Source organism: Elephas maximus, chromosome 10 (genome assembly GCF_024166365.1).
Source record: "Elephas maximus indicus isolate mEleMax1 chromosome 10, mEleMax1 primary haplotype, whole genome shotgun sequence".
Classification (NCBI taxonomy): domain Eukaryota; kingdom Metazoa; phylum Chordata; class Mammalia; order Proboscidea; family Elephantidae; genus Elephas; species Elephas maximus.
This window is the reverse complement of record NC_064828.1, coordinates 119,552,235-119,696,413: the sequence shown is the minus strand read 5'-3', so window position 1 is coordinate 119,696,413 and position 144,179 is coordinate 119,552,235. Positions and strand designations below refer to the sequence as shown.

The 144,179-nt window shown below is 49.0% G+C and overlaps 1 protein-coding gene across 4 annotated transcripts; it reads right to left on the bottom strand.

Moving 5' to 3' along the window:
* Positions 1-29,093: 29,093 nt before the first annotated feature.
* On the bottom strand, positions 29,094-120,089 carry PACS2 (phosphofurin acidic cluster sorting protein 2). Of its 4 annotated transcripts, XR_007518873.1 has the most exons (25): positions 119,945-120,089; positions 65,006-65,093; positions 60,726-60,815; positions 59,206-59,331; positions 58,199-58,361; positions 57,547-57,620; positions 57,017-57,097; positions 55,394-55,453; positions 48,348-48,505; positions 46,472-46,562; positions 46,021-46,095; positions 45,627-45,766; positions 44,877-45,009; positions 44,355-44,459; positions 44,048-44,154; positions 43,418-43,572; positions 42,528-42,638; positions 42,261-42,369; positions 37,363-37,405; positions 35,386-35,428; positions 34,971-35,106; positions 34,019-34,245; positions 33,774-33,887; positions 32,029-32,462; positions 29,095-29,985 (listed from the first exon to the last, which is right to left on the bottom strand). XR_007518873.1 is itself a non-coding variant. In XM_049897764.1 (24 exons), exons 1-24 carry the CDS (start codon positions 120,064-120,066, stop codon positions 32,329-32,331), a joined length of 2,685 nt encoding a protein of 894 aa, XP_049753721.1. In that variant the 5' UTR covers positions 120,067-120,089; the 3' UTR covers positions 29,094-32,328. The 4 variants fall into 4 exon arrangements, 3 of the variants coding, with proteins under 3 accessions (XP_049753721.1, XP_049753722.1, XP_049753724.1); XM_049897764.1 differs by having other exon boundaries at positions 29,094-32,462; XM_049897765.1 differs by having other exon boundaries at positions 29,094-32,462; positions 57,041-57,097.
* Positions 120,090-144,179: the final 24,090 nt, after the last annotated feature.

Sequence of the window (144,179 nt, the reverse complement as noted above, 5' to 3'; positions counted from 1 at the left end):
GTAGGACAGGGCCTGAGCTGAATCCACACAAGAAAAGTGAATGGCCTCATAAGCTCATATACCTGATAACAGATCTAGCCATCTGTGGACAGGAGTCAGAGCTGCAAAGGTCAAAATAATCAAGCTAGCTCACTCAAGCAACCCATTTGGGCATATCAAAACAAAACAAAGCAAGAAACTAGAACACAGTAAGTAAACATAAAATAAACTAATACAATAACTTATAGATGGCTGGGAGACAAAAGTCAGTATCAAACCACATAAAGAAACAGACCATGATCACTTCAACAAGCTCTCAAAACAGAGAATCAAAGGATCTTCTGGATGAAGGTGCCTTCCTGGAATTACTGGATGCAGAATTCAAAAGATTAATATACAGAAGTCTTCAAGATATCAGGAAAAAGATCAGGTAATATGCAGAATAATCCAAGAAACACACAGATAAAACAGTTGAAGAAATTAAAAAGGTTATTCAAGAATATAATGAAAATTTAATAAGCTGCAAGAATCCATAGAGAGACAGCGATCAGAAATTCAGAAAATTAACAATAAAATTACAGAATTAGGCAACTCAATAGAAAGTCAGAGGAGCAGAATCGAGCAAGTGGAAGGCAGAACTGGTAACCTTGAAGACAAAGCACTTGGCACCAATATTTTTTCCTTTTTTAAATTTTTTATTTATTTTTAAATAATTTTTATTGTGTTTTAAGTGAAAGTTTACAAATCAAGTCAGTCTGTCACATATAAGCTTATATACACCTTACTGCATACTCCCATTTACTCTCCCCCTAATGAGTCAGCTCACTCCCTCCTTCCAGTCTCTCCTTTCATGACCATTTTGCCCGTTTCTAACCCTCTCTAACCTCCCATCTCCCCTCCAGACAGGAGATGCCAATACAGTCTCAAGTGTCCACCTGATACAAATAGGTCACTCTTCATCATCATCGGTCTCCTACCCATTGTCCAGTCCCTTCCATGTCTGATGAGTTGTCTTCGGGAATGGTTCCTGTCCTGAGCCAACAGAAGGTTTGGGGACCATGACCGCCGGGATTCTTCTAGTCTCAGTCAGACCATTAAGTCTGGTCTTTTTATGAGAATTTGGGGTCTGCATCCCACTGATCTCCTGCTCCCTCAGGGGTTCTCTGTTGTGGTCCCTGTCAGGGCAGTCATCGGTTGTGGCTGGGCACCATCTAGTTCTTCTGGTCTCAGGATGATGTAAGTCTCTAGTTCATGTGGTCCTTTCTGTCTCTTGGGCTCATAGTTTTTGTGTGACGTTGGTATTCTTCATTCTCCTTTGATCCAGGTGGGTTGAGACCAATTGATGCATCTTAGATGGCCGCTTGTTAGCATTTAAGACCCCAGATGCCACAGTTCAAAGTGGGATGCAGAATGTTTTCATAATAGAATTTATTTTGCCAATTGACTTAGAAGTCCCCTTAAGCCATAGTCCCCAAACCCCTGCCCTTGCTCCGCTGACCTTTGAAGCATTCAGTTTATCCCAGAAACTTCTTTGCTTTTGGTCCAGTCCAGTTAAGCTGACCTTCCCTGTTTTGAGTATTGTCCTTCCCTTCACCTAAAGTAGTTCTTATCTACTAACTAATCACTAAATAACTCTCTCCCACCCTCCCTCCCTCCTCCCTCTCGTAACCACAAAAGAATGTGTTCTTCTCAGTTTATACTATTTCTCAAGATCTTATAATAGTGGTCTTATACGGTATTTGTCCTTTTGCATCTGACTAATTTCACTCAGCATAATGCCTTCCAGGTTCCTCCATGTTATGAAATGTTTCACAGATTCGTCACTGTTCTTTATTGATGCGTAGTATTCCATTGTGTGAATATACCATAATTTATTTAATGATTCATCCGTTGATGGACACCTTGGTTGCTTCCAGCTTTTTGCTATTATAAACAGTGCTGCGATAAACATGGGTGTGCATATATCTGTTCGTGTAAAGGCTCTTATTTCTCTAGGTGGCACCAATATATTTGAAGAAAAATCCGATAAAAGATTTTTAAAAAATGACGAAAACTTAAGAATCATGTGGGGCTCTATCAAGAGAAGTAACCTACGAGTGATTGGAGTAGCAGAACAGGGAGGGCTAATAGAAAATACAGAGAGAATTGTTGAAGATTTGTTGGCAGAAAACTTCCCTGATATCATGGAAGATGTGAAGATATCAATCCAAGATGCTCATCGAACTCCACGTAAGGTAGATTTTAAAAGAAAGTCACCAAGACATATTATAATCAAACTTGCCAAACCAAAGATAAAGAGAGAATTTTAAGAGCAGCTAGGGATAAATGAAAAGTCACCTACAAAGGTGAGTCAATAAGAATAAGCTCGGACTACTCGGCAGAAACCATTCAGGCAAGAAGGCATTGGGATGAGTTATATGAAGCACTGAAGGAAAAAAATTGCCAGCCAAGAATCATATATCCAGGAAAACTGTCTCTCAAATATGAAGATGAAATTAGGACATTTGCAGATAAACAGAAGTTTAGGGAATTCATAAAAACCAAACCAAAACTATAAGAAATATTAAAGGGAATTCTTTGGTTAGAAAATCAATAATATTAGGTATCAACCCAAGACTAGAACACCAGACAGAGCAATCAGATGTTAACCCAGACAGGTAAATCACAAAAATAAATCAAGATAAAAAAACGCTCAAAACAGGGAACCACAGATGTCATTATGTAAAAGAAGACAAAAAAAATTTTTTTTTTTTTTTAAGAAATGTAGTCATAGATCTTTTATATGGAAAGGAAAACAAAGTGATATAAAGAAATAAAAGTTAGTTTTAAACTTAGAAAAATAGGGGTAAATATTAAGGTAACCACAAAGCAGACTAACTAGCGTACTCATCAAAATAAAAGGCAAGAAAAAAATAGAGACTCAGCAGAAACAAAATCAACAACAACGAAGAGGAGGAAAAGACAATATATAAACTACTCAGCCCAAAAAATTAAGTGCGAAAAAGAAACTGTCAACAACACACAAAAAAAGGCATCAAAATGACAGCAGTAAACTCACACCTCTCCATAATTATGCTGAATATTAATGGACTCTGTGCACTGATAAAGAGACAGAAAGTAGTAGCATGGATTAAAAATATGATCCGTCTATATGCTGAATACAAGAGACACATCTTAGGCTAAGAGACACAACAAACTAAAACTCAAAGGATGGAAAAAAATGTATCAAGCAAACAACAACAAAAAAAAAGAGCGGGAGTGGCAATATTAATTTCTGATGAAATAGACTTTAAAGTTAAATCCACCACAAAGGATAAGGAAGGACACTATGTAATGATTGAAGGGACAATATACCAAGAGGATATAGCCATATTAAATAGTTATGCACCCAATGACAGGGCTGCAAGTTACATGAAACAAACTCTGTCAGCATTGAAAAGTGACATAGACAGCTCCACAATGATAGTAGGAGACTTCAACACACCACCTTCGCTGAAGGACAGGACATCCAGAAAGAAGCTCAACACGGAAGATCTAAATGCCACAGTCAACCAACTTGAGCTCGTAGGCACATACAGAACACTCCATCCAACAGCAGCCAAGTATAATTTCTTTTCTAGTGCACATGGAACATTCTCTAGAATAGACCACGTATTAGGTCATAAAGCAAGCCTTAGCAGAATCCAAAACATCAAAATATTACAAAGCATCTTCTCTGACCATAAGGCCATAAAAGTAGAAATCAGTAACAGAAAAAGCAGGGAAAAGAAAGCAAAAACTTGGAAACTGAACAATACCCTGCTCAAAAACGACTGGGTTATAGAAGAAATTAAGGATGGAATAAAGAAGTTCATACAATCCAATGAGAATAAAAACACTTCCTATCAGAACCTTTGGGACGCAGTGAAAGCAGTGCTCAGAGGTAAATTTATATCAATAAATGCACACATACAAAAAGAAGAAAGGGCCAAATGAAAGAATTATCCCTACAACTTGAACAAATAGAGAGCAACAAAAGAAACCTTCAGGCACTACAACAAAGGAAATAATAAAAATTTTACAGCAGAACTAAATGAAATAGAAAACAGAAAAACAATTGAAAGAGTTAACAAGACCAAAAGCTGGTTCTTTGAAAAAATTAACAAAATTGATAAACCATTGGCCAAACTGACAAAAGAAAAACAGGAGAGGAAGCAGATAACCCAAATAAGAAATGAGATGGGCGATACAATGACACACCCAACTGAAATTAAAAGAATCATATCAGATTACTATGAAAAACTGTACTCTAACAAATTCAAAAACCTAGAAGAAATGGGTGAATTCCTAGAAACACATTACCTACCTAAACTAACACAAACAGAGGTAGAACAACTAATACGAGATTGAAAAGGTAATAAAAAAAGCTCCCAACAAAAAAATGCCCTGGCAGAGATGGCTTCACTTCAGAGTTCTACCAAACTTTCAAAGAAGAATTAACACCACTACTACTAAAGGTATTTCAGAACATAGGAAAGGATGGAATACTCCCACCACAAAAAAAAGAAAATTACAGACCTATATCCCTTATGAACTTAGATGCAGAAATCCTCAACAAAATTCTAGCCGATAGAATTCAACAACATATCAAAATAATAATTCACCATGACCAAGTGGGATTTATACCAGGTATGCAGGGATGGTTCAACATTAGAAAAACAATTAATGTAATCCACCACATAAATAAAACAAAAGAATCACATGATTTTATCAATTGATGCAGAAAAGGCATTTGACGAAGTTCAACACTCATTCATGATAAAAACTCTCAGCAAAATAGGAATAGAAGGAAAATTGTTCAACACAGTAAAGGGTGTTTATACAAAGCCAACAACCAACACCATCCTAAATGGAGAGAGTCTGAAAGCATTCCCCTTGAGATCGGGAACCAGACAAGGGTGCCCTTTATCACCACTCTTATTCAACATTGTGCTGGAGGTCCTAGCCAGAGCAATTAGGGTAGATAACGAAATAAAGGGCATCCAGATTGGCAAGGAAGAAGTAAAAGTATCTCTATTTGCAGATGACATGATTGTCTACACAGAAAACCCTAGGGAATCCTCAAGAAAACTACTGAAACTAACAGAAGAGTTCAGCAGAGTTTCAGGATACAAGATAAACATACAAAAATCAGTTGGATTCCTCTACACCAACAAAAAGAACTTCGAAGAGGAAATCACCAAATCAACACCACTTACAGGAGCCGCCAAGAAGATAAAATACTTAGAAATAAATCTTACCAGAGATGTAAAATACCTATACATAGAAAACTACAAGACACTACTGCAAGAAACCAAAAAGACCTACATAAATGGAAAAACATATCTTGCTCATGGATAGGAAGACTTAACATTGTAAAAATGTCTATTCTACCAGAAGCGATCTATAGATACAATGCAATTCCTATCCAAATTCCAACAACATTTTTTAATGAGATGGGGAAACAAATCACCAACTTCATATGGAAGGGAAAGAGGCCCCAGATAAGTAAAACACTACTGAAAAAGAAGAGCAAAGGGGGAGGCCTCACTCTACCTTATTTTATAATCTATTATATCGCCACAGTAGTCAAAACAGCCTGGTACTGGTACAACAACAGATACATAGACCAATGGAACAGAATTGAGAATCCAGACATAAATCCATCCACATATGAGCAGCTGATATTTGACAAAGGCCCAAAGTGAGTTAAAGGGGGAAAAGACAGTGTTTTTAACAAATGGTGCCGGCATAACTGGATATCCATCTGCAAAAAAATGAAACAAGACCCATACCTCACTCCATGCACAAAAACTAACTCAAAATGGATCAAAGGCCTAAATATAAAATCTAAAACAATAAAGATCATGGAAGAAAAAATAGGGACAACGCTAGGAGCCCTAATACATGTCATAAACAGTATACAAAACATTACTAAAAATTCAGGAGAGAAACCAGAAAACTGGGAGCTCCTAAAAATCAAACACCTATGCTCATCCAAAGACTTCACAAAAAGAGTAAAAAGTGTTTAGCTATGACATTTCCAATCAGCGTCTGATCTCTAAAGTCTACATGATACTGCAAAAACTCAACTACAAAAAGACAAATAGCCCAGTTAATAAGTGGGCAAAGGATATGAACAGGCACTTCACTAAAGAAGACATTCAGGTAGCTAACAGATACATGAGTAAATGCTCACGATCATTAGCCATTAGAGAAATGCAAATCAAAACTACAATGAGATTCCATCTCACCTCACCAAGGCTGGCATTAATCCAAAAAACACAAAACAATAAATGTCGGTGAGGTTGTGGAGAGGCTGGAACACTTATACACTGCTGGTGGGAATGTAAAATGATACAACCACTTTGGAAATTGATTTGGCACTTCCTTAAAAAACTAGAAATAGCACTACCATACAATCCTGCAATTCCACTCCTTGGAATATATCCTAGAGAAATATAAGCCTTTACATGAACAGATATATGCACACCCATGTTCACTGCAGCACTGTTTACAATAGCAAAAATATGGAAGCAACCAAGGTGCCCATCGATGGATGAATGGATAAATTATGGTATATTCACAGAATGGAATATCACGCATCGATAAAGAAGAGTGATGAATCTGTGAAACATTTTATAACATGGAGGAATCTGGAAGGCATTATGCTAAGTGAAATTAGTCAGTTGCAAAAGGGCAAATATTGTATAAGACCACTATTGTAAGAACTCGAGAAATAGTTTAAACAGAGAAGAAAATATTCTTTGATGGTTACTGGGTGGGGGGGTGGGGAGGTGGGAGAGAGGTATTCACTAATTAGACAGTAGATAAGAACTACTTTAGGTGACAGGAAAGACAACACACAATACAGGCAAGGTCAGCACAACTGGTCTAAACCAAAAGCAAAGAAGTTTCCTGAATAAACTGAATGCTTCGAAGGCCAGCGTAGCAGGGGCGGGGGTTTGGGGACCATGGTTTCAGGGGACATCTAAGTCAACTGGCATAATAAAATCTATTAAGAAAACATTCTGCATCCCACTTGGAGAGTGGCGTCTGGGGTCTTAAATGCTAGCAAGCGGCCATCTAAGATACATCAATGAGTCTCAACCCACCTGGATCAAAGGAGAATGAAGAAGACCAAGGACACAAGGTAATTACGAGCCCAAGAGACAGAAGGGGCAACGTAAACCAGAGACTACATCGGCCTGAGACCAGAAGAACTAGATGGTGCCCAGCTACAACTGATGACTACCCTGACAGGGAACACAACGGAGAACCCCTGAGGGAGCAGGAAAGCAGTGGGAGGAAGACCCCAAATTTTCATAAAAAGACCAGACTTACTGGTTTGACTGAGACTAGAATGACCCCAGAGGTCATGATCCTCAGACCTTCTGTTGGCCCAGGACAGGAATCATTCCCAAAGCCAACTCTTCAGACATGGATTGGACTGGACAATGGGTTGGAGAGGGATGCTGGTGAGGAGTGAGCTTCTTATATCAGGTGGACACTTGAGATTATGTTGGCATCTCCTGCCTGGAGAGAAGAGAGGGTACAGTGGGTTAGAAGCTGGTGAAATGGACAGGAAAAGAGAGAGTGGAGGGAGGCAGAGGGATGTCTCATTAGGGGGAGAGCAATTGGGAGTATGTAGCAATGTGTATGTAAGTTTTTGTGCAAGAGACTGACTTGATTTGTAAACTTTCACCTAAAGCACAATAAAAATATATATAAAAAAGAACTATTTTAGGTGAAGGGAAAGACAACACACAATACAGGAGAGGTCAGCACAACTGGAGTAAACCAAAAGCAAAGATGTTTCCTGAATAAACTGAATGCTTCGAAGGTCAGCATAGCCGGGATGGGGGTTTGGGGACCCTGGTTTCAGGGGACATCTAAGCCAATTGGCATAATAAAATCTATTAAGAAAACATTCTGCATCCCACTTTGGACAGTAGCATCTAGGGTCTTAAACACTAGCAAACGGCCATCTAAGCTGTATCAATTGGTCTCAATCCACCTGGAGCAAAGGAGAATGAAGAACATCAAAGACACAAGGTAATTATGAGCCCAAGAGGCAGAAAGGGCCACATAAAGCAAAGACTACATTAGCCTGAAACCAGAAGAACTAGATGGTGCCCAGCTACAACCAACAACTGTCCTGACAGGGAACACAACAGAGAACCCCTGAGGGAGCAGGACAGCAGTGGGATGCAGACTCCAAAATTCTCATAATAAGACCACACTTACTGGTTTGACTGAGACTAGAATGACCCCGGAGGTCATGGCCCCCAGACCTTCTGTTGGCCCAAGACAGGAACCATTCCCGAAGTCAACTCTTCAGACAGGGATTGGACTGGACTATGGGATAGACAATGTTCTGCTGCTATTCATAAGGTTTTCACTGGCTAATGCTTTTCAGAAGTAGACTGCCAGGTCCTTGTTCCTAGTCTGTCTTAGCTTGGAATGGGAATTCCAGAACACTTAATTGTGCTCATGAGGAACCTTTACATAGATCAAGAGGCGGTTGTTTGGACAGAACAAGGGGATACTGACTGGTTTAAAGTCAGGAAAGGTTTGCGTCAGGGTTGTATCCTTTCACCATACTTATTCAATCTGTATGCCAAGCAAATAATCCGAGAAGCTGGACTTTATGAAGAACGGGGCATCAGGATTGGAGGAAGACTCATTAACAACCTGCGTTATGCAGATGACACAACCTTGCTTGCTGAAAGTGAAGAGGACTTGAAGCACTTACTAATGAAGATCAAAGACCACAGCCTTCAGTATGGATTGCGCCTCAACATAAAGAAAACAAAAATCCTCACAATTGGACCAATAAGCAACATCAAGATAAACAGAGAAAAGATTGAAGTTGTCAAGGATTTCATTTTACTTGGATCCACAATCAACAGCCATGGAAGCAGCAGTCAAGAAATCAAAAAAAGCATTGCATTGGGCAACTCTGCCGCAAAGGACCTCTTTAAAGTGTTGAAGAGCAAAGATGTCACCTTGAAGACTAAGGTGCACCTGACCCAAGCCATGGTATTTTCAATTGTATCAACGGGGTCAGCGGAAAAGAGGAAGACCCTCAACGAGGTGGACTGACACAGTGGCTGTAATAATGAGCTCAAGCATAACAACGATTGTAAGGATGGCTCAGGACCGGGCAGCGTTTCATTCTGTTGTGCATAGGGTCGCTATGAGTCAGAACCGACTTGATGGCACCTAACAACAACAACAACATGGGATAGACAATGATACCAGTGAAGAATGAGCTTTTTGGATCATAGGCAAATGAGACTATGTTGGCATCTCCTGTCTGAAGGGGAGATGAGATGGTAGAGGGGGTCAGAAGCTGGCCGAATGGACATGAAAAGAGAGAGTAGAGGGAAGGAGTATGCTGTCTCATTAGGGTGAGAGCAATTAGGTGTATACAGCAAGATGTTTATAAATTTTTGTATGAGAGTCCGACTTGATTTGTAAATTTTCACTTAAAGCACAATAAAAAAAATCAAAAGACACATTACATTGGGCAAATATGCCACAAAGGACCTCTTTAATGTGTTGAAAAGTAAAGATGTCATCTTGAGGACGAAGGTACACCTGACCCAAGCCATGGTATTTTCAATTGCATCACATGCATATGAAAGGTGGACAATGAATAAGGAAGATCGAAGAAGAATTGATGCCTTTGAATTGTGGTGTTGGCAAAGAATATTGAATATACCATGGACTGCCGAAAGAATGAACAAATCTGTCTTGGAAGAAGTACAACCAGGGTGTTCCTTGCAAGCAAGAATGGCGAGACTACGTCTCACATACTTTGGACATATTATTAGGAGGGATCAGTCCCTGGAGACAGACATCATGCTAGGTAAAGTAGAGGGTCAGTGAAAAAGAGAAAGACCTTCAAAGAGATGGACTGAAACAGTGGCTGCAACAATGGGCTCAAGCATAGCAGCGACTGTGAGGATGGCGCAGGATTGGGGAGTGTTTCGTTCTGTTGTACACAGGGTCACTATGAGTTAGAACTGACTCGATGGCACCTAACAACATCTACTCATCTCCAGCCCCCACCTGGCTCAAGCTCCCTGCAGGGAGTGCTGGGCGCTTGCCATCTTTAGTCCTGTGGCCTGGAGCTTTGCACAGTGGCTCTGGGCCACAGGGCAAGGGGCTGAGGTCCTCCTTCCCCATGAAGCCTGACTGCTCCCCCCAGCACCTGCCGGCACTACTGGACAGTTGGTCTGCACCCTTGACAGTCCTTAGTCCTTACAGTGGAGTCCGCAGCTCTTTCACCTGGGCAGGACCTGCCTGGCACAATGCCCTGCTGAGAACTGACCAGTGCCCACACTGGATGAAGCAAGAAGGTGCTTTGGTGAAGAGCACGTCAGCAGGCAGGACTCGAACTTCAGCTCTGCTTCTCCCAAGCCCCCTCTGAAATGACGATAAAAGACTTAAGGAGGAGAAGGGTCATGTCCTTAATACAAAAGAGCAGAGATGGACAGCAGTGGAGAAGAGCCGTTAACACCTCAGGAAGCTGGAAAACAGTAGGAGAGGTGGGACCAGGCCTTAAGAGAAGGCTAGACTAAGCCGCTACCCCAAGGACCCTGCCTGCAGGTGGAGTTTCCAGGGTAGCTGTCTGTGCAAGGCCCTTACAGCCCTCCCTGACTCTTCGGAGCCATGGGGCCATCCCAACACTTCCCCTGCAGAAGACAAGGGTCACTCTTTGGAGTGTCCTGGGCGGCAGGGTACAACGCTGTCACTTGCTTCTCTCACTCAAGAGTCATTATGTCTATCAGACTTACCCTGCTGCTCCTGTAGCAGGCATCCACTCCTTCTCATTCCAAAATCCAAAGGAAGTTTGGGAATTTGGCAGGGAAGGCGGCCTGAACTGATTCGAGGCTGTTTATAGTCCCTATGAACCCACTTGGTGGGAAGAGCTCCATGCTTTGCCTCATACATATTAACGTGCACATAGCTGATGTGGTTGCTTTGAATCCACTCTGATGACCTGCCTTGCAGGTGAAGCCATTAGTCCATTTTCAGTTATTGTAATAACTGACGTATTTGTCATGATACCTGCTGCCTTAGTTTGTGCTTTCTGTTCATCTTGCCAGCTTGGTGTTTCTTTGTCCTCTCTTGCCTTCTTCTGGATCAGCTGGGTTTTGTTTCTCCTCCATTTTCCCCTCCACTCTTTGGACATAGCTCTTTTTCTATTCAGTGTAATCACAGCATATGTACAAGCTTATCAAAGTCTGAACTTGATAAATACCTCCACCCTCTTCTCAAACGACACAAGAAACACTGAGCGCTTTAACTTCACTCATAGGAACCCCTCCTGACATGAATGCCGTTGAGGTGGCATATTAATTCCATCTTGGGTTTTCTGTGTGTGGCCCTCATTCCTCATCCATTTCAGACCTTCTATCTGAGATCTCTTTTCACCTCAGAATTGAGGTGAGGGTCTGCTGATGGTAAGTTCTTTTTGCTTATCTTTTTATTGATTTATTTTCCTCTCATTCCTAACAGATAATTTTGCTGTGCATAGAATTCCCCTAGCACATACATGCTATCATTCTATCCAGCTCCCATGGTTGTTAAGAAGGCAGCTATCAATCGAACTGCTGTTCCTTTGAAGGTACTCTGTCTTTCTTCTCTGATTGCTTTTAAGATCTTGTTGCTTTTGATGTTCTGCAGTTTCACTATGACATGGCATTCTAGGAATTCTAGGTATTCTAGGAATACCACGCCTTTAGTTATGCTGCTTGGGATTTATTGGGCCTGCAAGACAATGGTCTATCTTACTGCCTGTGATTGTCAGTCTCCAAGATGGCACCCAGCAATTCTCACTTGTGTCATCCCCTCCCCCTCACATTCGGTAGGGATGGCCAGTGTTACCAACAGGATGTTATAGAAATGATGGAGTGTGGCTTCCAAGGCTAAGTCATAAAAGACGTTACAGCTTCCTCCCTGGTCTCTCTTGAATCACTCGCCAGGTGCTATGTCAGGGGAAACTCAAGCAGCCTGATGGGGAAGTCCACGTGGTGAGGGACCAAGACCTCCTGCTAAAGCCAGCACTGACTTGAGAGCTGTGTGAGTGACCCACCATGGAAGTGGATCCTTCAGCCACAGTCAAGCCTTCAGACTACAGTAGCACTGGCTAACATCTTTTGTGCGTGTGCGTGTGCATGTGTGTGTGTGCTTTAGGTGAAGGTATACAGCTCGAGTCAATTTCTTATTCAAAAATTTATACACATATTGTTTTTTGTGACATTGGTTGCAATCCCCATAATGTGACAGCATGTTCCCCCTTTCCACCCCAGGTTCCCTGTGCCCATTCGTCCAGTTGCTGTCCCTTCCTGCCTTCTCGTCTTGCTTGTGGACAGGAGTTACCCATTTGGTCTCCTGTATCTGACTGAAATAAGAAGTACATCTTAGTCCTCGAAGTAACATTTTTGCTTTTCAACACCTTAAAGAGGTCTTTTGCAACAGGTTTGCCCAATGCAACACGTCGTTTGATTTCTTGACTGCTACTTCCATAGGGTGTTGATTGTGGATCCAAGTAAAATGAAATCCTTGACAACTTCAATCTTTTCCCCGTTTATCATGATGTTGCTTATTGGCCCAGTTGAGAGGATTTTTGTTTTCTTTATGTTGAGGTGCAATCCATACTGAAGGCTATAGTCTTTTGGTCTTCATTAGTGCTTCAAGCCCTCTTCACTTCCATCAAGCAAGGTTGTGTCATCTGCACAACGCAGGTTGTTAATGAGTCTTCCTCCAATCCTGATGACGTATTGTATTCTTCTTCACATAGTCCAGTTTCTCAGATTATTTGCTCAGCATACAGACTGGATAAGTATGGTGAAAGGATACAACCCTGATGCACACCTTTCCTGACTTTAAACCACACGGTATCTCTTTGTTCTGTTCAAACAACTGCCTCTTGGTCTATGCACAGGTTCCACATGAATTATGTGAATTCCAGAACACTCAATTGTTCTCTTTTACTACTAGACACCTTAAAACTCTTCCAGCCTCTACCCATTACCCAATTCCAAAACTGGTTCCACGTTTTCGGTATCTGTTAGAGCAGCACCCCACTCTGCCAGTACCAATTCTGTCTTAGGCTAGGTTCTCTAGAGAAACAAAACCAGTGAAGCATATAGAGAGAAATTTATCTCACAAAAATGGCTCATGTGGTTGTGAAGGCTAGCAAGTCCCAAAGTCCATGGGTCAGGCATCAGGCTGGTGTCTTCTCTGGACTCATGTGTTTGCAGGGGCTGGTGCACCCAGAATCAGCACGTTAAACTATACGCTGCTGGTTCACAGGGCTGCAGAATCTGGCAAATCCCGAAGTCAGTCAACAGGCTCTGGCTCAAGTCCCAAGAACCATAGGTCAGATGATGGCAAGCAGGATGCAGAATTCAAAGCAAGAGAGAGGTTTGTCAGAGCCTCTCTACACATACTGGATGCAGGATACACACCCAAGGAAACGCCCCTCACATCAGATACCTGAGTAAGGTTATGACTTGAGTAAGGGTGTGGCCTGATATACTCTACATTAATGCTGCCTCATTAACATACAGCGGTCAGGATTTACAACCCATAAAATGGGGGATAATTACATAATATCACAAAATGGAGGATAAATACATCAGATGACAAAATGGAGGATAATTACAACCCTGTCCTGGCCGAGCTGACACGTGGCATCAACCACCACAGTCCTGCACTACTTCAGGATTTCTTTTGTTGTTATTGGTTTCTTCAGAGTCTTTATGTGTGTGTTGTTGTTATTTCGGTAATACAAATATAGATACTCATTTTTTTCTGGCTCTAAAGTCGGAATCGACTTGACAGCAATAGGTCTGGTTTTTATTTTTATTCTTTTTTGGTATTCATTTTTATTCTTTTTTGGTATTCATTTATTAGGGTCTTTGATTTATTCCCAACGTTCTCAAATTTCATGGTGGAATGCCTTTTCCACCCACTGTGCTAAGTACTCTGCAGGCTTTCTCAGTCTGGGAACTTGGGTCTTTAATTTCTTCTCTGATAACTTCCTCTCTGCTGTTTTCACTTCACACTCTTTAGCTGGATGTTGGTCCCCCTGAATGAATACTCTGTTTTATCTTCTCTCTCCCACTTTCCATTTCTTTGTCTCTTGGTTCTGCTTTCCAGGAGGTTCCAACTTTCCAATCCCTCTGCTGAACATTTCAATTCTGCTCTTATTTTTATTTATGAAGCCCTTTAAAATTTTTTTCTGAATGCTCCTTTTTACAAAAATGGAATCTCTTTCTTGTTTCATGTACAGAATATGTTTTCTTCCTTTCCTGAGGACATTCATTTTGATCTTCTGGAGGTTTTCCTTTGTTCCCTGCATTAGCTCTGTTTCTCCAAGCTTCAGGATCCTTGGCTGTCTATCCAAACTAAATGGGAGAAGCTAACATGTCTCGTGGAGTTCTGTGCAATATGCGAGGCCTCGGGCATGGCAGCTGCATCAGAGGGGCATCTGGTGGGATCCAACCTCCAGTATCTGCAGGTTTTTTCTGTTATACTAGTAATGGTCCAAGTTCCATTACAGTTATCTGCCTACCTCCTGCTGGGAAGGTATCTGCCCACTGCCAACATCGCTGGAACCAGGTCAGGTCATTTTCTGCAGCAGGCAGACACCAGCCTAACCCTCTGATGTATAGCACAAGACAGCACCCTGCCCCCCCACGCATACACAATTCAGCTGTACCTGAGGTCTCTGCCCCCCTGAGTATCTTGTTCAGCCTCTCCAGAGTGTAACCCTGTCTTCTGCCTAGAAGGGATTTGTGACCTATTGGCTCCTCATTCTGGCTTTCAAGCCATCATCCTCCGTTCAGCCTGGCCTGCCCCGCATCAGAGTCCCCAGGGCCAGGGTACCCCGGCTTCTGCAGTGTGTGCCCTTCCACTCCTGCTGCTGTGACACCAGCCACCACTTGGCTACGTGCTTCTGCTTTCCCACAGTTGTTGCTCAGGGTGTCTGCTTCCCAATCACCTTCACCATGGATTTCAGGAGGGACAAGGGGTATGTTATGCGTTGACTCCCAAAAACTCAACAGAAAGGAAAGGGGATTCTCCGCTTGTGTCCAACATCCAAGTATCGAGTAAATCGAACTGAGCAATCATGCTACCTAGATCCTTTACGTCTTATTTTATCTATTGATCATTTCCTTCTGAGAATGACATGTTAAATTCACCGGTATTGTGAGTTTGATCCCTTCTGATGGTACTTCAATTGATGTTTTGTATATCTCCAAACTAGAGTGTTAGGTGTGCCCATGCTTCCGGGTGCTGCTCTTGCACACTCCTGGGTCACAGCTGGAGATGGGCGTGGGGGAGGGGAAGAGGTGGGTGCTGGATCAAGGACTGCAGTAGCGTGGGCAGAGGTCCCTGGAGGCAAGCACAGGGACTTGGGGCTCCTTAACCTACACCCCAGGGCCTGCTGGTGGGACAAGCACCCACAGCATGGCCCAGCTGAGTGATGGGCTACAGTCACGCATATCCTTTAAAATAAAAAATAACTAGGGTAAAAAATGAAAAGGAAAATATATCGCTCAGGAATTCACTGTACAAAAATGAACCAAGTCATGCTTGCCTTTTAAAAAAAGAAACATTATTACCTTTTAGAGCCCAAGGCCATTGCCACTTCTGGGTGGCACTGACAAGCATGGATATGACAGATATGATGGTCCTGTCTGCACCTCCTGCCCCTATAGGTGTCCTGACACATGACGTAAGGCACTGCCCTCTGCTTTCTCCATGGACTATCATGGAGGCACATCTCCCTTCTGGAAGAATGGCCTTCTTTCCTGAGTTCTTTTGATGGAGGCCTGGTGGCACAATGGTTAAGAGCTACGGCTGCTAACCAAAATGCTGGCATTTAGAATCCACCCCGTGCTCCCTGGAAACCCTGTGGGGCAGTTCTACTTTGTCCTATAGGGTCGCTATGAGTTGGAATGGACTCAACAGCAACGGGTTTTTATTAGTCCTAAAGGGTTGCTCCCCACGTGTCTGTCAGTTTGTCCTACTATGCTGGCATGTGTGTTGCTGTGATGCTGGAAGCTATGCCACTGGTATTCAGATACCAGCAAGGCCACCCATGGTGGACAGATTTCAGCTGAGATTCCAGACTAAGACAGACTAGGAAGAAGGACCCAGCAGTCTACTTCGGAAAAGCATTAGCCAGTGAAAACCTTATGAATAACAGCGGAACAATGTCTGATACAGTGCTGGAAGATGAGCCGCCAGGTTGGAAGGCACTCAAAAGATGACTGGGGAAGAGCTGCCTCCTCAAAGTAGAGTCGACCTTAATGACTTGGATGGAGTCAAGCTTTTGGGACCTTCATTTGCTGATGTGGCATGACTCAAAATGAGAAGAAACAGGTGCAAACATCCATTAATAATTGGAACCTGGAATGTACAAAGTATGAATCTAGGAAAATTGAATATCATCAAAAATGAAATGGAATGCATAAACATCGATATCCTAGGCATTAGTGAGCTGAAATGGGCTGGTATTGGCCATTCTGAATCAGACAATCATATGGTCTACTATGCTGGGAATGACAACTCGAAGAGGAATGGCATTACAGTCATCGTCAAAAAGAACATCTCGAGATCTATCCTGAAGTACAACGCTGTCAGTGATAGGACAATATTCATACGCCTACAAGGAAGACCAGTTAATATGACTATTATTCAAATTTACACAGCAACCACAAAGACTAAAGATGAAGAAATTGAAGGTTTTTACCCAACTTCTGCAGTCTGAAATTGACTGAACATGCAATCAGGATGCACTGACAATTACTGGGGATTGAAATGCAAAAGTTGGAAACAAAGAAGAAGGATCGATAGTTGGAAAACATTGCGTTGGTGATGGAAACAATGCCAGTGATCGCATGACAGAATTCTGCAATACCAGCAGCTTCTTCATTGCAAATACTCTTTTTCACCAACATAAATGATGACAATATACATAGACCTTGCCAGATGGAATACACAGGAATCAAATCGACTATGTCTGTGGGAAGAGATGAGGGAAAAGCTCAATATCATCAGTGAGAACAAGGCCAGGGACCAACGGTGGGACAGACCATCAATTGCTCATATGCAAGTTCATGTTGAAACTGAAGAAAATTAGAAGAAGTCCGTGAGAGCCAAAGTACGACCTTGAGTATATCCCACCTTAATTTAGAGAATATCTCAAGAATCGATTTGACGCGCTGAACATTAATGACTGAAGAGCAGACGAACTGAGGAATGACATCAAAGACATCATACATGAAGAAAGCAAGAGGTCACTGAAAAGACTGGAAAGAAAGAAAAGACCAAAATGGACGTCAGAAGAGACTTTGAAACTTGCTCTTGAATGTCAAGCAGGTAAAGCAAAAGGAAGAAATGATGAAGTAAAAGAACTGAAGATTTCAAAGGGTGGCTCAAGAAGACAAAGTATTATGACGTGCAAAGAGCTGGAGATAGAAAACAAAAGGGAAGAACATGCCCAGCATTTCTCAAGCTGAAATAACTGAAGAAAAATTCAAGCCTCAAGTCGCAATAGTGAAGGGTTCTATCTTGGGAAAATATTAAATGACATAGGAAGCACCAAAAGAAGATGGAAGGAATACACAGAATCATACCAAAAAGAACTGGTCAACATTCAACCATTTCAATACGTAGCATAGGATCAGGAACCAACAGTACTGAAAGAAGAACTCCAAGCTGCACTGAAGGCACTGACAAAAAACAAGACGCCAGGAATTGACGGAATATCAATTGAGATGTTTCAACAAATAGATGCACCGCTGGAAGTGCTCACTTGTCTATGCCAAGAAATATGGAAGACAGCTTCCTGGCCAACTGACTGGAAGATCCACATTTATGCCTATTCCCAAGAAAGGTGATCCAACCGAACGTGGAAATTATCAAACAATATCATTAATATCACATGTAAGTAAAATTTTGCTGAAGATCATTCAAAAACAGCTGCAGGAGTATATTGACAGGGAACTGCCAGAAATTCAAGCTGGATTCAGAATAGGATGTGGAACCAGGGATATCATTGCTGATGTCAGATGGATCCTGGCTGAAAACAGACAATATCAGAAGAATGTTTACCTGTGTTTTATTGACTATGCAAAGGCATTCGACTGTGTGGATCATAACAAATTATGGATAAAATTGTGAAGAATGGAAACTCCAGAACACTTAATTGTGCTCATGAGGAACCTGTACGTAGATCAAGAGGCAGTTGTTTGGACAGAACAAAGGGATAATGAGTGGTTTAAAGTCAGGAAAGGTGTGTGTCAGGGTTATAGCCTTTCACCATACCTATTCAATCTGTATGCTGAGCAAATAATCTGAGAAACTGGACTATATGAGGAACAGGGCATCAGGATTGGAGGAAGACTCATTAAAAATCTTTGTTATGCAGATGACACAACCTTGCTTGGTGAAAGTGAAGAGGACTTGAAGCATTTGCTGATGAAGATCAAAGACTATACAGCCTTCAGTATGGATTGCACCTCAACATAAAGAAAAAAAGAATCCTCACAACTGGACCAATGAGCAACATCATGATAAACAGAGAAAAGATTGAAGTTTTCAAGGATTTCGTACTACTTGGATCCACAATCAATACCCATGGAAGCAGCAGTCAAGAAATCAAAAGAGGCATTGCATTGGGCAAATCTGCTGCAAAGGACCTCTTTGAAGTGTTGAAGATCAAAGATGTCACCTTGAAGACTAAGGTGCGCCTGACCCAAGCCGTGGTATTTTCAATCACATCATATGCATGTGAAAGTTGGATGATGAATAAGGAAGACCAAAGAGTTGATGCCTTTGAATTGTGATGCTGGTGAAGAATATAGAATATACCACGGACTGCCAAAAATGGAACAAATCTGTTTTGGAAGAAGTACAACCAGAATGCTCCTTAGAAGCAAGGATGGTGAGACTGCGTCGTACGTACTCTGGACATGTTGTCAGGAGGGATCGGACTCTGGAGAAGGACATCATGCTTGGTAAAGCAGAGGTTCAGCAGAAAAGTGGAAGACCCTCAATGAGATGGACTGACACAGTGGCTGCAACAATGCGCTTAAGCATAACAACAACTGTGAGGATGGCGCAGGACCAGGCAGTGTTTCATTCTGTGGTATGTAGGGTTGCTGTGAGTCAGAACCGACTTGATGGCACCTAACAACAACGACCACAAAGGGTCGCTATGAGTTGGAATCAATTCAGTGGCAGTGGGTTTGGGTTTTTTTTTTTTGGTTTATTAGTTGAGCATTGAACTTCCTGTACTTGGTTGTTATGGGATAAACTGTGTCCCCCAAAAGATATGTTGGCATCCCAACCTCAGTACCTATGAATGAGACCTTATTTGGAAATAGTGTCTTTGCAGATGTAATAAGTTAAGTTCACATGAGGTCATACTAGAGTAGGGTGGGTCCTAATCCAATATAATGGGTGTCCTTATAAAAAAAGAGACACAAGGAGAGAAGAACATGTGAAGGCAGGAGGGATGCTGCCATTAGCTAAGGAATGCCTGGAACACCAGAAACTGGAAGGAGCAAGGGAGGATTCTCCCCTTGAGCCTTTGGAAGGAGCATGGCCGTGCTGACTCATTGGTTTTTGGACTCTGGCCTCCGGAACTGTGGGACAATAAATTTCTGTTGTTTCAAGTCTCCCACTTTGTGGTACTTTGTTATGGTAGTCCTAGGAACTGAATACAGTCTCTAATATTTAAAAGCTTTTCCCTAAACGTTTGTAGTTCTCTGTCCTTTTATTTTACTTTCCGGGAGATTTCCTTTCTCTGGCGCCTTCTGTTGAATTTTGGTTTTCTGCTCTCGTATTTTAAATTTCCAATACGTTTTTCTTGTTCTCTGTTCTCATCCTTTTTTATAGCCTCCCATTTTTCCCCCAGATGCAATATCTTCTTTTATCTTTCTGAGGATATTAATTAGCTTTTTTGTTTTGTTCTAAGGGTACGTGCATTAATTTTTAATTTGATTTTATGAGTTGGCACTACAATTGCATTTTCAAAAACTAAAAACATCTAGAAAGTTATCAGTGAAAAGTCTTCTCCTAACTCTGCCCCTATCTGTCCTGTCTTTGCCCCTTTGGCAAGTATCCCTCTGGCATTTCTTTTTGCCATTTCAAGTGCTTTCCTTTTCCACGGTAGTAGTCTTCTTGGAAGAAGAACAACCAGAATACTCCTTAGAAGGGTGGCGAGACTACGTCTCACATACTTTGGACACGTTATCAGGAGGGATCAGTCCCTGGAGAAGGATATCATGCTTGGTAAAATGGAGGGTCAGCGAAAAGAGGAAGACCCTAAAGGAGATGGACTGACATAGTGGCTGCAACAATGGGCTCAAGCATAACAATGACTGTGAAGATGGCGCAGGAGCAGGCAGTGTTTCGTTCTGATGTACACAGAGTCGCTATGAGTCAGAATCGATTCTTTGGCACCTAACAACAACACAACAGCTATCTACCCTAGGTCCCCGGCATAATTTAATGAAAAGTCTGTCTCTTTTTCAATGACCTGAGAGGTCTTCTTTATCATCCACTAAGTGTCTGTGGGCATTTGGTCAACTTTGAGATTTTCCGTCAGTTCTGTGGTTCAAGGACCACGTGGCTTTAATAACCGAAGCTTTGCAACATGATGGAATAGCTGCTGGGGCTGAGGCCACTGGGTTATTCTTGGTTGTCTATTTTTCCTGATGAAGTTCAGAGGGTTTGCTGGATTGAAAAACAACCTTTTAATGTTTTTGTTATGATTACATTAAATTCATACCATGCCTTCAGGAGAATTCCCCTGGGCTGTTGAGTCTTCTCATCTAAGAGCACGTGCATCTGTCTTAGTCATCTGGTGCTGCTGTAGCAGAAATACCAGAGTGGATGGTGTCTTAGTCACCCAGTGCTGCTCTAACAGAAATACAACAGTGGATGGTGTCTTAGTCACCTAGTGCTGCTATAACAGAAATACCACAGTGGATGGTGTCTTAGTCACCCAGTGCTGCTGTAACAGAAACACCACAGTGGATGGCTGTCTTAGTCACCCAGTGCTGCTGTAACAGAAATACCACAGTGGATGGTGTCTCAGTCATCTAGTGCTGCTGTAACAGAAATACCACAGTGGATGGTGTCTCAGTCACCTAGTGCTGCTGTAACAGAAATACCACAGTGGATGGTGTCTCAGTCACCTAGTGCTGCTATAACAGAAATACCACAGTGGATGGTGTCTCAGTCATCTAGTGCTGCCGTAACAGAAATACCACAGTGGATGGTGTCTTAGTCACCTAGTGCTGCTATAACAGAAATACCACACGTGGAGGGTGTCTCAGTCATCTAGTGCTGCTGTAACAGAAATACCACAGTGGATGGTGTCTCAGTCACCTAGTGCTGCTATAACAGAAATACCACATGTGGGTAGTGTCTCAGTCACCTAGTGCTGCTGTAACAGAAATACCACAGGTGGATGGTGTCTTAGTTACCTAGTGCTGATGTAACAGAAGTACCACAGTGGCGGGTGTCTCAGTCACCTAGTGCTGCCGTAACAGAAACACCACAGGTGGATGGTGTCTCAGTCACCTAGTGCTGATGTAACAGAAGTACCACAGTGGAGGGTGTCTCAGTCATCTAGTGCTGCTGTAACAGAAATACCACAGTGGATGGTGTCTTAGTCACCTAGTGCTGCTGTAACAGAAATACCACAGTGGATGGTGTCTTAGTCACCTAGTGCTGATGTAACAGAAATACCACAGTGGATGGTGTCCTAGTCACCTAGTGCTCTGCTGTAACAGAAATACCACAGTGGATGGTGTCTCAGTCAGCTAGTGCTGCTGTAACAGAAATACCACAGTGGATGGTGTCTCAGTCACCTAGTGCTGCTATAACAGAAATACCACAGTGGATGGTGTCTCAGTCACCTAGTGCTGCTATAACAGAAATACCACAGTGGATGGTGTCTCAGTCAGCTAGTGCTGCTGTAACAGAAATACCACAGGTGGATGGTGTCTCAGTCACCTAGTGCTGCTATTACAGAAATACCACAGTGCATGGTGTCTCAGTCACCTAGTGCTGCTATAACAGAAATACCACAGTGGATGGTGTCTCAGTCACCTAGTGCTGCTATAACAGAAATACCACAGTGGATGGTGTCTCAGTCAGCTAGTGCTGCTGTAACAGAAATACCACAGGTGGATGGTGTCTTAGTCACCTAGTGCTGCTATTACAGAAATACCACAGTGGATGGTGTCTCAGTCACCTAGTGCTGCTATAACAGAAATACCACAGTGGATGGTGTCTCAGTCACCTAGTGCTGCTATAACAGAAATACCACAGTGGATGGTGTCTTAGTCACCCAGTGCTGCTCTAACAGAAATACCACAGTGGATGGTGTCTTAGTCACCCAGTGCTGCTCTAACAGAAATACCACAGTGGATGGTGTCTCAGTCATCTAGGGCTGCTGTAACAGAAATACCACAGTGGATGGTGTCTCAGTCATCTAGTGCTGCCGTAACAGAAATACCACAGTGGATGGTGTCTTAGTCACCTAGTGCTGCTATAACAGAAATACCACACGTGGAGGGTGTCTCAGTCATCTAGTGCTGCTGTAACAGAAATACCACAGTGGATGGTGTCTCAGTCACCTAGTGCTGCTATAACAGAAACACCACATGTGGGTGGTGTCTCAGTCACCTAGTGCTGCTGTAACAGAAATACCACAGGTGGATGGTGTCTTAGTTACCTAGTGCTGATGTAACAGAAGTACCACAGTGGCGGGTGTCTCAGTCATCTAGTGCTGCCGTAACAGAAACACCACAGGTGGATGGTGTCTCAGTCACCTAGTGCTGATGTAACAGAAGTACCACAGTGGAGGGTGTCTCAGTCATCTAGTGCTGCTGTAACAGAAATACCACAGTGGATGGTGTCTTAGTCACCTAGTGCTGCTGTAACAGAAATACCACAGTGGATGGTGTCTTAGTCACCTAGTGCTGATGTAACAGAAATACCACAGTGGATGGTGTCCTAGTCACCTAGTGCTGCTGTAACAGAAATACCACAGTGGATGGTGTCTCAGTCACCTAGTGCTGCTGTAACAGAAATACCACAGTGGATGGTGTCTCAGTCACCTAGTGCTGCTGTAACAGAAATACCACAGTGGATGGTGTCTCAGTCACCTAGTGCTGCTGTAACAGAAATACCACAGTGGATGGTGTCTCAGTCACGTAGTGCTGCTATAACAGAAATACCACAGTGGATGGTGTCTCAGTCACCTAGTGCTGCTATAACAGAAATACCACAGTGGATGGTGTCTCAGTCAGCTAGTGCTGCTGTAACAGAAATACCACAGGTGGATGGTGTCTCAGTCACCTAGTGCTGCTATTACAGAAATACCACAGTGGATGGTGTCTCAGTCACCTAGTGCTGCTATAACAGAAATACCACAGTGGATGGTGTCTCAGTCACCTAGTGCTGCTATAACAGAAATACCACAGTGGATGGTGTCTCAGTCACCTAGTGCTGCTATAACAGAAATACCACAGTGGATGGTGTCTCAGTCAGCTAGTGCTGCTGTAACAGAAATACCACAGGTGGATGGTGTCTTAGTCACCTAGTGCTGCTATTACAGAAATACCACAGTGGATGGTGTCTCAGTCACCTAGTGCTGCTATAACAGAAATACCACAGTGGATGGTGTCTCAGTCACCTAGTGCTGCTATAACAGAAATACCACAGTGGATGGTGTCTTAGTCACCCAGTGCTGCTCTAACAGAAATACCACAGTGGATGGCTGTCTTAGTCACCCAGTGCTGCTGTAACAGAAATACCACAGTGGATGGTGTCTCAGTCATCTAGGGCTGCTGTAACAGAAATACCACAGTGGATGGTGTCTCAGTCATCTAGTGCTGCCGTAACAGAAATACCACAGTGGATGGTGTCTTAGTCACCTAGTGCTGCTATAACAGAAATACCACAGTGGATGGTGTCTCAGTCATCTAGTGCTGCTGTAACAGAAATACCACAGTGGATGGTGTCTCAGTCACCTAGTGCTGCTATAACAGAAATACCACATGTGGGTGGTGTCTCAGTCACCTAGTGCTGCTGTAACAGAAATACCACAGGTGGATGGTGTCTTAGCTACCTAGTGCTGATGTAACAGAAGTACCACAGTGGAGGGTGTCTCAGTCACCTAGTGCTGCCGTAACAGAAATACCACAGTGGAGGGTGTCTCAGTCACCTAGTGCTGCCGTAACAGAAATACCACAGGTGGATGGTGTCTTAGTCACCTAGTGCTGCCGTAACAGAAACACCACAGGTGGATGGTGTCTTAGTTACCTAGTGCTGATGTAACAGAAGTACCACAGTGGAGGGTGTCTCAGTCATCTAGTGCTGCTGTAACAGAAATACCACAGTGGATGGTGTCTCAGTCACCTAGTGCTGCTATAACAGAAATACCACAGTGGATGGTGTCTCAGTCATCTAGTGCTGCTGTAACAGAAATACCACAGTGGATGGTGTCTCAGTCACCTAGTGCTGCTATAACAGAAATACCACAGGTGGATGGTGTCTTAGTCACCCAGTGCTGCTATAACAGAAATACCACAGGTGGATGGTGTCTTAGTCACCCAGTGCTGCTGTAACAGAAATACCACAGGTGGACGGTGTCTTAGTCACCCAGTGCTGCTATAACAGAAATACCACAGGTGGATGGCTTTAACAAAGAGAAATTTATTTTCTTACAGTCTAGTAGGTTACTAGTCCAAATTCAGAGCTTCGACTCCAGCGAAAGGCTTTCTCTCCGTTGGCTCTGGAGGAAGGTCCTTGTCCTCAATCTTCCCCTGGTCATGGAGCTTCCCAGGTGCAGGGACCCTGTGTCCAAAGGATGCGCTTTGCTGCTGGTGCTGCTTTCTTCGTGGTTTGAGTTCCCCACTCTGCCAGCGTCCCTTTCTTTTTATCTCTTGAGAGATAAAAGGTGGTGCAGCCTACACCCCAGGGAAACTCCCTTTACATTCGATTAGGGAGGTGACCCGAGCAATAGTGTTACATCCTACCCTAATCCTTTTAACCACAGACAGAGATTATAACACATAGGAAAATCACAAAATGGAGGACAACCACACATGGCCTAACCAATACACACATTTTTGGAGGACATAATTCTATCCATGACAGCATCTCCCCTTGTCCAAGTCTCCCTTTAATATTCTGGGAGTGTTTTAAAGTTTTCCTTAAACACGTATGGTTATTTCTTGTTCTATTTGTTTCTGTTGCTAAACCTAAGCTAGCTTTTTCCATTCACATATCTTCTAATACCTGCTGTTTTCACAGATAATGCCTACTGATTTCCAGACATTCATCTTGTACCCTGTCTTAGCTATCCAGTACCACTCTAACAGAAATACCACAGTGGGGTGGCTCTGACAAACAGACCTATTTTCTCACAGTTTAGGAGGCTAGAAGTCTGAATTCATGGTACCAGCTCCAGGAGAAGGTCTTCTCTGTCAGCTCTGGAGGAAGGTTCTTGTCTCTTCTGATCTGCTCCTGGGCCATCTTCATGTGGCTTGGAATCTCTCTTTCCCAGTCTCTGCTTTCTAGCTTGCATTTAATCTTCTTTATTTTTATATCACAAAAGAGATTGACTTAGAATACAACCTATACTACTCCTGCCTCATTAACATAAAAAGACAACCCATTCCCAAATCAGATTATAATCACAAGCATAGAGGTTAGGATTTACAACACGTAGTTTTGAGGAACACAATTGAACCCGTAATATTCCATGTGTTGGTCCCCAGAAATCATGTCCTCCCCACATGGAAAACACATTCACCCCATCATATCATCCTAAAAGTCTTAAATCAACTCCAAGTCCAAAACCTCATCTTCCGAATCATCTAAATAAAATACGGGTGAAACTTTGGGCATTTTGCATCCTGGGGAAAATTCCTCTTCATTTGTGAACCTGTGACATCTAGACTCCGAGTTATCTGCTTCCAGTGTACACTGGTGGAACAGGCACAAGGTAGACATTTCCATTACGAGTGGGAGAAACTGGAGGGAAAGTAGGGATAACGAGCACCCAGAAAGTCCAAAACCCGGAAGACCAAATTACATTAACTCTCAAACCTTGAAAATAATCCTGTCTTCTCTAAGACCATCTGGGCAAGGGCCCCACCGTCCAGACTCTAGGTGGCGGTCATGCCTTCTGGCTTCTGAGTGGAGGCCCCTGGGCCCTGGGCTTCAGCTTTGCCTCACAGGCCCTCAGGGATGGCAGCTCTGCTCCCTTGGCTTTAGGCAGACCCATGCTCCTAGTTCATCTGAGTGGGGACTTCTCCCCCTCATCTCCAGCAGGCCCCATTCTGCTGACCCTTGGGTATGTCAGCCCCGCCCCCTCAGCTTTGGCAGTAGCTCCATCCCCTTGGCACATTTTAATGGCAGCCACACATTCTGGAACTGAGATGGCTAAGATCTGACTCTTTGAAACCTGGGAAGTTGTGCCCCACCCTACAAGATACAGAACACTGTGGTCCCACTCTTTGAAACAAAGGAGGCCCTGATTCCAGTGCTCCTTCCGACAGTTCTGCTAATCTCTGAGCTGCTCCAGGGATGATTCCTTTCTTTTCTTGGAGAACAATAAATGTAGCTCCTTTGGCCTTTTTCCTACCTGTGGAATTCCAAGAGGCACACAGCATTCTCTCTTTTCATTCTTTCTCTATCACTTTCAGTCTAAGCTGTTGGGTTTTCTGCTGTGGTAGTTGGTTAGATCCATCAGTCACAGGCTAATCTAACAAACAACTGTGTAGCCACATCCTTGGTGAACATTCTAGGACATGTGTCTTTAGTTTATACAACAGAATTCCTTAAATCTTTAACTTCTGTTTTCTTTTGCACAGTTCATTTTTAAGTTCATCTCTTTCCACAAGCCGTCCACAGGGAACTGACACCAGGGGCAGGGGGCAGGTGCCAGACTCTGTGCCCACGCCAGCAATTGGAGATTTGATGGCGCTGTGGCTGGGCCCCCTTCCTGTCCTCCACCGCTCTCCACCCAGGGCCTTCCCATGTCCGAACCCCTCCTCTGCCACCCACCTCTCCAGTGGGGCTCCCCCACAGCTCCCCTGCTCTGGCTTCGCCCAGCCAGCCCATTACCCACAGTGACACATACAGCCGCTGTGCTCTTGAGGCCCTTTCTCACTCCAACCCCCCTCCTGAGGGGCCTCAGCACAACAGGTGACCCGCTTAGTGTGTCCACAGTCTTGACTGCCTGTCCTGAGATGTGTCTTCATGGAAGCTGAGGGTCCATCCCCAGCACGTGGTGCCCTCTCGGCTGCCTTCAGGCATCTGGGCCCAGGGGACCAACCAAGAGGCCCATGGTGGCTGTCAAGTGGTTCTGGGACCCCCTTTCTCCCTCACTCCCCGTGGCGCCCTAGCAAAGCAGGAAGGACACAACTCCACCTGAATTCCAACCCAAGCTTTCAGGAGTGAAGCTGATACCCACAGGCTCCCCAGTACCACGGCGTTTCTCATAAGGGTCTCAATGTGACATGAGGTGTCAGTCATTGGTCAGCCCTCACCTGGGCTCGAAAGGGCCCCTTTTCAGAGCCAGTTCCCAGGAGCCCCAGAGAGAAGAGCGGGGTAAGGTGGACAGTGCTTCCCTCTGCTTACCCAGTCCTGAGTCTGCAGTCCCTCCTGGGTGCTGCTCTGCACTCTGGGTTGGCTCCAGGTGGCTGCCGGGCCCCCCTGGGTCGACGGCTGCCTGTACTCTGGGGGGCACAGTGCCTCTGGCTTCTTCCCCAAGGGACCCTTCGGCAACTGCTTCCTGTCATCCATTTCCAGCCCTAGCAGGCTATTGGTCTGTACCTCTGGGGCTCTGGAGGAAGGACAAGGGCTGGGTGGTGCAGGTTCCCAAGGCCACCTGCCCTCACAGGTAGCTGGGTCCCAGAGGCAGGTGGTGGGCCATCTACAAGCCACTGGTCAGATACTGTTAGGCAGCCGGAGGCCAAACACCACCGTTCGTAACATGGTGCCCAAGCCTCTGCACACAGCCTCCGGCCCTCTCTCCCTGCGAGTGGCCTCTGGTTGCCTTGCTCTCAAGACTGCCCCATGGGGACTCCCCGAGCTTTGCGGCCCTCCATCCTTGCCAGACTCCAAATCTCTGCCCTCCGGGTCCCAGAGGCCACCCAACCTCTGTCTGGGCATCCGCTCTCAGTCAACACTTGTCCAGTCTAAGGGCGGACACCTCTTCTTGTGGTTTCCCGGGACCCCGACTGGCCTGGTGTACAGAAGGTTAGGAACATCACATCGGAGGAATGAGTGAGGGGTCGGCGGGGGCGGAGGGGGGCTCTTCCGGCCTCCCTCCTCCCATTCTGAGCACCCCGGCCAACTGTGACGCTCACCTCGGCCCGGGCCAGGCTGCACCCCAAGGCGGGGCCCAGACCCGAGAGGATAAGGAAGCCGGAGTGGACCCCGCCCCACCGGCCCCTCCACAGGGAGTCTGTGCTGCCCGGCAGGGGTCGGCTGAGGGGTCCCTTGGAGGAGCAGCGGGGGCACAGAATGGAGGGTCAGAGAGGGGACCGCGGCAGGTTCGGGGGGACCCGGGGGCTGGGGTGGGGGTCTACTGCAGGTCGGGGGGATCAGCGGGAGAACGTGGGGGCTCAGTGTGGCCGGGGCGGCCGGTCCCCCGCCGGATTGGGGGGTCAGAGAAGGCGGGTTGGGGGTCCGCTGCGGGGTCAGGGAGGGGCTAGTGGAGTAGCGGTGGGGAGTCCACGCTGGGATTAGGGGTGGGTCAGTGAGGGTGGGGGGCCCACAACGGCGCAGCCAAGCCGGCGGAACGCCCGCTCTGCAAGCCCCGCCCCGCCGTCTCCACTTCCGGCCCCGCCACGCCTGCGCTCTGGCCTCCGGCCGGCAGGGGGCGCCTGACCGGCACCCCTCTGCCCCGGGCCCCGCCCCCGCGACCCCCCGCCCCGGGCCCCGCCCCCGCCCCCACAGCCCTCGGAGGCCCCCCACCCCGGGTGGGCGCAGGCCGCGGACGGAGGGCCGGCCCGTGGGGTCATGAGGAACCACACAGCAGCCGAGGGAGGACCCTGGGGGTGACCCTCCAGGTTTATTAGTGTCGCATCAGCACCTTAAAATAGTCCACGTAGTCACAAACGCGACAGATTAGCATCTGTTCTCCAAAAGGTTATTTACATTAATCCTGTTTTCCATTAAAAAAGCAAAAAGAAAAACTAGCAACACATACAACTGGGAACCCAACAACGCACGCTGGGCGGGGAGGGGTCTGCAGGCGGGTCCGCCGCGCGGCGGGTCGGGGGGCGGAGTGGCCGTCCTCACAGAAGCCACCTGGACGGGGCCAGGGCCGGTGCCCAAGGCCTGGCCGCTCACACGCGCGGGCCGGCCGCCCTGGCGCTGACCAGACAGCCCGCTGCCCACCCTGAGGACCCTGCTCTGAGGGCTGCCGGCTGCCCCGGGGACCCCCTCCCCGGCGCACCTCCCACGCAGCACCCCGGGCTTGCTCCGCCGGCTCAGTCACAGGCTGTTTTGGTTTCTCTGTCGTCTTTCTTGGAGGGGACAAAGTGCTTTTCCGCGTATCCTCACACCAGCTCCATGAGGTAGGCAAGGGAGGTGTTACCATCCCCTTTTAACTGATGGGGAAACCGAGGCACAGGGGTGAGCATGGCCTGGTCTCCGGGTGAGTCGCAGATGCCCGTCTGCGAAACCTCCCCCAGTGCAGGGTGTGGTGGGTGGGCTGGGGGCAGCGGGGAGCCAGGCTGCAGGGGGAAGAGGGCCCCACCAGAGCTCCTGGTGGCCTCAGCTGAGTGGGTGGAACAGTCCGTTGCCAGAGAGCTAAGTTGGGGGTACCATCACCTCCATCTCATTCCTACTGAGTATGACCTTTGGGAAGACACCCGTCAAGATGTAAACAGGTCCTGAAGCCCACTGGTGCGGATGCTGGGGAACAGAGAAGGGGGTCAGGAGCCAGAGCTGGTTCTGAGTGTTCGAAGCCCCTGCTGCCACGAGCACAGTGGCCAGCGCCCTTGCCCAGGCCTCCTTGGCCTGGGTGGGCAGAGTCCCAGGGTGCGCTTCGGTCTCCTGGCACAGGGGTAGGGGTGTCAGAAGACATGTATTTCAGCAGTGAGGGGCTCTCTTCGGGAGAGCAGAGAGGCCTGGCCTCCACGTGGCCCCACAGGCACAGCCCCTGTGTGGCCACAAGCAGGGTTCCCCCCGCAAGATGCCTGGTGTGCTTTCTTCTCATGAGATGCCCCAGTGAAGGGGGTGGCGGGAAAGAGCCCGCCCAGGGCCTGCTGCTTGAGAAAGACCAGCGACGTCTCAGGAGGACCAGATGGGGGCCAGGCTAGGGTACTGAGATGCCTCTGTGTCTAGAAGAGGTGGACAGGCACCACTTTTTCCTCCCTGGCCCCACTTCACAATGCTAGGCACACCTGGGAGCTGGTTTCCAAAGTACCTGGGTGGGGGGCAGGTAAGCAGCTAGTCACAGGCGAGAGAAAAGGAGCATTTCTCACCCCAGAGAGGGTGGGGACCCTCAGTGACGCTGGCTGCTGGCATGCAGTTGGTGCTCTGCAGGGTGGGAGTGCCACACCCATCCTACGTTTGGCACTGTTTCCAGTCACATCCTTCAGTGGCCATTCCTCTTAGGAAGCCAGGCCCAAGCCTCCTTGGATGGGCCTGCCATGACCCAGAAAGGCCCAGTTGGGTGGGCTCTTCCCATGGAGACCTGGGGGTGCAGGGGTCCCCACTGCCCCATCACGGGTGGCCAGTGGAGGTGGACAAACGGAGGCTGAGGCCTGCCCCCAGGATAGGAATTTGGCCCCGGGTGTGCTTCAGGCTCTTGGGCCCCTGCAAGGAGCACTGGGACTGCACCCCCCCATCAAAACAGGCTGGCACTGCCAGCCTGAGCCTTTACTGACCACATGATTGTGCAAGTGAGACACACACCTGGCACCTGTTTCCACGTTCACCACAATCCTGAATCTCAGCCCAGGCATCCTGGGGCCAACAGAGGTTGAGGAGGCGGGGGAGACAGTGTGGGAGGAACCAGCAGAGGGCAAGCTGGATATGAGGGAGCGAGCCCTGGGTGGCCCCAGCTGTGTCTCACCAATTCCCAGGTTGGCGTCTCGGACACTGGGCTGGAGCCACTCGGGGCTGCAGGGGCTCAGCCCACAGACCCAGAGGCCCTTGCACTGGCCGAGTTCGGGCAGCAAGATGAGCACACAGAAGCACAGCAGTGTTTTTCCAGAACAGGCCAAGGGTGCGGGAAGGTCTTGAGAGTGCCTGCAGTGCGAAGTGGGGGTACTGAAGTGCGGGGGCGCATGAGGGCGTGGGTACCTTGCTAGCTCTGCCCTCGCCCCAGTGGGCACTGGACTTCAGAAGAGCAGTATGTTTGGCAGCTACATTGTAACATGTATTTAAAAGCATTAAAAATATCTGCAACTATAAAATCTCTACTACCCCATGTGGCTGTAGTTCCCTGGGGACCACGAGTGGGCAGCGCTCAGGGAGGCATCTGTCGGGCAGGGTCTCGGCAGGAGGGGAGCCTAGTGCCCCTGGGCCCAGGGCTGAGCTGAGACTGCCCTCCATGCTCTCCTCAGCACTCTCTCCAACATAAGGCCCAGCAGGAACAACCCGGCTCACAGGACACGCTGCTCCCTGGCTGTGACCCTTAGCTTCTGGCCACCAAGTGCTGTGGCCTGGACGAGCAGGCCCCTCACCTGTGCAGACAGGTAGGCCCTTTACCTGCACAGACAGGTGGGCTCTCACCTGTGCAGACAGGTAGGCCCTTTACCTGCGCAGACAGGGGGCTCTCACTTGCGCAGATGAGTGGGCCCTCACCTGCACAGATGGGCAGCTGCCCTTCTGCACTCTGGCTACCTGAGAAAGCAGAGGCCTGTTTCATGAAGGAAGGATGTGAAGGCAAGAATCCTTCCTGCTTGTGGGGCACCGGGTAGGAGCTCCTGAAGACCAACACCACCTCACCTGATTCTCCAAGCTCAACAGTGTCCGCTCAGACCTCCCAGCGCCCCTGCGGAACATTCTGGTTAATAAGCAGAGTAGTATTCAGCTCCCCACACAGGAGCCGCCCCGTTAGTTTCCAGGCTGTAAGTACATTCATACTGAAGACCGTTTCTCTGTGTAAGCGTCTGTCTCTGTAGTAAACTGAAATGTTAACAGAAAAGCAGAGGGGCTCCCGGCGTGGCGGCCTCGCAGGGCAGGATGCTAGGTGGGTGGCGGTGGTGGCCCTGGCTGTCCCTGCACGGCTCTCTGCTGGCTCCGTCCTCAGGGTGGCGGGAGCTGGAAGGCAGGCTTGGAGTGTCCAAAGATGCAGATGGGGAAGTGTTTGACATGGGAGGACCACTGCGCCGCCAGCTGGAAGAACTTCACGTCATTCCACTCCACCCCATCGATGAGAACTGCAGATGGATGGGAGCCATCTGAGCCACCCGCTGCTGCACAGGGGTGAGCCAGAAACTCCTCTGGGCGGGGTGGGGAGAGGGGCCCTCTGCAGGGAGCAGCCTGAGGCTGGGGGGACGGCCACCCGCATGGAGCACCGGGCGGACCTGATCGACAGACACTCTCCTGCTTGCCCCCCAGGACTCAAAGCCAGCTTCTTCAAGAGGCGGCAGGAAGGAGGAGAGACCAGTGGGCAGTGGGCCGTGGGCCGTGGCCGGTGGGCTGTGGCCGGTGGGCCGTGGCCGGTGGGCCGTGGGCCGTGGGCCGTGGGCAGCCAATGCAGAGGCTGCACAGGCAGTGGACTCCAGTCAGCTAAGCCCGCAACTGCCTCCCTGGTTTTAGAACCTCAGAGTGTAAAGTTCCCGCCACCGAGAAACAACCAGAGGAGGAAGACAGGCGACTTCCATTCCAGTGGTTCTCAGGCTCATGGACAGAGCCTTGGAGAGTTACCAGTCCCACGTCAGTCGGCTGCTGAGCAACTTTTAAAATGACAACTTGAAATATACAAGCCCATTTTTTAAAAAAGCAGAAAGGGTGGAGAAATTATTTCTTGGAATTAGAAGTGTTAGATGCATTTAAGTACTTTATAAAAATGTGTAGAAAGTCACATAATATACCTTTCATAGCAAAACAAGCATTTTCCTTTGGTGAATTAAAAAAATGCGGCCTCAGTGTTTGCTCTGGCTTAATTTTCCCCTTTTCAGGCAAAACCAACCGGCTCCTGCCCGGTGTGAAGGTCACCAGGAGGAGCGACTCCTTTCTCAGTCTATTTCTCCAGGGCCAGGATCACTCCCTGCACCCTGCCCCTCTCCTGTCCAGCCTCGCCCTCTCGCTGTGGCCCCACCTCTCCACCCTAGCCCCACCCCTCTCCCTATGGCCCCGCCTCTCCACTCTAGCACCACCCCTCCTCTGGCCCCACCCCTCTCCTTATGGCCCCGCCTCTCCACTCTAGCACCACCCCTCCTTGTGGCCCCGCCTCTCCACCCTAGCCCCGCCCATCTCCTTTCGAGCTTCACCCTCCCCATGGCCTCCCTCTCCACCCTAGCCCTGCCCCTTCCCCTGTGGCCCCGCCTCTCCATCCTAGCCCCACCCCTCTCCCTATGGCCCCACCTCTCCACCCTAGCCCCACCCCTCTCCCTATGGCCCCACCTCTCCACCCTAGCCCCACCCCTCTCCCTATGGCCCCACCTCTCCACCCTAGCCCCACCCCTCTCCCCTGCCCCCGCCTCTCCACTCTAGCCCCGCCCTCCAGCCCCGCCCCTCCGGCTCACCCCGCAGCATGTTCTGCTGGTGCTTGGCGGTGCAGATCAGACGACTGATGCCCTCAATGCACTGGCTTCTGGCCTCCACGTCCTTGTCCTTCGTCTTCTTGGGCAGGAACATCACTAGGAAGGACAGGGCCCCGCTGTGCTGCCAAGTCCTCAGGGGCCGGCTCCCAGGAGCCCCGCCCGTGGCACTGCCAGCAGCCACGCTCCCCAGGCGGCCAGCCCTCCAGCCGGCCGGCCCCCCACCTCACCCTTCTTGTTCTTCTCCTTGGTGACCACGGTCATGGACATGGTGGGCGTGGCCGAGGCCTCGCCGCAGCTGGGCAGCCTGCTGACCTGGAGGGACCGGAAAGTGCACTTGAGCGTGTTTTTGGCCGTGGGCAGGTCCTTCTTCTCCGCATCTCTCTTTTTCTCCGCAGGCTGAGCTGCTGTCCAGTAATCCACCTGCAGCCCCATCAGCTCGGCGCCGACGCCCTGGCTGCAGAAAGGCGGGGGTCGGGGGGCAGGGGGTAGGGCTGTTTCACAAGGCGTGGAGGCCTTCACACCCATCATGGCCAAGGCAGGGCGGCCTCACTGCCCCACATGGCCAGCGAGGGGCCAGTGGGCCCAGGTCCTCAACTGGGCACTGCCTGTCATGGAGACAAGTGCTCCAGCCTCTGTCCCCCCATCCTCATCCCCTGGGACACCCCAGCCTGTGCCTGGCTCAACTAGCCACAAGGGCCCTTCTAGCATCCACACATGTCCCACGTAAACGGCACCACAGTGCCCTGGTGGCTGCCCCCACAAGAGCAGCTTTGCTTGGGTTGGGGAGGCTTGGAGTGGGTAAGCGGTTTTGAGTGCTGGGATCGAGGCAGCCAGGCACAGCTTTGTTGCCGTCAGAGTGGGTCTCTTTCTAAGACCTCATCAGCTTTCACATCTAACAGTAAATCCTGCTCCAGCCCAACCCAAGGGGCCAGTGCTGAGACCACCCCCAAAGCCTACACAGCCCAGCCACTCCAGCCTGCCAGACCCAGGGGCTGGGGGTGAGAGTGCAGCTGATCATCACAACAGGTGGCAAAAAATTCCCAATGTCACCTAAGCTCACTCTGACCGGCACTCTCGGGGAATGGGGACGCAGGGCGACTATTCCCATGAGTGGGTGGGGTGGGCTACGAGACTCGGAGTTGGGGCCTGGTGCTGGACCAAGCGTGGCCAGCTGTTTACCTGGGGGAAGAAAGGCCACTGCTCACAGAGGGGGACGAGGGTGGAGTGGGTGAGGCCTCCTTGGCAGCCGGAGACATGGATGGCGGTGTGGAGGAGAGCACGCTGGAGCTGCATGGGGCTGCATCATCTGAGTCACCTTTGGGGAGGAGGCAGGGGCAGGAGGTGAGCTCCTCCCCTCTGCTTTGCCTTCGGGTGGCCCTGGGGCCCTGGGGGCCATGACTGGGCGAGGAGATGGGGCACCCCAGGGAGCGCTGGCAGTGCCCTCCACGGTCAGTAAGCACGTGAACCGCGGGGTGGGCGGTTCTCCCTGCAGAAGGCATGCTGCAGGCAGCCCTGCTCCTCCAGGTGCCTACTGGGCTCAGGACTCCCTCCCACCAGGACAAGGTGTTCCCAAAGGGTGGAGAGGGGTGGTTACCTGACGTGGCGGAGGACGGCTCCACTATGCCAACCTTCACAACCTAGAAAGCAACACACAGCCAGCTGGAGAGGTGGCTGTGTCTGTGGGCCCCTCAGCTACTAGGCCCCTCTGTTCCTGCTCCTGACAGCCACCACCGCCTGCCCATGACCCGAAAGCCCTGGGCTCTAGCTCCTGTGTGTGGATGGGATTTGCACTCAGGGCAGCACATGGGGCTGACATGCAGCGTCCGTGTCTGTGGGAGGCCACGGCTCGGCCACAGCAGAGGGACCCTCCCTCTGCAAGGGGCACAATTGGGAAGGCCTCATCATATTTGGAATGCACTCCCATGCCACCCTGCATTAACAGGGCATAGACCAGGGCCCGAGCCCCAGCTCATGACCTGGCCCTGGACATACATGTGGCCTGCAACAGGGAGATGCCCCAGAGGCCCCGTGAGGTTGGCCCTCTCTCAAAGGCCAAGACTCTGGGCCCCAGGGCAGCAGCGAACCGGCTAGGCCCAGATGACCCCGAGATAAGGGTGCTGCCAAGAGAAAGCCCACCAACCCAGGCATGTCGGCAGCTTGGGGAGCCTGCAATTCAGCTGAGGGGACCCCATCAGGTGCCTGGCTGGAACTGCAGCTAGAGGCAGGCACTGCTCTGAAACTCTGCTGTGGGCTGACGGAAATGTTTTAGATCTCAGTTGTCCAATACAGTGGCCGCTGGCCGCAAGCGGATACGTGACTTTAAATTTAAATCAATTAACATTAAGAATTCAGTTCCTCAATCACACTGGTCGCATTTCAAGTGCTCACATATGGCTGGTGGCGGCCACACCGGTCTGTCTCCGTCGCTATGGAAACATCTAGGGACAGCACTGTTCTGGATGTGTCCCACCTCCTCCCAGGAACACCCGGCAATGTCCCAGGCCCCTCCCTGGGAGATTCAGCCACAGCATGGAGCACAGAAGGAGAAACTGAGGAGTGGAGGCCAATGCCACCGACCCCACCTGCCAGGCAACTCTCTGGTCTCATAGCAAACACCCCGGCTGACACTCACACAATAACAACCACAGTGGGGCCCTCTGAACTGACGACAAGGTGGAGGGAGGCAGAACAGGCCTAAGAGTGCGAGCGGAGGGGCAGCTGTGAGGGCCTGCAGGTGCCAGTGACACTGAACCTTCAAATTTATAAGCCACTTGTCCTGTCCAGGAGTCACTGGTTTGTGTGAATGGTTCATGCACTTGGCCCCTAACTGAAAGGTCGGAGGTTCAAGTCCACCCAGGGTGTCTCAGAAGAAAGGCCTGGAGATCTAGCTCTGAAAACTCAACCACTGAAGACCCTGTGGAGCACGGTTCCACCCCGACACACGTGGGGGCGCCTCGTTCTACCCTGACACACGTGGGGGCGCCTCGAGTCGAAGCAGACTTGACGGCAAGTGGACTTGGAAACCGACACAATCGGCACCCTTCTTGTCTCCTGGGCTCTCAGAGAACAGAAGCACCTGGTGTGGGCTGGTCCTGGGCAGGTGGAGTCCTCGGAGATGCCACCTAGCTGGTCACGTGGAGAGGCCAGCGCCAAGTCCACTAGGCAGGCCCCGTAGAGCTGTGTCTCTGGGTTGGCACCACGTGACACAAGCCCCAATGCCCAGGACAGGACTGAGGGGTGGACCCTATGACTCAGGGCATCCTCACCCCAAACGGGGTCTGCTCTGCTTGATATTTAGCTCCCAAAGCAAACCAGGATGAGCCCACAAGCCCTAGGCCAGCTCCCACTCAAACAAAGAAAACTACGCACTGCAAGATGGGAAGGTTAAAAGGCATGTCCTCAGCTCAAGTGTGTGAAGAAGGTTCTGGAATACACGAAATTGATCCAAAAAAAGACTGATACAAAAGGCATTATACAGGTTAACTACAGTTTACCAAGCAGATAAAGTTGCTCAAATAGCAGGAAGGTGAGCAAAGCCGACGTTCGACCTCCACACCAAAGAAGTACTCACCCCGACAAAGGGGATGAACTTTTGGGAGGACTCTTCGTCAGGGCTAAGAGGAAGGAAAACAGACAGTTAGTGCTCTCGCATTGTGAGAGACCCTCTGAGCACACAGCAGGCACCAAGCAATGGGCCAGGGGGCAGCTCTGTGGGTGCCTCCTCCTGCACCCTCACCAGGTGACACCCCTGCCTCCTGGGGCCACAGGACCTGTCCACTCAGGGCTGTGCCCACTGCCCTGCCACAGTGTGCCCTGGCCTGTTCCCCCAATCCCTACTGAGAGGACCGAGGTGTAGAGAGGATTGTCTGCACTGCTGTCGGGACCAGCTGGGGTCACTGCAGGAGTGTGGGGCTGGGGGCGCCAACACAGAGCCAGTGAGAGCTGGAATGGGCTGGCAGGGGCCAGCATGGGGCCAGGGGGGCTGGCATGGGCTGGCAGGGGCCAGCATGGGGCCTGCAGGGGCCCAGCAAGGGTAAGTGGCTCGGATGGGAAGGGGCTTGCTCTCCAGCTCCAGGTGGTGGCTGGTGCTGGTGCCTCTCTGCTGGACTCAGTTGGCCAGGCCAGGCACAGGGTTGCAGCATTCCCCTCGGCCCCGACCTTCCAGTGATGATTGGGCCTTCTCCTTGACTGTGCCCCCGCGAGGCAGTTGATCTGTCCTGTTGGCACTGGCCTGCATAGCCCATGGGCACTCCTGCACTGGGTGCTGCAGAGAGGGCAGGGTCAGCTCAGGCTCCTCTCAGATGGCAGAGTGGAATCCCAGGTCTGATGAGTAAGTGCTCCGGAGCAGAGGGCTGGCTTCAGCCCGCACAGGCCTCTGGCCCGGGGCCACTCCGAAGCTCCCTCTAGCAACCCAGCAACGTGGGTGGGGTCATTGTCCTGGACCAGGGCCAGCCAGGCTTTTTCCTGTACTGTTGGCAGACCTGCCACTCAGACACGAGGGCATGGTTTTGAGTGCACGCAGTTCTAACAACACCGCGCCTGTCCCTGGGCCGGAGTGTTCTGTCTCAGGCGTGGCAGGGGCTCTTCATGGGTCCAGCTGCGCACAGCCTTCCTCAGGAGCACAGCCTTCCCCAGGAGCACTGGGCACCAGCCTGTTCGTGTGTGTCCTGCTCTTCCTCCTCTGGTGCAAGGGACCCATCCTGCTGCGTGACCCCGGTGGGGCCTGCGCTGAGCCTGGCTGTGCTTCCCTTGTGGCAGCCCGCACTCCATGATCTTTGCTGGAGGCCGGTGAGTCAGTGCCATTGGTGCTACTCTCTGTCTGGGCAATTCCGGCTCTCTCCCTGCCCCATGTTTTCTCTGTCTCCTCTCCCCAAGTGTGGAGCTTGATGTCCATGAGCCAACAATGACCCTTCCGGGCACAGCACAGAAAAGTGGGAGCTGCTGCCCAGGATGCTGGCTAGGGCAGGAGGGAGGGGAGGACCAGGCCAGTGAGGGGCTCACAAATGGTCCTGCTTGGGCATGAACAGGGGCTCCCAGTGGGTACCAGCCCTCCCTTGAGGGCTGCTGGCCAGTATTGGACACAGTGAAACTCCTTGGCCCTCCACAGCGTGCCAGGACAAGCGGCCAGCCCAGGATGAGGCCTGTCCCCTGGGTGGGCACGGTCTCTCACCTACGCTGCGTACCAGTGCAGAACAGGCCTAGGCCCTGAGCTGGGTGGATGCAGACGGACCTGCCCTACCCTAGGCGCCGCCCTGAACACACCACCCTCCCCTTCCCACCTCAGACCCCGGCCTGTGTCTGTGGGTGAAATAAGTCCACTTGTGGGTTCTGTCTGGCCCACCACCCCATTCTATCCAGGAACTACCACATTCCAACCCTCCTGTTCTCCTTCCTTGGGGTAAAGAGTGGGAAGAAAAAGCTTCCTCTTTGCTTTGCTTCAAGATGATGACGGTAGCAGTAACAGTAACACGGCAGCCCCAATCCTGGGGCCCAGCTCTGTCCCTGAACCAGTCGCGGTGTGGTGGTGGCTTTCCAGTGGGACCTGGGGCTGGCGCTTCTGCATATACCTTCACCTGGGTGCGCAGACCAGTCAGGTGAGTACCACCTGGGGCACCAGCTACGTGGGGACCCTTCACCTGTGTGCTCAGACCAGTCAGGTGAGTACCGCCTGGGGCACCAGCTACGTGGGGACCCTTCACCTGTGTGCTCAGACCAGTCAGGTGAGCACCACCTGGGGCACCAGCTACATGGGGACCCTTTACCTGTGTGCTCAGACCAGTCAGGTAAGTACCACCTGGGACACCAGCTACATAGCAGCCCTGCTCTGCCTTCTCTGGCAGAGACCTCAGATATCTGAGTCCTCTAGGCTCACAGGCCATGAAGGCAGAGCGGTGCCCGGCCCCCTACCCCGCTGAGCCCTGCCCCCACGCCATGTGACAAGAATGCCCACATGCTGGCCTGCACACACCAGGCCACTAGGCTGAAATGCAGACATGGCCACAGCTCGGGACACTGCCGACTCACAGCCAAGCTGCCCTGAGCCATGCAGACAACACCCATACTCAGCACATGCCTGGCCTGACGGCAGTGACACCATGAACCCAAGAGACCCGCCTGCTGGGACCTGGGACACAGAGGCTACTGTGTACCAGCTTCTGGGGGGCTGGCGGTTGGTCAGGATGTGACCATGGCCATGGGGTGCCTGGTGGGCCCCTGGTCTGACTCTGAGCTTATCTGGGTCTTTATTGCGCACCCACCTGCCAGTCAGTACAAGCCACTAGGCCCCCCGGGTGGTGTCACCACTGTCATGCGGAGGCGGGGACCACTCCCACCCTCGCCGCTCCAATAGCAGGGAGATGAGGGCCGTGTTCATGAGGCCTGGGACACGCAGGCATGCTGCAGCCAACCTTACGCCCGGCTGGCACTCAACAAATGGTGGCGGGGGGGGCGTCCAAGGCCAGTGTGGGACCGTGTGGCTAGGGCACCCGGCTGGTCTTCCTCTAGTGCCACACAGCTTGTTTAGCAGAGCAGAGGTGGGGTGCTCAGATCCTCCTCCCGTGGGAGAGCACTAAGTGGTGAGACCCAGGAAGGTTCTGGAAACCAGTTTCCTTCCCCAGGCAGGCCCTGCACTGTTGTGGGCCAAGGGACAAAAAGCAGTAGGCGCCTCTCCCGGCAAGCCAAGAATCTGCTAGAAAACCCATCTGCTCTCTCCTGCCTCGAGGGGACTGGCACAACAGTCATGTCCTCCAGCAAGCTACCTGATTCCGCTCTGCTCAGTGTCCCTGCAGAGACCGCCCTGCTGGACTAGAGGAGCTCTCGAACAGGAAGGCTGGGAGCAGGCTGCTCGACATAAGTTGCTGCTCCGCGATGTAAGCGGTGCCACCCTCAGCTCCAGGAGTGTGATGAGCTCACTGAAGGGCCTCAGGTTTTGTCCACTTTTTAAGCCAAAGTACTGAATCCAGACAAAGGAGCAGCCTGCGCTCCCGATCTCCAAGGCTGTGGGACTCTGTCCATAACCCCCACTGGGGTGCCTGGATGCTGGCTCGGGAATGGGTCCCCTGGACAGATTGGGCAGCCCCTAGGGACTGGCAGCCAGGAGGCCAGGCATGCAGGGAAGCTAGTGTGGGCCGCTGTGCCTGCTTGCACCCCACCTGCTGACGCTGCTAAACAAGCCCCAAAGACCAGCCCAAGACAGACGGGGGGAGACCAGAGATACTGGTACCTCAGGGTAAAATCAAAGTGAAAGTTCCTTTTCCTTTTTAGAAAGCCACCAAGAGAGAAGACACAGACATGTTAGCAGGCCCTCGGGGCAGTGACATGCCCTCGGCATCTGAGGGCTCAGCCACGTCCAGGTTCCATGGGGGCGCTGGCTGGCCCTCAGGGCCCCACCAGCCCTGATGCTGAGGAGCTGTTCAGCTATGCCCAGAGGGAAGAGGCGGGGACCCAGGACTGCAACACTGAGGGCCACCCCCTACCCCCGCAGGGCCCCTGCTGACAGTTGTGGGGATGGGGGCGGCACTGCGGGAAGGACTGGGGAGTCTCTGTCACGTCAAGGAGCCAGGAGATACACACCCCCCTTGCCGCAGTGGATGGACTTCCTCTGATGACCTTGACTACAGGCCAGAGAAGTTGTCACTCAGTCTATCTTCGACTTAGGAAGGATGGCTAGCTAGCTTTACCTCCACTTGGCTGCAGTCTGAACCTTTCTGCCCTCTTAGCAGGTGCCCTGGACTGGTGAGCCTGCGCCCCTGTGGGACACCCCAAGGGAGGCTGTGGTTCCCTGACCTGTGTCCTGATGTACCCCGGGGAGGAGGGGGCAACCCAAAAGACTGGGCAACCCAATGGCTGGTTGAGGAGGGAATGCTATTCTGGCAGGGTGTCTGCGAGCAAAGAAGCTAGAGTGGTTATGCCCGGCCCTGAGGGTACAGGGACCGCCCCACCCCATAAGAATCCCCACCCCTGGCCTCTGAGGGCACAAAGACCCCCCCCACCCCTGGCCCCGGAGGGCACGAGCATCCCCAACCCCTGGCCTAAATTCAGGTAAGTCAGGTTACTGCTACAGCTGAGCAACTGGACGGCTCTTAACTTCTATTGCGGGAAAACGTCACACATGCACAAAGGCAGACCTAGCTTAAAACCACACTGGCTCATGGTGACTGGCCGGGGTGGGGGGGGCTCTTGCCACGCTGGCCCCTGCCCTCGAGTAGTGGTATGGCACACCCTCTGACCCCAACTCCAGGACAGCCTACTGGAGGGCTCCTAGGGTTGCCTGAGGACCCCCACTCAGACCCAGCTAACAGGGCTATAAAGCCTGGCAGCTGGGATTGCAGCAAGCTGGTGGGTAGTTCTATCTGGGCTGAGGTGCTAGCTGAGGACACCGACATGGCCCTGAGGAGGCCCAGCTCTGCTGCAGCGCAGGTCCACCTGGGGCCCCAGATCCCTACACCCCATTTCCAACCCCCGCCTCACCTCTTCTGCTTGTAGGTCAGCATGGCCTCTGCAATGGGCAGCTGGTGGGCGCAGTTGGCCCCTGCGATGTACTGCGTGATTCGGGACACGATGTCTGGGGTTTCCTGCACTGCAAGAGGGTACACAAGGGGCTGGGGTGGCCCTGGGGCTGGGTGGGAGATGGGGGCCACAGGAGGGATGGATGGCCTTGCGGGAGGTCTGTGCTATAGGCCTGAGGCTGGTGGGTATGCTGAAGGGCCCTGCCCTGCCTGTGCCCGCCCACCTCACCTGTGCCCTGGGCCTCCAGCTTATTGAACAGGTCTCTCCAGGCCAGATCCTGGAAGAAGTTGTTATAGCGGTAATCCACGGAGCCCAGGTAGCGGGCCACAGGGTGGGAGCCTGCAGACGGGGACGAGGAGAGACGTCACTTCGTGTGCGAGGCCTTTCCCAGGCCTGCAGGCAGGCCTCCACCGCCCCTCAGGTAGACGGCATGGGCCTCAGAGACGAGCTCCAGGTTTCCGAGCTGCCTGGGAGGCCTGGGTGGAGGTGCTCTGAGCAAATATCCTACACACATGTTGAGTGGAGGACACCAGGGTCCCAAAACCACCATTGTCCAGGACTGATCACGCTTCAGTAGTTTAAAACATGGTGTGTTTTCCATAAACGTAATTTTATAAACTACACACAACTTTGATGACATAATGGGGCTAACAGCCAACCTTTGCTCTGTGTTTCTGAAAACGGGCACTGTGGGCTGCCTAGTGCAGCAGCGGATCCAACTGGCAACTGATTCTACCTGAGTGACCTCTCCAGGACAGACACATTCTTTACGTAATAAAAATGATAGAGGTGATGCCCGTTACTGGTTGCCACTGAGTCACTTCTGACTCATAGAGACCCTACAAGACAAAGAACTGTCCCATAGGGTTTCCAAGGAGCAGCTGGTGGATTCACTACTGACCTTTTGGTTAGCAGCTGAGCTCTTAACCCTGTGCCACCAGGGCTCCGATATGAGCGATAATTACACAGTTAAAGAAAACGTGCGTGGCGTCAGCATGTAAACTCAGCCACTGTGACCATGTGGGGGTGTCCCCGGGGCCTCAGAAATGCCTGCATTTGCAGCGAGTGGTTCACGCCTCACAGGGCACCACCCCTCATCGCTGCCTGCGCCTGCTCACCTAGAGGGATGACGAGGAAACGCATGTAGCCGAGCCAGTCAGGGGTCTTGTGGGACAGCTGCTCCACAAAGAGCCGCAGGATAGCGCTGAGGTAATGCTGTGCGCCGGCCACGGCAATCTTCACTGGGGTCGGGGGCTGGGAATTGCAATTGCAGCTACAGTCCCGCAGCAGCGAGAAGAGAGGGGACAGGCGCCTTAGGACAGCCGTCTGGGGCCTCTCCCCCACAGTCTCGTGTGACAACATGTTGAGCTTGCGCTTGGGGGCCCAGTCTGCAGCCCACCACCCACACCGTGCACCCACTCTCAGAGGAGGCCGAGGTGCAGCGTGGCACCTAAGACCGTTGAAGGTCGTGGCCTCTGCCATTCACCAGGAGCACAGGGGAGACCCGGTCCCTCTAGCGGCAGCCACAACATGGTGATCACCCAGGGAGCCGTCTGAGCTCTGGACCCCAAGCTGATACAGAGCTGCGTCCCAGGGCTGAGCGGGCTGCCTGAGCCCAGGCTGAAGGCCCCAGAGAACTAGGCCTCCCGGGACTGCTTCTCCAGCAGGGATGCCACTCCAGCTCCCTGGCAGAACACATGGGGTGTGAGGGGCCCTGTCCAGCCCTGGGGGGCTGTTGCAGGACTCACTATCTCTGTATGCGTGAGACGATGGTGCTGAAGGCGGCCTGGACATCGGCCGAGGAGCAGGTGCAGACCACGGGCAGTGTGTGTCGCTGCAGCACGTCGGAGAGGAACTGCAGGTGGGGACCAGGGCTCAGCCTCAGACAGATGTCCCCGGACTCCAGGCAGCTCCACTCCCACCAGGCACCCAAGGATAGGGGTGGGGCTCCCAGGCCTCTTGGTGGTGGGAGGGCTTCAGAGCACCTGCCAACAGAGCCTTTCCCTCCCCACCTATCCCCACCTGATTTGCAAAGAGAACGGGATGTCAGCCTACCTGGCCCTGCCAGTCGGAGGTGTTGACGAGTATGATATTCTCTGGGAGCCGGTCGTCAGAGATCAGGATGTGGTTGAGCTGGTCATACACGGTCTTCCTGGGGATCTGGGTCCACGAGTGCCCGTCACACTTCCCTGGCCCCCCATCTCAACTACTCCCGGCCCTCTGTCCCGACCTCTCCCAGCCCCCTTGCCTGACTGCTCCTGGAGCCAACTTGGCTCACCTGGCCCCCTGCCCTGACTGCTCCTGGCACCCACTTGGCTCACCTGGCCCCCTGTCCTGGCCACCCCTGGTCCCCTAGTCTGACCGCTTTCAGTCTCCACTTGGCTCACCCAGCCCCCTCCCCTGACCACCCCGGGTCCACTAGTCTGACCGCGTTCAATTTCCACTTGGCTCACCCAGCCCCCTGCCCTGACCACTCCTGGTCCCCTAGTCTGACCTTTTTCAGTCTCCACTCGGCTTACCTGGCCCCCTGCCCTGACTGCCTCCATGGTCCCCCTCCCTGACTGCTCAGGCCCCCACCTGCAGCTGGCTCCGGGTATCTGGGCAACGCTCATTGTCTAGGCTATTGGCCCGCTCATTTTGTGGCCGTGCTGGCTGCCGTTCCTTCAGGGACGTGCTTCGGCCCCGGCGGCCGGCCTGCTTCCCCTCGGACCTGTTGGGGGACAGGATGTATTGGTGGGGGGAGGGGCAGAGCCTGGGCAGGGGTGGGGTTGGGCAGCAGCCATGGTGACAGTGAGACCCTGAGGGGCTGTCTGTGGATATGCCCCATCCCTGTCTCACTGCTCAATCTGGGGTCCCGCCCCACCTAGGGTCAGACCAACACCCTGCAACTGAGGCTGCCGTTACATGTCTCCCCCCGCCCCGCAGCCTGGTCTGAGGACACAGACTCAGCCCAGTTCGTTCTCTGGCACTGGTTCTACAGGTACCAACATGGAGCAGACAGCTCCTCGTGCTATGTTGGCCTGGGGGTGGAATAGGTGAACAGCTCAAGGGGCCCAGGAGGTATGTGATGGAGGCAGGGGTGGGCAGGGGTGGGCTTCCCCACCCTCAGAGTGCGTTTCTTATATCCTGCCCCCCAGGACTGTCTCTGCTCATCTCACCGTGGGCGGGGGTCCAATCCCAGATGGGCTGGGAACCTGTGATTCAGTCAGGTCAGGGGGCTGAGGGGCCGTCCATACCACCACCAGCTCAGAGGTTGCTGGCTGACTGGGTGGGCCCGTGCCTGGTGGCCATCTCCCTGCCGTGGCCTAAGCAACTCCTTGTGCTCACCTGGTGGAGGGGATGATGAGTGACTCCGTCTTGGTGATCTTCCCGCTTGGCGGCAGCCTCTCAGTGAACGCATCCAGCGTGGAGACTTCGGCTTCCGGGCTGTCCTCTGGTGGCCTGGGCTGTTCCCGCACGGGTGTGCTCTGGGGGAGATGACCATGAATGTCTTCCTGAGGCACAGCCGTGGAGAGACACCCACGCCAAGGCGATGAGACCCCGGGCACCTGACTGTCCGAGAGAACGACCATCTGGGGTGTCCAACTGACCCCCCAGGACACCCGCCTGTGGTCTGTGCCCACCAGGAGCTCACGGGCAGGGTGAGCCTGAGGCCCTCTGTGCTGCGCTCTGCCCCCAGGCCAGACTCATAGAGGCAACAAACACATGGCAGTCTGCTTACGTGGGCTGTTGGGTCGGAGACACTCTCGCTCAACTGCCGGCCGCCCAGGGGCCTTGTCTTCTCAGGCACCTCAGCCTTTGGGGGGAGACAATGTCAGAGTGGGTCTCATGTGGAGGGCTGGGGGCACTGGGAGAGGACACTGAATGGGGGCATAGGACTGTCTGGACTGCAAAGCGGGTGGCCTGGGCCACCCGGGGTGGGGGAACGTGTGGCCGTGTTCACACAGCCCTGGTGCGTGTACGGCAGCCAGATGACTCACGCCAATGGTGAGGAATAGACAGGCCCGAGGACCCACAGGGGCTCCAGCCTGCCCCCGCCCCGCCCCTACTCATGGGCTACCCTGCCCCCCACCACCCATTCACAGGGCTGGGCAGCCCCTCATCCTCCCACTCACGGGGCTGTCCCCCACACCCCACTCATGGGGCTAGGTGGCCCCCAACCCCCCACTTACGGGGCTGGGTGGCCCCCTCTGGCTCCGAGTGCTGTGGATGCTACCGATCTCGGTCTGCGAGCTGGAGTGAGACAGGCCCTCAAAGTACGGCCTGGTGGGGAGGGGAGGAGAGTGATTGTCCAGGACCCCATCCATTCACCATCCCTCCTCCAGGCAGAGCAGAGTGGGGCCAGGGAGACCCTTCACCCCTGGCAGACCACTTGTCCTTGACAGACCCTTCGAGGTTCTGTCCTGTCCCTGGGCAGCAGCCAATGCCATGAGGGGCAGGCAGCCTGTGCCAGCGACAGAGCTGGACCCCAACGCGGGCCAGGCTGGCTGGCAAATGGAGCAGCCCTGGAGTCCAGGGAGCAGCCTGATGGGCAGCTAGGCCAGACCCAGGCACATCCAGTGCTCAACAGGTAACGGGAAGAAGCGGTTGGAGGGTCCTGCTTCAGAGACAAGACGTTTTGAGCAAAAAGAATGGAGAGACTTGCTCAGTGTCTGGTCTCACCTGTGTAACATGCTACGTGGGAGGATGCAGGTAGGCTTGCTGTATGCGGTGAGCAGAATCCCAGCCCAGGTGCTACCCTCACTTGGCCCCTGAGCATGCCCATGGTGTGGCAGAGGGATGCAGGTCATGCTTCAGGGCCTGGGGTGGGGGCTCCTCCTGCGCTACCAAGGGGCCAGGGTCATCTCTCAGCCCTCACAAGGCTGCAGGCAGGAGAGGAGGGCAGGAGTGAGGCAGAGACCTGGTGTGAGGTGGACCCGACCATTGCTGCTGGCTGAGACAGGATGGGCCATGAGCCAGGGGAGCCACAATGGCCCCAGCCAGCAGGCGGGGGAGATGGTGCCTCAGTGCCACAACCGCACAGGACGAGCCTGCAAAGCAGCTCCTCCCTCAGAGCCACCAGGTAACAGCCCAGCTGGTGCCACCTGGTCTTAGCATTTCGAGGCCCTGTACAGAGCCCAGCTGAGCCCATGACTCTGCTGCCAGGATGGTGAGAGAGCAGTGGAGTGTCCCTGTGTCAGGCACGGGCTGTGGGGTAGCTAAGCGGACCACATGGGTCCCCACAACTTCCTGCCCCGTCTTGGACCCCACCTCCTCAGCAGCATCAGGGCTGCACTAGAGCTGGTGGTCCTCGAGCCCAGTGAGAACTGACCCCCGCACAGTGGCCTCCCTCCCTGCCAGGTCTACAAGTAGCCATGTCCCCACTCTCACTCCCCACCACAGGGTTCCCCCCCTCAGCCATGCCATCCTGCACCTTCCCGTCCGCCTGCGGCCCCTGCTCACCTCTGCGGCCCCCGCCCCTGCAGCCCCCACCCCTCCCGCCTTCCTTTCAAGAGGCATCTGTGTTCCCTGCTCCCATCATGCAGCTTCCCATGAGTCCCCTCAGTTGGACAGAAGACCCCACTTACTAGCTGGTCTCTGTGCCCAGTGGCATCAGGTAGAACCCATGACCAGTCCCCTCCCGGCCCCACATCCTGTTGGCCCCAAGCCCAGCACGTTCTCTCCTTAAGACTCCACCCCAACCTCTCCATCCCAGTGCTAATCCCACCACCTCCCAACTGCTCCCCATCCACACACTCAGAGTCAGATCTTTCCAGAAGGCAAACTTGGTCACTTTGCTGCCTCCCAACCCTTGTCAGCCCTGTTGCTCCTAGACATTCCAGACCTGGGCCACCCTGGGAGGCCTTCATAAGCCGATTCTGGCCGGCCACCCACTATGATGGCTGGTCTGGCCCATGGGAACCTTCTAAGGCTTGAAGGCAGGCAGCCCTCATCCCCTGGGCCCGGAGCTGGTCAGGAGCCAGCCCCAGGAACAAACGCCGCTGGGCCTTGAGGGTTTCACGGGGCCTCAAAATTCCTGCCCAGGCCCTGGGACTGGGTGCTGCTCACCTGAGCTTTGGCTTTGGGGTGCTGAGGACACTGTCGTCATCCTCCATGTCAGGGCCACTGTCACTGGGGTTCTCCATGTCCAGTGTGTCATACAGGAGGTCCAGGTCCTCCTCTACCTCGGGGACTTGTTCAGCAGGGTCCTGCTCCGAGTCCAGCACCTGGGGCAGGCCAGATGACGTGAGGGCCTCCACTGGGACCCCGCAGGCCCCTATGCCATCACCTTAGCAGCGGCCACTGGTCAGTCATCGAGGGGCACAGCCGGGGGTAAGGGAGTAAGTGTCTGCAGGCTCAGGACGCCTCAAAGACAGTGCCCAGAACCACAGAAACCCTTTGCCGCCAGCATGTTCCAGTTGCACAATTATTCCGTTACTAAACCTGGGAACATCCCCAGGGTCACAATGGACATGAGTGCAGTCCTTCTGTCCACCTCACCAACCTGCTCCTTTTAATGTGGGTTGAGGGAGGAGGATTTTACACAGAAAACGCCCTTTTTCCTGAGTTTTAACAAATGAATTCAGTTGTGTTGCTACAACAGTGTTTTTTTTTTTTTTTTTTCATAAAAAGCTGTTGGATTTTTGTCAAAGGCTTTTTCTTCATCAACTGAGATGACCACACGTTTTTCTTCCCTTCATTCTGTTAACGTGGCATATTGCATTGACTGATTTTTATTTACTGAACTACCCTTGCATTCCAGGGGTAATTCCATTTGGTTATAATGTTTTAATATGCTGCTTAACTCAGTTCCTAGTATTTGTTGAGGGTTTATGCATCTACGTTGATGAGGAATGTCAATCTATAGTTTCCTTTTCTCACGGTATCTTTGCCTGGCTTCAGTATCAGGGTAACGCTTGCCCCAAAGAATGACTTAGAAAGTATTTTCTCTTAATTTTTTAAAAGAGTTTGGGAAGGACTGATGTTAATTTTTCTTTAAACGTTTGGTACCATTCATCAGTGAAGACATCTGGCCCTCGGCTCTCCTCTGTTGGGAAGCTTTTGACTACCAATTTCATCTCTTTATTTGTTACAAATCTGTTCAGATTTTCCATTTTGTCCTAAGTCAGTTTCGGTTGTGTGTTTCTAGGAATTTGTCCACTTCATCTAGGTTGTCCACTTTATTATCTACAATCATCCACAGTATTCCCCTATAACCCTTTGTTTCCCTAAGGGGGATAGTAATGTCCCCACTTTCACTTCTGATTTTAGTAATTTCCGTCTTCTCTTTTTTTCTTGGCGAGTCTGACTAAAGGTTTGTCAACTCTATTGATCTTTTCAAAGAAACAACTTTTGCTTTCTCTGATTTTCTCTATTGTTTTTCTGTTCTCTACTTCATTTATCTCCAGCTCTAATCTTTATTATTTCCTTCCCTCTGCTAGCTTTGGATTTAGTTTGCTTTTCTTTTTCTAGTTCCTTAAGGTGTACAGCTAGGTTATCGATTTGAGATCTCTCTTCTTTTTGAATGTTGGCTTTTATAGCTATACATTTCCCTCTGAGCACTGCCTTTGCCGTATGCCAGGAGTTCTGGTACGCCGTGCTTTCGTTTTCATTGGTCTCAAGTATTTCCTAATTTCCCTTTTGATTTGTTCTTTGACCCATTGGTTGTTTAATTTCCATGTATTTGTGAATTTTTCAGTTTTCTCCTGTTATTGATTTCTAAATTCATTCCATTGTGATCATAATGTATGATTTCAATCTTTTTTAAAATTTAGTAAAACTTGTTTCATGGGCTAACGTATGCTCTATTCTAGAGCACCATCCCTATGCACCCGATAAGAATGTGTACTCTGCTGTTGCTGGGTACAGCGTCCTACATGCGTGTGATCTGTTTACAGGTTTGTTTGAGGGTAGAGCGTCCTACACGTGTGTGATCTGTTTACGGGTTTGTCTGAGGGTAGAGCGTCCTACATGTGTGTGATCTGTTTACAGGTTTGTTTGAGGGTAGAGCGTCCTACACGTGTGTGATCTGTTTACAGGTTTGAGTCCTCTGTTTCCTTACTGATCTTCTGCCTGGTTGTTCTATTCATTATTGAAAGTGGAGTACTGAAGTCTCCAATTATTATTGTAGAACTGTCTATTTCTCCCTTCAATTCTGTCAATGTATGCTTCATATATTTTGGGGTTTCTAAAAAAAAAAAAAAAATTTTTTTTTTTTATTGTTAGGTACAAATGTTTATAATTGTCATATCACCCTGACAGACTGAACCTTTTACCGATATATAATGTCCTTCACTCTCTTGCAAACCTGTTTTTGATTTAAAGTCTATTTTGTCTAACAATAATACAGTCACCCCAGGTCTGTTTTGGTTTGGAATATCTCTTTGTTGTTGTTGTTAGGTGCCGTTGAGTCGATTCTGACTCATAGTGACCCTGTGCACAACAGAACGAAACACTGCCTGGTCCTGCACCATCCTTACAAACGTTGTTATGCTTGAGCTCATTGTTGCAACCACTGTGTCAATCGCCCTCATTGAGGGTCTTCCTCTTTTCCGCTGACCCTGTACTCTCCCAAGCATGATAACCTCTCCAGGGACTGATCCCTCCTGACAACATGTCCAAAGTATGTAAGACGCAGTCTCGCCATCCTTGCTTCTAAGTAGCATTCTGGTTGTTCTTCTTGTAAGACAGATTTGTTCATTCTTTTGGCAGTCCATGGTAAATTCAATATCCTTCACCAACACCACAATTCAAAGGTGTCAGTTCTTCGATCTTCCTCATTGTCCAGCTTTCACATGCATATGATGCAATTGAAAATACCATGGCTTGGGTCAGGCACAACTTAGTTTTCAAGGTGACATCTTTGCTTTTCAACACTTTAAAGAGGTCCTTTGCAGCAGATTTACCCAATGCAATGCGTCATTTGATTTCTTGACTGCTGCTTCCATGGCTGTTGATTATGGATCCAAGTAAAAGGAAATCCTTGACAACTTCAGTCTTTTCTCTGTTTATCATGCTGTTGGTCATTGGTCCAGCTGTGAGGATTTTTGTTTTCTTTATGTTGAGGTGCAATCCATACTGAAGGCTGTGGTCTTTGATCTTCTTCAGTAAGTGCTTCAAGTCCTCTTTACTTTCAGCAAGCAAGGTTGTGTCATCTGCATAACGCAGGCTGTTAATGAGTCTTCCTCCAATCCTGATGCCCCATTCTTCTTCATATAGTCCAGCTTCACGGATTATTTGCTCAGCATACAGAATGAATACCAAACCCAAAAACCCAGTGTCACTGAGTCGATTCCGACTCATAGAGACCCTACAGGACAGAGTAGAACCACCCCATAGAGTTTCCAAGGAGCACTTGGCAGGTTTGAACTGCCGACCCTTTCGTTAGGAGCCGTAGCACTTAACCACTATGCCAACAGATTGAATAGGTATGGTGAAAGGATACAACCCTGACGCACACCGTTCCTGACTTTAAACCACTCAGTATCCCCTTGTTCTGTCCGAACAACTGCCTCTTGATCTATGTAAAGGTTCCTCATGAGCACGATTAAGTGTTCTGGAATTCCCATGCTTCACAATGTTATCCAAGATTTGCTATGATCCACAATAGTCAATAAAACACAGGTAAACATCCTTCTGGTATTCTCTGCTTTCAGCCAGGATCCATCTGACATCAGCAATGATATCCCTGGCTCCACGTCCTCTTCTGAAACCAGACTGATTTTCTGGCCTTGGTGACAGAAACAATGCCAGAGATTGAATGATAGAATTTTGCAAGACCAACGACTTCTTCATTGCAAATACCTTTTTTCACCAACATATATTGCGACTATACACATGGACCTCACCAGATGGAACATACAGGAATAAAATTAACTACATTTGTGGAAAGCAATGATAGAAAAGCTCAATATCATCAGTCAGAACAAGGCCAGGGGGCGACTGTGGAACAGACCATCAATTGCTCATATGCAAGTTCAAGCTGAAACTGAAGAAAATCAGAACAAGTCCATGAGAGCCAAAATATGACCTTGAGTATATCCCACCTGAATTTAGAGACCATCACAAGAACAGATTTGACGCACTGAACACTAGTGACTGAAGACCAGGTGCGTTGTGGAATGACATCAAGGACATCATACATGAAGAAAGCAAGAGGTCATTAAAAAGACAGGAAAGAAAGAAAAGACGAAGATGGATGTCAGAGGAGACTCTGAAACTTGCTCACAAATGTCGAGCAGCTAAAGCAAAAGGAAGAAATGATGAAGTAAAAGAACTAAACAGAAGATTTCCAAGGGCGGCTTGAGAAGACAGAGTATTATAATGACATGTGCAAAGAGCTGGAGATAGAAAACCAAAAGGGAAGAACATGCTCAGTGTTTCTCAAGCTGAAAGTACTGAAGAAAAAATTCAAGCCTCAAGTTGCAATAGTGAAGGATTCCATGGGGAAAATATTAAATGACGCAGGAAGCATCAAAAGAAGATGGAAGGAATACACAGAGTCATTATACCAAAAAGAATTAGTCAATGTTCAACCATTTCAAGAGGTGGCATATGATCAGGAACCGAAGGTACTGAAGGAAGAAGTCCAAGCTGCACTGAGGGCACTGGTGAAAAACAAGGCTCCAGGAATTGATGGAATATCACTTGAGATGTTTCAACAAACAGATGCAGCACTGGAGGTGCTTACTCGTCTATGCCAAGAAATGTGAAAGACAGCTTCCTGGCCAACTGACTGGAAGAGATCTGTATTTATGCCTATTCCCAAGAAAGGTGATACAAGTGAATGTGGATATTATAGGATAACATCATTAATATCACAAGCAAGGAAAATTTTACCGAAGATCATTCAAAAATGGCTGCAGCAGTATATCAACAGGGAACTGCCAGAAAATCAGACTGGTTTCAGAAGAGGACGTGGAACCAGGGATGTCATTGATTGGAATATCTCTATTTGCATGGATTATCATTTTGCTTTCAACCTCTTTGTGTCCTTGTCTCTAAAGTGAAGTCTCTTGTAGACAGATATAGGTGGATCACAGTTTTCTTTTTAAATTCATTCTGAAATCTCTGCCTTTTAGTTGAAGAGTCTAACCCATTTACCATTCAAGTATAACTGATAAGGAAGAATTTACTTCTGCCATTTAGCTGTTTTCAATATGTCTAGTATGTTTTTTGTTCCTTGTCTCCTCCATTAACACCTTTTTATAATTTAGTTGATACTTTGTAGTGTACCATTTTTACTTCTTCTTTCTTTTTCTGTATATATTTTTTAGTGGTTTTCTTTACCTTGGGGGTTACAATTAACATCTTAGACTTATAACAATGTAATTAAAATAGCAGCAGCTTAGGTTCAACAGTGTACACTCTGTCCTTATGCGACTCCACCCCTCACCTTCCACAGTGTTATTGTCAGAGATTACATCTTTATACATGGTGTGCCCATTAACAGAGATTCATAATGACTTGTTTTAAGCACTTACCTTTTAAATCACACACACACACAAAACAAAAGGACCTACAAACCAATAATACAAGAGCACTGGCTTTCATATTTTCCTACGTAGTTATCTTTCCCCTGCTCCAGCCCATTCTTCTTAGGGTTTCAAGTTATCGTCTAGTGTCATTTCATTTCAGCCTGAAGGATCTCCTTTAGCATTTCTTGTAGGGCAAGGATATTGATAATGAACTCCCTCAGCTTTTATGTCTTAATTTCTTTTTCATTCCTGAAGGATAGTTTTGCCAGATACAGAATTCTTGGTTGGCATTTTTTTTTCTCTCTAGGATTTTATATATATCATCCCAGTGCTTTCCAGCCTCCATGGTTTCTGATGCAAAATCAGCCATTAATCTCATTGAAGCTCCTTTGTACGTGATGAGTCATTTCTGTCTTGCTGCTTTCAAGATTTTCTCTCTGTCTTCGAAATCTGACAATTTCATTGTAAGTGTCTCAAGGTGGATCTCTCTGAGTTTACCCCGCTTACAGTTCATTGAGCTCCTTGGAATTTGTCCATTTCATCTAGATTATCCAATTTGTGTGGATTTATATCTTCCATGAGGTTTGGGAAGTTTTTAGCCACTTCTTTAAATATTTGTTCTGCCTCTTCCTCCCTTCCTTCTGGGACTCTCATAATGTGTGTGCTGGTATGTGATGGTGTCCCACAGGTTCCTCAGGGTCTGTTCGTTTTTCTTCATTCTTTTTTCTTTCTGCTCCCAGAGTGGATAATGTAATTACCTTATCTTCAAGTTCACTGATTCTTTCTTCTACCTGCTGCAATCTGCTATTGAACCCCTCTAGTGAATTTTTCATTTAAGTTACTGTACTTTTCAGCTCCAAAAATTTGTTTGGTTTCCTTTTTTATAATTTTGATCTCTGGCCACCCATCCCTGTGGCTCTGAGGCAATCCTTCCTCTAGGACCAGGTTAACGATTCATCGTTCCTGGAAACACTGTCTCCCCAGTGTGGCTGCAACACGCAGCTATTTTCAGCACTTGTGTCCAAGAAGAGCAGCTGCTGACACATGGGTGCTGGAGCCTGACAGACCCAGCTGAACTCTGGCCTGCCTCTCCCATGAGCACAGTACTCGTGTGTGTGGATATACAGCTGCCATTTCCGAGAGGCTGGCTATTGGTACTACCATGATTACTACGATGCTGCTGCTTTGGGCCTTAAGTGCTAAAAGCCACTTCTCCTCTGTGGGTCTACAATCTGCTGCCTAAATTTTTCTCTGATCACATTTAAAGAAAAATAAGACTTTTTTTCTGATTTTAAAAGTTATACAAACTCACTATAGAAAACTTAGAGACTAGAGAAAAGTTAAAAGAAAAAATCTCACAAAGATACCACTCCTTTGGGTTTTGTTCAGTGGGTTTTAATTGGACTGAGACTTGATGTGCCCCTGGAACTCTCTGCAGGGTTCCCGGGGATGGGAGCCCGTCACCCTGTCCTACAGTAGGGAAAGCAATGCCCTGAGAGGGCTGCACTGACAGTAAATAACAGAGCCAAGACTCGAATCCAGAACCCCACCCAAGAGACCCCCTTGCCGTCAGCTAGCGCAGCACCCACCCTACAACCATGGGGAAGACAGGCAGGGTGGGCAGACCCACAACCTCACCTCATCCGATACTTTAAACCTCCGCAGCAAGGCCACAACTTTCTGCTTGAAGTTCTGTTGCTGCAAGACAAGCAGGACACCGAGTCAGAAACTCACGGAGCTGCTTCCCGCAGGGGACGCAGAAGCGGAGCGGCATCTGGCCCTTGTGGGGCGACCTCGGCAGGAAGGGCAGCGCCGAACATGCTGCGATGGTTAGGGATCCACACGTAGCCCCCAGAGTTTAACGGCACCGGTACCAGTTTCTGGGGGCCGACTCTGACTCGCGGCTCACGGCAACCCCACGTGTGCCAGAGCAGAACTCCGCTCCACCGGATTTTCAACGGCTGATTTTTGGAAGGAGATCATCAGGCCTTTCTTCTGCGGCACCTCTGGGTAGACCTGAACCTCCAACCTTTTGGTTAGTAGCCGAGTATTAACCATGTGCACCACCCAGGGACACAACGACAAGCATGTTCAAAGTCACTTGAGACCAAAAGGTATGGCCAGACCTACAGACCTAGTCAGGGAGTGGGGGATTTGAGTGAGGCTGTGGCCATTTCTCTACAGGCCCTCTAGAAGCCTCCTGCAGGAACTGAGGCACCGGGCCCTTCCCAGGTGCTGGTCCCTTCCCACAGCACCACCTCTCTGGGACTCACTCTAGGAGGAAGTGACTCTATGCACCCAGGGTAAGAGGGCACATAAGGGGAGTGCACAGGGCAGGCACCCAGGGTGGGCCTGTGAAGCAGGCATGCAGGCAGGCGTACAAGGCAGCAAGCACCCCCGGAGCCACCTGAACACAGGCTTGCTTGGCTCTGGCTTGCGGCACCGAGTGAGCTGTCTGCTTATCACATTCTCTACCTGGGCCCACCCTTAAAGCAGCAGCCCCCTGCCCCACCCTCTATGGACATTGGCTCAGAGGTCCCAGGTCTGAAGGCCCCACTGCAGCAGCATGGAGGTGGGCGTGCACTACTGTACAGAAATCCTGCAGCTCCACTGTCCCAGTCGGGACCTGCTGACACCCCTCCCAAGTGCTGCCAGTGCCTCAGCCTCCTGCCCAGGAGCTCTGGAAGGAGGCGGTGGTTTCTGGGGCTTTGTGCCCCCGGCCCCACTGGCACTGGCTGGGACTGGGCTGGGGGACGCAGTGGCCCTGTGGTGGGCATCTGTGCCAGACTGGGTGGCCCCCTCCCTACTAAGTTTGAAGCTCCACCCTGGGAACTTTGTCCCACAGGAAAAGCTTCACTCGTCCCTCGTGAAGCCTGGGGCCTGGCTGCACCTGGGGCTGGTTTGGATGCCGAGCCAAGGAGAGCAGCCTCCTTACGGCTCCATCCCTGTCCACTCCTCACGTGGCCTTCTTGGCACTGCAGCTAGAGTCAGGAGTAAGGGGAGTGGGACAGGGCGGTGTCACGTGGGGCTGACAGCCCAGAATTAGCACAGGGCCTGCTACGCCATGTGCTTGTGCCCACCAGACAAAGCTGCAGCTGACAGTGGCTGCGTCCCCCACGCCCGTGCAGGGCTGTGTCCCTCTCACCCACGCAGGCCTGCATCAGGTGGGCTGGGCACCTGTGCACCTACTTCTTGGAGTCCTCCCACCCTGCATGCCCCCACCACCCATCCGCAGGGTTAGTAAAACCAGTCTCCACCGACCCTGGTCATGGACGTCGTTCTTACTATCGATCGCCGTTGCTTCTTGGGCTTCCCCACATCGAAGTCATCCTCGTCCAGATCCTATGGGGATAAATGTGGGCCTGAGGCCGTGCCGCCCGTGTCCTAGAATGGGGGCAGTGTGGGAGCCAGGGGGGACCCGCTCAAATGCACAGTGCCCCACCGAGCAGCACATGACCAGCGGTCACTGTGCCCCCCTGCCCGTCAGCACTGCCTGTGGGCGCACCTGAGTCCTGGGCAGGAGAGACACCCCACATTCCTGAGTGCAGCAGCTGTTCACAGGGCCTAGGAAGCCAGCTCTGGGCCTGAAGACAGGTGTCTTCCTTGTGGGTGCAGAATTCTGACCCCACCAGCCCCATGTCACCCATGCTGTAAGGCCTGAAGTTGGGGGTGCCTGTCTTGTCCCCCTGGCCCTCTGTTTCTGACCCACCAAGTCATGTCCCTCAGCCCTCCCGGACCTCGCGTGTCACCCCCCCAGGCCCTCTGTGTCACGTCCCCCCGGCCCTGGTCACCTGCCCCTGGACGGCATCGTCGCTGGCCTCCTGCTCCGAGGAGAAGCTCTCGTACTCTTCCTCAGAGTAGTTGTCTGCAGAATCAGCACATGGAAGAGAGATGCCTTTAGATTCTGTTCTGGACCTTATGGGTGGGGGCTGCGCTGACGACAGGGAGGCTGCCCTGTGCCCCCACCACCAGCTGTGTCCCTCACGGACCCCTCCCAGACCCTCACAGCCCTTCCCACCATTGCTCGCTGCAGCCTGAAGCCTGTGCTCAACACATGTGCTGCGTCCCCACCACTGGTGGCACCAAGCCCCCAACCAGCCCCTTCTTGCTGAACACGACAGGGCTGCGTGCTGTGGCTGAGGCGTCATGGCCAAGGCTTCCAGAAGGGCACGCCAGCCACGTGCTGCAGGTTCTCCTGACCACTTCTTCATCCCCACCTGGCCTCTCACCCCACGCTGGATGTGGCGTAACACCTGATACAACTGGGAGGCAGCTGGTGCAGAGGCAGGAGGGGTACAGGGTGCCTCTCAGACCTCACAAGCATCAATCAACACAGACCCACAGGCGCCCGCATGGACCCACGGAGCACTGGCTCAGACCCACAGGCACCCACGTGGGCCCACAGGGTGCCGGCTCAGACCCACGGGTGCTAGCTGCACTCACCCGTGGACTTGGCCTTGGGGCCAGTGTGCATGGCACCATCCTCGTGGTCGATAGGCTGGCTGGATAGGGAGAAGATCCAGATCTCGGCGACCTTGACGGTGGCCTCCTTGATGCCACTGCACAGACCCAGCACCTGGCCGCCCTCGGACGGGTGCTGCATCACCTGAGCAGGGTGGGGGAGGGCCAGGGATGTGTGGATGCACAGCCAGCTCAACCTCATGTCCCTGAGCACCACCAACACCCAGCGGCCTTGGCCCCAGACACCCCCAAATGCATCCTTGTCCATGCCCAAGGACAATGGCAGATGGGTTAGGCGTCCTCAACTGGCCCTTCTCCCAGAGCTGACCTGGCAGCTCCAAGATGGTCCGAGCTCCTCAGCCTGGCCTCCAGGCCATCTCGGCCTACGCACGGAGTCCCTGGCCCGGAGTCCCAGCCTAGCCCACCAGCTCTAGCCACACCATCCCCGCACCTCCTGAGACAGGCTCCACAGCCCCCAGAATGGACCCTACGCCCCCACGACGGTCCCCGTACCCTGCAGGTGCTTCGTCATTGGTTAGTTTCAATTTGACATGCCCCTCCCTTCCCCACTTGAATGCTAGACCAAGCTGAATGTGTATGACTGGGCTGTGCAGCACTGCCCCGGGGACCTGCCTTGCCTCCCTCTGGCTCTGGGGACAGGGATGCATGGGCTACTGAGGAATTGGCCAGGGGAGAGGGTCCTGGCACTGACAGGGACGCTCTCCTGGGAAGAGCTCAAGACAGGCCACCCAGGCCACACCCACCCTGAGTAAGGGCGGGATGGGCTTGTGGGTGACTGCAGGGACGGGGCACACTGAGGGCCACGGGTGCAGACGGAAGATGCCTTGGCAGAGACAGCTGCGTGGCCGGGTCTCAGACTCTTTTGGTCTGTGCAGTGGTGCCGACTGGCTGGCCAGGGGCACAGTGGGGCTCTGACTCACACGGGATTGTAGCTTGGAGGCTGGCCCACATCTGCACCGAGAACCCACCTCAGCCATGTTGATGGAGCCTGCGGCCAGAGTCTTGTAGCCCAGGATGGTACGGTTCTTGTACCGCTTTCTCCGCTGCAGCATGATCTGAAGTTTGTTGCCTTCTCTTTTCAGGAAGTGAGGGTACTGTGGGTACAATCGAGGTCACGGCCCCGTCAGTGCAGGCAGAAGGCCTGCAGGGCTGGTTGCAGTGGGGCAGCAGTGCCCTTGGGATGAGCAGGCCACCATGGCTGGCGCTCAAGGGAAACCACAGCCTGCACGTCTGGGGGGGAGTCTGGGTGTTGGTGAGGTCACGACCCTGTGGAGGACTCTCCTACAAAGTATGAAGGGTTTTGCTGTCTAGAGGAAACGCTGCCACCCATGCAGCAGGGCGACTCAGCCCCCACCCCCCATGCAGCCCAGTGCTGTGAAGCCCACCAGTGCACATACTGCAAACGCAGACTCCATAGACCTGCAGAGCCCGTGCATACAGCAGGTGCTCACAACCTCTTTCTTAGAGGACAAAAGTATGAACCAATTAAAAATACCAGGGTGATGGAATGTTCTAGATCTTGACTGTGGTGGTGGTTACATGACTGTATACATTTGTCAAAACTCACAGAACCAGACACTTAAAAAGAGTGAATTGTATATTTTATAAGTACAGCTCAATAAACCTGAACCCCACCCTCTCCCCCCAAAAAAGAAAAGAAGGAAAGAAAATCAACTACAAAGACCAGAAGCAGGCTGGTTGGCGTTAGCCCCTCAGGTGAGCACGGGCAAGCAGGTGCTCACAACCTGGCATGGCAGGTAGTCAGGATACCCTCCGTGGCTGGCCGAGTAACAGCAGGCAGGGCTGTCGTGGATTTCACTAAACCGCAGCCCTGTCTCACACACTGGAAATGAGGTTTCTGACGGATGTGAAGTGAACTGACACTAAATATCTTGTGATCTTTAAAACAGCCTTGGTGGCACACTGGTTAAGGGATTGGCTGCTAATCAAAAAGTTTGGTAGTTCAAATCCACCAGCCGCTCCTTAGAAACCCTCTGGGGCAGTTCTACTCTGCCCTATAGGGTCACTACACGACAGAATCGAGTCAACAGCAGTGAGTAGAGCAAGCATATTAAGCAAGAAGACAGTGCCTCCGCAAAACCTCAGCGACACCAATCCCACCACATGTACGCCAAAAAGTGGAAAAAGGTAGGCGTGCTGCCATTGGGGCCAATTTGGGGGAGGTGCCCAGAGCTCCCAGACCACTGCCAGGCAACTGAGAAACACTTTGAGGGGTTCGAGCTTAAAATACCGATTTCCATATATTCTTCATCATCTTCCCTAAATTACCAGACTAAAATGACTTCAGCTTGATAATTTGATGTCTTGGCCTCACTACATTTTTTGTGGGAATGGAATGAAAAATCCAGCCTGACAAACCGAAGTAAATGTTCTAATCTTGTAAGAATAAATCATGATCCAGAAGAAATCTGCAGCCCTAAGGGAAACTTGACATTGATGGGTCTTGCCCACCCCCGGGGGCCCCCACCTGCAGTGAGAACGTCAGTGCCAGGTCCGTCTCCACTTGTCCACTGGGGGGCAGCACAATCTCGTGGGAGCGCAGAACTCGCTTGGAGCCCTAGGACGAAGACAAACACCTCACTGAAAGGGGGCATCTTGAACACCTTGGGATGGGTTCTCTTTGACAATGTTGGGATGAAGACACACAGATTGAGGGGTGGCAGGCATAAGACAGTGCAATTCCCAGAGACAATGCAGGGACATTTATAAAAAATCTCCTATCCTTTGACCCATCAATTCCACTTCCAGGAATCTGTCCTAAGAAGTGAGAGAAATCAAGAATGGCCACTGCCAAACGTGATACCATTACAAAGCTGTACCAGTAAGGTTCAGGGGTAACAGACGACACAATGCTGAAGTTCATCTGGAAGAACAATTGTGCAAGATGCCAAACATTTCTCAAAAAGTAGAAAAAAATGCGGAACGCTGGCCTCCCAGAGAGAAGCAGTGGTATAAAGCTACAAAGATGAAACATGTAGGCACCGCCACGAGACTACATTGGAAGTCCAGAAACAGAGCCAAGAAGGGATATAACCAAAAAACCAAACCTGTTGCTGTCGAGTCGATTCTGACTTATAGCAACCCTACAGGACAGAGTAGAACTGCCCCATACAGTTTCCAAGGAGCACCTGAGGGATTCAAACTACCGACCTTTTGGTTAGCAGCCATGGCGTTTAACCACTGTGCCACCAGGGTTTCCAGAGGATATATGGATATGTACAAAAAAAAATAGCACATAATAAAAGTGAGACTTGCAGAGAAAGTCAGTCAACAAATGCTTGTGGTAAGTGGACAATAAATCATTTGTATAAAATACAACAGGATCCCAACCTCAAACTTGATACTCGAATAAATTCTGAATGGATTAAAGATGTTCATCACAGAATTGTTTAAAAAGCAACTGTTCCAGGGCACTGTTTCCTTTGACAGCGATACCGCCATACAGTGGAGAATGGAGACTGGAAAGCTAGTCGGTAAGTCGGGGTTACGGCAGGTGGCAGGCTCCTCGGGGGATGGCTGGGCACCACGGTTCCAAGAGGGCGCTGGGCTCTAGCTCCTGGGAGGAAGCTCAGCAGGCCCCAGCCAGCGCCTCAGCCCCTGGTCTGCCCTCAGAACCACACACACCTCCCACGAGTCCCGAGAGCTCAGACACATAAAACACAACGGCCCCTGTCACATTCAGGCACTCACTAAGTATCTGCTGTTATCAATCAATGATGAAAAGGTGTTCACAGCACCCTGTCAACTCTCTATCAGAAAACTTCACTAGCAGGGTCCTCCTTTCTCCTAGGAGGTTTTTCCCTATTAAAAAATACAACACAGCCTGGAAGGCTGGGTTAGAAAACAGCTACAGGGGCCACCCTGAGTGGGGATTATATGTGCATTTCAGTTAATTCTCTTTGCTTGGCCGTGTTTCCACAATGCATCTGTATCACTCTGAAATTCTCTTTTGTTCTCAGTATTTCTGTATGATTCACACTGGCCAAAAAGTTAGAAACAGCCTAGAAACCCACCTGCGGCAAGTGGCTCAGTGCAGCCCAGACAGAGCGTTCTGTGGGGACGGGGGGCAGCTGAGAGCTGGCGGGGAGGCCCCAGGCTACAGGCACAGTGCGTGCGGCCATGTCTACCCACTCGGCCCCTGACAGTCCCTCCACTGCCTGGGCCACAGCTCCTACCTGTCCCCACTTGTGATGCGGGGTGGCTGTGTCTACCTCTCGGGTGGGGCTAGAACTAAACAGGCTGACAAATGAGAGACACAGCAGCCCCGGTGTGCTGAAGAGCTAGAGCCCACCTGTCGCCCTGTGGTGTCCCCATTTATGTTCTGAGAACACACAGGCGCAGTAAGCACACACAGAGGAGACGGAGAAGGGAGAGCCCGACATGCTCACGCACCCACGTGGCCTCCTCCAGCCCTGCCTGCCGGTGGGGACCCGCAGACTCTTGAGTTAGGGGTCTGGGCCTGGCACCTACAGCGGCCTTCGTGTGTGCTGCATGAGGGCTGGGCAGGCAGCTGTGGGAGAAAAGCCTGGAGGTAGGGGAGCGGCTAGTGATGAGGAGGTGTAGTGTAGCAGGAAACGGCAGGAGTGGTATGGGGAGCAGCCCACGAGGGCAGGGGTCGGGAGGGACCATCCATACTGCTGGGACAATGCTCCGCCTGGCTGGTGTCCTGCTGCGGGCAGAGCTGACAGCAGCTGGCCACTGCCCTCTGGATCTAGGTGCGTCAGCACCCAGGCAGTGTCCGCAGGCTACTCTGGCCAAGGACCTGAGCACTGTGGATGCCAGACAGGCCCCCTCCAGCCAGCATGTGTGCTCCTGTGGTGCTATGGGTGCAAGGCCTCCAAGCTGCTCTGCTGACGGAGCCCCTCCTCTGGTGTCCCCCTTCCTAAGGGTCAGCCCTGCATTTGTTGCCCAGCCCACTCCTTCACAGGTGTGTGCCCCAAATGTGTCTACACCTGCCTCTCAGGGACCTGGACCAGCCCAGCCAGTGACAGGGTGCAGGGTGAGAACATGAAGGGCCAGGTGAAGGCCAGGCGTGGGAGTGGACACAGGCGAGTCAGTGCCACCATGGCAGTAGCTTCCTCTGGGAATTAAGGAGGGAGGCAGTGAGATCAGTGGAGGGTGTGGGTGGTGGTGGTGGTGAGGAGGAGGGGCAAAACGACCCCTGGGGTGTAGGACTGAGAAGGTGGAGCTGGGTGGGTGGAACATGAGGGCTGGGTTCAGGGCTGCAGGGGGTGAGGAGGGTGAGTGGGGGGGTCTCCAGGTGAGTCAGGGCGGGGGCAGAAGAGGGCAGTAGAGGGTTGTGAGGCTGGAGTGGGGGCAGTACGTGTCCTCTCTGAGGCAGAGCCACCCACACCAGAGTTGACGGCCCCGCGGTGCTGGGCCAAACGGATGGGCCAGCTTGCGCTTTCGTGACTGTCAGCCCCAGCTGAAGCCCTCGGAGGGTCCCCGTGCTGGCAGCAAGATCTCCGCTGGACCTGAACCCCCAGGCCCCCAGGGCAGGCTGAGCCAGCCCGTCTGCATCCTGGGGGGTCCTGGGGTGCAGTCACCCTCGCTCACACAGCTCCTCTGGGTGAGAAAGATTTCTCAAGATCTTTATGTAAAATGCAGCAGTTTTGGTTGGTGGCAACTGTCTCTCCATAGGGAAGGGGGTGGGCCTTGGCTCCCCACATACTCCACCCTAGTTCCTGGTCGGAGGAGGGCCGGTGCCAGTGGGCCAAGGATGTATGCTCAGGAGCACTGACCAACCAGCACAGGGATGGGGTGCAAGGCGTGGCGTCCTGCAGCCAGGACCAGGCCCTGTGGGCCAGGGTGGGCTCAGCCAGTCCCTGGGATTAATGGTGCAGGGGAGCCTGCCCTGCGGAGCTCACAGCCTGGGGCATGAACAGGGAGCCCCGAACCAGCGCCAGGTGAAGCTGCGCAACGGAGACGGGACCAGTGCCTCTGAGACACTGCGGGGGGGTGCTGGGGGGCAGGGGGGGTGCAGGTTAAGTGCATGATGAGATGCACTGGCAGCCGAGCAGGTGAGCTGCAGGGGATGTGCACCTGCGATGGGTTCTGCCGGGGCCACAGGAAGCAGGTCTGAATGGGCAACTGTCAGAATCAATGCACACACCCGCCAGGAGCCCTGGGCAGCAGGGCCCCATCCACAGAGACACGGCAGCCACTACACAGGGAGAGGCAGTAGTCTCTAGGACCAGCAGGCCCCTACCGCGGCAGGGACGGTGTACGAGGAGGAACACCTCCTGGATCACAGCCCCCCACCCCACCATGACAGGGGCGACGTAAGACAGGGAAAGCCTCTTGTAGGAGCCTGGGGGCCGTTTCAGCCCCAGCACTACTGCCCGCTGAGCATAGGGGCCCTGCTTGGCCCTCCCTGCTGAGAACCCCTCATGGGCTGCAGTGTCGCACAGTCGTCGGGGATGAGGGTGAGTGTGTGGCCATCGGTGGTCAGGGCTCCTGCCTCCTTTTTCCTGCAGAGCCCAAGCCCTGGCATTGGTGGTCAGGGCTCCTGCCTCCCTTCTCTGCAGAGCCCACGCCCTGGCCATTGGTGGTCAGGGCTCCTGCCTCCTTTCTCTGCAGAGCCCACGCCCTGGCCATTGGCGGTCAGGGCTCCTGCATCCTTTTTTCCTGCAGAGCCCACACACTGGCCATCGGTGGTCAGGGCTCCTGCCTCCTTTCTCTGCAGAGCCCACACCCCCCCGCCACCTCTGGCTGTGGTGGAACCTGGGGACGTGTGCAACCTGTTACCTGCATCTTGACGGCGATCACCAGGGAGATGAGCTCCTTCTCCAGCTCCTTGAACACCACCAGCTTCTTTAGGGTCAGGCTGCACAACCTGGAAGGGAAGACACACGCTCACAAGTGACCAGGCCTCACCTCCCTGTCCTCAGTAACCCCAAGGCCCCCTCGCTGCAGCACCAACCGTGCCCACTGACCTGGCTGCGGCCTGGCCATTGTATCTTCCAGGAGTTCTGACCCAGCCCCAGCCAGGCAGGGAGCCACCCATGGTGTCCCCCAACTAGGCTGGCAGGCAGGGGCCCCCCATCCCTGAGGGTCCCAGAGGTCAGGATGCCCCTCTGTAGAAGTTGCTTAGCACAGGCAGGGGGTGGTACACAAGGGATTCCAAGGGCCACAGTCTGGGGTGGCCTCCACGGCCCTGCCCCCCTCCACAGCCCTGCCCATCCCTGCCCCCCACAGCCCTGTCCTTCACAGCCCCCCACAGCCCTGCCCCCTCCCCACAGCCCTGTCCCCCCACAGCCCTGTCCTTCACAGCCCTGCCCCCTCCCCACAGCTCTGTCCCCCACACGGCCCTGTCTCTCCCACAGCTGTCCATCCCCCTCACAGCCCTGTCCCACACCCAGGCCCTGCCCGCCCCCCTCCTCACAGCCCTGTCCTTCACAGCCTCCCCACAGCCCTGCCCTCTCCCCACAGCACTGTCCCCTCCCCACAGCCCTGTCCTTAACAGCCCTGTTCCATGCCCAGGCCCTGCCCTTCCCCCCATAGCCCTGTCCTTCCCCCCATAGCCCTGTCCTTCACAGCCCCCCCCCCACAGCCCTGTCCTTAACAGCCCCCCCACAGCCCTGTCCCATGCCCAGGCCCTGCCCGTTCCCCCCACAGCCCTGCCCCCTCCCCACAACCCTGTCCCCCCACAGCCCTGTCCTTCACAGCCCTGCCCCCTCCCCACAGCTCTGTCCCCCCACAGCCCTGTCCTTCACAGAGCCCCCCCACAGCCCTGCCCCCTCCCCACAGCCCCGTCCCCCCGACAGCCCTGCCACAGGGATGTCCCTCTGGAGGAAGCCCTGCGGGCCATCTCTTCCTAGCACAGCCACCCTACCACTCCCAGCTCTGAGGACAGTCTGCTCCACCCACCAGGCTGCTGTGATTCTAAGGCCTCTGCCTCACTGAGCAAGTGAAGCGCAAGGGGAAAACGACAGAGAAGGAGATGAAAGCTTAAAAGAGACTTAATGTTCACCAGGAAAGACCATATCCTAGGTCATAAAACAAACCGGAACAGACTTGAAGGGAATGAATGATGCAAAGCATCTTCTCGGACCAAAATGCAGTTCAATCCAAGACCAACAACAGAAGGGCATCTGGAAGCCCCCAAAGACGGAGAAAACGAAACAACGTGCTTCTAAACAGCTGTGGGTCACAGAGGAATTCACCACAGAAGTTAGAAAATATACTGAACGGGATGAAAATGAAAATACAACATATCAAAAATTGTTTTTACGCTAGTAAGCGGCCATCAATTGGTCTCAACCCACCTGGAGCAAAGGAGAATGAACACCACCAAAGACACAAGGTAATTATGAGCCCAAGAGACAGAAAGGGCCACATAAACCAGAGACTACATCAGCCTGAGACCAGAAGAACTAGATGGTGCCCGGCCACAACCAATGACACCCTGACAGGGAACACAACAGAGAACAGGAGAGGAGAGGAAGCAGAAGAGCAGTGGGATACAGACCTCACATTCTCATAAAAAGACCAGACTCAATGGTCTGACTGAGACTAGAAGGACCCCAGAGGTCATGGTCCCAGACCTTCTGTTAGCCCAAGACAGGAACCATTCCCAAAGCCAACTCTCCAGACAGGGATTGGACTGGACTATGGGATAGAAAACGATAGTGGTGAAGAACGAGCTCCTTGGATCAAGTAGACACATGAGACTATGTGGGCAGCTCCTGTTTGGAGAAGAGATGAGAAGGCAGAGGGGGGGCAGAAGCTGGCCAAATGGACATGAAAATGGAGAGTGGAGGGAAGGAGTGTGCTGTCTCGTTAGAGCGAGAGCAACTAGGAGTACACAGCAAGGTGTATGTAAGTTTTTGTAGTTTGTGTTTTAAAGCACGATAAAAATTAAAAAAAAGTTTTAAACTTTTTAAAAACTGCATTAAGTAGATGTTTACAGCTCAAGTCAGTTTCTCATATACAAATTTATACACACATTTTATGTGACCCTAGTTGTTCTCCCTATAATGTGACACACTCCTCCTTTCCACCCCAGATGGTCCGTGTTCATTCAACCAGCTCCTGTCCCTTTTTGCCTTTTCATCTCACCTCAGGACAGGAGCTGCCCATTTAGTCTCATGAATCTACTTGAGCTAAGAAGCACACTCTTCATGAGTATGATTTTATGTCTTATAAAAAAAAAATTATAGTCCAGTCTAATTTTTGTATGCAGAGTTGGCTTCGGGAATGGTTTCAGTTCTGGGCTAACAGAGAGTCCGGGGGCCATGTCTTCCGCAGTCCCCTTAATGGTCAGTCAGACCATTAAGCCTGGTCTTTTTACTAGAATTTGAGTTCTGCATCCCACTTTTCTCCCACTCTGTCAGGGGCTCTCTATTGTGTTCTCTGTCAGGGCGGTCACTGGTGGTAGCTGGGCACCATCTAGTTCTTCTGGTCTCAGGCTGACAGAGTCACTGGTTTATAGTTTCCTTATGTCTTTGGTGTTCTTCATTCTGCTTTACTCCAGGTGGGTGGAGACCAATTGATGCATCTTAGATGGCTTCGAGTTTTTTTTTAATTGTACTTTAGATGAAGGTTTACAGAACTAGCTTCTCATTAAAAAAACAGTACAGATATTGTTTTGTGACATTGGTTACCAATCCCAAAACATGTCAACACTCTCCCTTTCTCTACCCTCGGTTCCCTATTACCAGCTTTCTTGTCTCCCGCTGCCTTCTAGTCCTCGCCTCTGGGCTGGTGTGCCCCTTTAGTCTCATTTTGTTTTATGGGCCTGTCTAATCTTTGGCTGAAGGGTGAACTTCAGGAGTGACTTCACTGCTGAGCAAAAGGCTGTCCGGGGGCCATACTCTCAGGGCTTTTCCAATCTCTATCAGGCCAGTAAGTCTGGTCTTTTTTTGTGAGTTAGAATTTTGTTCTACATTTTTCTCCAGCTCTGCCTGGGACCCTCTATTGTGATCCCTGTCACAGAAGTCAGTGGTGGTAGCCCAGCACCATGAAGCTGTGCTGGACTCAGTCTGGTGGAGGCTTGATAATTGTGGCCCATTAGTCCTTTGGACTAATCATTCCCTTGTGTCTTTGGTTTTCTTCATTCTCCCTTGCTTCTGATGGGGTGAGACCAGTAGAGTATCGCAGATGGCTGCTCACAAGATTTTAAGCCCCAGATGCTACTCACCAAAGTAGGATGTAGAACATTTTCTTTATAAACTATGTGATGCCAATTGAGTTAGACGTTCCCCGAGACCATAGTCCCCACAGCCCTTAGCCCAGTAATTCCGTCCCTCAGGGAGTTTGGATGTGTCTATGGAGCTTGCATTATCTTGCCTTGGTCAAGCTGTGCTGGCTTCCCCAGTATTATATGTCTTACCCTTCACCAACATTACCACTTATCGACTGTCAATTTAGTGTTCTTCCATCCCTACCCCTCCTTCCTTTGTAACCATCAAAAATTGTTTCTTTTTGTGTACCAACCTTTTCATGAGTTTTTATAGTAATGGTCTCATACAATATTTGTCCTTTTGTGATTGACTTATTTCACTCAGCATAATGCCCTCCAGGTTCATCCATATTGTGAGATGTTTTGCAAATTCATCACTGTTCTTTGTCATTGCACGGTACTCTGCAGTGTGTACGTACCATAATTTGTTTATCCGTTCATCTGTTGATGGGCATCTGGGTTGTTTCCATCTTTTTGCTATTGCGAACAATGCTGCAATGAACATAGGTAAGTGTATGTCTATTCGTGTGACAGCTCTTTATTTCTCTAGGATATATTCCTAGGAGTGGGACTGCTGGGTCATATAGCATTTCTATTTCTAGCTCTCTCCGGAAGCGCCATATCGTTTTCCAAGATGGTTGTGCTATTTTGCATTCCCACCAGCAGTGCATAAGAATTCCGATCTCCCTGCAGCCTCTCCAAGATGTTATTTTCTGTTTTTTTTATTCGTGCCAATAATGTCGGGGTGAGATGGTATCTCATTGCGGTTTTGATTTGCATTTCTCCAATGGCTAGTGATTGCGAGCATCTCCTCACTTGTCTGTTAGCCGCCTGAATGCCTTCTTTGGTGAAGTGCCTGCGCATTTCCTTTGCCCATTTTTAAATTGGATTGTTTGTCTTTTTGTTGTAGAGGTGTTGGATTTTCCTGCACATTTCAGAGATTAGACCTCTGTTGGATCTGTCACAGCCCAGATGTTTTCCCAGTCTGTAGGTTCTCTTTTTACTCTCTTGGTGAAGCCTTTTGATGTGCCTAAGTTTTAAATTTTTATAAGATTCCAGTTATCCAGTTTATCTTCCGGAGTTTATGTGTTGTTAGTTATGGTTTGTATTCTGTTAATGCTGTATATTAGGGCCCCTAGCGTTGAGCCTATTTTTTCTTCTATGATCTTTATAGTTTTTGGTTTTATATTTAGCTCTTTGATCCTTTGTCAGTGAGTTTTTGTGTGTGGTGTGAGATGTGGGTCCTGTTTCATTTTTTTGCAGATGGACATTGAGTTTTCCCAGCACCATTTGTTAAAAAGATGGTTTTTCCCCATCTGATGGAGTTTGGGCCCTTGGCGAAGATCGGGTGACCATAGGTGGATGGATTTACATCTGGGTTCTCAATTCTGTTCCATTGGTTAATGTATCTGTCGTTGTACCAATACCAGGTTGTTTTGACTACCGTAGCTGTATAGTAGGTTCTGAGGTCAGGCAGTGCAAGTCCTCCTACTGTTGGCATTTGGATCAGGATTGCATTGTATCTGTAGATTGCTTTGAGTAGAATTAACATATTCGCAATGTTGAGTCTACCTATCCATGAGCATGGTATGTTTTTCCATTTAGGTAGATCTCTTTTGGTTTCTTGCAGTAGCGTTTTGTAGTCTTCTTTGTATAGTCTTTTACATCAGTGGTTAGATTTATTCGTATGTATTTTATTTTTTTAGGGGCTATTGTAAATGGTATTGTTTTCCCGATTTCCTTTTCATTGTTCTCTTTACCGATATATAGGAATTCAGCTGATTTTTGTATATTTATCTTATATATGCCTTGGTGTTTTTCTTTTGGGGTCTATCCTATATGGGGTTTGTTCAGCTTCTTGGATGGTCGCTTTTCATCATTCATGATATTAGGGAAGTTTTCTGTCAGCAATTCTTCAATGATCCTCTCTATGTTTTCTGTTTTCTCTCCCTGTTCTGGAACTCTGATCACTCACAAATTTTTGCTTTTGATTGTATACCACATAATTCTCAGGGTTTCCTCATTTTTTCTTCGTTCTTTTTTCTGATTTTTCCTCAGAGTTGTATCCAAGAGTTTGTCTTCAATTTCACTGGTGCTGTCTTCCATCATTTCGAACCTGCTATGACACTTCTATGACACTGTTCATTTCTGAAATATTGTTGTTTATCTTTTGGATTTCTAATTTTTGTTTTTGTATGATTTCTAGTTGTGAATTTATTTTGGTAATTTGTTCCTGTATTATTTTCCTGAACTCTTCCATTTTTTTGGTCTGTATTTTCCATGAATTTGTCTGCCTTTTCCATAAATTTGTCTATTTTTTCCTCATTTTTGTCTGCTTTTTGCTTCTACTCTTACATAGCTCTGAATATTAGGGATTTGAATTCCCTGTCAGGTAGTTTTAGTGCCTTTTCTTCTACTGGAAAGTCATCTGGTGTTTTATTTTGGATGGCTACTGGAGCCATTCTCTCCTGTTTTTTATATGTTTTGATATTACCTGCTGTCTTCGGGACATTCAGTAGTCATTTTCTTCATTTCTTGATTGTAGATTTGTTTGTTCTGTCCTGGTTTTTTATTTGGTTATGTCTGAGCAGGCGGTCTGTGTGTTCTTTGTTGTTTACTTGTCTGTAATCGCGTTATTTTTTCACCTCCTTGTCCAATGGGCGGGGAGTCACTCAGCTATGGTGCAGCAAGGCAGGTCCAGCTGAAGTGGGGGAGCTGGGATGGGTTGTTTGTGGCACATACTAGGGCCAACAAGGTGGACCAAGGATCAGTGCCAGGCAGGTTCCAGTAGGCCACGCCTGTGTTGCTCAGACGTGTGATGTTCAGTGCACGGTGCAGGTAGGTTGTGATGTATGGAGCTAGTATGGGTATGGGAAAGAGAGAGAAACAGGAGCCAAAAACAAAGGAAAAAAAAACACTCCCCCCGCCCCCCAAAAAAAGTACAAAGGGAGCTTGCCATTGGCGTGGAGAGATGAGATCCCAAGAAACGGAGGGAAGCAAAAAGGAAAAAAAAAAGGGAAGCAGAAAAAAGAAAACTAGATAAAAACTTGGGGGAGGGGGGAAGAGAAGAAAAGCCCACAGGGGTCCCAACAGTGCGGCTGCGAATACCGGGGAAGTCTCCCAGGTTGTGCTGCATAGCCTGGCTTGAGGGGGTATAGATGTCACAAAGCACCAGGTAAAAGAAGTTGACTTACCTGGAAAAGAAGGTAAGTATAGACAGATGAGAGCTGAGAGATGAAGAAAGACAGAAAGGGAAAAACAGAGAAGGTAGAAAGAAAAAAAAGAAATGCCCCCCAGGGATTCCACCTAGGCAGCTGCACGGATTGGGGGAGTGGCTCCTAGGCAGTGCAGCCCTGCTAGAAGGGGCTCCCAAGTGTGAAAAGAGAAAGAAAACAAAACAGAACAAACCAAAACAAGCGGAGGGGGGGAATCCCCAGGGGTCCCACCAGCGTGGAGTCTCGGGCCAGGGAAATGGATCCCCAGTCGAGCAGGGCTTCACAGCCTTTCAAGAAGAAGCAAAGATGGCACACAGAGCCAGGTGTTCAAAAGAAAGGAGCAAAAGAAAGGAGGCGGATGTGGTGGGAGGCATGGAAGAAACCAAAAGAGATTGAAAGAAGCTACACCAGCTCTGGGACCCAACCAGTATGGATGCGGCAAATCCAAGCAGCCTGGGGCGGAAGCAGTTGCCTCCTGGCCAAGAGGCTGTGGCTGGCGGGAAGCAGAAGAGGCTGAAGGGGGAGGGGAAGAAGGGTGGGGATTAGGAAAGCCTGTATCGCTCATTACTGGGTGCTCTGTCTCCTGCTGGGAACTTCATGAAACTGCTTTCCCATACGCCCTGTCCACCGATCCGCGACGCGGGTGGGGCAAATCCCAGTGGCATGGACGCTGCACTTCCCAGCCGGCTGAGTCACCACAGCCAGCCAGGAAGCTGGGAGGCTGACCAGAGGGGAGAGGATGGGGGGTGGGAAAGCATGTATTGCTGGTTACCGGGTGCTCTGTCTCCTCCTGGGAGCTCTGTGAAGTTGCTTTCCTCTGCTCCCCGTCAGCCAATCTCCGATAGTCCAAGATGGTGAATCCATGCTGTGTTAGCTGATAAGGAACCTCAGCAAGTATCTCTCCTCGCTCTCTGTCCTCTGTCAGTTTTCTTATTCCATTCAGTGTTTGCCTGAGTTCTTTATCTCTTCATTTGACACTCTGCGTTCCAGGAATGACATCTGTCTCTGTTTGACTTAGTTTTCCAGTTCTTTGCTGTGGAGGGACGGCGTGGTGCTTTTGTCTATGGAGCCACGTTGGCTGGAAGTCCCATCTATACCTATTTTATTGAGAGTTTTTTTAAAATCAGGCATCGGTGTTGGACTTTGTCAAATGCCTTTTCTGCGTTGATTGAGATGATCATGTGGTCCTTTTATTTATGTGCTGGATCACACTGATTGATTTTTCTAGTGATGAACCATCCTTGCATACCTGGTATGAATTCCACTTGGTCGTGCTGTATTACTTCTTTGATATGATGAATTCTATTGGCTAGAATTTTGTTGAGAATTTTGGAATCGATGTTGAGAAGTACAACCAGAATGCTCCTTAAAAGCAAGGATGAAAAGACTACATCTCACTTACTTTGAACATGTTGTCAAGAGGGATCAGTCCCTGGAGAAGGACATCATGCCTGGTAAAGTAGAAAATCAGCAAAAGAGAGGAAGACCCTCAATGAGATGGACTGACACAGTCGTTGCAACAATGGACTTAAGCATTACAACGACTGTGTTTCATTTTGTTGTATGTAGGGTTGCTATGAGTCAGAACCCACTCGATGGCACCTAACAACAATAACAACAGGTTCATGAGAGATACTGGTCTGTAATTTTCTTTTTTTTATGGTATCTTTGCCTGGTTTTGGTATCAGGGTTATGCTGGCTTCATAGAGTGAATTCAGAAGTACCCTTCCTTCTCTACGTTCTGAAATAGCTTGAGTAGAACTGGTGTGAGCTCTTTTCTGAATGTTTGGTAGAATTCTCCAGTGAAGCCATCTCGACCAGAGCTTTTTTTCTGTTGGGAATTTTTTTTTTTTTTTTTAATTACCTTTTCAATCTCTTCTCTTGTTATAGGTCTGTTGAGATTTTCAACATCAGTTTGTGTTAGTTTGGAGAGGTAGTGTGTTTCTAGAAATTTGTTAATTTCCTCTGGGTTTTCAAATTTGTTCGAGTATAGTTTTTTATAGTACTCTGTTATGATCCCTTTTATTTCAGTTGGGTGAGTTGTAATATCCCGTTTCATTTCTTATTTGGGTTATTTGCATCCTTTCCTGTTTTTCTTTTGTCAATTTCGCCAATGGTTTGTTGATTTTGCTGATACTTTCAAAGAACCAGCTTTTGGGTTTGTCGATTCTTTCTATTGTTTTTCTATTCTCTATTCCATTTATTTCTGCTCTGATCTTTATTATATCCTTTCTTCTGGTAGCTGTGGGCTTCTTTTTCTGTTCTCTTTCTTTTTGTTCAAGTTGCGTAGCTAATGTTTTGATTTTGTCCCTTTCTTCTTTTTTGATGTGTGCATCTATTGCTACAAACTGACCTCTGTGCACTGCCTTTGCTGGGTCCCAGAAGTTTTGGTATGATGTGTTTTCATTCTCATTTGATTCTAGGAAGTTTCTGATTCCACCTTTGATTTCTCCTACTACCTAGTGTTCTTTAAACAGGGTGTTATTCAGTTTTCATGTATTTGATTTTTTCCCCTTGCTCTTCCTATTATTTTTACTTTGATGGCATTGTGATCAGAGAAGATACTTTGTATTACCTCAGTGTTTTGTATTTGAGGGTTGCTTTGTGGCCTAAGATGCAGTCTATTCTAGAGAACATTCCAAGTGCACTGGAAAAGAATGTGTATTTTGCAGCTGTTGGATGGAGTGTTCTGTATACAACTATGAGGTCAAGTTGGCTGACTGTGGCCTTTAGATCTTCTGTATCTTTGATTAATTTCTTCCTAGATGTTCTGTTCTTTACCAAGAGTGGTGTGTCGAAGTCTCTTACTATTATTGTGGAGTTACCAATCTCTCTTTATAGTGCTGTTTAAAAGTTTGTTTTGTGTATTTTGGCGCCCTGCCATTGAGTGCGTAGATATTTATTAGAGTTATGTCTTCACGATGGATTGTTCCTTTAATCATTATATAACGCCCTTCTTTGTCTTTTATGGTGGATTTTGTTTCAAAGTCTGTTTTATCTGAGATTTGCATTACCACTCCTGCTCTTTTTTGGTAGCTGTTTTTTATTTTTTCCCATTCTTTGATTTTTTAAATAAATTTATGTCTTTGTTTCTAAGGTATGTCTCTTGTAGACAGCATATTAATGGATTCTATCTTTTTTAATCCATTTTGCCACTCTCTGTCTCTTAATTTTATAACTATTGATTCAAACCAAAAACCAAACCCAGTGCCATCAAGTCGATTCTGACTCATAGTTAGCAGCCATAGCTCTTAACCACTATGCCACCAGGGTTTCTTATAAGTAATTATTGATAGATGTGAGTTTATTGATGTAATTTTGTAATTTTTTGTGTGTGTGTGGTGCTGTGTTTTCTCCTCTTACTCCTCTTACTCTCCTGTGCTGTAATTCTTTTTTTGTGGATTTTTTTTTCATTTATTTTGTTTTTTGTAGATTTTGTGTTTACTGAGACTTTGTTTTTCTTCTTTACTTTGATCAATAGATCTGTTAACTTTCTTTCTGGTTACCTTGAAATTTACCCTTATCTTCCTAAGTCTGAACCAGTCTTTGATTAATTGGTATCACCTTGACTTCCTCTCCATTTGAAAGTTCTACACCCACATGGTTTACTTCCTCTTTTTTTGTTCTGATGTTGTTGTCATTATTAACCTCTCTGGTTCCCTGTTGTAAATCTTTTAATTTTGACTTATCCTTGAGAGTTCATTACCTAGGTTGTTGGCATCAGGCTGATGTGGGCTTGCATTCTAGATTCAGGCTGTCAACTGATGCTGTTTGTTCTCTAACCAAAGGACTCCCTTTAATAATTCTTTTAGTTTGGTTTGGTTTTTACATATTCCCTTAAATTCTGTTTACCTGGGAACGTCCTAATTTAACCAACATATCTGAGTGAGAGTTTTGTAGGATATATTATTCATGGTTGGCAATGTTTTTCTTTCAAGATTTTATATATGTCATCCCATTGCCTTCTTGTCTGCATGGTTTCTGCTAAGCAATCTGAACTTAGCCTTATTGTTTCCTCTCTGTATGTGACTTTTTTTTTTTTCCAGCTGCTCTCAGGATTCTTTCTTTGTCTTTGGTTTTAGCGATGTGATTAGGATATGCCTTGGTGATTTTCTTTTGGGGTCTATCCTATATGGGGTTCACTGAGCATTTTAGATGGTCAGCTTTTCATCATTCATAATATTAGGGATGTTTTCTGTCAGCAATTCTTCAGTGATCCTCTCTGTGTTTTCTGTTTTATCCCCCTGTTCTGGAACTCCAATCACTCGAAAATTTTTGGTTTTGATTATATCCCATATCATTTTCAGGGTTTCTTCATTTTTCCTCATTCTTTTCTCTGATTTTTCCTCAAAGTGGTATCCAAGTATTTGTCTTCAACTTCATTGACCCTGTCTTGCATTGTTTCAAAACTGCTCCTCAAACCTTCTATGACACTGTCCATTTCTGAAATCATGTTGCTTATCTTTTGGGTTTCTAATTGTTTTTGTATGATTTCTAGTTGTGAATTTATTTTGACATTTTGTTCCCGTATTATTTTCCTGAATTCTTTGTTTTCTCTGTATTTTCCATGATTTTGCCCATTTTTTCCTCATTTCTGTCTGCTTTTTCCTTCAACTCTTACATAGCTCTGAATACTGGAGACTTGAATTCCCAATCAAGTAGTTACCATGTCTTTTCTTCTACTGGAAGGTCATGGGGTATTTTATTTTGGATGCCTAATGGAACCATCCTGTCCTGTTTTTTTTAATGTTTTGATATTGTCTGCTGTCTTTGGGACATTCAAGAATTATTTTCTTCATTTATTCATTGTAGATTTGTTTGTTTTGTTCTGCTTTTTTGTTTTATTTGGTTACGTCTGAGCAGGCTGGCTGGGCATCCTTTGTTCTTTGCTCATCTGTGGGCACAATACTTCTCACCACCTTGTCCAATTGGCAGGGCCGGTCACTCACTGTGGTGCAGCAGGGCTGGTCCAGTGGAGGGGGAGGGGTTTGGATAGACTGTGGCATGTACTGGGGTCAGCAGGGCAGGGCTGGGGGTTAGCGAAGGCCAGGTTCGGGGAGACCATGCCTGTGCTACTTGGGGGTGCAATGCTCAGTGCACACTGCAGACAGGCATGAGAGAGGGGAAGGTTGTGATGTGTAGAGCTAAGTGGGTATGGGAAAGAAGAGAAAGAGGGGAGACAAATGGGCCAAAAAAAAAAGTGCTGAGGGAACCTACCGTTTAAGTGCCACAGATCCGGGAAAGCCATGTGCCAGTGGCTTTCCAGCTGGGCGCTGAGGCATAGCCTGTCAAGACGGGACAGATTCAGCACACGTAGCTAGGTGGGTGGGAGAAAGGAAAGGAAAAAAAGGTGAGAGAGATAAGAAACCGATAAAAAAAAAAAAGAGAGAGAGAGAAAGGCCCGTGCTGCCAGGTGGTTGGGAGAAAGAAATGGAAGGAAAAGTAGAGAGACACGAGAAACCAAGAGAAAAGCAGAAAAGATGCCAGGTGGTTGGAAGGAAGGAAAGAAGGAAGTTAGAGAGAAAAAAACTGAGGGAAAAAAATGCCCCCAGGAAGCCCACCAGCGTGGTGGTGCAGACCAGGGAAGTGGTTCCCCAGCTGAGCACCACCTCGCAGCCTGTCAGGAAGGAATGGAGATGGCACATGGACCCAGGTGTTCAAGAGAAAGGAAAGGAAGGAGGTGAGAGAGAAGAAACCAAAAGAAGCCAAAAAAAGCAACAACAGCAACAAAATCATGGCACTGAAGTAACTGGCCAGTGTGGGTGGGGTGAATCCAAGCAGCGAGGAGCCAGCATCTCCTCTGTGCAGCGACTGCAGCCTGTCGGAAAGTGGCAGAGGTCACACAGGAGGAAGAAGGGTGATAGATGGGAAAGCATTTATTGCTGGTTACCAGGTGCTTTCTCTCCTATTGGGAGCTCTGCAAAGCTGCCTTCCCAAACTCCCTGTCTGCTGTTCTCAGTGGCTGAGGAGTCCAACATGGTGAATCCGTGCCACATTAGCTGATAGGGACCTTCACTCCGTATCTCTCCTCGCTCCCTCACTCTCTGTTCTCTGTTTCTTATTCCATTTGGTGTTTGGTTGATTTCTTTATTCTTTCACTTGAGGCTAGGGTTCCAGAATTGATGTTTGCTTCTGTTGTACTGAGTTTTTTTGGTCTTTGCTGTGGAGGGACAGCATGGTGCTTCTGTCTGTAGTGCCATGTTGGCTCCACCTGTTTCTAAATTTTTTTATCGTGTGAATATATAGGTAACAAACCATGTCATTTCAGCAGTCTTCACAAGTACAGTTCAGTGACATTACATATGTTCACCGGGTTGTTCAATCATCAGCATCACAACATATTAAAATTTGTGGGACAGCTAAAGCAGTGCTGAGAGGGAAATTTATAGCATTACATGCTTAAAATCAGGAAAGGAGAAAGGTTGCAAATAATCTAAGTTTCCACCTTTAGAAACTAAAAGAAGAAGGGCAAATTAAACCCCCTAGTAAGCAGAAGGAAGGAAATAACAAAAGCAAAACTAATAAACTTGAAAACAGAAAAACAACGGAGAAAATAAATAAAACCAAAAGCTGGTTCTTTGGAAACATCAATAAAATTGATAAACCTCTAGTCAGACTGACAAAGAAAAAGAGAGGCAAAAAATTACCAAAATCAAGAATAAAAGAAGGGATATCACTGCAGAGCTCACAGACATTATCAAGTGTGAAGAGGGAATACCACAAACAACTCTATGTATGCAAACCCTACAACTGAGATAAAACGAACCACTACTTGAAATATACAAACTACCGAAACTCACCAAGACGAAATACGCTGCAAGAATAGCCCTGTATTTATTAAAGAAACAGAATTCAGACTTAAAAGCCTCCTGAAAAAGAAAACTCTACGCGAATTCTACCAAATGTTGAAAGAAGAAACATCAACTCTACACAATTTTTTCCAGAAAACAGAAGAGGAATATTTCCCAACTCATTTTATAAGGTCATCATTAGACTAATACCAACACCAGACAAAAACAGTACAAAAAAGAAAACTACAGACTAATATCCCTCATGAACCTAACTGCACAAACCTTCAGCAAAATACTAGTAAGTTAAACCCAGCAACATATAAACAGAACAATGAGTGGGACGCCACGGCCAAGTGGGGTTTGTTCCAGACATGCAAACCTGGTCCAAGGTTTGAAAAGCAGCCAGCGTAATCCACCACATCAACGGGCTAAATACGAAAAACCACACAATCCCCTCAGTAGATTCAACAGAGTATCTGGATACAAAATAAACGTTCGAAAGCCAGTTGGATTCCTCTACACCAACAAAGAGAACGTCAAAGAGGAAATCACCAAATCAATACCATTTACAGTAGCCCCCAAGAAGATAAAATACTTAGGAATAAATCTAACCAGAGACATAAAAGATCTACACAAAAAAAAACACTACAAGATGTTACTGGAAAAAGCCAAAACAGACCTACAAAAGTGGAAAAACATACCTTGCTCACGGATAGGACAGCTCAACATTGTATAAAATGTCTATTCTACCAAAAGCAATCTATAGATACAATGCAATCCTGATCCAAACACTGATGGCATTTTTTAATGAGATGGAGAAACAAATCATCAACTTCATATGGAAGGGAAAGAGACCTCGGATAAATAAAGCATTACTGAAAAAGAAAAACAAACTGAGAGGACTCACACTACCTGATTTTAGAACGTATTGTACCACCACAGTAGTCAAAACAGCCTGATACTGGTACAACACCAGATACATAGACCAGTGGAACAGACCGAGAATCCAGACAGGAATCCATCCACATATGAGCAGCTGATATTTGACAAAGGCCCAAAGTCTGTTAAATAGGGAAAGGACAATCTCTTTAAGAAATGGTGCTGGCATAACTGGATATAACATCTGCAAAAAAATGAAACAACACCCATACCTCACACCATGCACAAAAACTAACTCAAAATGGGTCAAAGACCTAAATATAAAATCTAAAATGACTAAGATCGTGGAAGAAAAAATAGGGACAATGCTAGGAGCCCTAATACACAGCATAAATAGTATACAAAACATTACTAACAATGCATAAACAGCAAAAGACAAACTAGATAGCTGGGAGCTCCTAAAAATCGAACACTTATGCTCATCCAAACACTTCACCAAAAGAGTAAAAAGATTACTGATGGGCTGGGAAAAGGTTTTTGCCTATGACAAATCCGATCAGCGTCCGATCTCTAAAATCTACATGATACTACAAAAACTCAACAATAAAAAGACAAATAGCCCAATTAAAAAATGGGCAAAGGATATGAACAAGCTCTTCACTGAAGGAGACATTCAGGCAGCTAAAAGATATATGAGGAAATGCTCACCATCATTAGCCATTAGAGAAATGCAAATCAAAAACTACAAGGAGATACCCAACAAGGCTGGGATTAATCCAAAAAAACAAAATAATAAATGTTGGAGAGGTTGTGGAGACACTGTAACGCTTATACACTGCTGGCAGGAATGTAAAATGGTACAACCACTTTGGAAATTGATTTGGTGCTTCCTTAAAAAGCTAGAAATAGAAATACTGTATGATCCAGCAATCCCACTCACAGGAATAAGAGAAATAAGAGCCTTTACACAAACAGATACATGCACACCAATGTTCATTACAGCACCGTTTACAGTAGCAAAAAGATGGAAGCAACCAAGGTGCCCATTAATGGATGAATGGCTAAATAAATTACGGTATATTCACATAATGGAATACTACACAACAATTAAGAACAACAAAGAATCCGTGAAACATCTCATAACATGGAGGAATCTGGAAGGCATTATGCTGAGTGAAATTAGTCAGATGCAGAAGGACAAGTATTGTATGAGGCCATTATTATAAGAAAGCAAGAAAAAGTTTAAACACAGAAGAAAATATGCTTTGATGGTTACAAGGGTGGGGAGAGAGGGAGAAGGGTATTCATTTTTTTTTTTTTTAAACAAGAACTATTTTAGGTGAAGGGAAAGGCAACACACAATACAGGAGAGGTCAGCACAACTGGACTAAACCAAAAGCAAAGAAGTTTCCTGAATACATCCTAACGCTTCAAAGGCCAGAGTAGCAGGGACAGGGATATGGGGACCATGGTTTCAGGGGACGTCTAGGTCAGCTAGCATAACAAAACGTATTAAGAAAACGTTTTGCATCCCACTTTGGTGAGTGGCATCTGGGGTCTTAAAACACTAGCAAGTGGCCATCTAAGATGCATCCATTGGTCTCAACCCACCTGGAGAATGATGAAAGAAGGAAAATTAAGAGCACCAAAGGCACAATTATGAGCCCAAGAGAAAGACAGAGCCACATAAAGCAGAGACTACATCAACCTGAGAATGGAAGTACTAGATGGTGTCCAGCTACCACCGATGACTGCCCTGACAGGGAACACAACACAGAATCCCTGATGGAGCAGAACAGTGGGATGCTGACCTCAGATTCTAATAAAAAGACCAGATTTAACGGTCTGACTGAGAATAGAGGGACCCCAGAGGTCGCGGTACCTGGACCCTCTCTTAACCCAAGACTGTAAACATGCCCAAAGCCAACTCTTCAAACGGGGACTGGACTGGACTGTAAGACAGAAAAGGATACCGGTGAGGAGTTTCTTAGCTCAAGTAGACACATGAGACTATGTGGGCAGCTCCTGTCTGGAGGCAAGATGAGAATGCAGAGGGGGACAGGAGCTGGTTGAATGGACACGGGAAATACAGGGTGGACAGGAGGAGTGTGCTGTCTCATTTTGGGGAGAGTAGCTGGGAGTACATAGCAAGGTGTACTATAAGTTTCTGTATGAGAGATTGACTTGATTTGTAAACTTTCACTTAAGGCTCAATTAAAAAAAAAGTCAGATTTTCATTTGTACCAAACGAAAAAAAAAAAAAATCAATCATAACTGTTGAATTGGTTTCCGTTTTGTTGTATGTATTTTCTCTCTCTCCACATATATACATAGCCATAATATTTCTATATACTAGCAATGAACAATCGGAAGCCAAATTTTTTTTTAATATTCAATTTTCAATAGCTCTAAAACATGAAATACCTAAATCTAACAAAACAAATGCAGGATATGTATACTGAAAAGTACAAAATTGGAATGAAAGAAATCAAAGAAGACTAATAAATGGAGAGAGATGGCATGCTCATGGGTTGGACAGCAATTCTCCCCAGACTAATCTAACAAAATTCCAATGAAAATCCCAGCAGGATACAAACAAACTAATTTTTAAAATTTATATGGTGAAACAAAGGAACTAAAATAGCTAAAATCATTTTGAAAAATGAGAACAAAGTTGGGGGAATCTCACTATCCAATTTTAGGGCTAACTAGAAAGCCACAGCAATCTGTGGTATTGATGACAGGAAAGATACGCAGATGGACAGAATTAAATAAGGAATCCAGAAATAGACCCACACAAATACGGTCAACAGATTTTTCCCAACGGTGCAAAGGCAACTCAATGGAGAAAGGATAAGTCTTCTCAATACATGGTGTCAGAATTGGACTTTCACACACAAAAAAATGAACCTCAATCTACATCTTACACCTTATATACACATTAACTCTAAATGGATCATAGATCTAAATGTAAAACAACAGAACTTTTAGAAGAAAACATGGCAAAAAGTCCTCGTGACCTGGGGCTAGGCAAAGAGCTCTCAGACATGACACCAAAAGCATAATCCGTTTTTTAAAAGTGATAAATGAGACTTCATCAAAATTTAAAACTTTGTTCTGTAAAAACACAGATAAGAAAATAATAAATGAGTCATGGAGTGGGAGAAAATATTCGCAAATCACATATTCAACAAAGGATTTCATCCAGAACATACATAAAAGACTCTTGAAACTCAACAACAGGAAAACAAACAATCCAATAAAAAATGGGTGAAAAAGGTCAGCAGAGCAAGGGTGGGAGTTTGGAGACTATGACTTAAGGGGACTTCTAAGTCAATTGACAAAATAATTCTTTTATGAAAACATTCTGCATCCCACTTTGAAATGTGGCGTCTGGGGTCTTAAATGCTGACAAGCGGCCATCTAAGATGCATCAATTGGTCTCAACCCACCTGGATCAAAGGAGAATGAAGAACACCAAGGTCACACGATAACTATGAGCCTAAGAGACAGAAAGGGCCACATGAACTAGAGACTTACATCATCCTGAGACCAGAAGAACTAGATGGTGCCCAGCCAAAATCGATGACTGCCCTGACAGGGAGCACAACAGAGAACCCCTGAGGGAGCAGGAGATCAGTGGGATGCAGACCCCAAATTCTCATAAAAAGACCAGACTTAATGGTCTGACTGAGACTAGAGGAATCCCGGCGGTCATGGTCCCCAAACCTTCTGTTGGCACAGAACAGGAACCATTCCCAAAGACAACTCATCAGACATGGAAGGGACTGGACAATGGGTGGGAGACAGATGATGATGAAGAGTGAGCTACTTGTATCAGGTGGACACTTGAGACTGTGTTGGCGTCTCCTGTCTGGAGGGGAGATGGGAGGGTAGAGAGGGTTAGAAACTGGCAAAATTGTCATGAAAGGAGAGACTGGAAGGGCTGACTCATTAGGGGGAGATTAAGTGGGAGTATGGAGTAAGGTATATATAAGCTTATATGTGACAGACTGACGTGATTTGTAAACGTTCACTTAAAGCTCAATAAAAATTATTATAAAAAAAAAGAAAAAAGATAAGTAATAAAATTCATTTAGAAAAAAAAAAATGGGTGAAAGATTCGAACAGATACTTCACCAAAAAAGATATATGGATGGCAAATAAGCACATGAAAAACGATCAACATTATTAGCTATTAGGGAAATGCAAATTAAAACCACAATGCAATACTACCATACATCTATCAGAATGGCTTTAATAAAACAAAGAATTAGTACGAAATGCTGATGAGGTGGAGCAACTGGAATGCTCACATGTTGCTGGTCAGGATGCAAAATGGGAGACTCAATGTGGAAAACAGTTTGGAAGTTTCTGATAAAGTTAAACAGAGAGTTACCATCTGACCCAGCAATCCCACTCCTTGGAATTTATCCAAGAGAAATGAACGCGTGTGTCCATACAAAGATTCATACACTTTATTCACAGTTGCCAAAAACTGGGAACTAGATGTCCTTCAAAGATAAACAAACTGCAGTCTATCTATGTTGTTGTTGTCAGGCGCCATCGAGTCGGTTCTGACTCATAGCGACCCTACGCACAACTGAACGAAACACTGCCCGGTCCTGCGCCATCCTTAAAATCGTTGTTACGCTTGAACTCATTGTTGCAGCCATGGTGTCAGTCCACCTTGTTGAGGGTCTTTGTCTTTTCCGCTGACCCTGTACTCTGCCAAGAATGATGGAATATTATGCACCAATAATAAGGAGTGCATCATGGATGCACACAAGATGAATCAATGTCAAAGGTATTACGCTCAGGGGAAGAGGCCAGTGCCAAAACATCAGACACCATTTTAGTCCCTTTTATAAGCATTCTGGAAAAGCCAGAGCTAAATGGACAGAGAACAGATTAGTCGGTGCAAGGGCGGGGGGAGAGGGGGATGGAAGGCTGGTTAAGAAGGGACAGCTGGGGGGGATGGAAGGGTAGCTAAAAAGGGACAGCTGGGGGGATGGAAGGATAGCTAAAAAGGGACAGAAGGGTGGCTAAGAAGGGACAGCCAGGGGGAATGGAAGCGTGGCTAGAAAGGGACAGCTGGGGGGGATGGAAGGGTGGCTAAGAAGGGACACCTGGGGGGGATGGAATGGTGGCTAAGAAGGGACAGCTGGGGGGGGTGGAAGGGTGGCTAAGAAGGGACAGCTGGGGAGATGGAAGGGTGGCTAAGAAGGGACAGCTGGGGGGATGGAAGGGTGGCTAAGAAGGGACAGTCAGGGGAACGGAAGGGTGGCTGAGATGGGACAGCTGGGGGGATGGAAGGGTGGCTAAGAAGGGACAGTCCAAGGGAGTCTGTTGGGTGAGCTGTCCGGTGTTCTCTACACTGTGAATCTGATTGTGGGGGGGTTACGAGCATCTATATGTGCGTTAAAACTCAGAGCTGTATACAAAAAAGGGTGGGGCAATTTTATTACACGTAAAACTTAAAACATAATTTTTTTTTAAAGTTATAAAGAAGTAAAGAGACCTAAGAGACATACCAACCAACTGCAAACAAGGGACCTTATTTGGATTCTGTTTTAAATAAACTAATTATAAAAAAATACATCCATGATAGTTGGAGGGGTTTCAAGGTCTCCACCTCTTACCAGTTGGAGGGTTCACACTCCCATCGCTAAACACTGACACCTTTATGCAGTCCCTGGGTGATGCAAATGTTTATGCTCCTGGCTGCCCCAGAAGAAAGACCTGCTGACCTATTTCCAAAAAATCAGCCGCTGAAAACCCCGTGGCGCACAGTTCTACTCTGACACCCATGGGGGAGCCATGAAACAGGGCCGATTCAACAGCAACTAGAAAAATCATTCCATGAAATTTTTCACTTGCAGGAGGGGGGTCTCAAGTTCACTGTTGACAACGTGGAGGGTTCTGCCCAAGATGCGTTACCCTCTCCCCCTACGCTGAGGTTCCCTCGCTGCACAAACAACTTAAGAAGAAACAAGTGGGGCTGTGGTGACCTTTCTCGGCCTGCCCTCCCAGCAGCACACTTGGCTCCAACCCTAAATGCCAACAGCCACTGATCACGGTTTTTTGTATTGCAACTTACGTTCAAGCTGATGCTATTTGTCCAAATGATACTAAAAGAATAAAAAGAGTAACTTAAATACTGAAACTGAGCCAGATAAACGGGGCACTATTTCTTCTTTTCCAAGGTCAATTAAAAAAGAAAGGCCTTAGGGTCAATTAGAGACAGCCAAGGACAAGACGTACGCATAATACTTGGTCCTAAAGGAAGTCACGACCAAATCAAAACACCAGAAACAACAAAGGAAGCGGACCCCTCGATACCTGGGTCTGTTATTTGGTAAAATACCTGTCAGTTGTTGTAGATTTGGTAGTGACAAAAGTTAAACAAGGCAGCACCCTCGTGTTAACACAGAATGCAACCTAGGGAGGGATGAAAACCCAGGATTTACACCCACGGATAACTCGCTGAATGTCTGCAGCATCATCTCTTTCCTCTTAGTGTGTCTGCTCGGAACAGGAGAGAGCAAAGAGCTCACTTAGGCCCCAGCAACTAGAACATTAAACACCGTGTTGAGCTGTAGGATAGCGAGCAAGGCTTCACGCATACAGAAAAATTACACCGGTAACACGAGGCACACGTGTCCGTCAAGAGCAACAACCGTTCTCTCCCTGACAACATCTAAAGCAGCAGAGTGATCAAGACAACGGACACTCACGTGGACTCTCATCGTGACTCTCCAGTCCTTTCACCCTGGAGGGGCCGCTCTCCAGAGGAGGGGCGGGACTGCCGGTGTTCCTGCACTGCACTCCTCCCACCCTCCCCTAACAGCAGCCCCATGTTGGCGGTGTTGGCTCCCCAGTTCTGTTTCCAGCACCCTCTGGCCCCTGGACTGCGAGCAGCAGTGCCAGCCATCACTTCCAAGCAGTGCCCTCATAAGGAACCGGCACACTCCCCTTGTTCTGTCCCTTCCCCCGGCTGCAATGGCAGGATCTAAGCAGCCCCTTTGACCCAGAGATGGGAGCTGCATTGGTTAACTGCCCTCCTCTGATGATAGAGATGTCGACTGAACCCTAGACTACAGGCACATCACATTTTACACGTGTGTACATGGCTCTGTTTCTTAAATCACGCATCTGATGTCACCCTGTGTGTACGCCTCTGCAACTTGCCCCTTTCATCCAACACCTAATGTGGACAGCCGACCACGCTGGACTGCATCACTCACGTGCATACCATGCCTGAAGTAAGAACACACTGTGTTTGTCTCCATCCCCTCCTGGTGGACGCCCCGGCTGCCCCAGCACTCTGACAAGCCTGCCCTGTCTGTGCCTGCACGAGTCTAAGTACACTGTGTCTCTGGGGGCACTGGCACTCTGAACCTGCTGGGGCTATGGTCGAGCTGGCCTCCGGAGCTGTGGAATCAAAGCCCACTCCTACTTGCAGGGAGACCTGGGCGGTGCAAACAGTTAATGCGCTCAGCTGCTAACCAAAACTTTGGAGGGTTAAGTACACCCAGAGGCACCTCAGAAGAAAGGCCTGGAGATCTACTTCCTAAAATTTAGCCACTGAAAACCCTATGGAATTTAAAATTCTCTTTCTGGAGTCATGGAGGCTGGACAAACCTTTGAAACTACTGCTCTGAGATAATCTTTAAACCTTAAATCAAAAATATCCCTTGATGTCTTCTTAAAACCAGTCGTTTAGCTTAACTAATAAAAAAGGCCTGCCTTGAGCATTGTGATCTTTTAAGATCCTGTTGTTTGGTGCCGTCAAGTTGGTTCCAACTCATACCAACCCCATGCACAACAGCATGAAACACTGCCCGGTCCTGCGCCATCCTCACAATTGTTGCTATGCTCGAGCCCACTGTTGCAGCCACTGTGTCAACCCATCTTGTTGAGGGTCTTCCTCTTTTTCGCTGACCCTGTACTTTACCAAGCATAAAGTCCTTCTCTAGGGGCCGGTCCCTCCTGACGACATGTCCAAAGTATGTGAGATGAAGTCTCGCCATTCTTGCTTCTAAGGAGCATTCTGGTTGTACTTCTTTCAAGACAGATTTGTTCGTTCTTTTGGCAGTCCATGGTGTATTCAATATTCTTCGCCAACACCACAATTTGAAGGCATCAATCCTTCTTCGGTCTTCCTTATTCATTGCCCAGCTCTGGCGTGCATATGAGGTGACTGAAAACACCATGGCTTGGGTCAGGTGCACCTTAGCCTTCAAGGTGACAACTTTGCTTTTAAACACTTTCAAGAAATCTCTTGTGGCCAATTTGCCCGATGTAACGCATCTTCTGATTTCGTGACTGTTGTTTCTGTGGGTGTTGACTGTGGATCCAAATAAAATGAAATCCTTGACAGCCTCAATCTTTTCTCCATTTACCATGATGTTGCTTATTGGTCCAGTTGTGAGGATTTCTGTTTTCTTTATCTTGAAGTGTAATCCATACTGAAGGCTGTGGTCTTTGATCTTCATCAGAAAGGGCTTTAAGTCCTCTTCACTTTGAGCAGCAAGGTTGTGTCATCTGCATAACGCAGGTTGTTAACGAGTCTTCCTCCAATCCTGATGCCCCGTTCTTCTTCATATAGTCCAGCTTCTCGGATTATTTACTCAGCATACAGATTGAATACGTACGGTGAAAGAATGCAACCCTGACACACACATTTCCTGACTTTAAACCATGCAGTATCTCCTCGTTCTGTTTGAAAAACTACCTCTTGGATCCATGCACAGATTTCTCATGAGCACAACTAAGTGTCCTGGAAATCCCACTCGCTGCAATGTTATCCATAATTTGTTTTCACCCACACAGCTGAATGATTTACCATAGTCAATAAAACACAGGTAAACCTCTTTCTGGTATTCTCTGCTTTCAGCCAGGATCCATCTGACATCAGCAATGATATCCCTGGTTCCACGTCCTCTTCTGAATCCAGCCTGAATTTCTGGCAGTTCCCTGTCGATACACTGCTGCAGCCGCTTTTGAGTCATCTTCAGCAAAATTTTCCTTGCGAGTGATATTAATGATATTGTTCTGTAATTTCTGCATTCCGTTGGATCACCTTTCTTGGGAATAGGCATAAATATGGACCTCTTCCAGTTGGTTGGCGAGGCACCTGTCTTCCAAATTTCTTGGCATACACAAGTGAGCACTTTCAGCACTGCATCTGTTTGTTGAAACAGCTCAACTGGTATTCCATCAATTCCTGGAGCCTTGTTTTTTTTCGAACGCTTTCAGTGCAGCTTGGACTTCTTCCTTCAGTATCATCCGTTCCTAATCGTATGTTACCTCCTGAAATGGCTGAACGTTGACCAATGCTTTTTGGTATAATGGCTCTGTGTATTCCTTCCATCTTCTTTTGATGCTTCCTGTGTCGTTTAATATTTACCCCACAGAATCCTTCACTATTGCAACTAAAGGATTGAATTTTTGCTTCAGTTCTTTCAGCTTCAGAAATGCTGGGCGTGTTCTTCCCTTTTGGTTTTCTATCTCTAGCTCTTTGCACGTCACCATAATACTTTGTCTTCTTGAGCCATCCTTTGGCATCTTCTGTTCAGCTCTTTTACTTCATCATCTTTTCCTTTTGCTTCAGCTACAAATTTCAGAGTCCCTTCTGACACACATTTAGGTCTTTTCTTTCTTTCCTGTCTCTTTAATGACCTCTTGCTTTCTTGATGTATGACATCCTTGATCTCCTTCCACAATTCATCTGGTCTTCAGTCATTAATGTTCAACGCATCAAATCTATTCTTGAGAGGGTCTCTAAAGTCATGTGGGATATACTCAAGGTTGTACTTTGGCTCTCGGTGACTTTTTCTAATTTTCTTCAGTTTCAACTTGAACTTGCATATGAGTAATTGATGGTCTGATCCACAGCTGGGCCCTGGCCTTGTTCTGACTGATGATATTGAGCTTTTCCACCCTCTCTTTCCACAGACGTCGATTTGATTCCTCTGTAGTCCATCTAGCGAGGTTCAAGCATACAGTCGTCGTTTATCTTGGTGAGAAAAGGTATCTGCAATGAAGTCATTGGTCTTGCAAAATTCTATCATTCAATCTCTGGCATCATTTCTCTCACTAAGGCCGTATTTTCCAACTACCAATCCTTTCTGTCTCCAACTTTCATATTCCAATCACCAGCAATTATCAATGCATCTTGATTCCACGTTTGATCAAGTTCACACTGCAGAAGTTGGTGAAAATCTTCAATGTCTTCATCTTTGGCCTTGGTGGTTGGTGCATAAATTTGAATAATAGTTGTATTAACTGGTCTTCCTTTTAGGTGTATGGATATTATCCTATCACTGACAGCACTGTACTTCAGCATAGATCTTGAAATGTTCTTTTTGACAATGAATGCAATACTATTCCTCTTGAAGATGTCATTCCTGACATAGTAGGCCATATGATTGTCCAGTTCAAAATGGCCAATACCAGTCCGTTTCAGCTCACCAAAAAACAAAACCAAACCCACTGCCATCGAGTCAATTCCAACTCATAGCGACCCTATAGGACATAGTAGAACTGCCCCATAGAGTTTCCAAGGAGCACCTGGCAGATTCGAACTGCTGACCTTTTGGTTAGCAGCTGTAGCACTTAACCACTATGTCACCAGGGTTGCCTAGAATATTGATCTTTATGTGTTCCATTTCATTTTTGATGATTTCCAATTTTCCTAGATTCATACTTCATACATTCCAGGTTCCGATTATTAATGGATGTTAACAGCTGTTTCTTCTCATTTTGAGTCATGCCACATCAACAAATGAAGATCCTGAAAGCTTGACTCCATCCATGTCATTAAGGTTGACTCTGCTTTGAGGAGGCAGCTCTTCCCCAGTCGTCTTTTGAGTTCCGTCCAACCTGGAGGGCTCATCTTTCAGCACTGTATCAGACAACATTCTGCTACTATTCGTAAGGTCTTCACCGGCTAGTTCTTTTCAGAAGTAGGCCTCTGGGTCCTTTGTCTTAATCTGTCTTAGTCTGGAAGTTCAGCTGAAACCTGTCCACCATGGATAGCTTCCAACAGCACAGCAACAGGCAAGTCCCCACAGTACGACAAACTGACAGACGTGGGGGTTACTCAGCATACAGATTGAATAACTATGGTGAAAGGATACAACCCTGGCACACACCTTTTCTAATTTTAAACCACTCAGTATCCCCTTGTTCTGTTCGAATGACTGCCTCTTGGTCTATGTACAGGTTCTCCATGAGCACAACTAAGTGTTCTGTAATTTCCATTCTTCACAATGTTACCCATAATTTGTTGTAGTCCACACAGTTGAATGCCTTTGCATAGTCAATAAAACATAGCTAAACGTCTTTCTGTATTCTCTGCCTTCAGCCAAGATCCATCAGACATCAGCAATGTCGTCCCTGGTTCCACATCTTCTTCTGAATCTGGCTTGAATTTCTGGCAGTTCCCTGTTAATGTACTGCTGCAAACTTTTTTGGAATTATCATCAGCAAAACTTTACTTGCATGTGATATTAATGATATTGTTCAATAATTTTCACATTCTGTTGGATCACCTTTCTTTGGAACGGGCCCAAATATGGATCTCTTCCAGTCAGCTGGCCAGGTAGCTCTCTTCCAAATTTCTTGGCATATACAACTGATCGCTTCCAGCTTTATATCCATTTGTTGAACCATCTCAAGCAGTATTCAGTCAATTCCTGGACCCCTGTTTTTCGTCAATGCCCTCAGTGTAGCTTGGATTTCTTCCTTCAGTACCACCTGTTCTTGATCATATGCTACCTCTTGAAATGGCTGAACATCAACCAATTCTTTTTGGTAAAATGACTCTGTGTATTCCTTCCATCTTCTTTTGATGCTTACTAAGTCACTGAGTATTTTTCTCATAGAATCATTCAATATTGCAACTAGAGTCTTGAATTTTTTCTTCAGTTCTTTCGGCTTGAGAAATTTCTAGCATGTTCTTCCCTTTTGTTTTTCTAACTCCAGGTCTTTGCACATTTCATTATAATACTTTATGTACTTTGTCTTCTTCAGCTGCCCTTTGAAATCTTCTGTTCAGCTCTTTTACTTCATCATTTTTTCCATTCACCGTAGCTACTGGACGTTCAAAAACAAGTTTGACAGTCTCTTCTAACATCCATTTTGGTCATTTTTCCTACTTTCCTGTCTTTTTAATGACTTTTTTTCCTTTCTTCATATATGATGTTCTTGATGTCACAACTCATCTGGTCTTTGGTCATTAGTGTTCAGTGCATCAAATCTATTCTTGAGATGGTCTGTAAATTCAAGTGGGATATACTTGAGGTCATACTTCGGCTCTTGTGGACTTATTTTAATTTTCTTCAGCTTCATCTTGAACTTGCCTATGAGCAACTGATGGTGTATTCTGCAACTGGCCCCTGGCCTTGTTCTGACTGATGATATTGAGCTTTTCCATCGCCTTTTTCCACAATTTGATTCCTATGTATTCCATCCAGTGAGGTCCACATGCATAGTTGCTGTTTATGTTGTTGAAAAAAGGTATTTGCAATGAAGAAGTCATTGGTCTTGCAAAATTCTATCATGCAATCTCCAGTCTCATTTCTATCACCAAACCATATTTTCCAACTACTGATACTTCTTCTTTGTTCCAACTTTCACCTTCCAATCACCAGTGATTATCAATGCATCTTGATTGTATCACAGCAACATGCAAACGACCACAGTATGACAAACTGACAGACTACTGGTGGCCTCAAAGTAGGGCTGACCTTAATGACGTGGATGGAGTCAAGCTTTTGGGACCTTCATTTGTTGGTGTGGCACAACTCAAAATGAGAAGAAACAGCTGTGAAAATCCATTAATAATCGGAATGTGGACTGTACCAAGTATGAATCTAGGAAAATCAGAAGTCTTCAAAAATGAAATGAACTGCATAAAGATGGATACCCTAGACATCAGTGAGCTGAAACGGCCACTTTGAATCGGACAATCATATGATCAACTATACCGAGAATGACAAATTGAAGAGGAATGGCATTGCATTCATCATCAAAAAGAACATTTTAAGATCCATCCTGAAGTATAATGCTGTCAGTGATAGGATAATATTCATACCCCTAAAAAGAAGGCCAGTTAACATGACTATTATTCGAATTTACACACCAAACAGTAAGGCCAAAGATGAAGAAATTGAAGATTTTTACCAATTTTCGCGGTATGAAATTGATCAAACATGCAATCAAGATAGGTGGGGCATGCACCTCAGAAAGTAGGGACTGGGTCGAGACACTGCCAGGCAACTAGCACCCTGGGAGTGGTGGGGGCTGGATGAGGAAGGGCAGCCCCCCATGCATCATGTTCCTGGGGCCCAAGGAAGGGGGTTACTGTCCTCATGGTGGTGCAGGGTTCAGGACCACTTTCCATTCTGAGCACAAGCTTGGGCTGACCTCCTGCCTGAGCTTCTCCTTGGTAGCTACCCAGAGCCAGGCACAGCACCTGGCACAGGAAACCACCCCACCCACTGGTCAATGGGCCAACATTTCCTGTGCCTCAACTGTGGATGAAAACTTGTGGAGAGGGCTCCCATGGCTATCTTCCATAATACGGCTCAATGCCCTGAGAAGCCGGGCCCTCTCCCCAATGGTGCCCGTGGGCTCTCCTCAAGTGTGGGGCTGTGGCACTTGTTTGTTCATTCATCTGTCTGCCGAGATTACTCTGGGAAGACACAGGCAGGTTCCAGGACACAGCAGTGGACAGAGGAGAACATGATGCCCCCTTGTGTTCCATGTTATATCTCATTCCCGATGGGACCAGTGCCGGAGGTCATGTTCCTGGGACTGTCCTTCACGCTGCCCAGTGGGTGCTGAGGCCGCGGTCGGCTGCCCCTGCACTTGATCCCGTCCTGGGGAGGGCTTCCTGCTGTGTTTGCAGGTGGTTTCCCGCCTTCCTGTTGTAGTTCAGGCCCTGTCCTACAGAGGCTCCCGGGACTGGCCTCCCCTCCTTGGCTGGGACCCCTGCCTGCACCGCTGGCTCTCAGTGGGGTCTGCAGGCCCTCGTTTTCACTTTGCCCTTGGATGGAGGACACGTCAGGGGGGCTGGGCAGCCACATTTGGGGCCTGCGTGTCTGAGCATCTCCTGCACTCACCTGGACCGGTAGTTTCTTCATTCAGGACCCCAGGTTGGTATGGCTGTCAGGCCGCCACCTGTCCTGCGGTCAGGCCGCCACCTGTCCTGGGGCCTGTCCTGGCGTCTCCTCATCCCCTGGCAGGGGTCTGCCAGAGCACATGTCCTGAAGCCAGTTCACGCAGGACACCCACACTGGGCCCTCCAATTTTCTTGCCCTCTCCAGTTTTCTGTCTCTCTTGCTGCCCGTCTTCAGGATATTTTCAACTTCACCTTGAGGCCCTGAATGGAGTCCTCGTCCCTGCCCTCCGTCTGTAGCGTGCACTGATGCCCTTGTGCCCAGATGTCCTCAGCAGTGGCCTCCTGCAGGTCTCCTATCACTCAGGCTGCCGAGGGGTGGGGTTGTGTGTGCTTCCTCTCCAGGTGCTGTCTCTTCCCCATCCATAGCTCCGGCTGCAGGTGGACTTGCTGTATGACACACTCAAGCGCCTACATGAGTGGCCTGTTGACCCTGGCTGCCCTGAAGAGGGCTGTCCCTTCCTAGGGAAGGCCTTTCTGATCTCTGGGATGGGGGCATGGCCAGGCTGCTCATGTTCTGGAGCTGGGTAGGGCTGGGGTCTCGTCTTTGGAGCACACGCCCCGGGTCTCACCCACATCCTCAGCTATAGCTGCCGAGAAGGACTCTCCAGGCTTTGACTTCCTCTGTTTGGGGTGGGGCTTTCTTCAACTGACTCCACCAGCCGTCTTCATTTCACGCTTCCTCTCTGGCCCAGGGCCTATGGAGAGTCCTCCCGAGCTGACCTGAGCTATTCACCCCTACCCGCTCCCAAGGTGTCAGTGGGCCACACAAGCAAACCTCCTCCTTGCCCCTCGTGACAGACTCACTCTTATAAAAAGTTCTACCATATGCACTGGTCCCTTCCCAAAGCAGGCTGGTGTCCTCCTGAATAGCCCAGGGACCTCCAGCCCTGGTGCCCTGGCTCTTGAGTGTGTATTTCCCACCTCCTGGACCCCTCATGCCCCTCCAGGGCGCCCCTGGGTGCTGGATGGGGTGGAGGTACCTCGCTGGGAGGGCATCCCTCCAGCCAGCTTGGTGGAGCCAGCCTGGGATCTGTGTGTGGCCACCCCTCGGTCGGCCAGGTCCTGGAGCCCCCCAGTGTCCTGTGGTAGACCCCGGCTTCCACCCATGGCCCCATCCGCCCTACACACAGCTGCCGTGGAACCAGGACTCTCCCACCTAGCCTCCCTGCAGCGCCATCATTGTTAGAGAAAAGTCCAGAACCTTGGGCCCAGCCTCTGCAGACCCCTGCCCCAGTGCTGCAGCCTGTTTGCCTTGGACTGAGGCTAGGCCCTGCCCTTCCTCCCCAGGCGCAGAGGAGCACAAAGGGTCAAAGCATCCACATGGGCACCCACTCCGGCTCCCAGGGTGGCTGGATGCCTGGGTTGTGTTCTGGTGGGAGGGACAGGAAAGCCCTTTGTATCAGGGTGCTTTTCTGCTGTGTGGGCATCAGGGCCGGAGACAGCTGGCCAGATGCAGCTGGCAGGATGCAGTGCTGGGTCCCCCTCCCCCCAGCAGGGCCAGGAGCACCCCCAGGGCAGGGGCCACAGCACTGCACCCCCTACAGTTGGTGTGCTGGGAGTTCCCATGCCGGGCTGGCACCACGGACGTGAGGCTCAGGGAGCAAGGATTAGAGCACAGTGCAGCAGTGTGGCCCTAGATGGGTACGGAGGGGCCTTTCAGAGCCAGCTGTGCAGAAGCCTGGTAGCTTGAAGTCTGGGAGCCCACACTGTTTGTGCCCTCCCTGGCCCTCGCAGTACTAGGTGGCTACCAGCCTAAGCGGCAGACCTCACCTTCTCTGGTGTAGAGCCTTATCATGACACAGTGGCTTCCTGCTCTCTTGGGACAGTCAGGGGACAGTCACAGAGGACAGAGAGCAGGGGGCAGTCAGGTGGACAATCACAGAGGACAGAGAGCAGGGGGACAGTCACAGGGACAATCACAGAGGACAGAGCAGGTGACAGTCAGGGAGAAGAGAGAGCAGGGGGGTAAGGGGGACAGAGAGCATGGAGATGCTCGGGGGGAGGTGACAGAGAGCAGGGTAGAGACAGGCAGCTTTTGCAAAAGCGGGGGCAGAGTCACGGGTATCGTGGACGGCTCTTCACCAAGGGCCAGGTGTCCCCCACAAGAAAGCAGGCAACAGGCACTGGGGTCCTCATGAGCCCCTCCCCACATGGCAGAGGCTAGTCTCACCCACAGGGGCAGGAGGGCCCCATTGAGACCTTGAAACTAAAGGCAGGACAGTGGCTGTCAGAGCCAGACACACCCCAGCCACACGAGCAGGGGAGGCAGTCCCAGCTGAGCATGGATGTGGTGCCCACTAGAAGGGGCTGGACCCGGGCCCCCACCAAGAGCACCACACCCCACAAACAGCTCCTCCCTCTGCAGAAGGGGGAGGCTGGCAGAGGCTCTAAGACACAGGCAAGGTGCAGGGTTGAGCCCTGGATGACCCGCTGAGCTAGGCCAGGTTCCCCAAGATCCCCCGTACCCAGGCCCAAGGCAGCCTCCCCAGCTCCCCTCATGGATGAGGGTGTTTCCAGGGGGGGTTATTTTAGAACAGGCTTGGCACAAGCAGGTGCTGGGAGAGCGAATTCCTGGAGAAGACAGCAGCTGCGTGGGAGGGTCTGGGGGACAGGTGCCCCAGGCTCCCTCCCCCCAGAGCCACTCAGGAAGTCCCAGGGACCCACGTGACTATGCTGACATGGCCATGTGGACAAGGGTGCATGACACCGTGTGCGGCTCTGCCCAACATGACCCACAGCAAGGAGAACAAGGGCTGGCTGGCCCAGCTGACCAAAGGCTCTTTGGGCTGCTTTTGGCAAAATCTGCCAACCTGTCTGTCCTGCACCTGAAGGACAACAGGAAGGGACACCCACATCGTCCTTTGTGTCATGACGCATACAGCACAGCCATAGGGGTCCGAAGGACGGCACCTGAGGATGGCTGCACGTGGGCCCCATGGGCGGCCGAAACAGTGAGTGCAGCCCTCCCACCGGAAGCCGTGAGGAGAGGTAGGCATGGAGCCGCATGGCACCAACCAGGGCCCTTCAACTGGCGCCACAGCCCCTCCTCTGCACGCAAGGCAGCTCGTGTGGGTGGTGGGCACCAGGTCGGCCCCAGGAGAGCTTCTCCTCAGCTCCTGCCTTTGTAAAGCTGGACCCAGCAGATGGAGGGGGCGAGAGGAGGAAATGGCCTCCTTAAGCCCTAAGGGTTAAGCACAAGTCCTAGATGAAGGTGACTTGAAGAAGCTTGGAGGAAATTAAACCAACAAAAGGAACATTTGTAATTCTCTGTTCCTGTGACCACCCCGCCTCCCCATCGTCTGCCATTCGCTCTGGGTCCTGTGCAGCCAGTCGCCCTGGCCCACCTGGTCAGTGTGTTTGGACAGGGCGCTGGGGTTGTGCCTCTCAAGAGAAGGGCTTGCTCACCTCGGAGTTTTCTCATTTACTCTCCAAGGTGATTGGAAAGATGGAGAAGGAGGAAATTCACTAGGAGCTCTTTTTTAAACAAGTCTAATCAAACAAGTTTTTGTTTTTATTCTAAACACAAATAGCATGACCGAAGATCCTACTGACATTCTTCTCCTTTGGGATCACAAAGCAGTTAATTTCCAAGCAGAAAGGCACTGAGTACTGACACACACACACACAACGCACCCATCTGGAACTTCCGTGGCAGTGTGTGAGGGTGTGAGGGTACACGGTGGGCCTGTCCGACTCCCTCCAAGCATGCCTACTCTGAGGGCCTTTATGCTGGCCCCCAAGCACACCCCCTCTAGCCCCCTCCAAGAGCCCTGACACATCTTCCCCACACTTGACTCCTGCTCTAGGTGCAAAGGACACCTGGGGCATTCCAGCTTTCCAGGAAACAGGACTGTGCCCCTGTCCCCCAAGGGCAGTGGCGGTCCTACTAATTGGAGCCACTGCCGCTGCCCCTCAACCCCACAATGACCGGCATGTCCCATGCGGTGACTGTTTCCCCCCCGCAGTGGTCAGCACACACCCCTATAGTGACTATACCCCCACTGACCAGCGCGCCCCTGTGGCGACTGTCCCCCCACTGACCAGCACGCCCCTGTGGCGACTCTCCCCCCACTGACCAGCACGCCCCTGTGGCGACTCTCCCCCCACTGACCAGCACGCCCCTGTGGCGACTCTCCCCCCACTGACCAGCACGCCCCTGTGGCGACTCTCCCCCCACTGACCAGCACGCCCCTGTGGCGACTCTCCCCCCACTGACCAGCACGCCCCTGTGGCGACTCTCCCCCCACTGACCAGCACGCCCCTGTGGCGACTGTCCCCCCACTGACCAGCACGCCCCTGTGGCGACTCTCCCCCCACTGACCAGCACGCCCCTGTGGCGACTCTCCCCCCACTGACCAGCACGCCCCTGTGGCGACTCTCCCCCCACTGACCAGCACGCCCCTGTGGCGACTATCCCCCCACTGACCAGCACGCCCCTGTGGCGACTCTCCCCCCACTGACCAGCACGCCCCTGTGGCGACTGTCCCCCCACTGACCAGCACGCCCCTGTGGCGACTCTCCCCCCACTGACCAGCACGCCCCTGTGGCGACTCTCCCCCCACTGACCAGCATGCCCCTGTGGCGACTGTCCCCCCACTGACCAGCACGCCCCTGTGGCGACTCTCCCCCCACTGACCAGCACGCCCCTGTGGCGACTGTCCCCCCACTGACCAGCACGCCCCTGTGGCGACTCTCCCCCCCACTGACCAGCACGCCCCTGTGGCGACTCTCCCCCCACTGACCAGCACGCCCCTGTGGCGACTCTCCCCCCACTGACCAGCACGCCCCTGTGGCGACTCTCCCCTCACTGACCAGCACGCCCCTGTGGCGACTCTCCCCCCACTGACCAGCACGCCCCTGTGGCGACTCTCCCCCCACTGACCAGCACGCCCCTGTGGCGACTCTCCCCCCACTGACCAGCACGCCCCTGTGGCGACTGTCCCCCCACTGACCAGCACGCCCCTGTGGTGACTGTCCCCCCACTGACCAGCACGCCCCTGTGGTGACTGTCCCCCCACTGACCAGCACGCCCCTGTGATAACTGCTCCCCACCCCCTGCACTGGCAGGCGTGCCCCTGTGGGCGAGGTCACTGCTGAGGCTGCACTGTGCCAGCTGCGGTGGAATGCAGCACTCCACACTTAGTCGCCGCCCGCCTGCCAGCACAGCCGCAGCAGCCCCGGGTTTCCCAAGTCGGCACCGCCTTCTGTGGGCAGCCGTGCTTCCCAGGGGGACACAGAGGTGTGGCTGTCACAGGGAGAGGGACTCCAGGGCCCCGCTCATCCACAGGGCAGAGGGATGCCAGGAGCCAAGGAGAAAACACTGGACAAGCCACTGCTCCCCCAGAGGTGCTGGTCCCCACGCTCGCCTGCGGACACGCTGGAGAGGGTCTCTGCCCATCTCACCTGCAAGCTGTCGCCTCGCACACGGCTCCACGCCCGGGGAGCCCCCATGCCTGTCACCCCCAGGAATTATCCCTCCCAAGGACTTAAGATTTTATAAAACCACCTTCAGAGCAACCCGAAAGCTGGGTCCACCTGGTCCCACAGTGCTGGAAGCATTTCCCTGCCAGAAGGCTGACATGCTTGGGGGGGACGGGGGGGCGGGGCAGCCATTTGGGTTGGTTGCAGGGGTCCAGTGGTTAGTGTGGGGCCAGGTGCAGCCCTCAGGATGGCCAGCCACTCCTTGCCTGGAGCCACCCTGTGGGGCCTCAGCACCCCAGGCAGGAAGCTGCTCATCACCCAGCTCCTAGCCCCTCGCTGCACCCCAAGCAAAGGTGATGTCCTGGACCCCACAACACATGCCTCCACGGGTTGGTCGTGTGTGCGTGATGGGGGCTCGGGTGCACGCCCCTCCTCCTGGAGCCCTTCCTGCAGCAGGACCCTTTTCTCCTCTGGGGCTTGTTTTATGTCAGGGAAGCACCCTCTCCAGATGGTATCCAGCATCACCAATGGCCCTGCCAGCAGGGCAGATCAGCAGGGTCCGTGGAAGCTTCTTCCCAGCTCTGTGCAAACCACAAAAGTCCCAAACACTGTCGCCACTGCCACTCACCTCCCCTCCCTTCAAGGGCCCCCAGAAGGTCGCCCCTGCCATCAACCCCTTCCTATGCACTTGGGCCCTCAGCACGCTGGACCTTTGCCAGGGGCATGGGGAGCCCAGGAGGAGCAGGGGTCTCCTGGGGCCCACCTCAGTACCACTGGAGGAGGGGGTGTCCCGGGGCCCAGAAGCACTGGTCCCCACCCAGACGAGAAGGCTGAGGGACACGCACCCCTCACCCCACACACAAACGCAGGTGTCCCTGGGTTCTTTGAGGGGCGACAACTACCGGGACCATGCGTATCACTGGAGACTGGGCTAAGCGTGAGCCATCCTTCCTCAAAGGCCACCACCAAGGATGGTAGTCACCACGAACAGCCTGACCAGGAGCTGGTGTCTGGAGCACAACTGGATGGCACAGCGTCTGCTCCTGGAAATGAAGTTTCTGGTGAGGAAACGTGAAGAGGCTGCACTGGGCCGTGTGACAAGAATCCCACAGGTGACACCTACTAATGCTGCGATCCTATGGCCATCAAAATAACTTCCCACTCAGTGCCGTGAGGTGCCCGCTGCCCTCTGCCGAATCACCCCTCAGCCCTAGTTCTGGGACGCGCCCTGAGCCCGGGCCTGCTCCGGAGAGGGCTGGTGGACAGAAGGTGGAGGGACACAGGCCTGGCTGGGACCCACTGCACGCAGGGGTGCTGCTGCCTGAGACCCAGGCTACCTCCTTCCACATCAGGCTGCTTGCTGCTCACTGGCGACTAAGCACCGCCTACAAATCAGTCCAGCCATCCAATCAGCACTTTGTTTACAAACACCTGGGCCCTTCAGGAAGTGGCCCAACTGGGGGTGCTACTCCTGCCATTCACCATGGAGCCTTCTAAGGAAGACTGGTGGCCAGGGCAGGAAGTCAGAGTCTGAGCTCCAACCAGTGAGCGTGCCCTGCAGGCACACAGCGCCCAGGGGCACACGCTCAAGGCACCCCGCAGTGATGCACCCAGCACCCTGTGAGAATGCAGAGCCAGGGCAGACGCTCAAGGCCCCCCCGTGACCCAGCCTGCACCCCATCAGAATGCAGAGCCCCGCGGCACACACTCAAGGGCCCTGTGGCAACCCACCCAGCACCTTGTAGGAGCACAGAGCCTAGGGGCAGACGCTCAAGGCCCCCCGAGATGATGCACCCAGCACCCCGTCAGAATGCACAGCCCAGCGGCACACGCTCAAGGGCCCTGTAGTGACCCACCTAGTAGTCCGCAGGAGTGCACAGCCCAGGGGCAGACGTTCAAAGCCTCCGTGGTGACCCACCCAGCACCCCGTCAGAACACACAGCCGAGGCATCACTAGGTGCCATGGGGCCTACACCAAGAGGTAAGTTCGCCAGGCCTCCCAGCCAGGGTGCACCTCAGGATCAAATGGGGGGAGTGGGTATGCCTGCCCCGGGCACCCTCCCATGGTCTTGAAACACTTGCACAGGCCAACCCCAGGCCTGGAATGCAAACTTCATGGAAAACATCATCCAGTTAAGTGATCTGCATCTGAAACTGGGAAGCCCTGAGTGGGACGAGTCAACCAACACAGAAAACACTGCCAGGTGTCCTGTGAGGCCAGTTGCAGGACTAAGCTAGAAAACAAGGCTCAAGTTAGACAAGAGGTGCTGGAAGCACCCCAGCTGTTGGGCCACAGCGCTGTCTGGAGAAGCGGTATGCTGCAATGATCCCACCCATCCTGAGGAGGATGCATCATGACAGGGACAAAGTGTCCAGAATCAAGTTCTTGCAGATGATAAACTAGACAGGGCACAAGGCACACGGAGGGTGTGTCTGCCTGTCTCAGGATCTGTACCCAGAGCCACCACAGTGATGCCCACAGGGGTGGCAAGAGTGGACAGCCTCCCTAGAGACCAGCAGCTCAGGGCCCAGGCTAGGGTCTGTGGTGAGAGACCGTGGCCTGGCCACCCGCAGACTGGGACCCCTTCAAGGGAGAAGACGGCTCCTTCCCAACTTCACAGGGCATGTCAGCAACAGCCCTCGGCACTAATGTCCTGAAAGCAGCCCCAGCCGTGGGGTGCACAGGGGATGGGTGCATGGCACAGTGGGGGACAAGCAAACATGAGCCATCCGGACGACAGTGTGTGCCAGGACTCTAGTGGGCCCTCATGTCCTCACAAGGCCACAGCACTTTCACCCAGCCACAAAGATCTTGACCTGGGGACATCCCAGCCCCTGGCCTCTCACTCGGCGCACCCTCACCCTCTGTCCACTGCAAGACCACCTTCCTGAGTCCACCCTCCAACCACACAAACCCACCTGCCCCCACCCTCACACGCTGTACCCAATCTTCACTTTGGCTAAGCTTACCTGGCATAGTCCACCACCCAGCCCACTGCTCTCCCAAATACATGCCCATAAAATAACTCAGTGACCTCCCCATAACTAAACAAAACATGCCATCCTCAGCAGGGTATCTTCGCCCAGCCACGGGGCCACTTGCCAAGTGGCTCTCTGCACAGGACTCTAGGCCGGTCAGCATCAGGTGGCACAGACATCCCTATCCGTGCAGGCCCACAGCTGAGGGCGTGGCTCTCTGGTAGGCTGGCAGAATTCGGGTGGACATGTCCTGAAGGGACCAGGGAAGCATACAGACAGAAGCAAGAAGAGCCTGCCCCAGCCACCACTCTCTGCCAAATCTCAATCACCCGAAAGTGGACACAGAGGGCCCAGTGCGAAGGGCCAACAGATGTCCAACCGGCATCCCAGAGGCAAGGAGAGAGAGAATAGGACAACAACTGCTGAGAATGCTCCCAGAACAAACAGAAATCACCAAACCACAAAGTCAAAACGCCCAATAACCCCCAACGAGGGAAATAACTAGGAAAACCACCAAGGAGAAAAGATAGACCCCCTTCATTAGTCACTTATCCCTGACAGCTGGAAGTCAAAAGGCAGGGAAATCCTATCTCCAACGCGTGGCGAGGGAAAAAATGCCATCCTAGAAACCTAAAACCAGCAGAGCACCTTCCAGGAATGAAGTAAAAACAGCTTTAGGAAACAAAAAGAGCAGCGGCTTTTCAGCAGATCCTCACTAAGGAAATTCTAAGGACGTATTTTCAGACAGAAGGAACAACCCCAGCTTCTGAGATGGAAGAAAAATGAGACAGAAAAAAAAAAAAAAAAAAGAACAAAGTAATAAGTTTTAAGTTTAATCAAGTACTAAAATATAAAACATTAACAATGATGCCTTATGGGCTTAAAATAGGAGACAATTCAAATACACTACAATAAAAGCATACAAAAGGGAAAGGATATGATCAGAAGAAATTGTTCTAAGGTCCTTGTGTTGTTCTGGAGGAAAATAAAAACATGATTAAGTTTAAAATACTACAGCTAGTATGCCAATGAGTATTTATAAGATACCAACCAAAGGAAAGGAAAATTTTCAAACTAATAGATGCGAAAAATGGAATAAAAAAAAAATCAGTGCAAAATAAGACAAGGAAAAAGAGAAAATAAATTAAAAATGTAGAACAATAAAAAGCACAAAAATTAAATGGCAGACATGAATCCAAATATCAGTAATTTAAATAAATGTAAATGGATGGAATGCTCCAGTTAAAAAACAAAGATCGTAAGAGTGACTGAAAATGAAATCTAAATACACGCTGCATAGCCAGAGACACAGCTAATAACGTAAGGATATAGAAAACTTATGCAAAAAAAAGTTGAGAAAGATATAACAGGCAAAGATCACCCAAAAGAAAACTATACAGACACAGAGGCTGTATCGTTATCAAAGTTGACTTTGAGACAAAAAGCCTTACTAGGTTTAAAGTTACACAACGATAAAATGTTCCAACTACCTACAAGGTATAATTCTCACATGTATGTTCTTAATAAAGTGGCCTCAAAATAAATAAAGCAAAAACTGACAGAACAAGAGAAACAGACAAACCTACCATCAGATTAGGAGATTTTAATACACTTCTCAAGTAGACACAAAATAAATAGATTTGAATCCCACAGTAAACAAAGCTCGTGCTAATGGGCAGGTACCAAACACTGCACGACACTGCCACACACATTCCTTTTAAGCACAAACAGAACATGCATGGAAACTGACTTCCTGCTGAGCCAAAAATCAAATCCCAAGAAATTTAAGGACTTGGTATCATACTGATCACATTCTCCGAAGTATGATATAGCCAAGTTAAATGAAAAACCCAAACCCGTTGCCATCGAGTCAATCCCAACTCACAGCGACCCTACAGGACAGAACAGAACTGCCCCATAGAGTTTCTAAGGAGCACCTGGTGGATTCAAACTGCCGGCCTTTTGGTTAGCAGCTGTAGCACTTAACCACTACATGGCCAAGGTTTCCTACAACCAAGTTAGAAACCAATAATGAGGGAAAAAAAGAAGAAAAGAAACCAGTGATGGAAAGATAGCTAGAAAAACAACAAATATATATTTGGATATTAAGAAACAATTCAAATACCCCATTATCTTAAAGAATAAATAATGGAATTTTTAATAGCTTATTTCGTTTTTTGTTTTGTTGTTGGGAAATACATAGCAGAACATACACCGATTCAACACTTTCCACATGTACAATTCAGTTACACTGATTACATTCTTTGATTTGTGTAAGTATTCCCACCCTACTTTTCCAAATTGTCCCACCCTCCGTTAACATAAACTCACCATCTCCTGTTTCCTATCTAATCTTCCAAGTTGCTGTTTTCAATTTGATTCCACATACCCAAAAAAACCCACTGCTGTCGAGTCCATTCCGACCCACAGCGACCCTGCAGGACAGAGGAGAACCGCCCCATAGAGTTTCCAAAGAGCGCCTGCTGGATTCAAACTGCTGACCTTTTGGTTCGCAGCTGTAGCCCTTAACCGGTACTCCACCAGGGTTTCCTTGATTCCATATACATAGATCTGAAAAGAGTACAATGCTTAAGGCAGACATTCTTCACTAGTCAAGCCAAACTATTATTTAATTTTAAGAAGACCTCAGGGGATATTTTTGGCTTGAGGTTTAAAGGGCAAAAGTTTCAGGGGTTCATCCAGCCACCATGGTTCCAGAAAGTCTAGAGTTCATGAAAATTTGAAATTCTGTTCTGCATTTTCCCCCTTTTGATCAGGGTTCTGGTACACAATCGTTCATCAAAACATTCGGTAATGGTAGCCAGGCACATCCAGTTCTTCTGGCCTCCTGGAGAAGGAGGTACTTGTTAGCCACAAATTCCAAGAAATACTGGAAAATTTAAAAAAATTTTAAACTGAACAATACTACACATACAAGCTTGTGAGATACAGCTAACACATTACTTAGAAGAAAATCTGTGGACTTATATGTAAACGCCTATGTGAAAAGCAGGAACATTAACAAGCTGAAGAAATGAGAAAAAGAAGAGCAAAATAAGCCCAAGGAATGTAGATGGAAGAAAATAAAGAAGTGATTCACTAAAAAACGGATGAACCCAACGTTGAACTGGCAAATGTTGTGTTATCCAGATGTTTTTACCACAATTTAAAAAAAAAACAAAACCGCTCACCCTTCAGTGAGACAGACCAAGAGAGCACATCCGTCCACCTGCCCAAATAGTCAAAATAAAAACATAAAAGAGGACAGCGCTGCAGATTCCACAGACATAGAAAGATAAGGGAAAATCATGAACTTTATGCCAATAAACCTGAAAATATGAACAAAATGGACATATTCTCAGAAATATAACTTTCCACAACTAACTCAAAGAAAAACAGTGTCCTACAACCACCGGAGAAAATGAAACAGTAGTTAAACTTCCCACAAAGAAGCTCTGAGCCAAGGCGATTTTCCCCGTTCAAGGAGCAGACAATCTCAAATTTACACAAACTACCGGTGGCACGGAAACCCTGGTGGCGTAGTGGTTAAGTGCTACGGCTGCTAACCAAAGGGTCGGCGGTTCGAAACCGCCAGGCACTCCCTGGAAACTCTATGGGGCAGTTCTACTCTGTCCTACAGGGTCGCTATGAGTCGGAATCAACTCGACGGCACTGGGTTTGGTTTTTGGTACAGGTGGCACAGCTAAAGAGGGAGCACCCCTAAACTCACCCTGGGTGCGACCTTGCCAAGCACAGTAGAACAGAGTAAGATGGTAACGAGGCACAGATACAAAAACCCCAAACCAGATACTAAGAGTCCAAACCCACCAATGAACGAAAGGTAATCCAACATAACCAAGGGTAATTCCTCCAGGAATGGAAGGTACCCTTAATGCCAGAAAATCAATTCACATAACTTATCACATTGCCGTTTAAAAGAGAAGAATCTCATGGTGCTCTTTCATAGAGAAGTGTTTGGTTATATTCAATATCCATTCATAATAATTAAGAAAAAAAAAAACAGTCTTAGCAAGTCATGAACAGACTAGGACTTCTTTTTAACTTCGCAATGGGTGTCTACAAAAATCCACAGCAATCATCATACTTAATGGTGAAAACTTTCCTTAAGGTTGGGAACAAAGCAAGGGTACCCACATAAGCACTTCTATTCAACTCTGTACTGGCCAACACAGTAAGGAAAGAAAGAGAAACAAAAGGTTTGATGACTGGAAAGAAACAAATTTGTCACTTGCCAAAGGTATTATTATACATTTAGAAAATACAAAATAATCCATAGACAAGGTATAGAATAAATGTAAATACAGCGTCATGACACCATACACAAAAACAAATTCAAAATGGATTAAGGACCTAAACGTGCAAACTAAAATCATAAAATTCTTAGAAGAAAAAGCAGGCACAATGCTGTCAGGCCTAGCTTTTAACAATGAATTATCTAACATAAGAAAAACACAAACAGCAAAATGCAAAATAAATCAATGAGACCTCATAAAAATTAAAACTTTTGGTCCTCAAAAGACTTTACAAAAAAAGTGAAAAAACAAGTACTGACTGGGAGAATATTTTCGGAAACGATTTATCCAACAAGAATCTATTAACTAAAATATATACAAAACTTCGACAACTTAACAACAAAAAGACAAATAACCCAATCATAAAATGGGCAAAAGACTTGAACAGACATTTCACCAAACACTTGAAAACATGCTCAGCGTCATTAGCCATCAGAGAGCTGCAAATCAAATCAAAACCAGAATTAGATACCATTTTACTCCCACTAGAATGGGTGAGATTAAAGAAAAAAAAAAAGCTTTGAAAAAAATAGATGTTGGCAAGTATGTGGAAAAATTGGAACTCTTACCGTCGCCGGTGGGAATGCAAAATGCTACAGCTGTTGCAGAGAACACAAAATATGTACAAAACACAAAAAACTAAAAATAGAACTATCATCCCGTTGCCGTGGAGTCCATTCTCACTGCTAATGACCCTGCAGGACAGATTAGAACCGCCCCATAGGGTTCCCAAGGAGCGACTGGTAGATGTGAACTGCTGATCTTTTGGTTAGCAGCCGAGCTCTTAATCGCTGCACCACCAGGGCTCCAGAACTGCTGTATGATCCGGCAGTTCCATTCCTAGGTATATACCCAAAAGACTGAAAGCATGGACTCGAACACAGACTTGAACATCAATGTTTATTGCAGCACCATTCACAATGGCCAAAAGCTGGAAACAATCTAAATGCCCACCAACAGATAAATGGATAAACAAAATGTGGTAGAGTACATACGTACAATGGAATACTACCCAGCCAGTAGAAGAAATGAAGTCTCGATACATGTCACAATATGGATGGAGCTGGAAGACACTATGCTGAGTGAAATAAGTCAATCACAAAAGAGCAAATCTTGCATGACCTCACTTATACAAAAAAACAAGAAAAGGCAAATTTATAGAGAATTAAGCTTATTAGCAGTTACCAGAGGCGGGAGGGAGGGGAAAAGAGAGGTAGTTAACAGAGACAGAAACATTGTTAAGGGTAGAGTTGCACAACCAATTATTGTATTTGCTGTCAATAAGCTGTATACCTATAGAAAGCTGAATTGGCAAAAGCTGTGTGACAGACATTTTTATAACAACAACAACAAAAAGTAGCTGCTGAGGTTGCTTATGTACAACCAAAATCCTCATGGGACTTGATTCCTTGGTTTGGAGGTTTAGGGTCATAGTTTCAAGGGACAGTCCAGTTAATTGACCTAATAACACGTTTAGCGCTTCTGTTCTACCTCCTAGTTTGTTGTGTAGTGCCTAGGGTCTTAAAAGAGAGCAAGCAGCTGTCCAAGGCATAATAATTGGTTTCCATGTGCCTGGAGCAACAGAGGAAGAAAAGGAGTCAGGAACAGAAGGAGGATGTGGAATGTGTGGCTAACTGCCTCCATGAACAACTGCCTCCTTTGCCGTGAAACCAAAGAGCTGGATGGTGCCCTGCCATTACTGAACATTTTGATCAAAGATTCTACAGAAGAATCCTTGTCAAAAGTGGGAAAATGCACAACGGAGTTTCAAATTCTCACAGACTTCCTGGAGTCATGAAGGTTGGATGAACACTGAAACTACTGCCCTGAGAATCATCTTTAAACCTTAAACCAAAAATATTCCCTGAGGTCGTAAAACCAAGCAATAGTTTAACTTACCTAGTAAGGACTGTCTGCCTTGAGCACTGTGCTCTTTTAAGATCTCTGTATATGGGATCAAACTGACAACAGCAAGTTCAAACATTAGATAGAAACCTTAGGGGGCAGTGAATACATGTTAATGGGGAGGAACAATTTGGAAAAAGAGGGTGAGAATGGTTGCACAACTCAAAAAATGTAACCAGGTGGGGAGGGAAGGAGAGGGGAATTCACTAACTAGACAGTAGACAAGGATTATCCTAGGAAGCATTCTGCATCCCATTTTGAAGAGTGGCGTCTGGGGTCTTAAACGCTAGCAAGCAGCCATCTAAGATGCATCAATTGGTCTCAACCCACCTGGATCAAAGGAGAATGAAGAACACCAAGGACACAAGGTAATTTCGAGCCCAACAGACAGAAAGGGTCACATGAACCAGAGACTACATCACCCTGAGACCAGAAGAACTAGATGGTGCCCGGCTATAACCGATGACCGCCCTGACAGGGAAGACAACAGAGAACCCCTGAGGGAGCAGGAGAGCAGTGGGATGCAGACCCCAAATTCTCATAAAAAGACCAGACTTAATGGTCTGACTGAGACTGGAAGGACCCCAGTGATCATGGCCTCCAGACCTTCTGTTGCCCCAGGACAGGAACCATTCCCGAAGCCAACTCTTCAGACATGGATTGGACTGGACAGTGGGATGGAGAGGGATGCTGGTGAGGAGTGAGCTTCTTGGATCAGGTGGACACTTGGGACTATGTTGGCATTTCCTTTCTGGAGGGGAGATGAGAGGGTAGAGGGGGTTAGAAGCTGGAAAAATGGGCACGAAAAGAGAGAGTGGAGGGAGAGGGCAGGCTGTCCCATTGGGGGGAGAATAATTGGGAGTATGTAGCAAGGTATATATAAGTTTTTATGTGAGAAACTGACTTGATTTGTAAACTTTCACCTAAAGCACAATAAAAAAAAAAGTAATCAATGTCACTAAATGGTGTTGAACTGGTGTATGCTTTGCTGTGTATATTCTCAACAATAAAATATATAAAATTTTAAGGAAAATATAGTGTTATGGATTGAATTGTGTCCCTCCCCTACCCCCCCAAAAAATATATGTTGTAGTCCTAACCTCTGTACCTATGAATATGATCATGCTCGGAAATAGTTTTCTTTTGTCATGCTAATGAGTGGGTCCTAATTCTGAATGGTGTCTTATAAAGGGGGTACAGACAGACAGACGCTCACACAGGAGAGCCACTGTGTGATGACGGAGGCAGATGCACGTATAAGCAGGAAAGGAACACCAAGGATTCCTGGCTATCGCCAGAAACCAGGAGAGAGGCCCACAGAGGAATCAACATGACAAGACTTTGATTTGGACTTTTAGCCTCCAGAACTGTGAAACAATACACTTCTGTTCTTTAAAGCTGCCCACTTGTGATTTCATTATGACAGCCCTCAGGAACTTAGACATATCGTAAAGTTGCCGACTTCAGAAATCAACTGAATTCTATATATTACCAGCAAACACAATGAAAAGATGTCTATTATATCATCTAAAAGACCAACTGCTAGAAAAGAACATTATATTTGGTAGAGGGCCAAAAAAACAGGGGAAACCCTCAATGAGGTGGACTGACCCAATAACCACAACAAGACATAAACATACCAATGATCATAAACATGGCCCAAGACCAAGCAACATTTTGTTCTTTTACATGTAAGGTCACCATAAGTCGGATTTCTCACACATCCATCGCAACGGCTAAACTCAAGGAGACTGACAATCCAGGACATGGCAGAGAACAGCTGGTGGAAGACGGTGGAACCACTTTAGAAACTGGTCGTTCCTTATGAAGTCTGACAAATGCCCCTCCTGTGACCCAGCAGCTTCACTCCTAGAAATCCCCAACACACGTCCACACAAAGCCCTGCGCACAAACAGCTTCACTCAGGGCAGCCCGAGCTGGATACACTCCCACAGGTCTGCCTACAGGAGCAGTTTAAACCAAGCGGAGTTACTCTACAATGGAACACTACAAAAAAACCCCCAACCCCTTGCCATCAAGTCGATTCCAACTCATAGCATCCCAACAGGACATAGCAGAACTGTCCCACATGGTTTCCAAGCAGCAGCTGGTAGGCTGAGCTGCCAACCTTCTGCTCAGCAGCCAAGCTCTTAACCACTTTGCCTCCAGGGCTCCAACGAGGGAACACTACTCAGCAGTAAAAAGGAAAGACCCACTGATACGAGCAGCTCAGATGCATTCTGCTGAGCAAAAGCAGCCAGACCCAACAGTGCAGACACGTGATCTGTTTGTGGAGGTTCACGGCGACAGAGTGCAGAATGGCTACCTTGAGGGTGGGCAGCATCGGGATGGGCTGGGAGGGAAGGGACCTGGGGACCTTTCTGGGGTAATGAGAACATGCCCTATCTTCACAGTGGTGTGGCTTACAGGGATGTGCATCTGTCAAAACTGAACCTGTTCACAGAAGGTCCAGGCATTCTGCTGTAGGTAAACTGTTGTTAGCTGCCGTCAGGTGGGTCTCTGCCTCCTGGGCACCCCATGTACAACAGGATCGGACCGTTGTGATCCATGGGGTTTTCAATGGCTTATTTTCAGAAGTAGATCCAGAGGCCTTCCTTCCTAACCTGCCTTATTGTGGAAGCCCTGCTGACACCTGCTCATCAACAAAGCATGTGAGGTGCTGCGGGGCAGTGAGCTGTCATATTCCGCCCGTGGGCTTGTAACTCCCACAAAGTGCTGGGTGGTACTATGCAAACAAAGTGCTTGTGGCCCACCAAGGGGCTTGGACAGCCTGTTAACGCAAACAAGGTGCATGGAACCCTTGTGCGGATGGGACCATGCAAATAAGAATTGGTCAGTTTTGCCATCCCGCTAGGTTTCAAAAGAGCCAGTCCCAGAGGCTGAGGGGGAAACTTCACTACTATCAAGAAGAGGTGGGGGCAGAGCGCATCCTTTGGACCCAGGGTCCCTGTGCTGAGAACCTCCTAGAATCAGGTGACTGGCAAGAGATGGTGTGGTGGGCTTCCAGGCCTATGGAGCAAGAGAGCTGAGTGCCTTCAGGCAGGAGGCTTCCTGGCAGAGTGCAGTACCTCCAGGTACTTAACAGCAGAGCTAAAGAGCTTCGTAATACTTGCCCAAGTGGGAGCCAAGGCCGAAAGCAAGAGCTGAGCCCAATAGTAGGGCCCAGTGGCGTATGTCTGCCTGTGTGAGCAGCCAAGAAGAAGCCATCCTGATCAAAGAACTATATCTGAGTTGTCTCTGTTACTTCCAAATTGATCCTGATCCTGAATTGTAACCTTTTGCTTCCCAAATAAACACCATAATCTTGAGTACTGTGACGGTTAAGACTGTGTCAACCTGGCTGTGCCATGATTCTCACTGTTTACATGTGATCACGCCCATGATTGAATCTGAGCCAATCAGCTGAAGGGGAGTTTCCTTGGGGGTGTGGCTTGCATCCAAATATACGCAGATGTCCTGGCTTCTTTGCTCATTCTGGATCCTGCACTGCCTCCTGTTCGTCTGACCTCTGGCTCTTGGGACTTGAGCTACCAACTTATCTGCAGATCTTCAAATTCGTTAATCTTCACAGCCTGAGAGCTCTTCAACCTGCCAATCTTGGGTTTATCAGCCCCTGTGGCTACGTGAATTGACAGAAGCCTCTATCCTGATCCACAGACTTGGAAAATTTCAGCCTGCCCCCACGTGTCTGTCAGTTTGTCGTACTGTGGGGGCTTGCGTATTGCTGTGATGCTGGAAGCTAAGCCACCGGTATTCAGGTACCAGCAGGGTCACCATGGAGGACAAGTTTCAGCTGAGCTTCCAGACTAGGACAGACTAGGAAGAAGGACCCAGCAGTCTACTTCTGAAAAGCATGGGCCAGTGAAAACCTTATGAATAACAGCAGAACACTGTCTGATATAGTGCTGGAAGATGAGCCCCCCAGGTTGGAAAGCACTCAAAAGACTGGGAAAGAGCTGCCTCCTCAAAGTAGAGTCGACCTCAATGACGTGGGTGGAATCAAGCTTTTGGGACTTTCATTCGCTGATGAGGCATGACTCAAAATGAGAAGAAACAGCTGTAAACATCCATTAATAATCGGAACCTGGAATGTATGAAGTATGAATCTAGGAAAATTGGAAATCATCAAAAATGAAATGGAACTCAAAAACATCGATATCCTAGGCATTAGTGAGCTGAAATGGACTGGTATTGGCCATTTTGAATCAGACAATCATATAGTGTACTATGCTGGGAATGACAACTCGAAGAGGAATGCTGTAGCATTCATTGTCAAAAAGAACGTTTCAAGATCTATCCTGAAGTACAACACTGTCGGTGATAGGATAATATCCATAAGCCTATAAGGAAGACCAGTTAATACGACTATTATTCAAATTTACGCACCAACCACTAGGGCCAAAGATGAAGAAACAGAAGATTTTTATCAGCTGCTGCAGTCTGAAATTGATCAAACATGCAATCAAGGTGCATTGATAATTACTGGTGATTGGAATGCGAAAGTTGGAAACAAAGAAGGATCAGTAGTTGGAAAATATGGCCTTGGTGATAGAAACAATGCCGGAGATCAAATGATAGAATTTTGCAAAACCAACGACTTCTTCGTTGCAAATACCTTCTTTCACCAACATAAACGGCGACTATACACATGGACCTCGCCAGATGGAACGCACAGAAATCAAACTGACTACATCTGTGGAAAGAGACGATGGAAAAGCTCAAATATCATCAGTCAGAACAAGACCAGGGGCCGACTGTGGAACAGACCATCAATTGCTCATATGCAAGTTCAAGCTGAAACTGAAGAAAGTCAGAGCAAGTCCACGAGAGCCAAAATACGAACTTCAGTATATCCCACCTGAGTTTAGAGACCATCTGAAGAACAGATTTGACGCACTGAACCCTAGTGACCGAAGACCAGACGAGTTGTGGAATGACATCAAGGACATCATCCATCAAGAAAGCAAGAGGTCACTGAAAAGACAGGAAAGAAAGAAAAGACCAAGATGGATGTCAGAGGAAACTCTGAAACTTGCTCGAGTGTCGAGCAGCTAAAGCAAAAGGAAGAATTGATGAAGTAAAAGAACTGAAGATTTCAAAGAGCCTCTCGAGAAGACAAAGTAAAGTATTTGAGGACATGTACAAAGAGCTGGAGATGGAAAACCAAAAGGGAAGAATGCGCTCAGCGTTTCTCAAGCTGAAAGAACTGAAGGAAAAAATTCAAGCCTCGAGTTGCAATAGTGAAGGATTCCATGGGGAAAATATTAAACGACGCAGGAAGCATCAAAAGAAGATGGAAGGAATACACAGAGTCATTACACAAAAAGAATTAGTCGATGTCTAACCTTTTCAAGAGGTGGCATATGATCAGGAACCAATGGTGCTGAAGGAAGAGGTCCAAGCTGCTCTGAAGGCATCGGTGGAATATCAATTGAGATGTTTCAACAAACAGATGCAGCGCTGGAGGTGCTCACTCGTCTATGCCAAGAAATATGGAAGACAGCTTCCTGGCCAACTGACTGGGAGAGATCCCTATTTATGCCTATTCCCAAGAAAGGTGATCCAACCGAATGTGGAAATTATACAACAATATCATTAATATCACACACAAGCAAAATTTTGCTGAAGATCATTCAAAAACGGCTGCAGCAGTATACTGACAGGTAACTGCCAGAAATTCAGGCTGGTTTCAGAAGAGGACATGGAACCAGGGATATCATTGCTGATGTCAGATAGATCCTGGCTGAAAGCAGAGAATACCAGAAGGATGTTTACCTGGGTTTTATTGACTATGCAAAGGCATTCAACTATGTGGATCATAACAAACTGTGGATAACATTGCGAAGAATGGGAATTCCAGAACACTTAATTGTGCTCATGAGGAACCTTTACACAGATCAAGAGGCAGTTGTTCAGACAGAACAAGGGGATACTGATTGGTTTAAAGTCAGGAAAGGTATGCATCAGGGTTGTATTCTTTCACCATAACTATTTAATCTGCATGCTGAGCAAATAATGCGAGAAGCTGGGCTATATGAAGAAGAACAGGGCATCAGGATTGGAGGAAGATTCATTAACAACCTGCATTCTGCAGATGACACAACCTCGCTTGCTGAAAGTGAAAAGGACTTGAAGCACTTACTAATGAAGATCAAAGACCACAGCCTTCAGTATGGATTGCACCTCAACATAAAGAAAACAAAAATTCTCACAACTGGACAGATGAGCAACATCATGATAAACGCAGAAAAGATTGAAGTTGTCAAGGATTTCATTTTACTTGGATCCACAATCAACAGCCCTGGAAGCAACAGTCAAGAAATCAAAAGACGCATTGCACTGGGCAAATCTGCTGCAAAGGACCTCTTCAAAGTGTTGAAGAGCAAAGATGTCACCCTGAAGACTAAGGTGTGCCTGACCCAAGCCAGGGTATTTTCAATTGCATCATATGCATATGAAAGCTTGACAATGAATAAGGAAGACTGAAGAAGAGTTGACGCCTTTGAATTGTGGTGTTGGCAAAGAACATCGAATATACCATGGACTGCCAAAAGGATGAACAAATCTGTCTTAGAAGAAGTACAACCAGAATGCTCCTTAGAGGCAAGGATGGCGAGACCACGTCTTACATACTTTGGACACATTGTCAGGAGGGATCAGTCCCTGCAGAAGACCATCATGCTTGGCAGAGTACAGGGTCAGCGGAAATGAGGAAGACCCTCAACGAGGTGGATTGACACAGTGGCTGCAACAATGAGCTCAAACGTAACAATGACTGTAAGGATGGCGCAGGACCGGGCAGTGTTTCGTTCTGTTGTGCGTAGGGTTGCTTTGAGTCGGGACTGACACAACGGCACCTACAACAACAGCACAACTGCGTGAGCAGTTTCCTTGATATAAATCTCGCTTTATATATATTTATACACTTCACTGGTTTTGCTTCTCTAGAGAACCCAGCCTAAGACAAGTATGGTCTGTGACTTCTGCGTGGCCATTGCAACAAATTATCAAACCTAGAGGTTTTAGAGGAGAAGTAGAGACTGCCTGCGGAGGATAGCTGGCGTCAGATTTGGTAAAAAGGTTGGGGGGAGGAGGTATGTCTGACCTCCGTCCCGGAATCATTCTTGGGCTGCTGATCTTGACTCTCCATTCTCCACCCACTCGTGAAGTCACAGGACTTCGGACACCACCATTTTACAGATGTACTGGCCAGGAATTGAACTCAGGTCTCCTGCATGGAAGGTAAGGGCGGTGCAACTGAATTACTTAATATGGTCCTTCCTTTAGCCATAGTCTTGTCAGTGACTAGGTGGAACTACGTAAATAAGGTAACTATGGCCTACCAAGGGGATCGGATAGTTTGCTAACGATGCAGGTAAAGTTAACAGTATACATGTAGGGGTGGGAACATCCAAATATGATATACGAAACCCTAATAGGGGGATTGGTCAATTTTGCCATTCCACTAGGCTTAAAACGAGCCATCCCAGAAATGGGGAGAGGAGGATTTCACCGCCACCAAGGAAGAAGAGCCAGGAGTGGAGCCCGTCCTTTGGACCCAGGATGTCTGCATTGAGAAGTTCCTGGAACCAGGAGGCCGAGCGGAAGAGCTGTAACACTGAAGACGGGGAGACACAGGCAGAGAAATGGCAGCAGCAGAGGCAGAAGTTCGACAGGAGACCAGCAGGGGACAGCGTGTGGGCTAGGAGCAAGATGGCTAAGCACCTTCGGGCAGGGGGCTTGCTGGTGGAGTAGGGTGCCTCTGGACATTTGGTGGAGCTAGGTTTGCAGACCCAGGAGCTGGAGCTGAGCACCTTTCAGGCAAGGCTTACTGGTGGAGTGGGATGCCTCAGGGCAGTTATCAGCAAGCTAAAAGAGCATTGTAACACTTGCCTGAGCAGGGCAGAGGTCTCATGCCAGAGAGGCCTGCCTGCCAGCACAGCTGAGAAAAGCCTGTCCCGATCAAACAACTGTACGCTGAGTGTTCCTGAACCTGAATTGTAACCTGTTACTTCCCTAGTAAACCCCGTAACTGTGAGTATGGTCTGTGAGTTTTGTATGGCCACTGCAATGAATTATCAAACCTGGCAGATAAGTAAAGAGTGCTGTGGGATGGACAGTTGGTGTCCGAATTGGTAAAAAGGGATGGCGAGAAGAGGTATGTCTGAACTTCCCCTCATAGGAATCACCCTTGGGCTGTTGATCTTGATTCTCCTACCCGCTTGTGAAGTTAGAGGAGGTCAGATGCCTCTGCCACGCCACTTTCTGAGTGAGAATTCCACCACAGAACCACCACTGCCCTCGTAGATAAGCTACACCTCAACAATTCTCCTTAAATGAAGGACATGAACAAGGGATTTGTAGAAATAAAAAGACCAATGAACGATAAACAAGGAGAAAGATGTCCAACCTCAAAAGATTTAAAAGATAAATTAATGAAGAAGCCTCAACAGAAGAAAGAAAACTTTGGGAAATGCAAGGGTCCAAAATGACCAAGCCCCTCCTGAAGACCGGGTAGGGTGCTCCACCTGGCAAGAGGACACACCAGGACCTTTGGGAATCCCAGCAGTGAGGGCCAGGGAAGGATGGCTGTCTACAGTGGTGCTGGGCCAACGGGTGGTCTTGGAGAAACAGCGTGACTACACCCTACCTGACTTACAGCCCCACTGTGCCTGGCACAGTCTCCCAGAAAGAACAGAGGTGAACTCTCTGGAGACCTTGTAGGAAGGAAGGAGTTCTGAAGGGAGACCAAACACCAAAGCCCAGAGAAAATGATAGCTAACGCAGCAGAGCTGACATTGAGAGCTCACCCAAAGACTGCAAGGTTAGAAGAGGGAGTTTCCAACACATAGAACCTAGAGATTTCTGTTCCCTATAGAAACTTCCTGATGCAAAAAAAAATTTTAAAAAAGACCTCTTTAAAGTGTTAAAAAAAAAAAAAGATGTCGCTTTGTGGGCTAAGGTGCACCTGACCCAAGCCATGGTATTTTCAATCACCTCACATCCATGCGATAGCTGGACAATGAATGAGGAAGACCGAAGACGACCTGATGCCTTTGAATTATGATGCTGGCAAAGAATATTCAATATACCATGGACTGTCAGAAGAATGAACAAATCTGTCTTGGAAGAAGTACAGCCAGAATGCTCCTTCGAAGCAAGGATGGCAAGACTTCATCTCATGTGCTTTGGACATGCTATCAGGAGGGACCATTCCCTGCAGAAGGACATCATCCTTGGTAGAGGAGGAAGACCTTCAATGAGCTGGATTGACACAGTGGCTGCAACAATGGGCTCAAACATAACAACGACTGTGAGGATGGAGCAGGACCAGGCAGTGTTTCATCCTGCTGTACACACCATCACTATGAATTGGAACCTATTTGACAGCACCTAGCAACAACAATAGAAATTCCTAAGACTTAATTTAAAAAAAAAAAAAGAAAGAAAATTGGCACCCAAAAACCAACTCATTGCCGTTGAGTCAATCCCAACTCATAGTAATGGTATAGGACAGAGTAGGACTGTTCCATAGGGTTTCCACGGAGCAGCTGGTGGATTCAAAGCTTGACACAAAAAGTACAAATGGCCTACATCAGTCATCAGAGAAATGCAAATTAAAAACACAATACCATTTCAAGCCCACCAAACTGGCAAAAATTAAAAGTCAGACAAGTGTTGGCAAGAATATAGGGCAACACAGCCCCTCATCCGGGCTGGCACAACTCCTGCCATCCTCCTGCCGTACAGCTCATGGTGAGGCAGGCACACTCGTAACCAGCCACAGGTGGAGAAGAGACAAGGCCATTCCCCTCAACAAAAGACGGGTACAGAGCCCTCACTGCACTGGGGAATCCTACAGGCACCAAGGGCATCACCAGGTGCATCTCAGAAGCCTAACACTGAGCAAGACGGCAGCACGTAGGCAGGCTGGCCTTTTACACAGTCCCCAATGTGCACTGCTACAGAGCAGACTATCCAGAAAGCGGGCACAGGGGTGCACGCACACAGAAAACACGGAAGCCGACCACCACCTCGGGGAAGCCAGGGCGGTGCTCACGATGGTGAGGTGTAGATTATAGGCTGCGGCTGCACGTACTTTACACACGAACCCTCTACCTGCACACCCCGATGTGCCTCTGTCACCCCAGGACCACCAGGTCCACTCTCACAGAACGCAGCCCACCACCCTCCAGCACGCTGTCTAGGCCAGAACCCCAGTGCTGCCCTGGACCCTGGGGCCTGGACAGCACATGCTGGTCTCCACTGAGGCAGCCGGGCTCCAGTGCCATGTCCTTCACTCCCTGCCAAGCTGGTCCCCAAGCCCTCAAAGCCCAACTCCAAGAGGGCTGACAGGCCCCTCGATGTAGCCCCTGCCTGCCAGGACCCTCAACCCACATTCCACCCTCCTCAGGTTAAAGCCTTTGATGCTACTGGAGGGTGCTAAGAACCACTGAAGAGGGGGCCCAAAGGCAGACATCACTCTGCACGCTGACTGTGAGGCCTGGAGGGGCAAACGGGACTCAGGGAGCGCTGCCGGAAGGCAGCCGTGTCAGAAGGGAGCCCACACAAGAGGTCCAGATAAGGCAAAGGGGCATACCCAGAGGACTAGATGTCTGCAAGCTCTGCGGGGAGGGGCTCCAGGACAACCCCTGGGTGTGGGCCATCACTGGGACAGGAAAGGGAGAGGAGGCTAGCCTGGGAGACACCCCTGAGTTTGGCTTTTTAGCCCCAGAGATTTCCCAGTGGAGGGGCAGAAAAGGGTCTGGAGCCCTTGGCCAAGCCAGTCCTGCTGCCCACCCCAACTTCTGACTCTACTGGTCCTCCAGGGCTTGTGCATTTTAGATGTGACAAACACCACCTCCCCTGGGAGTCTTGCCACGTGCCATCCTGAGCTCTGTCGGGGAGAGCAAAGCCCTGGCTGTCCAGAGCCTGAGGCGCCCCCAACACCTCGCTCAAAATACACCTGTTAAAGAAGCAACATCAGGCAAGAATGGACCAAGTTGAAGCTGAGTGAGATGGCACAACCGGGCCAGCCACAGCCTCACCTAACTGGACAGCTGGACAACGGCGCTTTCCCTACCAAGCGGCCTTTCTGTGGCGGTAAACTTAGCGGGGCGATGGGAGGCAGGATTTGTTTATAAGATCTTGCTAAATGACCAGGCACTCTCAAACAGACCAAAGAGTGGACTGGCTGCAGCCAGCAGGACAAAGCGTCAAGACAGCACATCAAAAGCGTCCCGGGAGTTCACACCATCACGTCCTCTGTCGTGTGTCCTCCCAGGCCGCACACCCTGGCGGTCAGCCCCACGCCCTGAGGTCTTACGGCTGGAAGCCAAGGGAACGTGTGGTGCTCGGACGGGAGAACTGTCCTGAGTCTACTCTACCTCGCCGCATGCGGCTACGGACAGGTATGGGGCGCAGCGCAGAGGCGCGCCAGGTGCGCTCCGCAGAGGGGCCGCCAGAAGACCTGAGAGCCTCACAGACACCCCGTCTGGTCCAGCCGCCCCGGGCCCACCCCCGGCACGGGGACCCCGGCGGCCCGGGCCCACCCCCGGCACGGGGACCCCGGCGCCCCGGGCCCACCCCCGCACGGGGACCCCGGGCCAGGGACCTGGGCGCAGCGCCGCGCGTGTGCGAAGACAGGGCCCAGAGGCCCGGCGGTGGGAGGCCCGGGCCCTCCCCACCCCCACGGGGCCGGCGGGCAGGCGAGGCCGAGCAGGTGCGCGGAGACAAAGCGCGGCCCGGCGCCCCGAGCGCCGACGGGTCCCGCGGCCGGCGGGCGTACCTGGGCACGCAGCTGGGGCTGGAGCCGTCCACCTCCCCGGTGGCGAACAGGTTCATGGGCACGGGCGTGTTGAGCGCGCCGGGCGCGGGCCCGGCCAGGCCGGGGCGGCCCCGCTCGGCCATGGCGCCGCCGCTCCGCTGGGCGGCTGGGCTGCGGCCGGCGGGCGGCGCGGAGGGCGGCGGCGCGGTCACATGGGGGCGCGCGGCGGGCGCGGGCCGGGCGGGCCGGACGTGGACGGCCGGGCGTCGGAGGCTGCGGCCGCTCCCGCCCCGCCCCGCCCGCCGCCGCCCCGCCCCCGCGCGCGCCCGCCGCGCGCGCCCGCCGCGCGGCCCCGGCCCCCCGGCCGGCGACGCCGATTGGCTGGCCGGAGCGCGAGCTCGCCGAGCGGGCCCAATCACGGCCGGCGCTGCGCCCGCCGGAAGTGAGGTCGGCGCCCTCCCCCCGCGCTCGCGCGGGCCCCGACGCTCCCTGGGGCGCGTGTCCGCGCGCCTGCGCACAGCCCCGCCCGGCGCGCCCCGCCCCGCCCCCTGGGAGCGCGCCCTCGGGGCTTCTGGCCGCCGGCACGAGCGCCCCGCTCTTCCCGGCCGCCGCCGCCGCGCCCCCGGGGCCCCCGCCGTCCTCCCCGTCTCCGGGCTCTCGTGTCACTGCGTACCCCGTGCCCTGAGGTCGGAGGGCAGGATCGCGGGCGCGCGTTGCCCGGCTAGTCTGCGGGGCCCCGGGGGTGCCAGGCTGCGCGTCTTTGGGCACTGATCCCCGGACCCCTTTATGTCCTAGCTTCCCGTTGTCCAGCGGGCGTCTCGGACAATCGACAGCAAACGCCTGGGAGCGGGACGGCCCCCGGGACCCTCCCCCGAGGGCGAACTTGGGGGCCCAGGCAGGCAGAAGGCCAGGACCGGCGCCACCCTCCGCGCCCAGCCGAGCTGGGGGGCGGGGAAAGGCCCCAGAGGAAAGGCGGCTTTGCTGGGGGCAGGGGAACCGAGGCGGAGCGCCCCCCTTCTTTGGTGGCAGGCCTGGCCAGAGTCACCGGATCCTGCTCTGAGACTGAGAAGCTTCCTGGCAGCCCCCTGCTCCTCGTGTCCCCATATCGCACAGTTGCTTTTCCCCGTCCTCCTGTTTGTGCCTGGTCCTCTCTAAGTGGTTTTATTGAAACTCCCCGGCCGGGCAAATGGACTGCTCCGTCTCCACACAGGCCCCCAGCGGCTCCCTCCTTTGCCTCCAGCTGTAACTTCTGTATCTCTGGCTGCAAACAGCTGCGCTGCCGAGAGCGGGTCACACTTTGGAGAGAACAAGAGGCTCAGTGTTTCCCACATGTTCCGAGGGTCGCTCTGTCCTTGGCCAGCTGACCGGGTGTTATCTTACACTGCGGCTCCTGCTGCCCGTGGCTCTCACACCTAGGACTTGGGGCAGGCAGGAGGGGATGACTGTTCAGAGGACGGTGCCAGTGCTCCGTGGGGACGCATTGTCTTTGGGGGCCAGCCAGAGACAGGCACCCATTGAGTCCAGCTTTGGCAAGCTGCTCTGAGGGACAGGATGAGGGTGCAGTGGCAGTCAAATGAATGGACCACCTGACACACTGTGTCTGTGGCTCTAGGATCTGAGCCCAGGCAAGAAGCACAACTGGGGGTCAGGTGAGGAAATGGGGGACCAAGTATGCATGTGGAGCGTTGGCACTGGACACCAGCTGCCACCGCGGAGCTGTGCACCTCCTCCGCTCCAGGCACTGTTCCCAGCCGTTAATCAACACAACAGCCCTGTCTCCATCCAGGCTGGGAGTCTCGCCTGTCACCCCAGGACCAGCAGATGAGGAAACTGTGGCGCGCCAAGGTTATACCACAGCTCCTGAGCTGTGACTGCTGAAGGGAGGTGCCGGGGTGTGACCCTTGCATCCTGGTCCAGAGCCCATTCAAGCATCCGCTGATGCAGAAATGCTTACATACAGGGAGGCAGGGGCACAGAGCACACTTTTTTACCTGGTATCCTATTTGTGGGTTAGTTTTTTTAAAACGTGGAGTAATATGTACAGCCCACCACCCATCTGTCCCTTTGTCGTACCGTAATGGCTTGCGTGTTGCTATGAAGATGGAAATGATGCCACCTATATTTCAAATACCAGCAGCGTCACCAACAGTGGACAGGTTTCAACAGAGCTTCCAGACTAAGAGAGACTGGGAGGAAAGGCCTGGTGATCTACTTCCAAAAATTAGCCGATGAAAACCGTGTAGAGCACAACAGAACATCGTCTGATACAGTGCTGGACGATGAGCCCCTAGGTTGAAAGTCATTCGGTGTACACGGTGCTAGAAGACGAGCCCCTAGGTTGGAAGTCATTCGGTGTACACGGTGGTGCTAGAAGACGAGCCCCTAGGTTGGAAGTCATTCGGTGTACACGGTGCTAGAAGACGAGCCCCTAGGTTGGAAGTCATTCGGTGTACACGGTGGTGCTAGAAGACGAGCCCCTAGGTTGGAAGTCATTCGGTGTACACGGTGGTGCTAGAAGACGAGCCCCTAGGTTGGAAGTCATTCGGTGTACACGGTGGTGCTAGAAGACGAGCCCCTAGGTTGGAAGTCATTCGGTGTACACGGTGGCCACAACAATGGGCTGGAGCATACCAGTGGGGAAGACAGCACAGTATCGGGCCACGTTTCCTCCTGTTGTACGTGGGTCACCGTGAGTTGGAGCTAACCCCACAGCAACTGACAACATGGACGCCAAGGTGTTAGCAATGATGGGATCATGGGTTGGTTTTTATTTTCTTTGTGCTCTTCTGTGATTTCCAAGGTGGACAGGTAACACTTAGGTAAAGGGTCACTCTTTGAGCTAGAACCTGTCCCTCCACATTGTCTTCCTCTGTATTTGACAATGGCACTGTGTTCATCTTCCCCTTAGGACTCTGAGACCCACAATGAATACTGTGGAGCCTGAGAGGAAGCCCTTCCAGTGAGCCTGGCCTTGTTTACCCGGCCCCCTCCAGATATTTTGAACCACTTGCCATTTCTTATGACTTTTTCTGAAGTAATCCTGGTGACACAATGGTTAAGCACTCAGCTGCTAGTGGGAAGGTAGGAGGTTTGAAGCCAGCCAACAGCTCCCCAGTCTTTTCTCATAAAGATTGTTGTCGTTAGATGCCATCCAGCCGGTTCTGACTCATAAAACAGAATGAAACGCTGCTGAGTCCTGCACCATTCTCACAATAGTTACACTTGAGCCCATTTGCAGCCACTGTGTCAGTCCATCTCCTTGAGGGTCTTCCTCTGTTTCACTGACCCTGTATTTTACCAAGCATGGTGTCCTTCTCCAGGGAATGGTCTGCAGGCCACCCTGGGGGTGGGAGGGCCGGGTTGGGAGTGGCTTGGAGGAAAGGGCCACTCAGAGCCCTGGGGTCCCAGGAGGACACCCTGGAAAAGCTGATGATGACCAGCCTGCATGGCAGCCTCCCCAATGCCTCCGTTTATAGGGCCGATTTGACTTCTGCAGCGTCAAGGAGACATAAGCTCCGACTCCTCATCAGGGGCCAAGGTCGCACCTGGCGGCCCCTTTCCTGGGGTCCCGCCCCTGGTCGCTGAGTCCCACTGCCTGCAGTTCCGGCTCCTGCGTTTCTAGTTGGGTGCTTGGAGATGGAGAGCGCGGCTCAGCCCTGGTTCATTTGTCAGCCTGAGTTCACCGTGGCGCGCGCCAGGGTGGCGGCGTGATGGAGCAGAAGGCCCTTGCGGCCGCGCCCCCAAGAGACCTGCTCCCTGTGCGGGGACCGCGGGGACCCCTCCGGCGCCGGGACCTCGGAGCCCCCTCTGCTGGTACAAGGACCAAGAGATGCGTCTTCGCGCCTGAAGCGCCGCGGAGCTGCGTCGGGAGGAGGGTCCGCACCTCTGTGCCTCTGCGCTATCGCTGGGAGACTCCAGCTGGTGAAGTGAGTGACCAGGGCCTTGGCACTGGTCAGCTCTGTGGCTTCTGACTGCTTGGGCTGGTGGCTCTGCAGCGCCTTCTCCTGGCGCAGGAGAGCTGTGATAAGAAGTGGATGGCCACTGGGCCATTCCCTATGACAGTGAAGCCTGGGATGGGAGAGTGTTTAAGGGGAATAAGGGTGACAAGGCCACGTCCAGGAGGCAAGGGGCCATGTTATTAACAGGCATATTGATTACATAATACTTATAGATAAAGAGGCTCTGACAGGAAATGGCCCTTTCAGTGGGTGTGAGGGGAAACCTCTCACAGTGCAGGGTGCCAGGGGTAGGAAGGGGAAAGGGCCAGAGGAGGGAACAGTCACAGGCACTAGAAGGAGAGAGTGGTATGGGGGGACCTCCACTAAAGGGCTGTGACCTTCCAGCGAGGGCCGGGCCAGCCCGTGGTGACCCCCAAGGGAACGAGCACTCAGGCCTCACTCTCCTCTGACCCCCAGAAGCCCAGAGGCAAGGGAGCCCATTCATGCAGAGGGCCCTGACCTGTGCCAGGCCGGTCCCTGTGGCTAGCCGAGCAATGCCTGGGACCCAGGAGCAGCTAGAGAGCTGTCAGGAATTGAATTGTGTCCCCGAAAAATGTGCGCCAACTTGACTAGGCCCTGATTCCCAGTATTGTGTGATTGGCCACCATTTTGTCACCTGATGTGGTTTTCCTACCTGCTGTAAATGCTGCCTTTATGACATTAGTGAGGCAGGATTAGAAGCAGTTATATTAATGAGCCAGGACTCAGTTTGCAAGATTAGGCTGTATCTTAAATCAATCTCTTTTGAAATATAAAAAAGAGAAGCAAGCAGAGACACGGGGGACCTCATACCACCAAGAAACAAGAACCAGGAGAATAGCACGTCATTTGGACCTGGGGTCCCTGCACTGAGAAGCCCTTAGAGATTGATGACAAGGACTTTCCCCCAGAGCCAACAGAAAGAGAGAGCCTTACCCTGCAGCTGGCACCCTGAATTTGGACTTCTAGCCTCCTAGACTGTTAACAGAATAAATTTCTCTTTGTTAAAGCCATCCACTGGCGGTATTTCTGTTACAGCAGCACTAGATGACTACGACAATGCCCATGTGATGAATGAGCAAATAAATAGGGAGAAGATGACAGACTAGCAGGACAGCCGAGGCATGACAACCTCACTAGCCACCACCATGCAGACAATAAAACGGAAGAAACCCGGGTTTTATTCCTGGCCAATACACCTCATGTGCAGCAGTCGAAGCTTGGATGTTGCTATGATGCTGAGCAGGTTTTGGCAGAGCGTCCAGACTAAGACAGACCAGGAAGAAAGGCCTGGCAAGCTACTTCCTAAAATCAGCCAGTGAAAACTGCATGGATCACAACGGTTAGATTTATAATCCGTTATGGGGATGGTACAGGACTGGGCAGCTTTTCGTTGTGATGGGTCTTGGGGTGGCCATGAGTTGCGGGTCTGTTTGACAGCAGCTGATGACAGCAACAATTCTTTAAAGGATAGAGAGTTTTTGTTTGAGATTATGAGAAAAATTTGAAATATATAGTAGTGATGGGTATATAACCTTGTGAATGTACTTAATGCCACTGACTTGTACACTCAAACATGACTAAAATGGTAAATTTTAAGTTATGTATATTTTACTACAATTAAAAAAAACATAAAAAGCATCAAATATGAGAAAACTGCCTCTGGATATGAAGTCACTTTCTGAGAATAAAAACACAGAGAAATTATGAAGGTTTGCCTGCTAGGAAGTGTTAAATGTCCCTTCAGCCAAAAATCTACCATAAACAAAGTTAAAAGGCAAGCGGGAAATATTTACAGAGTACATTGCAGGCAAAGATTGATGTACTTGGTATGTGACAGTCTCTTGCAGATCAATAGGAAACATGGCAGAGGGTGGAAAGGTGTCCCAAAGGCGGGCTGCTGGGTCCTGCATCACCCTCATGATCCCCGGGCAACAGACCCACAATTATACTAGGTCTGCTGGAAGTCACGGAAGTAAAACTCCAACATGCAGAGAGGCTGTGTTCTGCCTGCCAGGTTGCCGGGTTGGCATAGGTGTGGCGAGTGGGTCCACGGCACATGGTGAGGGGTGACACCAGCCCTCCTTTGGAAAACCATTGGAGAACAGACTAAGAGCTCTCAGGACAACCCAATCACAAAATGGGCAAAGGACTTGAACAGACATTTCACCAATGAGGATATTTGAATGGCCAAAGAGCACATGAAAAGATGCTCAATGTCATTAGCCATTAAACCTCCCCCCAAAACCAAACCCACTGCCGTCCAGTTGATTTAGACTCTTAATGACCCTACAGGACAGAGTAAAACTGTGCCATAGGGTTTCCAAGGCTGTAATCTTTAGGAAGCAGACTGTCACGTCCTTCTCCTGCAGAGTGGCTGGGGGTTCAAACCACCAACCTTTCGGTTAGCAGCTGAGCTCTTTAACCACTGCACCACCAGGCTTCTTCATTAGCCATTACCCCAAACCAAACCTGTTGCTGTTCAGTCGATTTCGACTCATAGCGACCCTATAGGACAGAATAGAACTGCCCCAGAGGGTTTCCAAGGCTGTAACCTTTACGGAAGCAGACTGCCACATCTTTCTCCCATGAAGCTGATAGTGGGTTCGAATCACAGACGTTTTGGTTAGCAGCCAAGGGCTTAAGATGCAAATCGAAACCACAATAAGATACCACCTCACCCCCATTAGAATGGTATGATTTAAGAGAAAAAAAAAAGGAAAAGCACAGGTGCTGAAGAGGTTGTGGGGAAACATGAACTCTCATCCACTCCTGGTGGGAAGGTAAAATGATGAAGCAACTGAGGGGAACAGTTTGATGGATCCTCAGAAGTTGAACATAGAACTGCCACATGACCCAGCACTCCCACTCCTAGGTCTCTACCCAGAAGAAGAGAAGGTGAGAACACAAACAGAAACCTGCACACCAGTGTTCACTGCAGCATTTGTCACTAGAGGTGGAAACAACCGAAATGTCCATCAACAGATGACGGATTAACACGATGTAGTAGACGCACACTGTGTGATACCACTCAGCCATAACGAGAAATGAAGTCCTGGTGCAGGCCACAACGCCACCCTGCGCCAAGTTAGTCACAAAAGGACAGATCCTGGATGAGCTCACTTACATGAAATAAGAAATATACAGAAACCAAAGGTCCTTAGTGGTTACCGGGTGGGCTGCACAGCTCCTAGGAATGCAATCGCCGCACTGAGTTGTAAGTGTAGAATTTGCTGCAGTGGTGTGGGTTTTGGTATGTATATTTTCACCACAATTAAAAAAAAAAAAAAAAAAGCTCTGAGGAGCCACAGACTGCTTCTCCCTCTGGTGACACTGTGGGTGGCCCGAGGTCACCACCCTCAGACAAGCACGGGAAAGGCACTCAGCAGGAGGCTCAGCCCAGCAATGGGGACTGGTTAGCTGAGCCACGGAACAGTCCCTGATGGAACATTCTAGAGCTATGAGAAAGGTTAATATGCCATAACTGACATGGAAAACTGCTCACAGTATTGTTTTATGTTGGTTGTTGTGGAGTCAATTCTGACTCATGGTTATCCCAGACCTGGAGAATGTGTGTGATCTTTGTATTTAAATTTTAATATTTTTCTGGATTTTCCACAATGCAAGTATTGTCATAACAAGTGAATAATGATTTAAACATTGTAAAAGAAAGGAAAACACTAAGATTATAATGCAAAAATCAGCAAAGGAGGCAAAACATCAGTGGCTGCAGCACTTACGAATGAACGCTAAATCTCCATGATATTCGAAAAAATGTTTGAATGATTCCTGTGTGTTTTTTAGATATCCTTTATTTTTCTAATGCCCTACGATTAGCAGATGTTATTTTGGTAATCTGGAAGCAACGTTATTTCTTCAAACAAGGAAATAAAGTCAGCCGTACTGAGGGAGCCTCGAAACCCAGATTTTATCCTGGAGCAAGTGGAAAAGTGGGGGGACTGTGGGCTTTTGAGCAAAAAGAGACCTGAGTGGTACAAATTGAAAGATTTGTGTAGCTGGCTCGGGGCTCAAGAGACAGGGAAGCAGGGAGAAGCTGCAGGGTCCTCCGCATGCTTCAGGGTTGGCCTGGGCAGTGGTAATGGAGGCAGAAAGGACAGGTGCAATTGAGAACAATTGGGAAGGCTGACTTGGTGACCACCTCCATTTAGGGAGGTAGAAGAATTAAATGGATAGATGATAGATATATAGATAGAGAGACGATAGATAGCTAGATAGAGATGATAGATGGCTACAGAGATAGACAGACAGAAAACAGATAGATCAGACAGACAGATGGCTCTGTAGAGTTGTCCCCAACTCATAGTGATCCCTGTGCAACAGAACAAAATGTTGCCCAGTCCTGCACCATCCTCACAATTGCTGGCATGTTCAAGTCCATCCTCGTGTCCCTCCCTCTCCTGAGGCTCTTGGTGAGGTCAGAAGGATGATACGAAGCCAATCCATCTCACCAAGGATCTCCCTTGCCCTTTCTGGCTGACTACTTCACCACACGTCATGTCCTCCTCCAGCAATTGATCTTTCCTGATGAGGTATCCAAAGCAAGAGTCAGACAGTGCTCTGTTGTGATCCATAAGGTTTTCATCGGCTAATTTTCAGAAGAAGAGAAAGAGACAATTACAGAAAACATTCCCCAGGAGTTCCCAGACCTTGAACACTAATTGGATTCACCCTGACGGGTCCTGTTAGGGAGTAAGCTTAACTGCAAAGGGAGGGAATTAACCAGCGGCACACCTAGCGGCAGACTCGGGGGAAGAACGGGCTGATTGGACTCAAGGGATCGGTGTGAGCTTTGGATCAGCCTCATGACCTCACCAAGAGCCTCAGGAGACGGTGGGGTACAGGAATACCCACACCCAAGGGGAGAAACTTACCCCATCCAGCACATAAAAAACCACTTTTGGCCAGGAGATTATGTGTTTGCACAGAATATAAAATTTGCAATAGGCTGGAACTTTGCAAAGATAGGCTTGCCTATATTGCAAGACTGCGTGTTGATTTGTCAAAACCCATTGACCATATTATCCAGCAATTCCACTCCTAGGTACATACCCAAAAGACTTGAAAGCAGAAACAGAGATACTTATACACCAATGTTCATTGAAGTATTATTCACAACAGCCAACAAGTAGAAACAGCCCAAATCTCCAACAGTAGGTGAATGGATAAACAAACTGTGGTCCATCCATACAAGGGAACATTACTCAGCCATAAAGAGAAACGGAGTTCTGATACATGCTACAACATGGAATAACCTTGCTGAAATTGTGCTGAGTGAAATCCCATGTATATGAAATATCCAGAAATAGGGAAATGCAGACAGACCAGTTTATTAGTGGTTACCAGGGGTGTGTGTTATGGATTGAATTGTATCCCCCCAAAATGTGTGTCAATTGGCTAAGCCATGATTCCCAGTATTGTGTGATTGTCCACCAGTTTGTCATTTGATGTGATTTTCCTATGTGTTGTAAAACATACCACTATGATGTTAATAAGGCAGGATTAGAGGCAGTAATGTTAATGATGTAAGACTCAATCTACAAGATTAGGTTGTATTTTGAGTGAATCTCTTTTGAGATATAAAAGAGAAAATCTAGCAGAGAGACAGAAGTAACTCATACCACCAAGAAAGTAGCACCAGGAGGGGAGCATGTCCTTTGGACCTGGGGTTCCTGAGCTGACAAGCTCCTAGACCAGGAGACAATTGATGACAAGGACCTTCCTATAGAGCCAAAAGAGAGAGAATGCCTTTCCCTGGGGCTGGGGCCCTGAATTTGGACTTCTAGCCTACTAGACTGTGATAGAATAAATTTCTGCATGTTAAAGACATCCATTTGTGGTATTTCTGTTATAGCAATACTGAATAATTAAGTAGTTAACACCTCAGCATAAAGAAAACAAAAATCCTTACAACTGGATCAATAAGCAACATCATGATAAACAGAGAAAATTTGGAAGTTGTCAAGGATTTCATCTTACTTGGATCCACAATCAACGCCCATGGAAGCAGCAGTCAAGAAATCAAATGATGCATTGCATTGGGTAAATCTGCTGCAAAGGACCTCTTTAAAGTATTGAAAAGCAAAGATGTAGGAGGTGGGGCCAAGATGGCAGAGTAGTCAAAGGCTTCCTGTCGTTCTTCTTAAAACAAAGACCCAGGAAAACAAGTGAATTGATTATATATGACAGTCTAGGAGCCCTGAACATCAAGGACAAAGGTGAGGAATTGGACTGAGTGGCAGGGGGAAGGAGAGACAGTTCAGAAGCAGCAAGGAGTTGCCTGACTTAACCTGGCTGGCACCGGCACCCTGAAGGCCACATAAGCTGGCACGAGCAGCGAGGCAAGGAGTGGCACTCAGGATGTGTTTTCCATGTCAGGAGAGACCAAGCGGTGGAGAGCTACTCACGCCTTCAGAATCAGTGAGAAGCAGCGCTCAATTGGCGAAAGATAAGTACAAGCCTCTAACCTACCGCGCCAAAAAAAAAAAAACCCATTTTGGAAAGTACCTCTCTCCCATTTACCCGCCCCCTCCCTGTTCTGCTCTGGGTCCTGGTCCAGCTTCAGTGATTGCTGTACTCCTTGGGCCTGAAGTAGGACCCATCACACACTCTGAGCCATTCTACTGGCTTTGGAGAGGGAACGAATTAACAAACAGGAGAAAATAATCTGCCAGCCCCTAAGCTGGGAAGCCAAGGCAGGCACAGCCCCTATATCTAGGCACAGGCATAAGGGGTCCATGGATTTTGAATGCCTGTCAGAGTCCTTCATATGCCTTGCATAGGCCTGTGTGGGCCCACTTCAACAGCGTAGGCCTTCATTAGCACAGTATAACAGGGTATATACCTGAAGCCTATTTTCATCTGTATCTGCTATAAAGGGGAGTGGCAGATTTGTGACATTTGACACCGCCCTGCCCATTAAGCAGGGTCCTCACCTAACCACAACAAGGACCTGAGGACTGGTGGCTCCACACACTCTACCAAGCCACCCATGACAGGGGTCCAAGAATAAGTGGTGACTCCCAATCCTTACAGCCAACAGCACTGCGTGCCCATAGTCCAACTGCAACACCCACCTACTTACGTGCTCTAGGGAACAGGGACATACCTTCCACCCAGACCTCAGGGGCAGCAGTCAGCCCCCTGCCTTGATCAGCAGATGACCCCCTACTGCAGCCAGATATCTGTGCCTACTCCAATCACCCATGCCCATCTAGGACTGTAGGTGAGAGCCTGCACCACACACTTGGTGACTGATGACCTGGACACCTGAGCTGAATCCACACAAGAAAAGTAAATGGACTCCTGGGCTCACACACATGGTAACAGCTCTAGCCACCTGGAGACAGGATGTGAGAGCTTAAAAGACACCAATAATAGAACTAGATCACATGACCTGCCTATTTCGACTTATCAAAACAAAACAACGAGCTAAGACACAGTACGCAAACACAAAATAAATAAACATAATAACTTATTGATGGCTCAAAGACAACAGTCAATAACAAATCACATAAAGAGGCAGACCACGAAGTCTTCAGCAAGCCACTAAAACAAAGACTCGAGAATCCTTCCAGAGGAAGGTAACTTCTTGGAATTACCGGAGGTAGAATCCAAAAGACTAATATACAGAACTCTTCAAGAGATCAGAAAGGAGAACAGACAAAAGGCAGAACAAGCAAAGGAACACACAGAGCAATAGAGGAACTTAAGACGGTTATACAGGAGCATAATGACAAATTTAACAGGCTGCAAGAATCCATAGAGAGACAGCAAACAGAAATCCAAAAGACTAAGAATAAAATTTCACAATTAGGCAACTCAATAGAAAGTCGTAGAAGCTGAATTGAGGCAATGGAAGTCGGAATTAGTGAGATTGAAGAAAAAGCACTTGACACCAACTTATTTGAGGAAAAATCAGATAAAAGAATTTAAAAAATGAAGAAACCCTAAGAATTATGTGGGGCTATATCAAAAGGAATAACCTACAAGTGATTGGGGTATGAGAACAGGAGGGGAGAACACAGAATACACAAAGAACTATTGAAGATTTGTTAGCAGAAAATTTCCCTGATACTGTAAAAGAGCTTCTATTCAACAAGTTCATCAAACCCCACATAAGGTAGATCCCAAAAGAAAGTCACCAAGACATATTATAATCAATCTTACCACAATCAAAGATAAAGAGAGAATTTTAAGAGTGGCTAGGGATAAACACCCCTACCCGTTTGTCCTTTTGTTGTACTGTGGGGGCTTCTGTGTTGCTGTGATGCTGGAAGCTATGCCACCGGCATTCAGATACCTGCAGGATCACCCATGGAGGACAGGTTTCAGCTGAGTTTCCAGACTCAGACTAGGAAGAAGGACCTGGCAGTCTACTTCTGGAAAGAACTAGCCAGAGAAAACCTTATGAATACCAAGAGAGCATTGTCTGATATAGTGTCGGAAGATGAGGCCCTCAAGTTGAAAGGCACTCAAAATATGACTGGGGAAGAGCTGCCTTCTCAAGGTAGAGTCGACCTTAATGACGTGGAGGAGTCAAACTTTCAGGACCTGCATTTGCTGATGTGGCACAACTCAAAATGAGAAGAAATGGCTGCAAACATCCATTAATAATCGGAACTTGAAATATATGAAGATGAATCTAGGAAAATTGGAAACCATCGAAAATAAAATGGAAAGCATAAAAATCGATATCCTATGCATTAGAGGTCTGATATGGACTGGTGTTGGTCATTTTGAATGGGACAATCATATGGCCTACTATGCCAGGAACGACAACGTGAAGAGGAATGGTGTTGCATTCGTCATCAAAAGGAACATCTTAAGACATATTCTGAAGTACAATGCTGTCAGGCACAGGATAATACCCACAGGCCTACAAGGAAGATGAGTTAATACGACTATTACTCACATTTACACACCAAACTCTAAGGCCAAAGACAAAGAAATAGAAGATTTTGACCAGCTTCTGCAGTCTGAAATTGATCAAACATGCAATCGGGATGCATTATAATTACTGGAGATTGGAATGCAAAAGTTGGAAACAAGAAGGGTCAGTAGTTGGAAAATACAACCTTGTTTGTAGAAATGATGCTGGAGATAGCATGAAAGAATTTTGCAAGGTCAGTGACTTCTTCACTGCAAATACCTTTTTTCATCAACATAAATGGTGACCCTATACATGGACCACGCCGACGGAATGCACAGGAACAAAACCAACTACCTCTGCGGAAAGAGGCGATGGAAAAGCTCAATATCATCAGCCAGAACAAGGCCAGGGGCCGACTGTGGATCAGATCATCAACTGGTCATATGCAAGTTCAAGTTGAGACTGAAGACAATTAGAACAAGTCAACAAGAGCCAGATATGACCTTGAGTATATCCCACCTGCATTTAGAGACTATCTCAAGAACAGATTTGACACACTGAACACTAATGACCAAAGACCTGATGAATTGTGGAATGACATCAAGGCTATCATACCCGAAGAAAGCAAGCAGTCACTAGAAAGACACGAAAGAAAGAAAAGACCAAAATAGATGTCAGAAGAGACTCTGAAACTTGCTTTTGAACATCGAGCAGCTAAGGCAAAAGGAAGAAGTGATGAAGAGAATTGGACAGAAGATTTCAAAGGGTGGATCGAGAAGACAAAGTATTATAATGACATGTGCAAAGAGCTGAAGATAGAAAGAAAACCAAAAGGGAAGAACACGTTCAGCATTTCTCAAGCTGAAAGAAACTAAAGAAAAAATGCAAGCCTCAGGTTGCAATACTGAAGGATTCTACGAGGGAAATATTAAACAACACAGGAAGCATCAAGTGAAGATGAAAGGAGTATACAGAGTCCCTATACCAAAAAGAATTGGTTGGCATTCAACCATTTCAAGAGGTACCATATGATCAGGAACTGATGGTACTGAAGGAAGAAATCCAAGCTGCACTGAAAAAAAAAAACTCACTAAAGGCAATAGAGAAAAATGAGGCTCCAGGAATTGACAGAGAATCAGCTGAGATGTTTCAGCAAATGGATGCAGCACTGGAAGTGCTCACTTTTCTATGGCAAGAAATTTGGAAGACAGCTACCTGGCCAACCAATTGGAAGAGATCCATATTTAAGCCTCTTCCCAAGAAAGGCGATTCAACCGAATGTAGAAATTATAGAACAATATCATTAATATCACACGCAAGCAAAATGTTGCTGAAGATCATTCAAAAACGGCTGCAGCAGTGTATTGACAGGGAACTGCCAGAAGTTCAGGCCAGATTCAGAAGAGGACGTGGAACCAGGGATATCATTGCTGATGTCAGATGGATCCTGGCTGAAAGCAGAGAATACCATTAACTGTGTTTTATCAACTATGCTAAGGCATTTGACTATATGGATCATAATAAATTATGGATGCCATTGAGAAGAATGGGAATTTCAGAACACTTGATTGTGCTCATGAGGAGCCTTTACATAGATCAAGAGGCAGTTGTTCGAATAGAACAAGGGGTACTGAGTGGTTTAAAGTTAGGAAACGTGTGTGTCAGTCTTGTATCCTTTCACCATACCTATTCAATCCTTCTGTTGTGCAAATAATCCAAGAAGCTGGACTATATGAAGAAGAACGGGGCATCAGGATTGGAGGAAGACTCATTAACAACTTGAGTTATGCAGATGACACAACCCTTCTTGCTGAATGTAAAGAGGACTTGAAGCACTTACTGATGAAGATCAAAGACCACAGCCTTCACTATGGATTCCACCTCAACATAAAGATCACAAAAATTCTCACAATTGGACCAGTAAGCAACATTATAACAAAAGGAGAAAAGATTGAAGTTGTCAAGGTTTTCATTTTACTTGGATCCACAATCAACAGCCATGGAAGCAGCAGTCAAGAAATCAAAAGATGCGTTGCACTGGGCAAATCTGCTGCAAAGGACCTCTTCAAAGTGTTGAAAAGCAAAATGTCAACTTGAGGACTAAGGTGCCTTGAATTTCTGGGAGTGATACTGCTACAGTAGCTTTTGAATGATCTTCAGCAAAATTTTGCTCTCATGTGATATTGATGATACTGTTCTGTAATTTCTGCATTAGGTTGAATCACTTTTCTTGGGAAGAGGCTTAAATATGGATCTCTTCCAGTTAGTTGGCCAGGTAGCTGTCTTTCAAATTTCTTGCCATGGACAAGTGAGCACATCCAGTGCTGCATCCATTTGTTGAAACATCTCAGTTGGTATTCCATCAGTTCCCAGATCCTTGTTTTTCTCCAGAGCCTTCAGTGTAGCTTGAACTTCTTGCTTCAGTACCATCGGTTCCTGATGATATGGTACCTCTTGAAATGGTTGAATGCCAACCAATTCTTTTTGGTATAGGGACTCTGTGTATTCCTTTCATCTTCTCTTGATGCTTCCTGTGTTGTTTAATATTTCCCTTGTAGAATCCTTCAGTATTGCAACCTGAGGCTTGCATTTTTTCTTTAGTTTCTTTCAGCTTGAGAAACGCCGAACGTGTTCTTCCCTTTTGGTTTTCTATCTTCAGCTCTTTGCACATGTCATTATAATACTTTGTCTTCTCGATCCACCCTTTGAAATCTTCTGTTCAATTCTCTTCATCACTTCTTCCTTTTGCTTTAGCTGCTCAATGTTCAAAAGCAAGTTTCAGAGTCTCTTCTGACATCTATTTTGGTCTTTTCTTTCTTTTTAATGACCGCTTGCTTTCTTCGTGTATGATAGCCTTGATGTCATTCCACAATTCATCAGGTCTTTGGTCATTAGTGTTCAGTGTGTCAAATCTATTCTTGAGACTGTCTCTAAATGCAGGTGGGATATACTCAAGGTCATATCTGGCTCTTGTTGACTTGTTCTAATTGTCTTCAGTCTCAACTTGAACTTGCATATGACCAGTTGATGCTCTGATCCGCAGTCAGCCCCTGGCCTTGTTCTGGCTGATGATATTGAGCTTTTCCATCGCCTCTTTCCGCAGATGTAGTCAGTTTTGTTCCTGTGTATTCCATCGGCGTGGTCCATGTATAGGGTCGCCATTTATGTTGATGAAAAAAGGTATTTGCAGTGAAGAAGTCACTGACCTTGCAAAATTCTTTCATGTTATCTCCAGCATCGTTTCTACGAGCAAGGTCGTATTTTCAACTATTGATCCTTCTTTTCCAACTTTTGCATTCCAATCTCCAGTAATTATTAATGCATCCTAACTGCATGTTTGATCAATTTCAGACTGCAGAAGCTCGTCAAAATCTTCAATTTCTTTATCTTTGGCCTTAGAGTTTGGTGTGTAAATTTGAATAATAGTCGTATTAACTCGTCTTCCTTGTAAGTGTATGGATATTATCCCATCACCGACAGTGTTGTACTTCAGAATAAATTTTGAATATTCTTTTTTATGATGAATGCAATGCCATTCCTCTTCAAGTTGTCATTCCCAGCATAGTAGACCATATGATTGTCCAATTCAAAGTAGCCAATACCAGCACATTTCAGCTCACTAATGCCTAGGCTATCGATGTTTATGCATTCCATTTCATTTTTGATGATTTCCAATTTTCCTAGATTCATACTTTGTACATTCCCCCTTCTGATTATTAATGGATGTTTGCAGCCATTTCTTCTCAATTTGAGTTGTGCCACATCAGCAAATGCAGGTCCTGAAAGCTTGACTCCTTCCACGTCATTAAGGTGGACTCTACTTTGAGGAGGCAGCTCTTCCCAGTCGTCATTTAAGTTCCTTCCAACCTGGGGGGCTCATCTTCCAGCACTATATCAGACAACGTTCCACTGCTATTCATAAGGTTTTCACTGGCTAATTCTTTCCAGAAGTAGACTGCCGGCTCCTTCTTCCTAGTTTGTGTTAGTCTGGAAGCTCAGCTGAAACCTGTCCGCTTTGTGTGACCCTGCTGGTATTTGACCTTGATTGTAGCATAGCTTCCAGCATCACAACAACACACAACCCCCCACAGTATGACAAACAACAGACAGGTGGATAGTAGATAAGTAGATAGTAGACAGGGATTATCTTAGGTGAAGGGAAGGACAACACACAGCACAGGAGAAGTCAGCGCCACAGGACTAAAGCCAAAGCTAAGCAGTTTCCTGAATACAACCAAACATTTCAACAGACAGCGTAGCAGGGGCCGGGGTCTGGGGACCACGGATGGCTTCAGGGAACATCTAGGTCAATTGGTGTAACAAAATTTATTAAGAAACCGTTCTTCATCCCACTTTGGTGACGATGTCTGGGGTCTTAAAAGGTAGTAAGCGGCCATCTAAGATGCATCAATTGGTCCCAACCCACCTGGAGCAAAGGAGAATGAAGAACACCAAAGACACAAGGAAAGTATTAGCCCAGAGACTCCCTTAACCTGAGACCGGAAGAACTAGATGGTGCCCAGCTACCACCAAGGAACTGTCCTGGCAGGGAACACAGCAGAGAGTACCTGATGGAGCAGGAGAAAAGTGGGGTGCAGAACTTAAATTCTAGTAAAAAGACCAGACTTAATGGTCTAACTGAGACTGGTGGAACCCCAGAGGACATGGCCCCTGGACTCTCTGTTAACCCAGAACTAAAATCATTCCCAAAGCCAACTCTTCAGACAAAGACTATGCTGGATTATAAGATATAAAATGATACTCGTGAAGGGTGTGCTTCTTAGCTCAAGTAGATACAGGAGACTAGTGGGCAGTTCCTGTCTGGAGGTGAGATGAGAAGGCAGAAAGGGATAGGAGCTGGTGGAATGGACACAGGAAATCTGGGGTGAGAAGGAGAAATGTGTGGCCACATTATAGGGATAGCAACTAGGGTCACATAACAATGTGTGTAAAAATTTCTGTATGAGAAATTAACTTGAGCTGTAAACTTTCACGTAAAGCACAATTAAAAAAAAAAAAAAAAAAGGAAAGATGTCCCTTTGAGGACCAAGGTGTGCCTGACCCGAACAATGGTATTTTCAATTGCTTCATCGCATGTGAAAGCTAGACAAAAAATAAGACTGAAGAACGGATGCCTTTGAATTATGACGTTGGCGAAGAATATTGACTATACCATGGACTGCCAGAAGAACGAATAAATCTGTTTTGGAAGAAGTACAGCCAGAACGCTCCTCAGAAGCGAGGATAGTAAGCCTTCGTCCCACAGACTTTGGACATGTTATCAGGAGGGACCAGTCCCTGGAGAACGACATCATGCTTGGTAAGTCAACAGAAAAGAGGAAGATTCTCAACTAGATGGATTGACACCGTGGCTGCAACAAGGGGCTCAAACGTAGGAAAGATTGTGAGGATGGCGCAGGGCCAGGCAGTGTCTCATTCTGTTGTACAAGGAGTCACTATGAGTCGGAACTGACTCCACGGCACTTAACAACACAACGACGTCACCTAACAACAGAAGCAGATGAGAGGGGAAAGGGAAGGTACTGCTTAAGGGGCACTGAGTTTCTGTTTGGAGTGATGGAAAATGTCTGGGAACGGACAGTTGGATAGTGGTCGTGGTTACAGATCATGGTGAATATAATTTAGGTCACTAAATCGGACATATGACTAAAATGGCAAATTTTTTGTTGTCGGTTTTACCACAATAGTACTCAAAAGAGAAAATAAATCTTGAAATCCCGCTCTTGCAGTGCACGCTGGACTGTTTGGGGTGAGCAGCCTGGTGGCCGCACCTCACTGTGAACTACATCCAGATGAAGGGAGAGGGGAGTGGAGAGAGAGAGACGGAGGGGATCACGCAGAACTCCGCGCTAATTACAGAATCAATGTGCAGGGTATAAGGGCTTCAATGTCCAATTCTCTCAACTTTATTTTGTATTTGAAGTTTTTCGTAAAAAGATGTGGGGGAAACTGTCTAGCTGCAATTTAATGGCCCCCCAGTTCTGGGCTGTGTATTCTCCCAGGTATGGTCCTGGGGGAAGAGTGAGCCTGGTAGGGCCCGAGGTGGGAACCAGCTTGTCACATGCCCAGCTACCTGCTCCTGCTCAGTCTCTGAGCACCTGTGCTTTTTCAGGTCTGTTCCCAGTGTGGCAAAACACTCTGTGCTCCTAAGACTGAGCTGGGTTAAGAGGTAAACCATAGACTATGTGAAAAACTGGGGCTCCTGAGAAGAATTCTGGGGCCTTGGCACAGAAAGGAACCGTCTTCCAGCAAGCTGGGGTGCCACCTGGCCCCCTGTAGTACCTGCTGCAGCCCCTCCTGACACCTCACCCTGACCAGCGCCCCTCCTTCCCTCATTGCAGCGTATATTGGGGTCATTATCAGCTAAGGTTTGGAGGCTCCTGTCACGGAGTCTTCTATAAAGACACTGTCCTAACCTTGGGGTCTGCTCCCTGGGGACACCCGTAGTACAGAAGCTGCTCCCACAGGTGGCTCTCTGCAGTCCCCTGGACCCTGTGAATGGTGAGCTGACTGGGGCCCATTGGTGTGTGTCTGGGGAGGTGACACTTTGACTTTTGGGTCCCTGCAGGCCTCTTGCAGGCAGGGCCCCAGAGGATGGGGACAGTGCGGCACCTGGGGCCCCGTGGTCATTTCATTTGCCAAGTTCAATCATTAAAAAGTTGTGGGCAAATCAGGTACTTATTTATTTGCCCCCTTTTTCACTGGTAAAGGATGGGGTGATTCCTAGCTTGCTAAATTCTAAACTGCCATCCTTTCTGCTCTCACGTCCACTTGGCTGCATCCCCAGGTGAGCTTCCTTGCACCACCTGAGGCTGATGACCTGGGTGAGGGGACTTCTCTGAGCGTAGGGAGCTAGGAAAAGGCTCCATTTCAAACGGCAGTAGCCACATCCCTCCTCACCCCCCAAATGATGCTCCTGCATCTCAGGACCTTCTAGATGCCTTGAGCTCAGGAACTTTCCTCTGGGCTGCAGAGCCCAGGTCTGGAAGCAGCAGTAGGAAGCATCCAGGCCTCCCTCCTCCCTGTACAGAGGAGGGAGGTGAAGCCACGGGGCTCAGAGGATGCTGGCGAGGGAGGCGACACCCGACTAGCTGGCCAGCGCACGAGGAGCCTCTTGTCTGGGGTCGGGCCCTCCACAGCCAAAGTTGGACAGAAGCGTGTGACTGATGGGGCTGAGGTCATGGGGTGGTGACTGACCAGGAGGTGGACCTCGGCTCACACCAAATGTCACACCACATTTGGGGCCCCTCAGACAGAAAGGGGGCTTAGATTCTGAGCAGTCCGAAAATTGTAAGAACTGTTCTCATCCTGTAATGCAGACGAGGAGATGGAAACTTGGCAGAAGGAAAGAACTGGCCCCAGGCCATGTAGCAGGTTAAGGTAGGCCCGTGGAAGGCCGGTGCCCAACCTTGGCCCTCCCCACCCCCTGCACAAACACTGCACATGGAAAAGCCACTGTGGGCAGCAGCTGGGGGTGGCCGGGCCTCTCGTTCCTTCACTGTAACTCAGTTGGCCAGGGAGTCTTCCTCGGGCCCTGAGAAGAGGAAATACTTCCTGGTTCGAGTTTCATGGACAGATTAGATTTAGATTAAAGCTATTCTCTCTCTTAAATCTGACACCCAAATTTCTTTCAAGTTCTCTGGGGTCCCCTTGAAGGAATGTTTATGTCCCAAGTCCCCAGCCAGGGCTTGACCTTTCTGTTCTTGTGTGCCATGGAGTCAGAGAGCTCTAAGAGAACTCAGTGTCCCACCATTTATAACTGCTTGGATTGAGATAACTGCTTACCCTCTCTGCACCCCAGTTTCCTCTTCTGGAAAGGGCAGGAGCCCCTGGGTAGTGTGAATGGGTAATGCACTCGGCTGCTAACAAAAGGTTGGAGGTTCTGGTATATCCGGAATCACCTTGGAAAAAAGGCCTGGGGATCTACTTTAGAAAAATCAGCCATTGAAAGCTCTGTGGAGCACAGAACTACTCTGACACACGTGGGGTCACCATGAGTCAGAAGTGACTCGACGGCAGCTGGCTTGGTGCGTCCCTGAGCAAAGCACTGAGTAAGAAGTGCAGAAGGTAACGAGTATAAAGACACAGCTGTATTCTGTGCCCAGGGTAGGTGTGGTGCTCAGGAGGGTTGGCATACTTGGCTCTTTGAGCTTGTCAATCAGGCTCAAGCCTGCGAGTCAATCCTAAGTATTTATCGAGTGTCTGCTGTGTGCTCTACTAGGGAGACTCAGGAGAACTGGACTGACATTCCCAGGGAGGAGGCGTCCCTACATTCTCACTCCAAGTTGGTTCTCTGGGGTACCTCATCCCCTCTCTCTGATCCTTTCTGAGCAAAGGCTTCTTAGCTCTGGTAGCACCCACCTTCTGCCCGTTACCCAATGGAGCCACCCTGTTTAAAAGTCTTGCTTTTGTGGATGCTACTGTTACTGAAGCCTAAAAGTGGGTCTTTGTCTGGCATACTCAGACTTGCCAATTATCTGGATGCTGGTCTTTTTTATTTATTTAATTTTTATTGTGCTTTAAGTGAAAGTTTACTAATCAAGTCAGTCTCTCATACAAAAATTTATATACACTTTGCTGTATACTCTTAGTTGCTCTCCCCCTAATGAGACAGCACACTCCTCTCTACTCTCTATTTTCGTGTCCATTCAGTCAGCTTCTGACCCCCTCTACGCTTTCATCTCCCTTCCAGACAGGAGCTGCCCACATAGTCTCATGTGTCTACTTGATCCAAGAAGCTCACTCCTCACTCCTCATTTTCTGGCCCATAGTCTGGTCCAATCCCTGTCTGAAGAGTTGGTTTTGGGAATGATTCCTGTCTTGGGGTAACGGAAGGTCTGGGACTGTGACTTCCCGGGTTCTTCTAGCCTCAGTCAGACTATTAAGTCTGGTCCTTTTACGAGAATTCGTGGTCTGCATCCCACTGCTCTTCTGCTCCCTCAGGGGTTCTCTGTTGTGTTCCCTGTCAAGGCAGTCATCGGTTGTACCTGGGCACCATCTAGTTCTTCTGGTCTCAGGCTGGTGTAGCCTCTGGTTTATGCGGCTCTTTCTGTCTCTTGGGCTCATAATTACATTGTATCTTTGGTGTTCTTCATTCTTCTTTGATCTAGATGGCTTGAGACCAATTGATGCATCTTAGATGGCCGCATGCTAGCGTTTAAGACCCCAGACACCACTCTCCAAAGTGGGATGCAGAATGTTTTCTTAATAGATTTTATTATGCCAATTGACCTAGATGTCCCCTGAAACCGTGGTCCCCAAACCCCCGCCCCCACTATGCTGGCCTTTGAAGTATCCAGTTTATTCAGGAAACTTCTTTGCTTTTGGTTTAGTCCAGTTGTGCTGACCTCTCCTGTACTGTGTGTTGTCTTTCCCTTCACCTAAAATAGTTCTTGACTACTATCTACTTAGTGAAAACCCCTCTCCCTCCCCACTCTCATAACCATCAAAGAATATTTTCTTCTCTGTTTAAATTATTTCTCGAGTTCTTATAATAGTGGTCTCATACAATGGATGCTGGTCTTTGAGAAAGTAACTTTATTGCAGTGCACAGAGCAAGTAGCCAGGAGGAAGCTCTTCTGATCCTGCTCACCAAGCCGCAGGGAAGCAGGGCTTATACGTGATTTGGGTAGCAAGATGGCAGCCAAGCAGGTGTTCTGGGGAGAGAAAACTCTAGAAGACAGCCAGGAAACAGGAGGTGATGAGGTTCCCATCCGGCCTGTTGCTTTGAAATAGGGTCCAGGTGATGATTTTCCTTCTGATTCGTTCCTCCTTTTGCTGCATTCTCTGTTGAGGTCAGTTAGTGGTCACAGCTGACCCTTCTGTGCATGCGGGGCAGGGCAAATCTGATTCGGGCTAGTTTAATGACTAATGGAATTTACTGGAATTCCTAAGGGCAGGTTACACTATTGGTACCTCTCCCTGCTCCTTTGACCAATGAAATCCCTGATGCTGCATCTTGGGAGGTGCCCTCACCCCACTTTGTGCTTCCAGGTCTCCTTTCACTCACCTCCATCAGGGATCTTATACTGGGAACGCCTCTAGTGTTATCAGGTGAGAACAGGAATTAAATGGTCACACAGAAATTGGTTGAGTTCTTACTTTGTCACCTACTGGCTGTGTGATTTGAGGCTGTCACTCCTCAAATCCTTAGGGAGTTCCTCTATAAAATGGGGATAATGGTATCTGCAACATAGCATTGTTATGAGAATCAGATGCAATTGTGACAGAGAGCACACTTTGCACAGAAATCAGAAACAGAAAGAGAGTTGAAAAATCCTCAAATGTTTGGAAACTAAGTAACACACTTCCGAGTAACAACCACGTCAAAGCAGAAACCAAAAGGGAAATTAGAAAGAAGTTTGAATTGAATGAAAATGAAAACACAACTTATCAAAATTTGTGGGATTCTACTAAAGCAATAACTAGAGGGAAATTTATAACAGTGAACTGCCGATATTATAAAAGAAAAAAAGGTTTCAAATAGATTATTTCAGGTTCCAATTTATAAAGTAGAAAAAATAACTAATTAAACCCTAATTAAGCAGAAAGAATGAAAAAAAGATCAGGGTGAAAATCAATACAATAGTAAACAGACAAACAGTAGAGAAAATCAAGAAACCAAATGCTGATTCTTTGAGAAGGTCAACAAAATTGATAAACCTTTAGCTGGACTGGCTCAGGAAAAAGAAAGAAGAGAAAAACTACCAATATCAGGGCTGTGAAAGTGGAACAGAAGGAGGAAACTTTTGGGGATGACAGAGCTGCTCATTATCCTTATGGTGGTGATGGTCTCACGGGTGTAAACATATGTCAAAAGTTATCAAATTGTATATTTTCAATATATGCAGTCACCGTATTCAATTATACTTCAATAAAACTTAATACACGCACACACAAAAGCATTTTCAGGAGAAAACTTTAAAAGATCTAAGTAAACAAAGGAAGAAGAAGAAGAAAAAAAAAAAAAAGCAGAGATTTCAGCACTCTCACAAGATTTAGAGTTCAGCCCGTGGAGGGGCCTTGGTAAATACCTTGGACATTCAGTTTGATCCCTGAAGGGTTATACCTTAGGAGTAAAAAAAATAGACCAACCTTCACAAAGCCTGAAATAAAGCTTGGTGTCATGTCATCACTTAGTTGCATCAAGGCGTCAGCTCCTATCCTATGTGATCAACAGAAGAAGATTAAATTCTCTCTGAATAAGGGAACACATCACTCAGAGCCTCTATGGTATTTTTTTCCCCTTTGTACATGTTGATCAGTATTTACTGCAGAATTACCAGGTGTGCCAGGGAAGAAGATCACATAAACCAAGAATAAACAACAGAAATAAATCCATAGGTTACCAGCTATTTGATTTATTAGA

Coding starts and splice junctions, on each gene's coding strand:
- PACS2 (XM_049897764.1), bottom strand. CDS start 120,066: ATGGCCGAGCGGGGCCGCCCCGGCCTGGCCGGGCCCGCGCCCGGCGCG. Junction 35,429..37,362: donor AGTTCATCCCCTTTGTCGGG/GTGAGTACTTCT, acceptor GTTGCTTTCTAG/GTTGTGAAGGTTGGCATAGT. Junction 33,888..34,018: donor CAAGGAGAAGAACAAGAAGG/GTGAGGTGGGGG, acceptor TGTCCTTCCTAG/TGATGTTCCTGCCCAAGAAG.